Here is a 115,414-nt window from a genome sequence, read left to right on the forward strand (position 1 = left end):
CAAGACACCTGCCTGTCCGCCCGGCAGCGCTCTTCCTCCTGTCCAAGGTTTTCATTGTTGTGAGCATTTCTGTTGAGGATTGGCAGCGGGGGTGAGGTGGGGGAGGTGTTTGGTTTTTATTCCTGTCTGCTGGGTGGTTGCAGCAGGTTTTGGTCACTTCACATGACCCTGGGACACTGTGACCGTCAGAAATATGAATCAGTTGCCAAGCATCTGAACGTAAATCACAAATTCCTGGAGATTCTGCAACATTCCAGCTGATCGGCGCTTCTTCTGGGCTCAGCAGAAGCGCCAGGATCAGCAACGAGCTCCAGCTGGAGCCTGGCGCTGATCCTGGTGCTTCCACTGAGCCCTGACAGCCCCGAAGCGCCAATCAGCTGGAAAGTGGCACTGATCCTGGCGCTTCCTCTGAGCCATGACAGCCCTGCAGTTCCAGCCATCTCTCGCTCAGGCTTGTGTGGTGCTGCCACTGGTTCAGCTCATTCCCCTCCCCCGCTACCACTTTTCTAGGATGTCGCCTACCACCTGCCAGGTGCCAATGTACCACAGGTGGTATCCGTACCACTGGTTGAAAAGCCTTGTTCTAGATAATATTTAAGAAGGAATGCATCACATCTTTTTTATACTAATAAAGGAGAATATTTGTGCTCAGGATTGAAATGAGGGGCCCTTGGTGCTCTCAGAGCTTGCTTGTTTTCTTACAGACGTTTCATTATCCTAACTAGGTAACATCATCAGTGCTAGTAAGGAGTGCTATCTGCTGTCAGTTTATATTCTAGTGACTTGCCTGTCAGTGTTTGTGGGAAAGATCTTAGAGATTCTTTGATTGGGCCGTTTGCTGTTGGCTTCTTTGGCCGTTCCTTGATTGGGGTATTGTTTACTTGACTGTTGATCTGATGTTGGAGCTAATCTATGCTGGTCTGGGTGCTGATTGCTGGTGAAGAAGTGTTAGGGTCTTTTTGTTCCTTTTTGGGCTGGGTAACAGTCTCTTTTGTATAGTCTATAGATGTTGTTAATATCAATGTATCTATTGATGGCTGATTTGTCAGAATGCTAGGCTTCTACAAATTCCCTGGCATTTTTGGACTCGGCTTGGTCTAGGATGGTCCCATTTTCCCAATTGAAACTAAAGAAAATTTCACAACATATAGACAGATTTAACCATAGTTAAATCCTAGACCAGGGATAGGCAACCTTGGCTCTTTTATGACTCGTGGACTTCAACTCCCAGAATTCCTGAGCCAGCTATGCTGGCTCAGGAATTCTGGGAATTGAAGCCCACGAGTCATAAAAGAGCCAAGGTTGCCTACCCCTGTCCTAGACCAAGCCAGGTCCAAAAATGCCAGGGAATTTGTAGAAGCCTGGCACTCTGACAAATCAGCCATCAATAGATACATACAGTAGACATTAACAACATCTATAGACTAGGCAAAAGAGACTATCACCCAGCCCAAAACGGAATGAAAAGACCCAAGCATCTTTGAGGAAAGAGCCTAGCAATGTTGATATGCTGACTTACCCAATGGTGCCCCATATTCTTATATTTTACATGCCTCATTACAATAGCATTTTAAATAATGCTAAGCTTTAAAGAAATTTAAGTCAGTTTTTTTTACAAAAACAAGACTTTGCAAAAGTAATATTCTTCAACTATAACAATTTACTCAAAATTGTGGATGCCAATTTCTGTTAACAGCAATTAAGAAACATGAAAAATGTTCAAAAGAATATAAGGACACTTTTAAAAGCAACCCACATATTTTATTGGGAATGGTAATAAAAATCTAATACTAGAGGCCAATTTAGAACTAACTCCATTCACTAAAATTCAGCATCTGTTTCTTCAAGCAGAATTTCACCGAAGAAGTTATTTAGGACAAACTGACAGACTTTTATCAAAAAGTTAAGGATATGTGGAAGAAATTGTGAAAAAATATCTCCAGGTAGCCCTTCTTTCTTATTTTATAAATCAACAAGGTATACAGCATCATACAAATTTTACTATAAGTATATACTAACATATATACATACATTTCTTTGAAGAGCAAAACAAAACTTGATATTTAGATTCTCATTCACAATGAATAGAAAAGTATATTTTTATCTTCATGAATAATTTTCTTTCTGCCTATCCATCCATTCTTAAAAACAACAATAACAGACTACTAAGAAATTCTAATGAACTTAGAAATGCTTTGGAGTCCCAGCAGCAGAACTACTCTCTGCCAAATAGTCTTGTTGTTTCCTTTATTAGCTGGATTCATCTATTTTTCTCCGACAATATGGGCAACAATTATGCTGGAGCACCAGGAGCTCATAATCTTCTGAATGAAACATCTGTAAATGAAAGTTGCAAGATGGACTCAATAGATGTTAACAGGGTAGTGGGAAAGTGAGTAGATGGGATTATCTAAAGACAATTTCTGGTCTTTCCTTTCAGTGCATTATCCCCTACATATACTATTCTGCACGGAGATGATTGCAGGCTTATTCCTTTGCCAGCACAGCCCTTCTGTTCTTTCCACGGGATAAATATCTTCTAGGCCAGAGGATAAATGAAGATGAAATAAAAATAGCAACATACTGCAACCCATGAAAAAAAAATATGTCAATATCTTGGGATAGTACATTGCCAATTTTAAAATGATTAAGATTCCAAAAAAAGAAAAAAAAGGAATGAATTTAGATTGTACAATGAGTAAATGTGGAGTTATTTGCAAATTTAACTCTATCGCATTTGGATCTTATGACAACTGGGATATGATTCCTACTATGGAAGGAATAATCTTTCTTGAACTAATGATTCCGAATGGGTCATTCTACTTTTTATGCTGCAAAGATTAAATCTCTGCCAAGAAATGTGACAGAATGTCCGCGTCTCTTTATATGTCAGAGCCTTTGATCCTTCTATTTAAAAGAAAAATCCCTCTGTATATGAGTACATCTATACAGCTGAAGTTACAGTGGCTGGTACATCTAATGAAATAGGCTTTAGACCAGAAAATGTATGTTGCAATACATCTACTATTCTTTAAGGTATTATGGCATTTTTGCACCGCTTCTGCTACAAGCAGATTAACACAATCATCCCTCTTGAAACAATACATCTATAATTTCATGAATGACTTGCGTTTGTACAGAAGTGTTCATTTTAAAAATATTAATGCACAATTGCTACTCTCCATGAATAAATGGCAGTACTTGAGACATCTTAAGCACAAATTCTCAGCCATATCACAAAATGTCCCCTTAAAAGATTAAACCATTGCAGGCCATGCATACTAAAAAAAAAAACCCACAAGGGGCTATTCAAAGTTGTTGAATACAAACTAATTGCCATATAACCATTAAGTATCCTGTGTCTTTCTGCTTTTAATTTCATATAACCTGATTGACTGGTTAGAGTTATGCACCAAATAGTCAGACAAGGAAGAAAGAAATCGCCAAAGCGAAGTGTAATTATTCTTCTCCTCTTTTGCTCAAATAACAGACTCATCAAACTGTCTTTCAGCAGCTGCTTTACTTCATTTTGCAAAATGCTCTGCAGTGATCATGTGCTTGTCATTTTTTTTTCTTATGTGCAGCAGAAAACATATCTAAAAACATTACAATTTTCCCCATTTCCAGGACATATTTTGCTTTTAGCCAGCAAATCTACACCTCCAAATCCTCAGTATTTATATTCATGAATTTTTTTTACAGGTATCTGTTCTTCCTTACCCTTCCACTCACTCCCCTCCCAAAATCTTACTCAAATACCTGAAAGCAGAAAGAACACATGGTAATGGGATTGTCTGGAAGGAGGGACCGGAAGTACTGCCATTGCAATGGCTTTGACCAGCGTTTAATCAACACATCTCTCCTGCTCATGGATTTGAGAATTGCGCGGTTCACTACGACAGGGACATATTCAGAGCCACCTTGCTGCAGGAAAAGAATAATTACAGAAAGAAAACAAATGCTTGAGACTGGTGGAGGCCATTGGAATGATAAAGATCATTTCAGAAACTGTGTACGGGTTATTACTTTTGATTTTAATTTGCATATACTGAGGCTGTATTTACACTGAGCTATCAGTTCCTATTCAGTTCTGTATTTAGCCCTGGAACTATTCCTAGTTTGAAAAGCCTGCACATAGTCCTCCTGCAATGAAATCTGGAAAACGCTGAAGATGGCATGTTGGAGTCTCTTTCAGCTTAGTCATCTTCTACCCCAGAAGAAATCTGTTCTGTCATCTAAGGTACACATATGTCTATGGAGATTCTCAGTCATCCCAAAGATGCTTTTTCACAAGGCAACTGGACTTTCTTGTTTTTTTCTTTTCCTTTTTTTTTCTTTGAAAACATTTCACTTCTCATCCAGAAGCTTCTTCAGCTCTGACTGGATGGTGGGGAATGGAAAGATTTATACTCCTTGCAGACAGCTGGTCATTTCATTTTTTAAATGTGTCCTTAGAGCTGCCTGGAGGCTCATCTGTTTTCTTCAGGGTCACCTGAGTAGTGCAAATGGGTGTGGAGCCTTCTTGGAACTGTTGAAAGGACTGTGTTGTAGACTGGAGATAAATGGTGTCAGATCCCTCCCCGTTTATTGAGAGAGGGCTGTTCAATTTTGACATAGATAGCCTCTTTGACCACTCTTTCAAACCAGTGGTCCTCTCTGTCCAAAATGTGGACTTTGCTGTCTTCAAAAGAGTGGCCTTTGCAGATGGACTGCTGAGGTACAGATAAATGACTGGAATATGCTCACTAAGTTTATTATGACACAACCTCTAAGGTTTATGGACGTATAATAAAGGAAAAACACCCCAATTAATCTTGTGTCTTTAGGAGATGACTGGAATACCACAAACATTCCAGACTTAGCTGAGCCCCCAAGCATTGCATGTGCACATCACGCTGGCTGAGGAATTCTGGGAGTTGAAGTCCACAAATCATAAAAGGGCCAAGTTTGAAGACCCCTGCACTAGAGTATTAGTGTTATTCCACTAGTGCTCTATGATGTCACCATTTTTAGATAGTGTTTTTTTATTCCTCCAAAAGTTCTCTCCCCCTTCCCCCCCCCCCCCCAAGTCCAGGCTTTCATGCAGCTCTGGGATTGCCTTTGATGGACCACACTTCATTTTGAAAGTGACTGACATACATTTTCTAATTAGAAACAGAAGCCTTGTAATCACTATTACCCATCATTTAGAACTTGAAAATATTATTACCCTGTCTAAGTGCAATTTAGAGATCTCTTCACTTAAGGTTCAATGGCAACTAAATCTTTATGTAGGCAGAAGGTGATAGTAAACTAACAAATGTAAAGTTGGGGCTGATCCCCATGAAATGCCCAAAATAAAAACTGCCCATTTATGGAGATGGCAAGTTATGCCTCAGAGTCATCTAGCCAGTGTAAAAAATAGTAAAATAAATTGTAATAGTACTTTTTACCCTTAATTTTTTCTAAAGCTACCATTAAAATTTGTTCAATATGTATGTTCTACAAATGATAAAAAAGCATTCCTTCTTAGCATAATAACTTCTTAGGCCACCCTCCTGTTTCTGCAACAGTAATATATATTTGCCTGCGGGATATCCAGCTGCTTCTTTAGTTCTTTATTCATCTTAAAAGTTAATTTAATTTTAAGGAGAGATGGGATAAGTACTTCATAAATAAGCCACCAGATAAACATCATAATCATCATGGCCGATGTGAATACCATCTCCTCATTAATGAATTTTAGGCACTTTTGCAGTGTGATGCACAACCTATTCAAGCTGCCTGGTATGAGAACTGTGATTCAGCCAAACCAGCAATTACATAAGCCATTCCTGTCAGATATATCAAGGGAATTTTAAAAAGGTCAGACAAATCAAGGCAACATTTGTATTCTATGGGAGAGATCTGGTAGAAAAACATAAAATATTATTAATGAAAGGGAATGATGGTATGAAAAGCATGTTTGCTGTAGAAAATCCCCTAGGTCTACATTTCTGTAACTAATCAACAGTCTAAAGAAAACAATTGAATGAAGAGACAGTTCAGGAAAACAAGAAATTGAAAAGAAAACAAGAAATTGCTTACAACCTCAAAACTCAATTTTGCTGTAAATGGATCATCTTCCTCAATCTCGTCCACTTTATAAAGAAGTCTCATTGTTTGCACACCTAGAAGCATGTGTTAGGGAGAAAATAAGTTCTAAAAGACATTACACAATTACACTAGGAGCAAAGGCAAGCAGTGGAAACTGAGTGATTTCCAACCCTGGTTTCAACTTTTCCTTATCTCCAATGAGAAAAACTATGAATGTACATTTTATTTTCATAATTCCTGATACAGTGATTTGTTTAGAAATATGAACATCTGCGGATGAAAGACAAAGGTTAGCAAATAAGCAGGGGCCCCTGAAAGAGAGAAGGTAGCTAGAAGGAGTGGAGCTAATATTTTGTATTCTGTGAATGAGGAAAACTCCCATTCCCAGTTCCAGTACTGGAGAAAACACAATACTTCATGATTTGTTCTGAAACAAAATCAAAAAATTCCTGTAACATTACTACACTTTCTTTCTTTGCACCCTAGCAGTTTGTTTGTTTTTTTACAGTGACACAATGAGTCCTTTACACACCGATCTCTATCTCTTTGGCTCCATGCCTTTATAACGCAGCCAGACATCAATAGAGAACATAGGACTTAACCTGTAATAATTAGAACTGTACAATTACCACCAATGCTGAGTTTCAAAGTAAATCCAAGTTGCTTTTCCTAGGCTACAGAATGGAGCTTTTTTTTTTTTAACTGTTCTCAAATAATTGTTATACTTAACATTTTTATCTTTTTACTAAAAAAATAAAAATTATATAGCATTACTACAGATTTGCCAGAATAACACGCTTATCCCAAATAACTGCTAGGAAGGATACCATTACTCATTTGTTCTTGCCATTCACTGCCTCTTTTGTTTAGTCTGGGTACTTCTAGATCAATCAGAGCAACAGCTTCTTCATCAGTTATTCCATCTTCCAAGTAGAATTCAACCAGATGCAAGACATCTGAAGTGGTTGCAGGAGAAAAAAAAACAAAAAACGGTTAATCCTCAGAACAGCTGCAAAGCCCATGATATCCATTCTAGAGATAAACAGAACACTTCTGGACATACACTTACACACACAAAATGCAAACAAAACACAATCCCGCTAGTTTAATATCATTCATACACTCCTCTCACGTACAGGATACCAAAGGCCATCATCTAGTTCCGGTTTTTGGATACATTTTGTTAAAAGCCAGTTTGGCTCTGAGAAGATAACAAGTCTTTAAAGAGCACCATTGAGATGTCATAGGATTAACCGATACAGCAATAGAACTTTTTTCTGTGAATATTATGAGAAGCAGTACTAAATGGGAAGGCAAGGATTGCAAGGCACCGAACTAGGAGTCTCACTGAAAAAAATGTAGAGATGTAATATTGTAGAAAAATGTAATATTCCAACGCACCATAAGAGGAAGCAGCAAAGACAAAAGGTTGCCTGCAATTAATGCAGACATTCCCCAGATTGTTCAGTAAGGGGTTGTGGGTGGAGCACCTGTAACATAAAGGCACCAGCTCCTGCAAAGAAACACAGAGAGGCAAAGTCACTGCTAGCCAGCCACAATAATCTAAACATCTGAATTAAACCCAAGGAAGAGTGAATGGCTATTCTTCAAACACTCCAGCCCATTACCCCATTTCTTAGAGGCCAGTCTAAAGTGATTTCCAATACTGGCTGGTAATGCAAGACCTCTAAGGAAGATACCCAACAAACCTGATGCAAATAGGAAGTAATCAGTCAAGACATATGATAAATACAGAAATAAATGTACAGTAAGTCCCTATTTATTTGAGTGTACCAGCACATCAAAACTTATAAAATGGAAGAAAGGATCTAAAGTAACACATACCTGTTGCTTTAAAAATGACTTTTAAAATTACAAGTGTCTTATTTGGATTCTACAAAGCAGGGGTCCCCAACACCCGGTCCGTGGACCAGCACTGCAGCATGCCAGCAAGCAGGCCTCACAAACAAGCAAAGCTCCATCCTCAGGATGCAGGCAGTATTCAAAACCACACCCCCTCTGGTCCGTGGAAAAAACCTTTCTTCATGGCACCAGTCCCCGGGTGGCCAAAAGGTTGGGGACCTCTGCTATAAAGCATGATAAGTCTTATATTCTGAAGACCTGTAGAAGAGTCTTCCAGATCCAGAGAGCAACTACAAATGCAAGCTTAGAAATGTGCACATTTTTATTTGTTTCATTATATACAAGGATTTTCTGAGTCAATTAGAATTGTGAAAAAACCAGAAGTCCAATAATTCATCCTCTTGATACTCCAGCCCCAAGCTGTTTGAGCCACAATTAGTTTAGCTTCAACGTTTAAAAAGGCATTTTAAAGTCATTGGGGGGATAGTCTTTACCAAAAAGAAAAGACTCACAACAGAGAAAAAGAAAAATTATTCATTTTCTGTCCAACAGGCCATGTAATCACAAATAGCAGAAAGGACTTTGGGAAATGATAATTGCCACTTTTAATTTTCAAAAATCAAAAGCTTCATATGCACTCCAGGGCGCAATCTGCTTAGCCAAAATTAACAGTGAGAACTTTAGCTAAATTCGATAGATTATTAAATCTGTTTAATACGTTCTAGAGAGTCCTTGCTTTAGTGACTGTCTCATTTAACAACCATTTGTAGTTACGACTGTGATGAAAAAGTAATTTTATGATCAATCCTTGCATTTACAATCTTCACAATTCTTTAAAACAAAGGAAAGCTGAAGTAAGTTCATAAGCACAGTGTTGGTTTCACTTAGCAACTGCTTTTCTTAATGATCCAGTTGCTGGTCTCAGTGATGGTCACTAAATGAAGACTATCGCTATGTCACTTTATATAACAACCAGTTCAAGAGTCTGAGCATCTTACAAGAATAAAGAATATAACAAAAGTCAACCTTAATCAGCCAAAACTGAAAGATCCTTATCCTTTAACCAACCTATAAAATACAGTAGCTTAATCACTAGAAAGTCTCATATATAGAGATTAAAAATCAAACTCAAGCTTGAACTAAACCGTATATACACCTGTGCAGAAATTCAACAAGGAGAATTCCAGATGTATCTCGTGGGCAAGATGTTCCAACACAAGAAAGCCTGCATGTGCATTTGCCTTTGAATTCTTATAAGGATGAGACAGAAAGCATCCCTTCCCTTCAGACATGAATGGTTGAAAGAGATTTTATTTGGAAAAGTTAGTCTTTAAGGCATTCTGATACAAGCAGTGTAGAGCTTTATAGTCTAAAAACAGCACTTTGAAGTAGATTCAAAACTATACTGATAACCAGCACAGCTGAAGAACAGGTGAGAGATAGCAAGCTGAAAATGAATCCAGATAAGACAGAGGTATTGCGGATAAATAGGAAATAAGATTACACTATAGCCAAATAGTGAGGTTTGCAGATTGGAGAAGTTCATTTATTCTCAGGTGTCACTGGATAAGCATCTTTTATGATTGGCTGTCAACTTGCTTACAATGGCGCAATTTAAATTATAGGTATGGACCTTTAAAGAGCTAAATGATTTAGGGCCCAAATGTTTAAATAACTGACTATTCCATTACAAACCAGTTCAATTATTAAATTCAGCAGAAGACTTTCTTAAAAATGCTTTTGTGCTCAGGATTCATCATTCTGGGCCTCAAGGAGAAGGCTTGCATTGTTCTGAATCGATGGGATATGGGCCCTCAGGAACCATACTAGGCCTCACTCTCTCTGTGCTTACAAAATGGTAAAAGTACACCTTCACAACTGTAAAATGGACTTAGTGTTAAATGTTATTGTTAACTTTAATCTTTCATTTTTAACTTTTTGGATCCCATTTTTGTTTAATTTTTGTTAAACAAAAATTGAGTGCTCCCTAGAGCTGAAAGGCGGGGTATAAAGCAAACACAAATAAATATTACATTCTTCCTGTTTTTCTTTTACATCAGGACAGACCTAGACATAAAAATGGGAAATTGGGACTGTTAACTTTCTATCATCTTGTAGAACAGGACTGTCTGAGGTATTGCATATATTCTGTTTCCAATCCCTCTAGCATCAAATGAATCCTATGCAACATATTCATTTGTCAGAGAGAGAGTGAACAAAGGTTAGCAAAACAAGGGAGCGTTTGGCTCAGAGGCCTAAGAAACAGGACCTTTGATTCATTAACTTAAACTTCTTTTAGACTGCACCTCAGGCAACTTTGAAGTCCTCTAGGACCTTAGTATTCTGTAGATATTATTTCAGGTGCCCAGATGGAACGAATTTTGTCCTGTTCATTTAAGATTAAGTATTTATAATATCCTATGTAGTTTGACGTGCTCAGCCCCTTTAGGCAGAATGTTAGAAGACATGGACAACTACTCAAAAAAAGAAGGGACACTTTTTAAAAAAAAATGACCTTCAAAAGGTAACAAGTTCTGAACCTTCGTGAGGCTTCACAAAGGAAGCTTCTCAGATTTTATGCCAGGTGCCAACAGGATCCCATGTGTCATGTCAGATATCAAAGCATGGTTGCAATAAAAAGAGGACTTACTTCGCTGTCGTGGAAAGGCTTGGATCGGATCGTCAGGCTTCCCAGTTCAACGGATTTTTGAAATCTGGCTGGGATCTGTAGTCCCTGCAACTTGTCATAGGCATGACGAGCCAATTTATAGGCACCCAGAGCTTTGCTCTGTTTTGCCAGGGCAAATAATGTATTGCTGTAATCAAATTAAGGAACAAAACATACATATGGCAAGCAGGAGAAAACCACATCATTGCTTTCAATCCGGGGAGTCACGAACTAAAGCATAACCAAAACCTTGATGTGAAGGTTGTTTACATAAACAAAATACAAAACAACTGCTTGAATACCAATGGCTTTTTGAATGAACAAGGGAAATGGAACGATTCAGAAATGAACTTATTTAACGTCAGGCTTAGCAATATCTGCATAGAAAAGACAATGATTTTTTTTTTTGTAAGGAAGGAAAACACCGTACATCTCTGGGGACAAAAATGCCGAAAACATTACTTGCAAAGACCAGCGAATAGGCAGCCCTGCTTTTCAAATGCAAACTCCAATGTGCAGTGTAAAACAAACATGCTATGTTCAATTGACAGGTGACCAGACAACCATCAAGAGGATAAATGTGCTGTTGAGATAAATCTGATCGTATAAATTCAGCTTCACGAGCTTAAATTTAGCTTGCTTAATTGGATTCTAAACCTTTCACCCAATATCAGGAAGGAAAATAGTAGGGGCAAATTGTCAAGTATCACTCTTGTGTTTCTCCTACTCTCAGTCACAAAAGACCAAGTTATCTGCAATCTTCACTGGCCTCTTCACCAGACACACCAATAAGACAGTAGATCGTTTACACTTTAGCTTAACCCTGATAAAGACTCTCCTGGATTCAATTTTTTATTTTATTTATTATTTATCCCCTGCTTTTACTCCTAAGTCCTGCTATGCTGCCTCATTATGATTGGAGGAGAAAGAGGGTTGTTTTGGGGAAGAATGAATGATCAAAGAATATCAAGAGTAGACTTCAAGAGTGCATCTCCCAGAAAGGTCACCCAAAGGGTGAAGGTCATCCCAGTTTCCCAGCTAAAGCAAAAAGGCACTTACTGTATGTCAGACAGCAATGATACTGGAAAATGCTGGAGGCAGGGGATCATTTTAGTGATAACCGGAGACTATCATGCAGGAGACCAAATCAAACCATTAAAAAGAAAATTAGGTCTGTTCCAAGCCAGCTTTGAAAGAACACAGGACAGTTGCCTAAAGCAGAGGTAGATTTTGACTTTAACTCTGCCACAAAGAAGAGGAGAGTCAACTTATTTTGCAAAGCACCAGAGGGCAGGACAAGAAATAATGGATGGAAACTAATCAAGGAGAGAAGCAACCTGGAATTAAGGTAAAAGCTTTCTAACGGTGAGGACAATTAACCAGTGGAACAGTTTGCCTTCAGAAATCGTGGGTGCTCCATCACTGGAAGTTTTTAAGAAAACACTGGACAGCCACCTGTCTGAAATGGTATAAGGTCTCCTGCTTGAGCAGAGGGTTGGATTAGAAGACCTCCAAGGTCCCTTCCAGCTCTATTTTGATTGACTTAGGACTGGTCGCTTAGCAACCATTCAAAGTTACAACAGATCTTATGACCTGTTTTGAAGTTCTGATGGTTGCTCCCCCTGAAGTCATGTGATCGTATTTTAGGTGCTTGCTGTCCATTCCACACTTACGACTGCATGACTGTGATGTACATTTTTGCCATAAACTTGTGTTTGTTTTCAGTTTTCTACAAAAATGCCCCATAGCAAACAATGGGCTCACTAAATAATCGCCACCAAAAAAAGATTGCCATAAAAGCAGGTTGGTCACAGGATGGCCCACTTTACAAATGTCACAACTTATGATCATAATGGGCAGGCTTCATTATGGTCCAAAGCTGAAGACTACCTGCAGTATTCCATATTTGGTGGTGATGTTATTATCAAACCAGCACTGGGTGGAAGCAGAAAGGGTCAACAACTTTTCAAAAGCACCTGAAGCTTTTGTTCAGGAAGATTTGCAGAGATCTTTTCCACTTTAGCTGGAGAACATTTGTTTACTTGAAGACTTTAATTTTTTACTTGAAACTTCTAACAGAGTCGATTGAGAAAGCCACAGAATTTTTTTTAAAAGGGGGGAGGGACTTTGACTAAATATAAAGGGTCTAGAGTCACCTAGAGTTCGCCCCAAATACTGAGATGTGCAATGTATACGTTATTTAAATATATAGCACTAAAATAATGACAACTGGTACAGCAACCAGTCTTAAAGTGGTGGATAGTTTCTGCTTTTTTAGGACTGACAATCAACTATAAAGGAATCAACAATCTGCAGATTAATAATTGGTAGGGTAGAAATGAAAACCTTGGAAATGATATTCAGGTGCCAGAATGTGTCTATACTTACAAGGATGAGAATTATGCCTGCAATTATTTTACCTGTGATAATCTATAGAAGCAAAAGATGCACTTTGAAAAAGCAGAATTGAATGGGTGATGCTTTTGAATTTCTCCAAACATCACTCTTGAGAATACCATGAACAAAGAAAATGTTAAAAGCAGAATACTCAGGGACAAATGATCAAATTGACCTCATCTGGACACATACAGAGATTTAGTTCTCTTGAGAGGTTCATAAGGCTGAAAAGGTGGAAAAAAGAGGAGAAAGGGCAACCAGCAGCAAAGAGATAAGAGTTGATTACACCTGAAGAGTCAGGCTGGGAACTGATCATCCGGGAACAGGTCTATCTGTGTAGACACTAAACTGACACTGCTTAATGGCACATAATCAACCTATATCACTATTCAGAGGGCATTTAAATGTATCAACCTATACATCTTGAAACCAAATTATCCGGAAGGTCATTCTGAAAAGAACTGTTACATTGCTGAAAATCAAAAAACTTCCTTAGATCTTGATCTATCTAGACTGTCTTATAATGGTCATTATCCTTGATCCAAACAGGCAAATTGTTTTCTATAATGAGTTCTCTTTGTATCTAGACAGGAATCTTTTTAAGCTGTACTGGAAATGCTAGGGATAGATAGATAAATAGATAGATAGCTAGATAGATAGCTAGATAGCTAGCTAGATAGATAGATAGATAGACAGACAGACAGACACACACACACACACACACACATATATACAGAGTCTGGCTGACTGACTGACTATATATATATATGTATATGTGTATATATATATATATTCCCTCGTGGAAAACTAGAAATCTTTTTCAACATTTAAATTTGAATATATCACCAATTTTGATAGGAAAGAAGATAAAGATGGCTTGATATTCTTTGATATATTGGGAATAAGATAAATGTGATCCGGATGAAGTTAACTCAAATATTGTTTAAAATTTTGATAGGTCTTTCTTTATTTCTTTATTCCATTTCAACACATTTATAGGATATTAAATAATTTTGTCTGGCTGGGCCATTTTCATTCTATAGACAACCTGCTGGGCAAAATAGATTTAATTTTCTACTCTTTCAGATTTATTATGAGATGTTTATTTTGGCTTTGGTTAACAGTTGGAATGAGAAACCTCTGAATTGAACTCTTCTTCAGACTCAAATTGAATGCTATTATGCAACACCACTAAAAACCTGAAAGTATTGAGCTCCTTGTTTATGGATCAATTTCCATTCCTGCAAGATGAAAAGTATTGGGTCACAGTATAATTTTAATTAACATTTAACATGAAAGCTTAACCATTATGGGTCAACTCCAGTTTAAAAATAGGGGTTAATTCAGAAGTTGGGAGTGGGAGGAATAAACTAGGCTTTTCATAACTTAGAATCACAGTATTGAAAGGACATTTATGCCACTGACCCAAATCTACTGTCTACTCCAGAAATTCAAATTTAAAAAACCCAGAGATGCGTATTTAGATTCTTTTTTAAGATGTCTCTTGAAGGGAAAGCTATTCTCTGGATAGTTGGTTCTACAATGCCATTAAACGACAATTAGACGAGTTCTCTAACATTTGACCTTCTGCTTTATGGTTTTTGACCTTTGGTGTTGAAGAGTCCTATGCTGGTATGTGGAAATGACCTTGGGATAAAGGAGAAAGTGTCACAACCAATGGAATTGTCAGACAAGAGGCAGCTTAATCTGTGAAAATAATGTGGGTGTGGCAACCACTTCAAATGGGACCTTCCCCTAGGTTCTTTAGGGGAGAAATGTACTTTCAGACTTGCATGTTTCTGCTAATGTAACTTTACAATAAAGTAGAATTAATCATGCTTCCTATCTGGATTACTTTGCAAGGCTGACAACGTCTGAGAATACCATGGATAGCTAAGAAAGCAAACAAATGAATCATCAAATGAATTAACTCAAAGTTTTCAAATAACCCGTCTCATATTGTTGTATTTTGGACACATTGTACACCACCAGGAGTTATGGTATATACGATGGGCAGTTAATCTTTCAAAGTAATAAATAAAGAGAAAACCTAGCTTTCTGAAGAAGTCTATAATGCTGGGAAAGCTGGAAGGAAAGGAAAAAGGACAATAAGCAGCAAAGTGGATGGGTTCACTTACAGAGGTGATAGATGAACTCTTGGAAGACCTGATGGATCAGTTTGGGGACATGGCTACTAAGAGCTGGCACTGACTTAAATGTCACATAATTAATTCCGTATTTTGCACTCTTGAAGAGATTTAATGTTCTTCTATGTGACATCTTCCTGTATTTGAAGAATGCTATCAGTCACCTTTTCTTGCTGTAAAACATATCCAGATCATTCAATCTTCCTCTATTAGACATACTTTTTGGTCTTATAATTATTCTCATTGCTCTTCTCTGAATCTATTCCACTTCTTATGAATCCTTCTAAAAGATTCATAAGACTCAGAACTTACGTAACACTCAACATTTAGTCTGATTCTAGCAGAATAAAGTGGATGTACTTACTGTGATTTGGAAATCATAATTCTGTTAATACATTTTGCAACCACTTCAGTTCATCTGGTCTTTAAATTCCATGTAAAGAGGTATTCCTGACTATGTGTTTATCAATCTCAAGATTCAATCCTGGTTCCTCATCCCATCTTTATAAATTTCAGATAAAACATACATTTATTTTGGTTGGAGAAGATGGAACCAAAAGTGGAATTTAGTAGTTCTGCCTTATCTTTGGCACTAGTTTGCATGTTGCCATTTTCACCGGGCAGCAGTTAGTGTGATTTTTTTTTTCAGTTCAGCCCCAAATACCTGTCTCTATACTTCCTCTGTAACCTGACTGCATGTGGCCTTTTCCTCTGTGTCCTTTTTGATTTTCAGATTCTCCCTCTGTTAACTACACTGGCTTTTGCTCTCATCCATTTTTCTCATCAGAACAGTGTGGAACTGTGCTTATACTATCTGCTTCTTTAGGAACCCCTACTCATTTTTATTTCCTTTTCCTATTAAGTTCTCCTGCCAGGAGACCTTATTTATGACTGCTATTTATAAATGCTGTTCTACAGCACTTTTCCCCTGACAAAAAGGTTTTTCCTCAAAATGTGTTGGAATCTAGTCTGAAGTATACATACACCATATTCGTTTCTTTTCCATCAGCAAGGCAAGTCAGGAATTTCCTGAAAGAATGATGCTTGAAAGAGCTTAGGCTCGTCTCTCCAAAAATGTCAGGGCAATTAAAAACTATAATTTTTAACTATAATTTCATGCCTCTTTGACAGATTCACTTTCTTTTGGAAGACATCATCTATATCTTCTGTTTGATTGGATGGGTGATAGACATTAGCAACAGTATTACTTTTTCTTTTGTTTTTTGTTTTGGTCCAGTAATTTTAGCTCAGCTCTCTATATCATTGCCAAGTACATTTATTTGGCTTTCTGAACAAGAATGGATATATTTAGTATATAGGGCAACTTCTCTTGCCTTTCTACTCTTTCAGTTAATTCATCTTTCAGTTAATATATTCTACTCCTGAAAGCATTACACCAGGTTTCTGTTACACCCATTAAATCATATTTTTCCCTTTTCCATTTCCCTTTCCAGCTCATCTTGATTATTTCCCATATTCTCAGTATTAATCTATAGATAATGAAAGCCATGAAGCTTATGAGCAAATTTTTTTCCCAACTTCTCTTTGGTGGTTTAAGAGGCCCCATTTCAGCAACACTCTATTTTTTACAGTGCACAACTCTTTACCTGAAGTCCTTACTTTAGCTTTTCTGTGAAATCCTTTCACAGACAGAATTTAATTTAAAACTCTCTTAATCAAACTTGCTATGTTTTGGCCAAATACACTTTTGTCATTTCTTCTGCCAGCAATCCATTATCTAGATAACTTAGACCATGATCTGCAAAACCAAATCTGCCCTGTTGACCTCATTTGCATAGCCAGTTATTAATTTATAGTAGTCTTCTTTTCATTTCCAGTCATCTTCCATGGACAAAAAGCGTAATAAAAATACTCCTCATCCTAGGCTTTTGATCTTGTCACATTCCATGGTGAAATGCTGGAGTTGTTCTTCATGGTATCATTTGTCCCAACATGTATTACTGGGAAGAAGCTGTCGATGGTTTTGATAAAATGTCAAAATTGGCCTGTCAAGTCTTTGATCCTTGACCCTGGCTGACAGCACACTTCCTGCTAGTGGTTTTGTAGGTCCATTTGATGTACAATTATTTCAGTTCTCTGTAGTATTGATTCACAATCTACTTTCACAAAATGCCTTTTTTTTTCTTAGCAGGCATACAGTAGTTGCATCTTCTCAGTCTTTGAGGGATCCAGCATATTAACTCCTGTTCTGTGATGCCTCTTCTTTTTCCTCTGTATGCTTCATCTACAAGGGCCTAAAAGCTGTTTCAAAGTTACAGGAGTACAGAGTATTGCTGTAGCTCTTGCTTTAGGTTATTATTCTCACCCTTCACAGTTAATTATTCTATCATCCTTACAGAAGGCTGCTTCCACTAGCAGGTTGTAGAGCTCCTTTTCTTTGAATGGATACACCTTTGATTTTGTCATCAGCTGCTGAGGACCAATTATTCTCTCCTCCAGTTCCCAGACTTTTTCCACGTGCTTGCATTTTCTTCAAATGTATGCCAAGTTGTTTCCAAACAGGAAGACAAACATGTCACACATTATGCAGGTCAGCACTGAAGAGTCTTATCTATTTGGCTTCATTTTTGCTTCTTAGACCCTTACCCGTTGAAAGTTTTTATTTCTTCTTGTTCCTTTCTCAAAGGGAACCTTAGCCAAAGTACAATTTTTATGTTAAGAATTAAATGTGAAATTCCTTTTAGCTTTCTCTACTCACTCTGTCAGTGAACTGGATGCTGTTATTTGGACCAATTTAGTAGCTATTTTTAAAACCTTTGCATAACTGAAAAAAAAAACCCAATTTGGATTATCTAAGAGTGTTCTTAGCATTTTATTCAATGTCAATACTTCTGTCTTACCATATTTTTAAGATTAAAGATTAACGTGTCTTAATCCTCTGGCCATGGTTGCCTTTGATGCTCCAGAATTGTTCAAAACTTTGAAGACAGGTTCCCATGCCATTATTCTAGAGAAGAGTTTTCCCATACCTGTAGATGGCTGCAGGGCCATCTTATATTGTTTGCTCATAACAAGAGAAGGAGCTTTTAAAACCAAAAATTAATCCCAGATTAGGTCCCTTAGGGAGAAACTATGCCTAGTGAATGAAATACATAAAGAATTCTCTGTCTTTTCTTCCCTATCCAGATACTGTTCCTTTTGCCTCAACTCCATCCAGTTGTGTTTCCATCATTCTCTTTCTTTCCCAATACAGAATAACAGAGTTGGAAGGGAAGCAGGAAACACTATACCATTTCAGACAAATGATATAAGTATATATAGTTGTATAGATAGTAGACACTGGTAACAATATATATAGTATATATAGCTATGTATACGTAGTATATATATTTAATGTTTACTCTCACCCTCTTTCCATCTTTTTTTTTATTCTAACTACTTCTGATGGAAAGGAGAGAAATGTGTGTAAGTACATTGTATTTCTGTGTGGGACAGAATGGATTGAAGAATTAACCTCGTAAATGAAGTACTAAATTTTACAAGCAATTGGTTTTCATTAATAATTATTAATTAATTTTGAATTTTGGATGGGAGATGGGCAAGGAATAAATCCTGTCCCATATATATACTCATATACTTTATATAGGTATAGGTGTGTGTGTGTGTGTGTTGTGTGTGTGTGTGTTTGTGCATGTACCCCCACAAACAAGTGCCTGCCACATGGCATACTGTTAGGAAACTGAGTGTTCTCTCCTGCAGGCTGTGTATTTTTAATGTTTTTTATTGTTTTTAATTATTTTGTTACTTTGTTGTTTGTTATTTTGTTGCGCTATTTTGTTTGTTTGTCTTTATATGATCCTCATTATCATATACATGTGATGGGGGATTATAAAAAATTAGCAATAAAAATCAATTAATCCCATGCACACATTTTTGGGGCAGTGGGGAAGGTAGATCTCTAAAACTAGATTTCATAGGCAAAAAATGGGAGAAACTGGATTTTTGTCTTGTGTCTGTCTGTTTGTGTACCTTTCTTTCTCTTATCTGTTCTTCCTGGAGTGGTGGGCAGGAGAGGGCGTGGATGCTTTAGATTCAGGATTATATTCCTTTAGGGTAATACTGGAAATTACCTTTCTAAAAAAAGTATATGGCACTGGGGTTACTGGAATTAATTACAATTTTCTCTTATTTCAGAGAATTGTTGGAATAATGAACTTGAACGCTCTCTGCTTGTGAACCAGAGGAAGACGGCTTTAAAGAATGTGAGATTAATTTAATTTAAAATGTGGTTAATATAGCAAATAAGTCTATTTCATGTACTGGATGCCTCAAAAAGTGATGAATAAGGACTGGAAGCAATCACCTTGCTGCTGGGAATATAATTTAGAAATTGAAAGATTAACTCACACATCTGCCCTATTATTGTCACATTTGGGCTTGAAATTCACAGAAAAGTTAACACGACTTTAAATTGATTAAACAGTCAAGTTCAAATCAATTTGCTAGTTAAGAGAGTGTATGTTCCATTTGGCTATATCTCCAGCATTTGGAATCAATCAACATAAAAATAAATGGATTTTTCCTGCAGCAAAGATGTCCAAAAATTACTATTACACAATACTAGAAGGACAAATCTACACCTGATTTGCACCAATCAATTCTCATCAACATATGATCAGCCAACACATGATTTATCTAACAAAAGACAAGGAAGTATACTTTCAGATAATCTATTCAAAATATTCGGGAGTTGTTTTGCCCATGAGATAGATTTCCAGTCTTTTTCTTTCCTTTTTTTTTTTTTAGGAGGGAAGTGATAAAATGATATTATTTTATTACCTCTGTTTGTAATTTTCTTTTTTTAAAAAATAGGGCAATGCTATTTTAAAAAGAAGATGCATTTTTCCCAATAATGGAGCTCAGAAAAGTAGCCACACTAATCTACTGCAGCAAAGGCAACTGAGAATCTCACGACAGATCAAAGATATTTATGGGGGCAAAGGTTTTCCTGGGCTAAAGCCCATTTTATCAATTAAAAGGCATATTTTCTAAGCTGTATGTTTTCATGATTTATAAGTGTTTCAAAATTATTTAGGAACTGTTTTATGATATCAAACATAAAACATAGCATTAAAAGATTTGTAGGCTGTGAACTGTAGAAAAGGAATAATCACACAATATAATAATCCTATATTCTTGCAGGATGTAGTACCCAATCCACCACTGAGCCTTCTATTCTGTTCACCAAATAAGTCTTGGATTTGACGTAGGCTTTCCCTTTCTCTTTCAAAGGATACACTTTAGAAATTCCCAAAGGAGTTTCCTTGGTAAGGCTATGAAGTAAAAACCTAGACACGTTGAAGAGTGTTTCGGGTAAGTAGTGATTGAAGGGTTCTTCCTGCAGTGGAAAAATAAAAGTGTATTTCCAGATTTCTACCTTACACACTGAGGTGCAGCAATATCGAGGTAAGAACAGATGATCATAAAGCACACAGAAGAAGTTAGCCATACCGACAATCCCACACCAATCTCCCCATGACAGCAGGCAAGCAAATACGACATCAGTTAATTAACTCGGGAAAGCTTGAGGGTCAAAGAGTGAATTGTAACTATGTAAATATCTTACAGTGCATTTGTGGATGAAGTGATAGGCGTGATAAAGTTCTGCCAAGTGCTGGAAGTGGTGAAACTTCTTTAACATTTCAGTCTTCCTCTCCTCATTGTCTGAAGGAGGAAAAGGCAATATCAGCAGAAAACCTCTGAACAGTTGCCAACCCAATAATGAAAGACTTATGCTGAAAGAACCTTGTATTAATGCTCCTAAACAAATATGCCTCCAACCATAGCTTTTGTAGTTAACTTTACATGAGATATTGTATTTTAAAACAGGAAAATCGAGGCGCAAGTGGCACTGAAACATCATTTGAACATAGCTGGGTGCTATGGCTAACTATGGAATACATTTGCCTTCTAGTTCTAGAAAATCAAACTACAGACGTTACAAGCAAAAAGAACCAGCATCTTCCAACTCAACATTTGGATTTAAACAGCATTTTGGAATTATCTGCTGTTCTCTAGGACAGGGCTTTCAAACCGGTAGTACACATACTACGGGTGGTAATTTGGCACCTGGCCGGTGGTACGTGACTGTCCTAGACAAGTGTAGCGGGGGAGGACAATGAGCTGAAGCGGTGGCAAAACTGCCCAAGCCTGAGGGAGAGACACCCGGAGCTGCAGGGCTGTCAGTGCTCGGCAGAAGCCCAGGATTGCAGCACGCAGCTACAGCTGATCGATGCTTCTGCAGGGCTATGGGGGCTGGGCAGAAGCCCAGGATCGCAGTGCACTTCTGCAGGGTTGTAGGGGCGAGACAGAAGGCCCAGGATCAGCGCTTCTGGTGCACACGGAAGAGAAAAGGAGGGGGCAAGAGAGGAGAGGCTATAAAAGGAGGTTTTGGCGGGAGAGGGAGAAGAAAAAAAAACAATGGGGGGAAGAGAAGGGGACTGCAAAAGAGAGATGGAGAAGCACAGCCTTGAGAAGAATCAACTGGAGGTGCACGGAAGAGAAAAGAGGGGGAGAGGAGAGGCTATAAAAGAAGGGAACAGAAGAAAGGATATAAAAGAAGGGAAAAGAGGATATAAAAGAATGGAAAAGAAGAGAGGATATAAAAGAAGAGGACAGAAGAGAGGATATAAAATAAGGGGAGAAAAGAGGATATAAAAGAAGGGGAGAAAAGAGGATATAAAAGGGGAGAGAAAAAAGGATATAAAAGAAGGAAAGAGAAGAGAGGATATAAAAGAATGGAAGAGAAGAGAGGATATAAAAGAAGGGGAGAGAAGTGAGGATATAAAAGGAGGAGTGAATTTGGTTTCTCCATTGACTTTGTTTGTCAGAAGGTTGCAAAAGGGGATCACATGATCCTGGGACACTGTGACCATCATAAATATGAATCAGTTGCCAAGCATCCAAATGTAGATTGACCCTGGGGATGCTGCAACGGTCATAAGTGTGAAACATGGCCATAAGTCACTTTTTTTCAGTGCCCTTGTAACTTTGAACAGTCACTAAGCGAACTGTTGTAAGTTAAGGACTAGCTATACTTTATCACTTTTTCCCCTTTTTTGGGTCATCAAAATTTTGACACCTTGCTAGGCGACTGGTGGTACTCAAATATTGCCATATCCTAAAAGTGGTACAATCTGTGAAAAGGTTGAAAAGCCCTGCTCTAGCACACTGGTACAAATGTTTACTTAAAAGCTAATCCTACTGAGTTCAGAGGGAGATATTTCTAGTTAACTGAACAGAAGAACAGCTGTAATCTTAGCTCGGTGTACTAGAGACTACTGATCTGTATCTTATGCGTACTTGCAAAATAAAGAAATGTTTGCATAGTGTCACATAATAAAAGACACTCTACTTCAATCTACCATGTTATAATGGTAAAAATTTACTTGGACCTAATTTTATACTAAAGTTCAGCCACAGGTTAGTAAAGAGATAAGGGACAAATTATTTTCTTCTGGCTCAGGCCCAATTTTGCGATATAGAACCTATTGAAATGATTACTGTTTCTTTCAGAAAACTGTTAGATGAATAAGGAAAGATAATGTCTCACATGAGCTTGTGTCACCTGTGGAAGGACAGAAAATGTGGGAAAACAGTGGGTTCTATGTTGATCAGCTATTCTCAACCTCATATGAAAAAATAAAATTATAATACATATAATCTAAAAACTGAACTGATACGAATCTCTCCCAATATCCCCCACCCCACCCCAGAGGTCCTACATAGTGTAATTCACAAAGAACATTCATTGAAGTCCTCAAGAGTACGTCAGACATTGTATTTTCATGTGCGAATAGACAGAAAGTAAACTTGCTAGCATTTCCTTACCTTGAGCTATATCTAAACACTGCATGGACAACATCCAGTAATAATATCCTGCATCATTGAATCGGCTTTCTACCACAGCATTGTGAGTTAATTGTTCCAACACTTTAACAGCTTCAGTCTGTCTGCCAGCTTTATGGAATGCTACAAAGGGGAGTCAAAATAAAGAAAACTGTGATTAAGCTAATGAGCTTGACTAAAATTAAGAAAAAGCACCAAATCTAAACATCAACAACAAAGCATCCAAAAGGATTATGTTCTTCTGTTTTTCTACACTCTGCAAGGAAATTTAATATAGTCCTACATATATTTTTAAACAGAACTCTTGTGGATTATATGATACCCCAAACTTCCTAAATGCATAATCTATCAGGCAAAGAAGCTGCACAATTTCTAGTCACTTGCAAGGTTCTCTTCCTGGTTCCCAATACCTATCACTGAAACAAATGAAGGGTGAATATCAGTATGAATTGTACTTGCTATTACGGTAATAGTGAAAGCCAGGACAACAACGGTTGGATATTTCAAGCTAAGTGGATAATAAAATCAGTATTAATGTCTTCTCACAAAGGAGTATTATAGGTAATCTGTGAAATCTAAAGTGACCTTGGTGTGAAAAAGGGCACACATTTAAGTTTATTTTGTACTGACTTCACAACTAAAACCAAATTAATGATCTATTGGGTGTCCCTGGCAATTACAGAATGGCAGACTGTTTCACAGCTTTCCAGCAAAAAGAATAAAAATTAGGTCTGATCCTTTCACCAATATAAACCCAGGAATTTAGGACACACACCATTCCACACCAGCAGCTACTTATTTTCCCTTAAACATTATGCCTTATATTCACAGTCAAACTGCTACAAAAATAACAGTCCCTTTGCAATTTAAACTCTATCCCAGTATCCCATACAATTGCAGATAGTTTTATGAGCTGTAGGATTGCTTTCATGGCCCTTAGGATGACAGTCTATGAATTAGCAGCAAAGTGCTATACAGTCACAGCATTTCCACACAAAATTATCAGAAAACTAAATAAAATGCACTAGCCCTTTGATGTAAGTTCAGAGAACCTTAAACTGAAAAACAAAACAAAAATCTCTTTTAAAAGAGAGAAAACCATGCAATTTTCAAATCCTAATTAGATCTCTCAAGTTCTTCCAAATGCATATGGCATGTTTATAAGAAATACATCCAATGTATATCACACAGAAATAGCTGCTCTATAAACTACATAAAATGGGACTCTGAAATGTATCTCAGAAAATATTAAAGCTATTCCCAAGTACGCTAGTCTCTTGATAAGCTAGAATATGAATATTTATATTTACAATACCCTTTAATCATAAAAAGTATGAGCACTGACTTTAGTTCATTTAATAAGAGGTACCATGCTATGTGAATGCATAGAAACACTTTGCTAGATATAAATGTAGTATTGTAATAAATTATTTTAAACAAATTGTTTTTAACTAATTTCTTAAAAGAACTTAAAATCTTCTCCATAAATATTAATATATCATTTAGATCATTTAGATCACGGGTGTCTTGTGACATATTGTGATGTATTGCAATGTTTTTTGCCTTTGCGGAGCTGGGATGGGCGTGGCCTAGGCATGACACATCCAGCCCATGGGCTGCCAGTTTGACACCTCTGATTTAGATGATTTGTCTTTTAATTAAAATGTTAAATCAGTCATCAACAGACACAGAAATAAACCACATTTACATACTATTCAAAAGACACAATAAAAAAAATCTAGGAAAGAAACAAAACAAGAACACATCCCCATCAGTATCGAACACTCAGATAAGCAGGGATCAGGCAGAAAACAATATCTTAAGCAAATTACCACCACAGGGAAAACTACACACCCACCAAAACTACTTTATATAAATTGATAGCAAATCCCACATTCACTCATACTGATTATATTACCCGGTTGGGCAATGAAACTTCTGCAAGCAAACAATCAAGTCAGAGAGTAAATTAAACATTTTATTTATTTTTATTTATCAAATTTCTATACCACCCATCTCACCTAAATGACTGTCAGTTCAACTCTGAGCTATAGATATGCTCTTCTATTGAAATCAAATATTAATATATCTCCCACATAAATATTGTGCTTGTTTTTAATTTCAGGAAAGTATCTAATAAACTTTGATTATACCAACTTAATAATAGTAGTATTGACAGTAGCAGTAGCAATATAGTCTTACCTTTTTGAGCCTCTTCAAATCTATCATTTTCTGCCAGCCACCGAGCATACGGAACATAGACATCATCTTTAAATTCAAGGTGCTTTTCACACAAAGCAAAAGCCTGAAGTATAGAATAGGTTCATGCTTAGGAAAATAATTACAGTCTAAAAATGGAACTGAATATTATTGTTTTCAAGTTCAAAGATTTCAGGATTTATTTGTAGCCCTGAAAAGCTACAAAAGCTTGGCATCTAACATACTGATGTCACAGCTCACTAGGTTACCTATATCATTTACAATTAAATAAATTGTCAGATGGCAAATTTCTCAGGCAACTGGTTGATTTATTCTTAAAGCAGTGGTTCTCAACCTGTGGGTCGGGACCCCATTTGGGGTCCAATGACCATTTCACGGGGGTCGCCAAACCACGCTGTCCGCCATTTTTTCCCTTTTTCCTAGCTGTCCTACTCCCTCTTATTGGTGGCCACATCCACTTGGGGGTCACCACAACATGTGGAACTGTATTATGGGGTCATGGCATTAGAAAGGTTGAGAACCACTGTCTTAAAGCATCATTATTACAAAATGGATCTTAATTGTGCTACTGCATATGCTGATGGCGAATTGATTCTTTGATTGCTGATCCTTATATAATCCAATGGCTAACCTCTCCATGTAAAGAAGAAGAGTTATCAACAGACTGACAATACAAAACAAAACAAAACAATCTCCCTAAAAAAAAAAATCCCTAAGGGAGCCCAACAAAAAATGAGGACTGTGACCAGTTTGTTCTGTGTAGCACTTTTATGCTGCCTATGACAGGTAGACTAATTCCCATCTCCTGTCATTCCTGCCAGCTTCTCTTTGCAAATACAGGTATTCCTTAAGTTACAACTATGTGTGCAGTGACTGTTCAAATTTATGGTGGCACCCAAACATAGGAACTTACAAGTGGTCCCTGAAGTTAGGGTCATTGCAGCACCCTCAGGGTCACTTGATCAAAATTTGGGCACTTGGCAGCCTGCCCATATTTATGACTGCAGGGGCACTTCAACTCCCCCGACCTTGCCTATCTCTCCCCCAACTCTGCACTTTGGGCCACTGCTGCCTAGCTGACCTTCACCGTCTTCTTGCTCTCACTGCTAAGGATTGCCTGCCCTGGTCCTTTTCAAGGAAGCTGCTGGCCCCAGAAAGCTTTCTTCTCAAGGTCAGGCATAGATATTTCCTGGCAACACCTGGGGAAGATATCCTCGTGTGACCGGATCTGCCTTGCAGGTACACTTCATCAGCACCAAGTGCAAGAAGACCGCAAAGGGCAACTAGGGCACTGGAGTGCAGGGCAGCAGTGACGAGGGCAAGTGTGTGGCTGGGACTGAATGGGGGCAGCTAAGGCTTCCAGGGGTGATTGTAGTTTTGGTCTTGCTGCTGTGGAAGGTGGGGTTTCTTGGGGCAATTGGCTTTGGGCTGCATGCTGAGGCAACTGGGGCACTGCATCTTCACACTGCACTGTGATTCACGGGCTTCTTGCAGCTCCAGATTTCTGGTGAACCAAGAAGCTCCCAAGCCAGGATGCAGGGCAATCAAAAAGGCTGAGATAAGGGAGATAGGTAGGAGGAAGTTGAAGAGGAGGCAGTCCCTTCCCTTATAGAGGTTCAAGGCTGGGAGGAACTGAGTCCAGAATGGCTTGGATTGGGGTGGGTTCTTGGTTAACAACTGTCAGAATTCAGATAATAGTGGCAACATGAAGTGCTGTTGCAAAGTGATATGGTCACATGTCTTCGTGTTTTACGACTCCATCACTTAGCATTGGAAATTTTGACCCCAATTACTATTGTAAGTCAAGAATTACCTGTATGCAAGTCTTTTTGGCAAGAAGATAAATAGGTACTGACAACCAGTGGTGGGATTCAGCCAGTTCGCACCACTTCGGCAGAACTGGTAGCTAATTTTTTGTTGCCCAGGCCCAGAATGGACTTCCAGAAGCAGAATCTACACAGAGAACCGGTTGTTCACATATTTGAATCCCACCACTGCTGACAACTGCCATTTTTTCTGTTTATATGTACTGCTACCCATCAACCAGTATAGAATAAGTCCCTGCAGATTTTTTGGCAAGAGGTGTTTGACACCACCTGCTGCCTAGGGCTGTGATTGGTCCAAGGTCACCCAGCTTTGAAGCTAAGGAAGGACTAGAACTGATGGGGTCCCGGTTCCTTGCCTGGTGCTTCCAACTACTATACCAAACTGGCTCCCTTATTGGATTAGCATAGCTTATTTCAATATAAACATTTAGTAGATCAGATTTCTGGTACAGGATTTTATTAACTTTTACGACTGGTTACCTTGCTTCCACTTCTCTTCTGTCTAGCAATATAGTAATAGTTTTATTTGGCATGCACTTATCTTTCCTTCAATAAATATTTATTTACAATTAGGTTGCTTTGTTAATGTATGATTTCATCATCTAAAAGATTTTCTATCCTGATGCTTAATATGACTTGGAAATGTTTTACTTTGTTTAGTTAATTCTACCTAAAGGAAGATGCATGGAAGTAGATTGCCCTTTCACTTGCAGGATATTTAGTATCTTGAGTCTAGGAAACATCTTCATTTCATATTTAAAGAGAGGGGATGTTAGCTACCCTATTTTAGTATTTTAAATGAACTCCAATAAATATTGTGTATCTCTTGACGAAACAGGATAGAAAATCAGAAGGATGAGAACAGACTGGAGCAATTTGTATGAGAGCATGCAGATTGGCCAGAATCCTGAACAAGGGTTCTGCAGTGAAGAATCTGTCTGCAAATTGAAGCGTGTTAAAATGCATGCAGAATTTAAATAAAAGGGGAATTTTGTTCATACAATGTAAAGATTTAAGGCTACATAGGCATCAGAATCCCTTAGAGTGAGCTGCATTTACCTCATCCCACTGTTGAGTTTCCACATAGAGCTGTGTCAAGGCCTTCAGATCACCAATCTTCATATAGGTTTCTGCAGCATACCCAGGGTTCAATAACTTTTTAAAATAATAGGCACACTTCGTCAAAGGTTCTCGTTCTGCTTTATCCAGCTTTCGAGCAATATCAATCAATCTTAATTTTTAAAAAAGAAGAAGAAATCTAGCCCCGTTATTGTCTATAAGTCTTCCTAATTCTTACTATACACATGCACTTATGTGCAAACACACACATACACACACATAGACACACACACACATAAACAAACACGCAGGATGCTGCCAGAGATGCAAGCAAACAGCTGAACAGTGCTGTTTACATTTATACTCCAGCAGTTTTTTGCCAAACCACAAACCTGGAACTGCTGCAGGACAAAAGCTCTTAACTAAATAAATTCACATTCTAACGTCTGTAGCAGAGACCCCTTTATTTAGATTCCATAATTTGCAGGCTCAGTGAAGCCTCTGCACTTTTTTAAAGGACTCTATGGACTCTTACTAAATTCTGAAGACCTGCATCTTATAGTCAAAGTACGCCACGTTTTCCAAAATGTGTTCTGAAGCCTCTGAAATCAACATTAAGCAACTCGGCAGTTTTATCTGTTGAATAAATGATACTCTACAACTATGTCTGACCTTGAATAGTATAATCTGTATCTAAGATTGCAACTGCTATGTGATGTTTCTGAAAAGCTCTACTTGCTTGTCCTAGGCATCAGCTGCGCAAATGCTGAGAGCAACTCTGAACTTAGGCTTTTGGAAAAGAAGCATGTTAACTAAACAAACAAAAGAATGTGCTGAAGGAGACATTGTAAGCATTTCAATCACATCAAGATACAGGCTTTTGCAGGAGAGCTGGGATAGCCAAAAATCAGGATTTTAGATTTTCTTTATTTCCATAAATTTACTTTTATTATTTTATTTTATTTATATATATTATAAACAAAGTAATTAATTTATGGGGTCTAGTAGCAGTTTTTCAGACTACAGTACATTTTATTGACAGGCATAGGTTTTTCTGAGCTGTAACATTTCATCAGACGCGAGTGGCTATAGACTTGAGTGGGCAGAAGAGAAGAAAAACAAGGGGGTTATGCAGATGTGAAACAGATTCCAAGTAACCTGATCAATTAACAACTGTAATATCTTTTCAAAACTATTCTGAGAAGCCTGTGAGGGTGTATACATGAAAGTCAAGTGGACACCTGGGTTTGTTGCAGGGTTTGATTTCCCATGTTAGCATCATTGTCCTGTTGTTTCTCATTGCTTGTGAGAATGTACTTCAGGTTGGGTGGTTCCCTTTTTGAAAACACAGGCCTGCCACTCCATGCATGAGAAAATGTAAATATCACTGTCCAGTATGGGTTATAGCACATCAATAATGTGTTTGAGTGGTTTGAGCTATGAGCTGTAGGTGAAATGTAGCGGTGACAAGTAGTATTGTTATTATTGTGTCTTTTAATAGCCTTTCCTCCCCGGGAATCAAGTTCCTCTTCTGATTTGTCTAATGATCTAGTTGAGTGGGTAGTTCAATTTCCTCAGTTCCTGGCTTAATTCCATCAGTTGACTATCTTTGTCAAGTGCATCAGAACAAAGCAACTGTTGCACAGAGCAGTTGTGGATGACAGGCTTGATTATGTATTCAGAGTGGAAACGGAAAGCATGGAGATGTGCCTTGTGAGATGCAATTTCCCGTATAACAATGTGTTATAACATTTGTGTTTTATTACGTGGTTTTGCACTGTATCAAGAAGGTGAACCTACTCTGTAGATAGTTCAAGGCTAAGGTTGATGATGAGGCAAAGTTGTCACAGTCATGATAGAGTTTGATGAATGATTGGTGAAAATGTCATCAATGAATCTCAACTGAAGAAAAGGGTTGCAGGGGGGGAGGGGGGAAGGGCAGGGGGAGGGGTAAGAGTTGAGAAAGCATTGTCCCAGGTCAGCTATCACAGCTGCAACTGGCCCCAACAACTACACACAGAAGATTAGAGGTGTCTTCATCTGCCAGCAGTGCCCCTCTAGTTTCTACATAGGACAAACAGAACAATCTTTGCACAAAATAATTAACACCAGGACTCAAAATAAGAACAAAGTAATACTGAAGCATTTCAACCTCCCAGGGCGCTTCATTATAGATCTCAAGGTAGCTATTTTAGAAAAAAGAAAGCTTTAATAGCCCAACTGAGCAAGAAATTGCTAAACTCATATACATCAAAAGGTTTCAGATGTTTCAGAAGATCTCAACAAGCATAATGGCTTTACAATTGCTAATTGATACTTGTAATCTGTTTCACATGTAGCTTGCAACTGCACAACCATCTTGTCTTCTCTTTCCTCCACTTGCCATTGAAATGTAATTCCTGTATCAATCTATAGCCATCTCATTGCATCTGATGAAGTAAGTTGTAGCTCACAAAATTTCATGCCTTTTAATAAATTTTGCTTGTCTGAAAAGTCTCTTCCTCAAATCAGGATATGGGGCAGTTATTTCAATAGTTTTATATTGAATTAAGATCACATGAAGTATTAATACCACTTTACAATGCCTTGATAAGGCCACACTTGGAATATTGCATCCAGTTTTGGTCACCACGATGTAAAAAAGATGTTGAGACTCTACAAAGAGTACAGAGAAGAGCAACAAAGATGGTTAGGGGACTGGAGGCTAAAGCATATAAGGAAAGGCTGCTGGAATTGGGTATGTCTAGTTTAATGAAGAGAAGGACAAGGGGGGACATGATGGCAGTGTTCCAATATCTCAGGGGCTGCCACAAAGAAGAGGGAGTCAAGCTATTTTCCAAAGCACCTGAAGGCAGGACAAGAAGCAACGGGTGGAAACTAATCAAGGAGAGAAGCAACTAGAACTAAGGAGAAACTTCCTGACAGTTAGAACAATTAACCAATGGAACAACCTGCCTCCAGAAGCGGTGAATGCTCCAACACTGGAAGTTTTTAAGAAAAGACTGGACAGCCATTTGTCTGAAATGGTATAGGGTTTCCTGCCTGAGCAAGGGGGTTGGACTAGATGACCTCCAAGATCCCTTCCAACTTTATTATTATTATTATTGATCATCGCACAGTCAGCCAGATGTTCAGACTGGATTTGGCATTTTGTCTACCTATCGAGTCCTTACCCAGGACCTGGGATAGGCAGATGTGAATGTTTGATGGTATTATTATTATTATTATTATTATTATTATTATTATTATTATTATTATTAAATTTGTATAGCATGTAACACATTTGGCCGAGTTCTAATTCTAGCATTACTGAACTTTTTCACAAAGACTAAAGTAGGAGTCTCTACCATAGTTCTCCCCTCCCTCAGTATAAAGTACTATACCTATACATTATAATCAGAGGAAACGGTGGAAACAAATAGCAATATTTCCCTTGAAAACATAATAGCGTATTTTTGGGAAAGACAGCAAGACATACACATCAACCCAGCCTTGATCTCCGCTGATTTCTATGGCCTTCAAATGCTCCCCTGCAGTCATGTACATCTCTACTGCTGCTTTTGGTTCATTGATGTTCTTGGCCCAGTCTGCTTGCTTTGTGATTAGCATCTTTGTATCTTTGGGGTCCCCAGACCCAAGGAATTCCTGAGGAAGTAAATGAAATGATATTTTTAATTAAGCATTTGCCTCAATTAGCAGTTGCGACTCAGTTTCAACTGGGGGGGGGGTTAACTAAACTGGAATTTAAGGGCAAACAAGAAAAGCTGAAATGTCTACATCATTTGATTACGGTAGATTTAATCATGACTTTTATCACAAAGAAAGCGGGTGGAGGGGGAACCTTTCAAAGTTGAGACAGGAAAAAAAATCATGTATAGAAAAAGCAGAATTTCATTTTGATGCTTGAGGGGAAAATTGCAAATGAAACATCAGTTTTTGATTGCTCTCAGTAATTTGCCAAAGATGACTTTTCTGAATAAAGTTAAGTCTTAGTGATATTATTCTTTAAAATGCTCACTCTCACAATATGCCCATAGATTTATCATGAATCTGAATAAAAACATGTTGTGTACTTAACAGTATACTCAACACAACTTATGGAAAGAATTAGCAAACTAGGAATGGTGGAATGCTGTATCTGACCCATGAATTTCAGGGTAACGTAATGTTTTACTGAAGCTCTTTTAACAGTGATTCTGAAGAGGACTGGACTGTGAGGAGGAATATTTTTTTCTCAAAAGGTCTTAGCTCAAAAACAGAGCATGCTAAAGTCTCAAAAGCAGTCTCTGCCATAATCAGGGATGCTAAAACACTGGAAAGAACCCTGTGACTTAACCATGTATGATCCTTGGAACACCTCTGATCCAAGTATTTCTAGAAATGTTTTTGGAAAAAATGACTTTTGCTTAGAAAATCTGATGTTCTGAGTGGTCCACTCAAAAAGCGCATTTGCCTTTCTTTGACTGTCAGGAAGCTAAATCAAGAAATGAAACACAATATTTACTTGAATAATTGGAGTTGGTTGAATTATAAGGAAACATGTCAATTTCATGGATTGCAATTATTTGTGAGTTGAAAATAACATGTGATTAATATTGCTAAATAAACTAAAGTCACATATATATGTAGTTTCTCGAGCCGTATTCAGATTAAAGGATATCCCACTATCAGGAGCCTAAGACTAGATGGCCTAATAATAAATAAAAATTTGAAAGAACAGGTAAACTTTGATACAATTATCCAGTGGTAATTGTAAATTGACACAAAAATAAAAATTAAGCACTCATTATATACAAATATATATATTAAGTCTGCAGAATGAAAAAGAATGGTCAAACTGTTGAACTGTATTTTTCCTTAATAATAAATAGTATCTCCAATTCACTACTCAGTTATGCAAATAAAGTTTCCATATAGGAACTAATAATACGTAAAATGTATCATTAGTTCCTATATGGAAACTTTATTTGCAATACCATCCAAAATATTTCATTTTACATCCTAAACATATCTATCACAAGTTCTCTGAGCTGAAGGAAGCTTACCCATGTGTGGAAAATTTTGCTGGACATTAGAAATGCTGACATTCATATATTAGCATAATGGCAGATTTCTAGTTCATGAGTTAAATTTATGTATCACCATACACAGACCTGCCAATTTTAAGCCAAATATTTAAGAGGAACTTGTAAGAAGTGCGTATTAGTCCAATATATAAATGCAATTTACATTTCAAATGAGAGTTTTCTTTTCCCTTAAGAACAAAATTCAATAATCTATGTGTGTACATGGAAATGCTTTATTCAATAATGGATAAGCTTAATCTTTAATGAGTGATTAGTGATACTATCCAGCGGACAGCTTTTTTACTTATTCTGATAAGGAAAATATCATGGAAAACTTCCAAAGTCCCCTCATCCGCACATAAAACTGTCACAATTTTCAAATACCATACAATTTTATTGGTCCCTGGGAATTCAGTTTTCAGACATACATAAAAACAACTTCAGGTCTTATTTACAGGAAACAAAAATCATTGCAGAGACTGTTAATTCAAAGTTGCTATTGCAAAACTATGTGAGATACATTAGGATTTCTGGTATACTCTTGTATGTTTAACTACACTTTTGTGTAGTAATGCAAATGTTTTCATCAATACTTTGAATGCTTTCCTCACGTTTTTTCAACCAAAAGTTTTCTGTCTGTCTGTCTATCTATTCCATTTATATATATATGTTCTATATGAAAAAGGATACATATCTGATCCCGTCTTTTTTTTAAAATGCAATACTTTTAACTGCCCTGGAGATTTTACTGAAATGGGGAAAATGAAGGATAATTCCACTCTGGTTTAGGTATACTTCAGGAAAAGCAAATACAGTCAGTTTATTTAAGTCTGTTGCATGCATACAGTTGCATGCAAATCTAGGACATTCTTCACTTAACTATACAGAACACACTGCATATGAAATAAAAATGTCTGTTTAGTATAAACCTCAATGCAGAGGACCACAGAGGAATTCCTGTTTGTACTGTATTTTTAGTTAGGCTCATAGTGCTCTAGATTGTTGCACTTTGAAGTACTAGTTTACAAAGTCCAACAGATTTAAGAATCATGATTTGTGACAAATCTTGTTTATGCATACCAAGATAAGATGAAAGTGAAAAAAATCTTAGGCAATGCAGAGATTTTTTTTTTCTTATCTGCTTCATGAGACTTTTGAGAGCTGTGGTTATGATAACTTATATGGAAGGCTTCAGGATGGATAGGCTTGGGTTATAGTATCCTAAATGGACAAAATATACCCATTGCCTTGAAAAAAGCAATTGTGTGAGGTATAGGTTTGGTATAGTAAGTAAGGCAACAAACTAGAAACCAGGAGACTATGAGTTCTAGTCCTGCTGTAGACCCAAGCCAGGTAGGTGATCTTGGGCCGGCCACATTCTCTCAGCCCTAGGAAAGTGGCAATGACAAACTACTTCTGAAATACCTTGCCAAGAAAACTGCAGCAACTTGTTTGGCAGTCTCTGAGAATTGGACACGATTGAACGGAAGAAAAAAACAGAGGGAACATAACAGCATTTCAAGTCTCACTTTTTTCTTAAATTCCTGGTTGTAAAATAAACATTCCCTTAAAATAATAAAATTTAGCCTTCATATATAATAATTAAAAGACATATATATGACTGAACCCTTTAGGAGGAAAAAGCTGTGTGCCTTTGGTGAAAATGTGTGCTACATAATTCTTTATAATTCCCTTTCAAATGCACCAAAATTATTAATTAAAGGTCTTGGCAGCAAAAATAAAAGAGTGGGAGTCCTAGCCTCATCCTGCCTAAGGAAAAACCTTATTAAACCGAAGTTTAAAATGACAATACTGCTCTGACATGTGTGGTCCTAGGAAATAGACTGTAACACTGTTCTTACACTCATGCTATAACATAAGGCAAATGTTACATGATGCGTAAGAAACAATAACAGCATCAAATTGATCCTTAGGGGTAATGTTATTCCTTGAGATTTCTGAATAGGCATAAAAGAGGATGTGTGCAATGGAACTGAACAGTTTGATTCTTGGACACCAAGTCCAAGGAAGAATAAACATCCCAGGAAAAAAAACGTACACATACCTTTGCATACTCAAACATGCGCAAGTCTGTATACATATCAAGTGCTAGGTTTTCATGGCTACTTCTTTTGTACAATTTGGCTGCCTCATGGACCTTTCCTTGGTATGCATAAATCTCTGCTAGGAACAGGTCATTGTTGTTCTCACCACGCTTCTTCCTTTCCTTAAAAAAATAAAACAGGAAAGAACAAAAATAGTTTAGTGAACATAATCAGGCAGGAAACATGACAGGCTAGAACATCTGAAAATATTAAGCTATGTTTCACAAAGCTTTTAAACTGATTACTTGCATATAAACCAATGTAGACCTTTTGACATGAACAGCACTGCTTGAAAGCTTTTCATATTGAGTCTTCCAGCTCTTTTCACCTATCCGTAACATTCCAGAAAAACTCATAAAACACCCCACTATGAAAATAAGGAAAATGCTGGAGCTTCCGGTACGAGGCGACGGCGATGGCGGCTATCTTTTAGCCGTCCAGCTGGGGAAGTGTCAGAGCCGCGGAGCACAGCGCGCATCAGCTGGCCCGCGGCTCGGAATTCCCTTCCCGGGCAAAGGGAAGGGACAGAGAACGCAGGAATAGAGGTAGAACCCCTAAACCCCCTCTGGATTTATTTCTAGAGGGGGTGAAAGGAGTGTTCCCTCGGAGCTCCTGCTGATCTCCGCCTCCCAGCTGTTTTTGCTTCCTAGGAAGCAAAAGAAACCGCCGCTTCTATCTCCGTGCTTATAGTATTTTGGTGAGTAATTTTTAAACGGACGGAGCAGTTTAAAGGATTTTTGTTATATACTTTAGGTGTTTATTTTTTTTATTATTTGATTTTTACTATTTTTCCTCCTTTTCTTTGTTATATTAGTGAAAGGATTTAAGATGGCGTTTTGAAAGTGTCGGAGTTTTTTTTTCCTTTCCCTTTTGTTTTACTTTCCCTTTTTAAGGACTGGCTTTTGCTTTTGCTTTTGGCTTAGAATTTTTTCTTTTGAATTGTTTGCTCTTTTATCTTTTATTCTTTGGATTTTCTCTGGATTTTCAAGGACTATAGTTTGTCTCTTTTTAAATTCTTTTTCTTTTTCTTTCCTCCTCCCTTCTTGTGTGGAGGGGAAAGGGAAGTGAGAACTGCGCTTTTTAAAATGGCTTCAAAGAGACAGCAGCCTGCTTCAATACCTAAGGTTGTTTCTTCTCCTATAACTTCCACTGCACAATTACAACAACAATCTAAACATGTACCACCGGCTCAGCCACCACCCTCCCCCCCTCTGCCTGGACTTTCAGCACAAGAGGTCAGAGGCATAATGGGAGAGATTGTAGTTCAAATGAGAGAGGAAATGAAGCAATTTGCCTCACAGATTAAATCAGAAATTAAATCTGATCTTAAAGAAGAGATAACGGGGATAAAGACTAAATTGCAAGAAAATAATAATGATTTACGACAAGATATACTTGCAGCAGTTTCAGGCTTGGCTACTGTGGTGGTTAAGCTCGATGCAAGGCTTGAGGAAGTGGAAAACAAAGTTGATTCCTTTGATGATAAAATTCAAGATGTGGAAAGGAAGGTGGAGTCCTCACAAGAAGATATTTTGATGTTTCAGTACAGACAGATGGAGTATGCCCTGAGGATTAGAGGCCTCAAGGAAGATATGAATCAAGATTTGGTGGAGGTGGTCCTTACTGATCTGGCAGTGGCCTTGGATATGGATAAAGGAGAATTACATAGAGAAGTGGAAAAAATTTATAGACTTAACTCCTGGATTGCTAAGCAGAAGAATTTGCCTAGAGATGTGGTGATTTATTTTACAAAGAAGTCCCTGCGGAATGAGATTATACAAGCCTTTTACAACAAAAGATTTCAGATTGCTGCCCAAGATGTTATCATTCTAAAGGAAATCCCATCCAAAATTTTAAGAAGCAGGAAAGACTTTGCTTTTTTAACCAATGAGCTTAAAGCTAGATTGATGCCATTTAGATGGGAAATTCCGATGGGTATTGTTTTGAGCCATGCGGGGACACGCTACAGATTGAATACAGTTGACAAAGCTAGAGAGTTTTATACTTCGGTCCTGGGTGCAGGCTCAACTCCATCTGGTCAGAAATCTCCGAGTGGAGATTTTACTTAAAGATCAGAAATATTTAGTCAATGCTCGTTTGGGATCTCATTTTATATCTTCTGCTCCTGGGAAGAAAGGGGGAGTTGTTATATATGTTAAACAAAACCTACCAGCTTGTCTGGTAGAATCAGATCCCCAGGGGAGATATGTGATGATTGAACTTGGTATATATGGTAAGAAAGTACTTATAGTGGGACTTTATGCTCCAAATCAACAACAGGAACAATTTTATAAGCAGTTACATCAAAAAATAACATTGCTTGATTATAGATCAGTGGTATTAATGGGTGATTGGAATGGTGTCTTAGATATACAAAGGGACAAGAAAGGTTCCGCTCCTTTTCTTAAACAAGCAAGGTTACCTAAAGCTTTTTTTGATATGAAGGAAGACTGGGAATTAAGGGATTATTGGCGGGAATGTAATCAAGAGGAGAGAGATTTCACTTTTTTTTCTGATAGACACCAATCTTTTTCAAGAATTGACTTTTTTTTGATTACTACGGATTTGTATAATAAAGTAAAGAATGTAAAGATTTTTCCTAGATCACTGACGGATCATAGCCCAGTTTGGATGGAGCTGACTCAAGAGAAAGAGGAAAGGAGATCCTGGAGAGTTAATGAAAATTTGTTCAGACAAGAGAAGAATGTTCAAAAGTTAAAGGAGTGTTTAAAGGACTATTTTGCTTTGAACATGTATAAGGGGACTTCAATGTCAATGGTATGGGATGCAGGTAAAGCATTTATGCGTGGTGTTTTGATAAAAATGAATAATTCTCATAAGAGGAAGCAGATTCAGAAACGTAGAGAACTTGAAGATGAAATTAAATCAAAAGAAAGGGCCTTGATTCTAAATCCTTCTAATGAAAGTATTAAAGAATCTGTAAAGTTACTAAGGTCACAATTTAATATGTTGATAGCAGATCAAGCGGCAACCAATTTATTGTTTATGAAACAAAATACATTTTGTAATGCTATTAAGCCTGGGAGATGGTTGGCTTATCAATTAAGAAAGAAACAGAGACAGAGAATAATAGAGAAAATAAATTACAAGGGTAAATTAGTTTCTCAGAAGGAATTGATTAAAAAATCTTTTTTGGATTATTATCAAAAGTTATACAAATCTACTAATGTGCAACTGCTAGATATAAATAAATATCTAGCTGAGGCAAGTTTTCCTAAACTGACTGAGGATCAGAAACATGAAATTAATGGCTTAATTACTAAGGAGGAAATTGCCTCAGCAATTCAACAATTGAAACTAGGGAAAGCACCGGGTACGGATGGGTTAACAGCTGTTTATTATAAAGCTTTAATGGAGGAGATGATCCAACCATTAAATGATCTTTTTAATGGTATCTTACAGGGTTTAGAGATTCCTCCTTCATGGCGTAGTGTTTTTATATCATTGATTCCAAAGGAGGATCAAGATCTTACTTTACCAAAAAATTATAGGCCTATATCTCTTTTAAATGTGGATTATAAGATATTTGTAAAAATCTTTGGTAAATAGGCTTATGAGGGTGGCGCATCATCTTGTGCATAAAGATCAATCAGGGTTTATAACAGGAAGGTATATGAAAAATAATGTTAGACAAATTATTAATCTATTAGAATATTTAGACAAGAACAACCAAGTTCCTGCAGGGCTCATATTTTTAGATGCTGAAAAAGCATTTGATCAATTGAATTGGCATTTTATGCTAAGAGTAATGGAAGAAATGAATTTTGGCGAAAAGATATTACAAGCTCTTACGGTAATATATCAAAAACAAATGGCACAACTTATTGTTAATGGAGGTTTGTCGGAGGTTTTTACAATAGAGAAAGGTACTAGACAGGGGTGTCCTTTATCGCCATTGTTGTTTGTTTTAACACTGGAAATATTATTGATCAAAATTCGAGAGTCTCAGGAAATTAAAGGAATAGAAGTTAACAAAAAAGAATATAAGTTGAGAGCTTTTGCGGATGACTTGGTTGTTACTTTGTCGCAACCTGATTATTCTGCAGTAAACTTATTACAGTTGATTCATCATTATGGTTTGGTTTCGGGTTTCAAGATTAATGTAAATAAGACTAAAATCTTACCTAAAAATATGTCTAGTCAGGAGAAGCAGATTTTGGCTAACTTGACGGGTTTTGAGATTGTTAATAAGGTAAAATATTTGGGGGTGATGTTGTCTGTTTCTAATGTAAAATTATTTAAAAATAATTATGAAAGGTTGTGGGTCAGGGTACAGAAGGACTTGAAGAATTGGGAGAAGTTGCAATTATCCCTCATGGGAAGAATTGCAGTGATAAAAATGAATATTCTACCCAAGTTTCTTTTTTTGTTTCAAATGTTACCGATTTTGAAAAATGAGATTAATTTAAGTGAGTGGCAGAAGGGTCTTAATAAATTTATTTGGGCAGGGAAAAAGCCAAGGGTTAAGTTTAAAATTATGCAAGACTTCCGTGAGAGGGGTGGACTTAAGGTACCAAATTTGAAATTATATTACGATGCGGTGGTCTTAACACTAATCAGTGATTGGGTAAATTTGACAAATCCTGAGATACTTCATTTAGAGGGATGGGATTTACTTTATGGGTGGCATGCCTATTTAATATTTAATAAAAAAATGGACTGGGTCTTTAAATCTCATATTTTAAGAATTTCTTTACTTAGGATTTGGAGAAAATATTATAAAAGTGATTTTAAAGTTCCATTATGGGCTATACCTTGGCATGCGATAGAAGGAATAAAAAGAGGAGTAAAAATGGACATGGTGTCTTATAGTCAGTTACTTAGATGGGCAAAACTGGCAGTTAAGATTACGAGAAGATTTAGCGCAAGAAAATATTATTTATTCTTGGTTTCAATATAGGCAACTAGTAGATAAATGGAAGGTGGATTGTAAATTGGGTTTTCTTAGAGAAGATGGAAATCTTATTAAGCAAGTCAAGGATCAAAGACAAACCCATATCAAGAGAATTTATGGGGTATTAGTTGAAATGGACTCAGAAACGGAATTAATTAAAGATTGTATGATTAGATGGGCGCAGAATTTTGGTGTCCCAGTCTCATTGGACATTTGGGAAACCATTTGGGTGAGAAATGTCAAATTTACACAAGCACAGAACCTTAGGGAGAATTTTTATAAAATGTTTTATAGATGGCACCTTGATCCACAAAAAATGTCTCTTATGTACCCTGACGTGCAACCCAAATGTTGGAGATGTGGTTATAAGGATGCTTCCTATTATCATATTTGGTGGTCATGCAGAGAGATAAAAGCATTTTGGATCAAAATATGGTGGAATATCCAGAGAATTTTTAGAAGGAGGGTAAAATTTACTCCGCAATTATTTTTGTTAGGCATTGTTACAGATTGTGATACAAAGGAGGTTGTATTGATGTTAAATTTGATTACAGCCGCTAGGCTGTTAGTAGGACAATATTGGAAGAAGGAATCTTTGCCTACATTGCAGGAATGGTTTCTTAAAGTAGCTTATCTGGCGGAAATGGCAAAGATTTCGGCTTTCTTAAAGCAACAAACGCAAGAGAAGTTCCTTGCTGTTTGGGACAAATGGATAAAATTTATACAATTTAGATTGGGTATACAAAAATATCACATAGCTTTTTTATAAGTTTTATTTTTATATATATATATATAGATATTTTTATATATATATATATATATATATAAATTTTTTAATTTAATTTTTTATTTTTATTTCTTAATTTTTAATTAAGCCTATATTCTGCTCTGGGAAGCTCAGGGGGGGGGAAGGGAGGGTTTTTGTGAGGGGTGCGGGATGGGGGGGGGGTTTATATATATGTAATGTTTAGTTTCTTTTTTGTATATGTTGTCTTTTGTTTTGTATTGTTTTTGTCTTTTTGTAAAATTTATAAAACTTTCAATAAAAAAAAAGAAAATAAGGAAAATGCAGAAAAGAATCTTATTTAAAACATCTGTCTATTTTATAAGAAAATTCAAATCATATTTAATTAACATATTACTATTTACTATTATTTACTATAGTAGTAAATACTATATTTACTATTATTAACATATTACTAATTATACAACAATACTTTCAATACATTTGGTTTTGAATATATATATATATAATATATATGTATATTATATACATATATATATATATATATATATGTATATAATATGCACACTGTGTATGTATGTATACTTGTTATATATGTGTATACATATAATGTGTGTGTGTGTGTGTGTATTTATTTTCAGAGGATTATATAAGTAATGTTATTTCTTAAACAAAATGAATAAATATTAGTAGTCTTCTATAACCTACTAGACCTAATAGTTTTAGGAAGCTGTCGGAAGACTGCAGTAGAGAGGGGAAATGGGAAATGTCCTTTTTAAACTTCTTTAAGTTAAGTCAGGGCTGCTGAAAATCTGTTGCCATTCAGAAATTGCTAACCACAGCTTTTCTCTCTGCTAGCCATTCAGTAAGGCTGATTGATGGAAGTTGACATTTAGTATTATTAGGAACCCTATATATTTCCTTAAAATTCACTCATTTGAAGTTACAATCCTATTAAATATTAACTTGCATCATATCTCAACACTATGGTTAAAAGAATATTCTATTAATAAAGCCATAGGTTCACCTGAACTAAGAGTACATATCAAACACTTCACAGACTAAAGGAATGTTTGATATCCTATTATAACAAAACATCTTAATTTCATTTTGAAAATATTTTTCATTTCTTTACAGATGAAATTTAAATGGCAAAAAACAATCGAACACAAATTTATTGCTTTTTTAAATGGGGTCTGCAATATATAAATAGAATTGTTATCCAAAACATGAATTTCAGGTACTAATTGCAATAAAAGATACTGGCTGAAGAAAAGGATTCAGAGATTGTCTAAATCTCTGTCCCTTTGGGATCAACAGTTTCATTACAGTTTCATTCTTAGGGTTTAGATATAAGAGCCTGATCATCTATAGTATAGTTTTGCACATCATTTATATGAATACACTTTGTGTCTGCACACACAGACACAGATACACACACACACACACACACATGCACAAGTGCTGGGGTGTAGTCCATTCCATACGATTAATGGCAAAATTGTGAAATGCTGGATTTTATCTACAACAGAATCCAAGGAGAAATCTGAAAAGAAATACAATCCCCGCTGATATGTGATGCCATGTGTTAATCGACTGAGCATGAAAGACTGAAAAATATTCAAAATTATTGACTAAGAAGATAATAGCTTCACCCACCTAAACCTTTTTCACAAACTAGGATTTAAGAATTTAGGCCATCAGATTTTTTTTTAAAAAAAAGTCACAAAAACTTATTTGACATTCTCTTTAATGTACTCGATGTTTTTTATTTATTTACCATCATTTTCATGACTATAATCTTTCTCTGGTAATTTATAATACAAATGTGTTAAAATGAATGCCAAATCACAAGATCATGTTTAGACCATTTTAAAATAAGTCCATTAAAATGGAAATATCTAAGAGAACAAAAACAATTAGAACCCTTTTTTAAAAACGTAAGAGCCAGAGAGAACACACATATTTTAAAGCTTTTTTAAAAACAGCCATGGGGGGAAGCAGCTATATATCAGAAACACTTGACATATTCATCAGTGAAGAGTATAATACAAAAGAAGATTTGATGCTTTGCAGATCAACACCATGTACTCTGAAACATAAATGGTCTGTATGATTTAAATGATAGCTATAAAACGACATTCAGCTTCAATCCCTTGAAAGCGCTTCATGGGGATTGGCACACCAATAAAGAGAAGTTTATGACATATTTGGTGGAACACATCCCTGATCCCAATCCTTCTCATTCAATCTCATATGCCACACAACAGCTGAGTGGAAAACTGGACTACAAGACTCCAGGAGTTCAATAACTATTTCCTAAAATCAACTGTGGCTGATAACTTGAACAGGAAATAAATACTCATACTTGAAAGTGACCATGGCTTAGTTTGACAGAGTGAAACAGTGTTCCTGGAAGAATGCCAAAATAACCATTAAGATAAAAATAATGATCCACCAGGCTCATGTCCTCATTGCCCTCTTATGTCAGCCACTTTTAGTTGTCCCCCCCAAAAAAAGAAGAAAAGAAAAGAAAAGCCAATCCTTAAACAACTTCTACCTTCACTATGCACATTCAGAATCCACTAGAGTTGGGTGGCCACTAAAGTTAAATTACCAATAATAATTTCCATTTTCTTCTAGGATCTAAGACAATCAGGAACTTTTGGGGACAGAGGGGCTTATGCATTTGATTTGTCAGATATTAATAAGAATGTTTTAAAATATTCCTCAACCATGTTGTAAAGTATAATGTGTTTTCTGGCAGGACAGGGAACAACAACAGAACTCTTGAGAAAAAAATGACTGGGAAACAACCAAGATGGACAAACCACTTCTGTACTATTTCAAAGAAAACTTCATTGACACATCCATAAAGTCATCAGGAGTTGAACCTCAAAATCAAAAAAGGCTTTGCTTTCTCTATACCAGGATTAGAAACACTATAGTGGATGTTAAATTTAACAGTTACCGTCTGTAACTCTATTGTTTGTTGGCAATCAACTCCATAGAATTTTTTATAATTTTTAATTGAGAACAATATAAATTAGTTTCTTGTTCGAAAGCGTGGCAAAACAAGAAAAATGCAACATTGTACGGGCAGAGTTCCACTTATAGCTAATGCTTTTTTTCCTTCCTCACTCTAAAATTTCCCCATGCACACTGAAAATTTGCATTAGAAGTTAGGAGGGGCTTCAGTCCAGACTCTGGAGGCCACTGGGAATGTAAAAGATGGAATAATCATACTGCTGGATTTACCCTCCTTCTAAATTGAACGAACTTTACAAAACCCCTCAAACATCAGCGTTCTCCCCAGTGAAAGAAATGGAAATCTTGCTCTTTTGTGACTTGCCATGAAATGAATGATTCACTAGTAGGTTTCTAAATTACAGATTACAGATAAAATTATCTGTAATTTTTTTAATGCACATATGGCATGTTAGTATGTATAAGCATTATCAGAACCAAGTGATGTGGACTGCTACTTTAAGGACAATCACAGTCTTTTAAAAGCAATGGCCCCAACAATGTTTCCTGGGTATTTTTGCCATTAAGAATCAGGAAAATAGATCAGCAGACCACCTGAGTTATTCTATTAAGTATGTTTGTATCTTTCAGTCCTCTCAAAGGCACTAAGGATATTTCATTTTAAAAAGCACCATGAATCTGACTTGTAAGCCTTTATCATCAATTATTTGGGCATTTTACAACATTTACCCCGAAGCTGCCCAAAACTGCAATACGTACGACATTAGTTAAATGGTTTAGTTAAAGTGATTTAAAGCACACTTAATGTTTTCATTAATAATCAGCTCCACATTCAGAATTTGTCCCACACAGATATCTTTCTTGACTTTGAAGATGGAAACAGAGATCCTCTTTTACCACAATTATCCACCCAGCATAACAACTCCTATATTCTTTTGTTTTTTTTAATGTGTGTTTTCGGTAGCAAAAACTAATTAATTCTGAAAACGGTCAAATTCCTCCTCTCTCCTTCTTCTTTTATCTTCTACAACAAGCAAAAAAAAAAAAAAAAAAAAAAAGCCAGCTACGCAGAAGTAATCATTCATGGGAACCAAAAAGCAATCCTTTCCCCAGGAGAAAAATGGCACAAAGATTAGAGGTGGTCAGTTGTCTGCTTCACAAAATCCTTCAAAGCCTTTTTTTACTGTTTATTTGTATGCATCACCCATTATTACAGATCAAAACGTTCTTAACCGGTTTTTTTCTCTTGAACATAACTATTCCCCCTTCAACATTCTACTAGATCAATTCTGTACTCAGCATTCTATACTCATTTTTACATTGTTATTATTATTTTTTTTACCTCAATGCTGCTTATCAATTCTAGATACTGAAGATCTCGCATTCTGGTAAACGCCTACTGAAACACAGGAAGAAAATATATCGACAATATAATATCATGTACAGTAAATAACCACAGTTCCTTACATCTTGCAACTATTATGAATACTAAACGAAAATTGCTATTAGAGACAGTGGCAATAGCTGTGATTTACTGTATGTTCTGTGCTCTTCACCTATTTTTTTTAAATTAGACGAAATGGAGTCATTAGCCAGATATCTCTCTGCTCTACTATGTGTAAAAAGAATTATGCAGATTTGGGTTGTGGTTATGGTGAAGAGGTCAAAAAGTAGCACCAGCGCTATCAAAAGCTCTGCAATTGGGAACAGAGGTAGAACTGGAACTAGAACAGGGGTAGCACTACAGCTGCATTACACTTGCAAAACAGCTTCATGTGCCACCAAAATATTGTTGGTGAATTCCCAGAAATGATGTAGAATGACAACTGCACTATAGGTTATGTATGAGGCGGTGGTCCATTATTAAATCATCTAATTTTATATGTCAAAGATGGATAGTGTATATAACTTTTTTTCAAATAGTAGGGCTATATTAAACTTAACATGGTGGATGAGGACTAAACTCTAAAGAGTGAACAGAGAACAAGAGCAACACATGGATGGGAAACAAGAAAAAAAAAGTTCATTAAATTTATTTACTCAACTAAACTGATTTCTCCTCAAATATTGAATCTCTTATCCTTAGAATAATGACACTGTTCTTTCCCTCCTCCCTGCTACTTCCAGCACCACCACCACCACCACCACCACCGGGTTTTAAAATAAATTGGGCAAAGGGCAGCAGTACTTGGCGCTGCTTATACATTGTTGGAAACCTGACATTTTGCAATCAGAATCGATGTAATGAGGGATGGGAGCGTGGTCCACCCCCCCTTCATCCTAATCAGCCAGTTTATATAGAAAGCCATGCATCTTTTCAAAAAAAGGAGAAAGGAATTTAGGGTTTGGCAATCACTGCTGCTGTGACAAGGGTGGGAAACACGCATACATAAACACACATACACACAAACACACACACAAACAGATCATCTTCTCTCCTGGTCAGAGCACCTGGGCAGACGACTGGCAAGATTCCAGAGTATATAGGAGAGAGATCAAAAGCAGGAAAATAACCAAGGGAAAGGAGGGGCTGTGTTTCCATATAACAATGTTTCCTTCAGTCTAAGTTCTTTTGCATCACGGCTATGGCAAAGGCATTTATGAATGTTCAGCACTTTTCACGGAATACTGCCGAGGGAAACTGAATGGAGGAGCTAGACTAGGAAATTGTGGCAGGAAGCAAAACATAAATATGAAAAAGAAAAGATCCTAAATCCCATCTGCCTTTAAAAGAATATTAGATATAAAAAAAATCTTGTCTCCTTTACCATACTTTCATTCTAAAAAAACATATTTTGGAAAAAAATCTATGTTGTCTTCCTCTAAACACTGTTACTCAAAAGGTAGAGGAAAGAAACATGGAAAGAACAGTAACATAGGATGAAGCTCTGGCAACTATGAAGCAATGCCTAAAGGATGTATGGGCTCAACAGCTGGGTGCTTTTGGGCTACATGGTTTCTATGAATTTCAAGATAGCTTTCTTAACTCTCACATGGGATGGGATGGGATGGGATGGGATGGGATGGGATGGGATGGGATGGGAAGGGAAGGGAAGGGAAGAGAGGAGAGGAGAGGAGAGGAGAGGAGAGGAGAGGAGAGGAGAGGAGAGGAGAGGAAAGGAAAGGAGAAGAGAAGAGAAGGGAAGGGAAGGGAAGGGAAGGGAAGAGAAGAGAGGAGAGGAGAGGAGAGGAGAGAAGAGAAGAGAAGAGAGGAGAGGAGAGGAGAGGAGAGGAGAGGAGAGGAGAGAAGAGAAGAGAAGAGAAGAGAAGAGAAGAGAAGAGAAGAGAAGAGAAGAGAAGAGAAGAGAAGAGAAGAGAAGAGAAGAGAAGATTATGACTCTTAGAATTCCCCTCTGATACAGAAATGGATATGCTATCCAAAACTTTTGGGCATTAAAGCACCAATCCATCTGGAGGAAGATTATTCTTAAAGAGAAAGAAAGCAAAATGTGGTTGGCTTCAGCTTGTTAAAACGGGCCTTTTAGAAGTAAGGATGTATATTTCAATTCACTTAGGTTCTTGTATTTTAAATAATACCTAGCGATAATTCCAAATACATTTTATAAGCTTATCCAAGGCTATTTAAGGAGAAAGACCAGTAATCAATAAATAATCATGCACATGGTTCGAGGGGCAGGGTATCACAACTTTGATAAAGCTGAGCAGCTTAAGACTGAACAGTGCAATTGGAAACTCCTAGCAATATCACAATATTCAATGTTGTGTAATAAATATCTTTTTTCCCAGCTACTTCAATGTTAATTAGAGAAGAGAAACCAGCACAAAAGTTATAATCATTCTGTCACATTCTAATAGTAGGAAAAATCTGGGAAGTCTTCCTTCTCTCCTCAGGCATGTTTAGAATGTCCACTGTTGAATCTACGTATCTCTTTATCTGTACATCTAATGGAATGTGGGATGACCTTGGGAAAAGAGGGGAAAGAGATGTTGCCTAGGAGGAATCAGACAAGAGAGGCAGGCGCTCTCAGCGGCTTAATTCAGAAAAAGAAGCTTAGGAAGGACTTGCCCCAATGGATCGAGTAGGTAAAAGTGATGGCATGAAGTTTTATATTTTCAGACTTGCAAGGTTGATGTCAGTTCTCCTGGATAAGCCAGAAAGCGAACACGACTAGATGACCTAGATCTATTTTAATATCAGTTTACATTAACAGAATCTTGAACTGAAAGCGAACAAGTTATAAATGCTTACCATGAAATGTTTAAATTTAAATATTTATATTTAAATAATTTGTCATTTGAAAAGATGCTGCATAGTTCATAATGACGCAGGAGTACCTATCAATTAACAGAAATTAATGAAGATCCAAATGCACAGACTAAAATTTTACCTTTTTGGCTGTTTCAAATTCAAGTCCTTCTAAAGCCTCCATCGCCAGTTCTTTCCAATCCGTATCAGTTACCCCTAAACAAGCAATCTTGTAGGCTTCTTTGAACATTTTTCTTTCCAAGTATTGATACATAGGTGCTGACTGCAAATTTTCATTTAAACCAAAATAAAATACTGAGATGTTATTAAGAGGCAAAACATAACACATTTGTATCAGGTTATATATGTATAAATGCAAAATGATTTTCTGCCCTTCCCATCAGAAACGAAGAAGGAAATAAACATAAATAAAGTGACAATCATTTCTTTTGCATGTAAAATTATGTAACGCAAACAAAGCCCTCAATCAACTTAAGGAAATCAGTCTCTGTAGCATTAGCTAGATCAATGACAGCAGACAAAAACTTGAAACATATTAGAATGCAAAGATTAATTAATTAATTAATTAAACAAATTTATGTAGCTGCCCAACTTGCAAATAGGTGACTCCAGGCACCTTACAACATTTGATGTAATTTGTACCTCATTGAAATCCTGGATGCGTACAGTACTTGAAAGTCCATTTCTGCCAAGATTTGGGAATAGTAAATCATATTGGTTTATGTGCCTCATTGGATCAAGATTTTTTTTTTCTGGTAGCAATTGTCACTAAAAACATATTTTTGACAGCCATTTCTTACAAACTGAGTTTTGTAGGAAAAAACTGAATATATTCCACAATGCTATCCTTTGGCGATCTTGTTCTTTTGCCAAACTGTTCTTACAGATGGCAGTTTGTTTTCTCCTTCATACAAGCAACAGAATGTAATTACTCTATCCTCATTTACGGCAGCCTTTTAATGTTTAAAAATGATTCCCACATAATTATCCATTTTAATCTTCTCTTCCCTTAAGGCCATGATAGTATCAATCCATAATTATATTAATATTTTTTGCACTTGCTGCCTTACTGCTCTTATCAAACCCCCTATCATTTTTGTGCTATATCAAGTCCATTATTTAGGCAATAACAGGGAATTAATTGTATAAACTCTGACTATTATCTAATCTAATAAAGACTGAGTATATGTTACAATGATAAAATGGCATCTGTTAATGGAATGAAATCTTTGTCCCTCCTCCACAGGCCCAGAATCTGCTCCTGATGTTTATGGTATAGGATGGAAGAGAGAGAGAGAGAGCAAATTGATAGAACGGGAAAATATAAATGCAGCCCATTGCATTGCACTCAATATTTTTTCTTACCTCCTGCATTCTCTTATTTCATCTGTACTGAATTTTACTATCTTCTGTGTGACACTTTTATCTATGATTTGCAAAATTTAACATGCACCTAGTATTTTGGATCATTTTCTTCAATCAATAAATGAAGAAGTACTGTATAAAGTTTTTGATTCCTTTTTGTAAATTGGTTTTCTTTGTTTTAAGATGTGTAGGAAACAGATTATCTTTTAGATCACATTTATGCAGAAATATTGAACATTCAAAAGAGATCACAAATTTTTAAGCACCACTGTACATGATTCTCCTCGTCTATAAATTATTCAGGGTTGCTGAATTTCATCAAATTTATCAAGATTTAAGTTACATCCAAAAATAAGTGAACAGATTCTATTTATCCAACAGGAGGCATCATACTCTCATATTTCCCCCTCCCTCTCAAAACCCTTATGAAAGGTTTCCCAACTTTTTTAAACACCTTATGGGATATGCAGAAAGGAGAAAAAAAATATTCTATTAAGAAATGGCAGTGATAAATATAACTCAAGAGACTTGTGCAGCATTTTGATACTTAAAGACAGGATTTTTGGAATACATAGGGACATTTGTATAGCATTTGTCTGTGACCCCTTAAAGCGGCTGGGTCTTTTTCCAGAATTGTGCAACTGCTCTTTCAGACTGCAATGCAACTCCAGGAAAAGATGCATTTCTTTTATAGAGTTGCAGATTAATGTTAAGGCACATGGCCTGTATGTTCCATAGCACTTGTCTACCTTTGAATCTTAAAACGCGGTGCAGTCTTACAACAGATATCTTCATTCGCTTTAAAACGTTTCTAAACCTTTACTTAGGAGTCATCAATAATTTTTGCAAGGTAGTATCTTGTTCTTAACGGGACTGTTTTTAGCCAAACCAATTTAAGCCAGATTCAATTCAAATCTTTTTTAAACCTTGCAAAATCTCCTTGGTTTCTCTTCTTTTAAATAAAAGACAAGTAGAGAATAAGTGAGATCCAAATTCTATTTGGTCTAAGAATAACATCCCTTATATGTTCAAAGCAGCTAAATTTGAAATATCTTCTGCTTGTTCTTGTCAGTTGTACATGGACACAAAACATACATTTATATGTGGAACAAAAAGTCCAGCAGAGGTGGCATTTTAACAAAGAATAGTAAATATGAGTATGAATCATTTGACATGAATTCATAGTTTCATGGAATAAGGTATCTGGTTCAAATATTCATAACTAGACATAATATAGCTTGTCCTTGACTTACGATCACAACAGAGCACAAAATTTCTGTTGCTAAACGAAACATTTAAGAGAATTTTGCCCCATTTTACGACCTTTCTTGCCACAGTTAAGGGAATATCTGCAGTTGTTAAGTTGGTAACACGGCTGTTAAGTGAATCTGGCTTCCCCATTGACTTTGTTTATCAGAAGTCACATGACCCCAGGACACTGCAACCATCATAAATATGAGTCATTTGCCAAGCATCTGAATTTTGATCACTTGATCATGGGGATGCTGCAACGGTTGTAAGTGTGAAAAACAGCCGTAAGTTACTTTTCCGTTGTAGCTTTGAATGGTCACTAAATGAAATGTTGTAAGTTGAGATACAAAGGCCACTGTGCTCACTGTTCCAGCTAGATCTTATTTATTCAACGAGTCACAGTAAATGGAACTCTTAAATTAACATAGTTTCATGAAATAATCTGGACAAGTCAGAATCTCAAAAACAATTTTAATTATGAATGAAAATCCTATCCTGGTCTCTTATTAAGCTATGACATGCTCATTCAACTGGGCAACAAATCATTACTGTTCCTATTAGATGATTAACTGTTTCTCATATTTCCAATCATGCCTACAGAATTGTTTTGTTCACTATGTAATTTTCCTGGAAATAAATAACATTTGTTCCTGTGCTAAAACATTTTAATGCCTATTATCTGAACAAATCATTAAGCAAGAACGTGCAGAAAATCGGTACTTGACTGAGGTTTCACCAGGACAAAAACATGATTGGAGAGACTAAAATGTTAAGTAATTAATTTTCCAGGGCTCAATTTTTTAAACATAAAATAGAGAAAAAAAGTGGCAAATGGAAAGAACAACACTGGCTTATCAAATAAGGAATATAATAAAAAGTTTTTGTCTACTTGGTAGCCTTGTATAATGCTTCTCACCTCTGTGGCAGGAAAACTGAACACATCACATTCTGCTTTCTCCCCCAACCGTACTATTATAAGCATGAGTCATATGAGAAAAAAACCAAATGAATTAATTCAGGAATACATCTAACTTAGAAATGTTTTAGGAATCTTAGACCAAATAATGTTCATGTTAACAATGCAAAGATGAGATGAATGCGTTAACATTACCTGTGGAACTTCAACAGCAGTCATAGAAAAAACATGAAGGCAAAAAATTTTGGAACCATTGTATCCCACTACAAATCCCTGAAGTTTTTGCTGATGGACAGGAAAATTACTAGCTTTGATATTGAGATATCCCCCTCCAGAGAAACAAAGCATGTCCTCACACTGGGTGTTCCAAGCCACACTGTTAGCATTGGGTTCCTAATGAAATGGTTAAACAAAGTATTAATTAAGCAATAAACATGTTTTTAAAAGAAACAGACAGCATTAATTTAAAGCAACCTCCCTCAGTTTGCTACACTAATATATCTAGAGGATCAAGCTTAGCAAATATAATTAGCAAACAGAGGCTAAAATATTTTTTTAATATTTCAGGCTATTTTTTAGCTTGCATTGCAAAACAAAAAAAATTTTTTTTAGTCAACTACATTGTAAAAAGACAAAAAAATATATATTTACTTGGATAAAACACAAATGAAATGAACAGTAGGGCTAAAAAGCACTGTTTCCATTTCAAGATCTAGAAGCTGTTTTTATTGTGTATCATTGTTTTGACTTGTCAGAAAAATACACCACTTCAAAATTAGAACTGCATGATGTTTGATTATATCATTTCTAAAACACATATACTGCATAAGTGATCATTTAAAAATGGAACCTGAACATCTGCCACAAAGGCAATCCCTTGAAACAGTAAGGGAATACTAGAGTATCTTTGGGGAACATATAGAAACGATTCTTTAGAAACCGCAACTTAGTTTGAAGATTCTTGAACGGTCATATTTCCCATCAGAAAGTCCACTTTCAGTGAAAGCATCCTGAGTGAAATTATGAAGGCCTTGAAGACATACAAGTTGTCTGAAGGGAAAAAGTGTATAATGAGGCAACACTGGCTGGCTCAGGAATTCTGGGAGTTGAAGTCCACAAGTCATAAAAGAACCAAGGTTGCCTACCCCTGCACTAGACAGAGCACTGACTGAAGGCTAAGGTTATTATGATTTATTTGAAAAGGCAGGAGTTCTATTCTGCTTACTCTCTAGAAATCTACTGTTTTTTATAAATGTCTTCCAAACTGAGGGATCCTTGGTGCTCACTGAGCTTGGTTGTTTTCTTGTAGACATTTCATTACCAAACTAGGTAACATCATCAGTGCTAATCTTCCAAACAGTTTTGTACATCTTTGGCATGATTTCTTTTCTGAAGAAAGGAATATTGTCATTACTTTTACTTTAGATGTCTAATAGCTAGACAGTCATTGTGGGTCTGGATAATTAACCATCCCACCGAGAAATGCTTGGGGTGCATGCAGGATCACCAAAAGCCAGAACCTCAGCAACAGCAATGAAAATATCTAAAGACCTTTTGATGTTCCTTAGATCTGTGGAGAATCAAGGAACACATAAGGAAGATCTGGGATGGTGTTATACCAGATCCATTAGTAACCATATATCAGTTAACTCTTCTAAAGACCCAGTATAGATACATGGAAATAGATCTCTCAGAGAAGAGTTTCTATTCAACAATGATTCAGCTTTAGGATGTAATTTCTTTCTTCAGCCTGACAGAAAAAAAATTAGCAGACTGCATGCTTTCTAGGAAAAAGCTAGTTTTACATCTAATTTCTAAATGGTGAGTTAAGGCTTATTTGCTGAAGCTTTCTTTTGTCCAGAATCTGGAGGATGGGATTGTAGGAACCTGACTCTCAGTTTTATGACCCTATTTTCTGCAGGTACTTAGACCTTGGAAGTTTGTCACTTAGATATGAACAAAGGAAAAAGAGTCTCCCCAATGCTTGCTTTTAGTTTTATTTGAATCACAACTCCATATGAGAGGTTTTCTGAGGACATGCATTCTTGGAAAGTGCCTGAGAGCCTGTGAAGAATCCAAAAAGCTATTGTAGTCTGATCTCTTTGAGATTGTGTGTGTGTGTGTGTGTTGTGTGCATATGCTGCTAGTTGAAGGAATTTAGTGACAGATTCATCCAAAGAAATGACAGAAATTGCCCTATATTGCTTAGGATATTTTCCCTAAGAAGCAATGACCTGTTATTTTAAATTCTTTGTCTAATTTAAGGAGACTTTGATCCTGTGGTGGGATTCAGTCAGTTCGTACCACTTCAGCAGAACCGGTAGCTAATTTTTTGTTGCCCAGGCCCAGAACGGACTTCCGGAAGTGGCATCTACACAGAGAACCGGTTGTTCACATATTTGAATCCCACCACTGCTTCGGTCTATTATGGTAGTGTTTGCTTTGTTCTGCTCTAACAATGGATTGGCTAATTCAATGAAAACTGCCTGTTTAATCCTCTGAAGTCTAGAAGGAAACCTTGGGAGATCAGTAATAAGTAGAATGAGATAAAGTTTTCTTTAGCAGACCTTAATTGTGCCCATTATTTCCTGCTAAATAGCACCACCTTCTGGCCATATATTGCATCACAAAGAACTCCTGGCCTCCAAATGGTATTTAATACAAAAGAAAAAAGGCTGTGGAAGAACTACCAGACTAAGCAACCCTGTTTTGCATTTCCACTCAAATGGTCATCGTGAATAATCCCAGTCGGGCTATCTTACAACTGCTGTGCATCTGACAGTTATTCTTAGCAGCAGCACTTGCCTGCACAAATAAATGACAAAGAAGTCTCCATTTATTGATGCTTAATTGGGTTCAGAGAATAGCCACTGTAACACAGCCAAAACACCTGATGCTGAACAATAGTAATGAGCACACTACTGCTGGAAATTTTAGTTGCTGCTATGTAAGATCTTCTTTTGGGGGGGGGGTTATCCCTGATAATCTGTTGTACTATAAAACTAACTTAGCTTTCTTTATGCTTCCCACACTTCAAATTAAGCTGCTTCTCCTCTTGAAACCATTACTAAGTCTAGTAGGAGAAGTGGATTTTTTTTAAAAAAAAAAAAAGCAGAAAACAATAAACAGCAGAAACAAACTTTTTAAATAGGAAGAGAAGTCTATTAAAAAAGTGAGACTTAATAGCAAGACATCAAGATAAGAAAAGTTATTTCAATCAGGTAACTGATATTCAAAGGAGCAGGTGAGACAGGAGAAATTCTGTCCTAGAAAAAGACACAGAATGATAGATGAAGACCGGTGGTACTCAGCTCTGCAAAAGCAGCCCACAATTCCAGCTTTATCTGCATGACAAAGAAGGTGAACCACTATGGTATTCTCCCTTACAAAACATTGGAAAATAATTTTTAAAAAAGTATTTAAAATCCTAGTCATAATAATGAAATATACACACGATCTGGATGTAGAAGGTTCCATTTTATTCCCTCCCTCCAACTTATGCAACATCTTTTATATAGTTAGTGCTTCTTTTAAACATTTACAGAAGTTTAATCTTCTGAGCTTTCAGACTCATGCTGTAGCCCAGGGATGTCAAACTGCCAGCCCGCGGGCCAGATGCATCATGCCAAAACTGCGTCCACCCCATTGCTAGCAATGGAAAAAAGTCACAATACGTCGCAACATGTCACGTGACATTGCGAGTTTGACACACCTGCTGTAGCCCATCCTCAGGAACTTCTCTCTCATCAGAACATGTCTTTTTTACTTTATTTTTTCCCCACAATTATAACTTTTCCAGTTTTTGGTTTGTCAATATTAGAATTTGTTTCAGATTTATAGCCCTAAGTAATCAAATTCTTGCTTTCCGGAAAAGTTTGATTTATAAACAGATACTAATCCCATTCAGACTAAAACTACTGGGCAGCTGGAAGACACTTGAGCTCTTCTTCCTTCTTTGTCTGCTACTAGTATAAAATCTCATGTCTGAAACATTTTGGCCCGCTATGGACATAATCAGTTGGTGCAATATCCTTGGTGTGAGTACATAAATTAGCAGAGTTAACTGTTGAATATCAATCAATAGCCCTACTCCTAACCCATTTGGTGGAGTGGGGGGGGGGAAGACATCCAAGATCAGATATTGTCAATGGTATGTGAAACTCACTGGTGGATAAAAATGTTTTGGCAAGCAAAAATGGAACGAGAACCAATGGCTCCTTTCTCAATGTTTTAGGATATCTTTTCTTAAATTTTCTTTGAAATGCAGGGCGACATATGTATAAATGTATAAAAACACTTACCTGAAACAGTAATTCTTTGGTGTTAATGTCATAGACCAGACAGGTATCATTTTCATCAACTACTGCCAGTTTGTTTCGAGATGCACTCATATCCAGGCAACGCACGGCTGTAGATTGTTTTAGCAAAACAATTGCAAAAGGATTGTCCACAAAGATCTTCAGAATCTGGATATAATTACATTCAGAGAGTTAATAAAGCCCATATTGGAAAACTGCAGTTCTCATATGCTAGTCAGATGAAATAATTTTATGGAATCCAGATCCCTGGGAATAATCATTCAGACAAATTAGACAAATTGACTGCTTCTGCCTTTTTATATATGATTATATATAAAAGACATGGGGACAAATAATGGTTGACTGAGAGGACAATCATAGAGTTTATTCTTTAAAAACAGGAGCAATATTTAACTCTATAGTTCTTTTCAAATATATTAAACCAGAATTTAAAAATATACTGTAGATTCCCCAAAGCCCATAAAATACACTGTTCTTCTGATTCATTTTGTTAAATTCATAATCCTAGATGCCACACCTTATTCATCAGAAACATAGAAATACAGAAACCTGATGGCAGAATAAAACTTAGTGATCTGCCCTTTTGAGGTTTTTTTTTATTTTCTTTTTAATTTATGTATTTATTATTTTATTTTATTTTTTTATTTTGATCAGATGACGGACATGTGTTTATCTCAAGCAGGTTTAAACTTAGTTACTGAGGACTGACCCACTAACCCCACTGAAGTTGGTTCCAAGCTTCCACCACTCTTTCTGTGAATTTTCCAGTTTATAGAATGACACATACCAAGTATGCATTCAGTTTCTATCCCCAGGTTGAGGGGATGTAGCAACAGTATGTTGCCTTGTGTTGTCATCTTTAGGTCTGGATTTTGGCTGTGGTAAAAATGTACCAAAATCAACCACCATTGTTTTTGTTATTGGAATCTATGTTGCATGTGGCACAGGCATGACTAAAGCTGGAAACCTAATCTAACTTTACTAGAAAATCTATATACTACTAAAACTCTCATGTCTTTTTATAACCATCAACTGGGCAAAGTGGTGCATCATAGGCCAACCATTTTTGAATCAACATACCTCAGATGTGCTAACTTAAGAGAATGTGTCCAAAATCTGGGACCCCTAATTCCCATGGGAGTGAAAATTGGGAAAGATGTAGCCACTTAGCACTTCCAGTCAGCTGTGGTCATGTGACTGTCATTTCCAATGTTCCCTGACAGTTTCCCACAAGGCAATGGGTAAGCTGAGAGAAAAGATTACAAGTTCCCCACCTACACAACATCTATATCTCCTCTGCGCTCATGCCATGCTGGCCACTCACATCTTTCTACATCCACCCTGACTCATGCCGCACTCTCATGAGTCCTTCCCAACTCTTGTAGCACTTCTCACATATCTTTTCCAGCCTGCAGATCACATGTCATGCATCCTTCCTGACCCCTGCAGCATTTCTTGTGCGCTGCAGAAATAGAACGCTCAAGTATCAAAAAGTATTAATCTCCCCCAAAACTGAATAGAAAAACATATATAGGGAAAGAGAAAGTGGAAGCTCCTTGGAACAGAATTTAAAGTATAATACAGAATGTTGAGTGTAGTGTGTGGAATTACACTAAGCTTAGAAGAACAATGGGGTGAACAAGGTTGTGAATGAGGAAAAATACATGTTAGGAAAGACAATGAGTAAATAATGTGTGTCTGTGTGTATACATAATGTATCAGCTCAGAATTGAGGTCAGCCCCTACTTTTCTGGAAGAATTTTAAGACTTGGCTCTGCCAATTAGCAAGGGGTCTAACAGTGTAATGCACCCCTGGGGTTGACTAGTGGCTTGAGGGCACTCTAAGAGAGCAAGGAATAGTTAACATTAAAAGAGACAAAGAAAACGCAGAACAATTTTGATGCAAATAAATGTTTGGAAAATGAGTAATTCAAGCTGAACAAATAACATTAATCACAGTGAATGGAATAAAAATGAGGGTGAGGTAATTATTTGGGGTGAAGTAAGGGAATGCCAGAAGCAATAAGGGTATTATAATAATGATATGTGGATGCTACAAATCTTTGTGTCTAAAAAAACTAACAATAATGAGAAATTTTATGAGAAGGTGAAAAAGGTAAAAAAAGATTAATTCTGCAAATGTAGATGGTATCATTTGAGAAATATTAAAATATAGCTGTTGTTTGTTTATGGAATAGCTGCACAATTTGTTTAGAGTGTATGTAAAGACTGCATCCATGCCTGATGATTGGCAGATTGTTGTTATTGTTCTATTATGTAAAGAGAAAGATAGCAATGATGACTGTTAATACTGTAGGAGATTTGTTACATATGCCTAGGTAAGCGATTGCAAAAATTATGACTGAAAGGATACATGAGATTACAATTAGAAAAAAAAAATCAGAAGTGGAACATGGCTTTATGCCAGGCACATGATTGCTCTTCAGTAAGTCAATGAGAAATATATGACTATGAGAAAAAAATACCAAATATTTGTTGCTTTAGAGAATCATATGTTAAAATGAATAGAAAGTTTGAATTGTTCTGTACAAATATGAAGGTTGGTTGATGAATGTTATAAGAATGGCGCACGATGGAAGTAAAAGGTGTTTGAATGTACATGCAACTCCAAAGCAGTATAACTACATAACAGAATGATCTGGAAGTGATTTATTTCTATTTCTTTTTTCTTCCCTTGAATTTCTTTGGCTTACTATGTTTTTATTAATTTTCTATGATATGCATAATGTTGCTTACTGCAAAACAGAATGTGTTGGATATGTGTATATGTACGGAATAACAACTATCAACCCAATTTTTCATGAAGGAAAATGTCTACAAAAATGTATAACTTTCTTTCAAATTCTGTTATTTTCTATAATCTAACAGCATCTGAATCATCACTACAAAAAAAAAGTTTGTGTTTTATTAGAAAATCTCACCTGACCGTTCTTTAAACCCACTAAAAGGCCTTCTCTGCCTGGAGGTCCTCCAATTACTTTTATATATCGAATGAGAGATTCCATCACCCATTCCCGTTCTTTTGTTCCGCTGAAAGAGAGACACTGGAGTCTCTTCTCCTTTAAAAAAAAAAAAAGGGGGGGGGGAATACATATTCTGCTAGAAGTAGTTTTCATATATCGTAGCTTGACAATGATGTATATTTACCATAACTTTTATATTATGTTTCCATGCACAGACATAAACAAGTGGAAAATATTTTAGAATATCAAACAAGTCTAATTTCCTACCAATGTTCAGGTCTATTGTTTATAACCACTCTTTACAGTTTAATAGCCAAGAGCGCATTAATGAAATGTAGCTGCTCAGAAAAGTCATCAATCATTAAAAATTTTAAATAAAACTGCTATCAATTACTTTTTATTATACTTTCTAGAACATTTTACTCAACAGTTCAGACTTTCAGTAACTTCTTTCTAAAATGCCAACCCCGTTATGTAATGCTATGCCAAAACAAGGATAGGTGATTTATTGGAAGCAATTTATTCCAATTATCAAATGAAAGTGAGTATGATATATGTTATAAGAACTCGGGAAATCCATTCCCCATGGAGAAAATGATGTTACTTCTAGGAATTTCTAAATTCAGCCTTTAGCTAATGCCCAAAGAGTTGAGAATGATGCTCATATTACTGTGACAGGAATGATAACGAGGAATGCAAACCTCTAAAATAGCACTCCCCAACCTGTGACATGCAGGTCAGTGCCCAGAATTCACAAACAGAACCGTGCTGTCCACAGAATTTTTAATTCCTGTCACGAATTCTGGAAACAGGTCAAAAATGAATATGCATCCGATGTAGCAGTTACCTCTGTTGGCTCACCCTTGTTATATGAAACACCTTTAACGAGAAACCTTTTTCTTAATCTTTCTTAGTGCAATACTAGAAAATGAAATTTCATTATTAGACATTATTTTATTTTTAAATATAATGATCAGTTACCTACCTGGCATAAGATAATGTGTTCAGAACATACAACTAGTAAGTTACATTCAAATTTTTTTGCTATCTTTTCCTTCACTCGGTAGTGCATGTCTGATGAATCATCAGAATACAATTCAAAAATTTGGATTTTCTCTGGTAACTGGATTGCTAATCTGTTCTTGTAGATTGCAATTTTCTTTACAAGCTCTCGGTTTTTTATTCTAACTGTGGAAAAACAAGTTTAAATTAAAATGCTTTAAAAGGTATCACAAGATTTATCAACGTCTACCAAAAAAAACCAGCAATTCTTTTGTGTTGCTGGCTAGTAGGAATAATTTTTCATCTGAGGGAAGTATACCCTTGTGTTTAACTATGTTTCTTTTATATTATTACAAACCACCTAGAGTCATTACAGGAGATAGGTGGCCATATTATTCCAATAAATAAATATCCATTTATTTATCGGATTTATTAAGGCCACTGAAGTCCAAGAAGATTCTGGGTAATATACACTAAGTCCAATACATAAAATAAAAAACACATTAAAATCATTTAATTGCCTGGACCAAAACAACACCTCCAAACAGGCAAAACCAACAGAGGCTCCACAACCATACTAATGTATTATTTAATTAAGGGTAAACACCTCTATTAGGTCAATTTAATTCTGAGGACTGCATGTACTCTTCACCATATGACCATAACTGAGCCCAAAATTATGGTTATAGGTTGTTGCAGTCGTAAGTCAAGGTACCCACATGAGTGGAAATAATTTTACAGATTTTTTTTGTGGCAGTCATTAAATGAATGCTACAGTCTTTAAGCAAGTCTCTCCCTCTCCTATCCCAAGCTATCTTACACTAGGTATGGGAAGGATAAAATGGGAAGAAAGTGCCATATACACTGCAATTTCTGGCAGGATATAAAATCAAATGAATAAACATACGAATAAATCCTATACTAAAACTTATGGCTACATCTCTCATGTTGTTCATAGAAATGTATATAACCATTTATATTTATACAATTAATATAATAAAACAATGAACAATCACTAAGGGCAACAACAAAAAGTCATAATACCACCTACATCAATATACTTTTGACTGCTAACAAAAGGCTATCAAATATGTTGTCATCACAACATCCCCATACCAAAAATTCTACACAAAGCACTTCTGAAGACACAATTAGTGTTCTTGGTAAAAGATATATTGCCTGGTTCAATTTATGGACAAATATTATTTACTGGAACAGGAAAGAGATGGCCCCTGGGTTATCTGAAAACATAATTCAATACTACCTTTTTGTTCAGTGATAAGATGTTGGACAATAACATCTGTCATGCTGTCTCTGTAAGCATAGCGATCCTTATAAAGGCCATGGACTGTGCTGAAAATCAGCTGATACAGTGAAATGGTTCCATCCTGGGTGCCTACTGCCTGAAGAGAAAAGAATTAACCAAATTCAGGGGTCTATTTACGCGAATGATCATTAACTAGAAATGTAGAAATGTAGATTAAAAAGGGATCAAAGTTTTGCTAGAATTTTAAATTATTCTAATTTCTATACTTGGAAAAAGTGTATTGAAGGAAATTTTTTCTTCACATGCATAAGATTTTGGCCACAGCAAAGCCATATAAATTAAAATTCACAAATGTCATGGTAGGAAATAGTTATTTAAATTTATGCTAGATATCATTTCATTGTTTACAATTGTTTTTAATAGATGACAACAATAAGATTACTTGGCTTTTATTTAAAGGTCACAAGAGTAACTAAAAGCATATTTTTAAACATACAGTAACAAAAAGAGTTAAAGAGTTTAAGACATTATTTATATATTATTTACTCTTACACACTTGAGAAATAAGCTTTGAATCAATATTAATAAAGAAAATTGCTCCAGAAGTTAGTGATTTTTCTTAGCAAATACTACATATTATGATTGCCTGCTATACTTGAAAAAATGTGCTTTATTATTAACTATGCACAAACGATCCCTGTGAAATTATAATTCACGTATAACACAATTTGCAATGATTTGATGAAGTAAATTGATTTTGATTATCTCAATACAAAGGCGCTTCACATGACTCAATCACAGATGTTACAATATGCATACCATATAGCAAATGTGGGGAAATCAAAATGAGAAAAGACATGTGAATCAGTAACAGTAAGAGAAGGGAAAAGAAGAGAAAAGAGAAAAGAACAAATGCAGGAAGAACAGGGGACTAATGGGCTGACAAATACTATTTCATTCACTGACAAATAATGAAACAGATTTATGCCACAATTGAACTCAAGGTCATTCATCAGCTTGATGATGATGATCATCATCATCATCATAATTATCAAACTAACAATATAACTGTACGTTCAACCTACAGACATAGAATTGCCTCTGTGATGCATAGAATGTAACTTGGCAGAGACATAGTTATAAAGTCTGTAAAAAGTCATTTCCTTGCAAAACAACAGCAGATTTGGATACATTAGCCATATGGAAACGATGTAGACCAGAAATAGATATTTGTGAGAGAAAAAGTATCTGAAAACACCTGGTATGCGTATTTGAAAGGCTTTTAGAAATTCACCCTTACCACATAATTGGAATCTGGCTTAGCTTTACAAGTCCACACCCAAGTGCTCTGTTCACCAATGGTTCCAAGACGCACTCCATCCTTTGTATAAAGGGACACTTGCTTGTCAGAGCCTCCCATTAAGATGTATTCTCCTTTCGAAAAATAGCTAACACAACATGGATCAAAGTTCAGGACTCTGTCTTTTCCAATCTATAAGAATATGGGCAAACATGTTTAACATTTGATTTTGCAATAAGAAATCTCATCTGTAGACAAGAATGTAATTACATATATTTTTGTATTTGATTAGTCACAGATCTTCATTTGAGCTGCTGCAATCTCTTCATTTTCAAAAACTGCCTTAAAAATGAAATAATATGGTTGGTATTAGGTCTAACAATATATGATGTGCATATTAGCCCATTTCTGTTATTCAAGGATGAGGAGGAAATTCAGCCAGAATAATTCAGTTTAATAGTTTTTCGGCTCAGAAATAAACTGTAATACTGGTACAGACCCCCTCACTTAATTCCACCTGGTCTGCTATGCTTGCCATCTTTCCTCTTTCTCTTTTTTATTTTACTGATTTTACTGTAATTTCTTTCATGCTTGTGAGCTAGCCAATCATTGAGAAATGAGCAGCATACAGGTTTAATTTATATATGTGCATATATACACAAACATATGCATACTTTTCTACAAAAAGGCAAATAAATGGCCCTTTGATTTTGTAGAATATACTGCTAGCTTTAAAAAAATTAGAAAAAAACACAGTATTTGGGAAGAATCTACATACCTACATACATACATACATACATACACACACACAAACACACACTTTCCAGTTAAGAAGTAACTTACTTGCTTGCCACTTAGTTGATAAAAAGAAAGCCTTTGTCCCCAATCTGCCACAGCTAAAATATCATTATGCTCATCTCTACTGAATATAAAAGAAAAAGCAATTATGTAGCAATAGCGCAACAAGCAGACATTGTTTGGCAGTGACAGTATCACTTGTTAAAAGACCTTCTAAAATCTAGATTTGGGGAGCAACTCTAAGGGCTTTAGCGACTCTTTGATTCATAGAAGATTTTACAAAACATCTACAAAATAATAAGCCTATAAATATTGTTTAAAACTGTTTAAAAACAGTGGTTAAATTATACTTTCCTATAAGAGTATAGGGAAGATTAACACTAGAAATTTGGAAAACTAATTCTTGAGTCAATTAATTGAACAAAAAATATTATTTTATGTATGTTGGATGCATGTTTTGAGGAAAAAATTGAGAGATTTAGCCAATAGCTGGAAATGGGTTCAATATATAGTACTGGCTCTTACAGTTTGATTTTATGTCACAATTATATTATTTTCATGGAAGCTCAATGTTTTTGTAGGTTATAATGCTTTTTCCAGCTTCATACCCAATGGTGTGGAAACTAACAAGATGTCAAAAGAAACATACACTGCATGCTCTTATGATTGGGAACAGATTAATATTATAAAAATGGAAGGACATTCATTCTGTCAATTACACAACACCCTGAAAAATCCATTACTCTTTTCATATCAGGAGTCTTGAGTGGAGGCCTGTTTAGAAATTTGGTCTGCTTCAGTGAGCTTTTAAAGCAACACAAGGTGGTAAATTGCAGTTCCCTAGAATGAAGCAATGAGACACTTTGAATATTTTTCCAATTTCCTTCAGCTCTGAGAGTTTCTGGTGCCAAATTAGAGTAGGAAGACAGGTTGGCAAAAATCAATATGGGAAACTTTGTGAAACTCATTATACTGCTTTTACAATATGAAATGGATTATTTTGATAATGAAATGTGAATCAGTAGGATTCCATACATATCTATATTGATCCTAAAATAGTATAGCTTTATTTCCTTGATATTTCACTCACGAGGCGGCATTCCTAGGACTCTCATCTTCCTCACGTTCTTCTTCCTCTGCCTCACTACCCTGACTACTGCATGTGATGGACTTCAGAACTGGTATATCCTCTAAACAGGTGTGACCTGCCTCGTCCTCTTCTTCGCTGTCTCTAGCACTCCAGAGATTCTCCCAGCGACTGCAAATACCAATTGTTTGTTCACATGAACTACAGCCACATAATTCAACTTTCAAAATATGTTAGTTCAAGGTCAGTGCCCTGGAATTAAATAATTTTTCCCAGACAGACTTTGCAGTCTCCCTTGAAGGTTCTAGAATATAAAGAATGTATTGTTTCAGATAAAAAAAAAATTAATCAGGCTGTAGAAAATACAGCACTTTAAAACAGAGACTTTAGGGAGAAAAGTAATGAAAATTGCTGATCTGGACCCATACACAAACATCATTTGAAATGATCGGGTGGCTTGTTATTTCTTAGGCACAATAGTAAAACCAATCAATTAATATAGAATTCCAATATTATCACTATAATACTTTCTTGCAAAGTTTTTTCCATAGAATCCCACGTATTGAGCCACTGAAATCAATGGATAAAATAAGTGTATTGGCATAGGATACAGTGAAAAAAATAGGGGAAAGTTCAAATAAACAAACATTTTGCCTCCTAGCTTCTTAAAACTCTTAAGCAGCTTGTCTCTAAAAATATTATTCTTTTTAAGAAGCTCACTCAGATATTCATTTAAATGTTTTTACACATTGTTAGCATGTATAAATAGAACCACTCTATAATTGGATGGATTTGCTACCATATACTATGCAAAACAGATCTAGTTCCTTAAATATTTATCACATCCTCCTTGGGGTATGAGGAGTGGGAAATCAGGATACAGCTTTCTCTGCAAAAGTCTTGTTCATGTTCATAAAATTCCCACCCTGGCAGTAAAATTCTTTTACCAAGAAACCCCCAATTCCTTCTTTGCGTGGTTTTAATGAATTTACTATATAATGATAAGGAATTTGTGATTGTTCTATAAACACTTTTGAACAACATCCATATAGCCCATAAATTATGCAAAAGTAGAAGTTAATAATTAATGAACGTTAATTATTCTGATGCCTTCTACTTTTGTTTATTTTTTGTTAAGCAACACAAAAAAAAAAGCCAGAGTGAAATCAGGAGCAAACATGAGCAACTTAAATCATTCAATTCTTAGAAGCAAAAAATGTGCTATGTTAAGCAATCCAAACTGAGTGAAAGAAAATACGATCTTTCCTATGGCCAAATGTAATATGGAAATATCTTGTTTCTTACATTTAAAAAAAACTTCAGGATTTATTCCCCAAATTAATCACAGATATGTAGAAATATGGCGACTCCTGAAATCTACGGACTAGGTTGCAATTATACTTGTTAAAGATATCAAGAACGCTCTAAATATCTGAAGCTTTTATGTTTTCACTCAAGACACAAACATGTTACCTTGATGGATTCCAAGAAATAGACCAAACTGGAGATAAAGATCCTCCTGGCCGTTCAATTTTGACTTTCTCTTCACCATTTTTATTCCTAATGCTGACAATACCATTGTACAGCCCCAAAGCAAGATACTGTCCATCATTTGTCCAACTGAAAAAAAAAAAAGCACAGTACAATAGGCTAACTATTCCTCAGAGCTAGAGGGAACCAACAGTACAAAATGGAGGATAGTTGGGGAGTGGAGATTTTGCTAAGCAAGAAAGGCCACCCTGCCACTGATCCCATCTGGCCATTTAGTCAGGAAAGGCTGCGTTCAGCTCCCAGAAGCAATGCCCCATTCCTACTTTAACTCCATCACATTTTGTGTGGCACAGCGGCTGTTAAACATAATTATATATCATTTGAAAGCCCAAATTATAAGCGTTGAGCCAAGTAGTTACATACCTACAACAAGTGATCTTATTGCTAACTTTATGCTTGTTGACTGACTTCTGTTCAGGAGACCACAGTCCTTCAAAGCAACAACATCAAAATACAGAAATTAAAAAATGGTTATAACTGTAAGAGCATTCAAAACACAATAACTGCTAAAATAATGTTATTAATGTTCATGTGTATATTCATCTTAATAAGATTACTTTCAATCTGATTGTCCTCTCCAACATCAGTACCCATTCCTGTGCTGCGTAGTAGCATTTCATAAAGTCATTACCCATCGTCTATATAAAAAAAGCACTACAATGGTCTGGGAGGACTGTAGCTCAATGGTAGAGCCTCAAGTGGATTAAATTTAGGCTCAACCTCTGGCATTACCAGTTAAATGAGAACTTAAAAGCTGATACTAAACAAAACTGAACCATATGGACAGATAGTGTGACCTGCTGGAAACCAAGCTGCTACATTTCTTGAGATTTTATACAATCCGCCCTTCACACTAATGAATATTTCCTATCAGGAAAACAAGGAGGAGAATAGCTTCCACCTTTGTATTCAAAATCTGCTCTGGAGTTTGGGAAATATCCAAGCAGATTCTGATGTGTAGAGGGCAAACAAGAGAAAGGAGGGGGAAGCTTTACTCACATATTACATTTCAACTTTGGGCTACCTAAACCAATATTACAGTAATGGCTGCAACTCTTGCTGGATGTCTTCCTTTGCAATATGAAGCATTAGAATTTGATCTTAAGAATTCAGCAATGGGGAATCCATACCAAAATCACTTGAAGAGCAGGATGCAAGTTGATGTGTAACAGGATTATAAGACACACATTGTATAGAATCATTGTGCCTAAAACAAATTAATAAACAGTGAAACAGAGGCATTGGAAGAATGACAAGCTAAATCAATATAGAAAAGTTATGCCAGCTTTTTATAAGTAAAGCTATCAGATATGGGCTGTGGTGGTCTGGATAACAGCACTAAGGGTTTTCTCTTTCTCTTTACTGCCATAGATCTAGATTTCTTTACTGCCATAGATCTAGACTGCAGAAAGAAGGGGGCAATATCCCTTATCTAATTCATTGAAAAAAATGTTATGTTACTGGAAGGATTCACCTGGCTTCTATTTAAACCTTTAGGTGACTAGTAGCCTTGATGGCAATGTAACTGCCTCTGGAGACCCTGGACTTCCTTGTGCAGTTGGTTGGCCTTTGGGAAAACAGACTGCTGGACTAGGTGGATCAGGGATACAACCCAGCATGAAACTACTCATATGCTTATAGAAGATTTGGCAAATGTTTTATATATTTTGTACATTTTGACCCTCTATACTGGGGGTCCCCTCATCCCTACTACCAGGTTGTGGCCCAATGGCAACCAGGCTGCCAAAGCGGCAGGCAAGCGCGCAAAGTTTTATTTGTGTATGCACAGGATTTAGGTTGCGTGTGCGAAACCATTCCCTTCCACTGCAGAAACCACTGAAGCCACTACCACCAGTCCTCAGAACCAAAAAGGTCAGAGACCCCTGCTCTATACTGCATCAGTGAACAGACAGTGAAACTTCATTTTAACAGACCAACCAAGCATATGTTAAATTGCAAACTATGTACTTCTCAGCAATGTACATAATTTGTATAATTGCTGAAAATAATAATACATTTATGCAAATTTAACTGCCTCATCCAACTAGTTTGGATGCAGTGGACTTGTATGTTACTTGAAGTAATGAGCATTTGTCCTAAATTTGGTCTGTTGGATCCAGAAGTCCATCAAATAGATATTTGTAAATTTTACTGTACTTGTAAGAAGGCTCTAGCCAGCTCTATTCATAGATATTATGCTGACAACCTGTTTCAAGCACTCACAACACAGATGCCTTCCAGACATGCTAAAACATGGCTTTGTTGACTGAAAATTATGTATGATGATATTCAAGCTAAATAGAGAGTAATGGTAAAGGATAATAAATATGTTCAACTCATTAACAAGTAATAGGAAAATATTCCTTTTCTCAGAAAAGTAATGGGATACTTCTGAGATGAAACAATTGAGTTGTTAATCAACAAAACTTCAAAACTTCCATTAGTAGCAATGTTTATGATCCGTTTATGATCTGTTTATTTTGTGCACTCCCATGAATGGCCCTTCATGTGGCCTTAATATGTGTAATGCTGTATACACTCAAGTTTTAGTTAGGACAGGAATTTATAATCTTTTCCAAGAGAACCACTTGCACAATCACTGTATCCATTTTTGGGAGGAAGAGGGAAGTAACTCAACTTCTTCCCTTTTACAAAGAATTTAGGGAGTATAGCTTTGTGCTTCTTTCTTCCACTATTTTTGCTTGGGATCATCATCTCTACTTCCAGCAGGAAATTGACTACCTATTCTTCCCATCAGCAAGATTATTAGGTTGAGTAGCAAGTGGTAAAATAAATAAGCCAGGTGCTATTCCTGTCAGTCAACTGACAAGCAGGGAGTCACTTGCTAGTAATGAAGGTAGAAAAAAAAGAGAGGCAGTTATCAAACAAAAAAAGAACATGTGTAGGAGTTATATTCCTATGCTCAAGCTGGTGCTATGCACATTAACCAAGCTCAGGAACTTATCATTTTAGTAATGAAGTGGAAACATATAAAAATCCTTTAAACAGTTGAATCATATATCATAGCACTATTGAGTTAACCACTTTCTGAAATATTGCTTTACAATGAATCACAAATCCCATATTGAATATTTAAACTTCTTCAGATAATTTCTCAATCATGTGAAGGGTGTAAATGTTTATGGGGAGAGGGCCAAGATGTTCTAGGTTGGCTACTGGTCAGCCCTCCATCACCCTCAGTTTCAGACCTGTCTTTTTCAAATAGATTTAGTTCCCTATAAAACTGTTTTCTTCTTTGGGTCAAGATTCCTTCTGTTTATATTAAGAGTAATTCTTAAACACTCATACATTATAATCACTTACGTGTACTTCAGGATACCTTCTAACTTTGAAGTCCAGATTATGACAGTTTTGTCTGCAGCTCCTGATGCAAAACGTTTTCCTACGAAAATTTGTAGAAGCCAATATAAATTAGAATGAACTGTTAATCTAAAACACAGAAATGAACTAAAATTATATATCATTGTCTTAATCTTGCTATAAATGGGACCAGGGATCACCAGTATATTTAAGGTATAGCTTTAATTTACATAATTTTGTAAACACCAGATTTTTTAAATTAGACCAATTGACAACTAATTGTATATTTAATTAGAATTTTTCATTGGAGTACATTTTGTACAAATGTATTAATATGATCTCAAATGCACCTTCTAATGTTGGCAAACACCTGCTATCTGTTTAACAGACTACCAGACCTAAAGACTTCTCGAAAAAGTTTTATTAAATCTTTTTCTCAGTTCATTAAAAAAATCTTTAACATGTGTTGTTGATAACTATCATATATTTTTGTTACTGGACATGCCCAGCATTTCAAGACTGGTTGAGAAAGTAACATTTAAATAATTATGAAAAGCATACAATAACTATTAATGCATACTTTGTTTCTTTTGTATTAGCAGTCAGCAAATTAGTTGTGAAAAACCTTGGCTATGTGCTAAAAAATAAATTTGAGACATCCTGAGTCCCTTGTGCAGAGATTCCCAACTGTCAAAAGCAGACACTGTAGTGAAATATGCTAACAACAATAATTCAATATTGTACTACTTGGAGGTGAAATTATCAACAATATTTTGAACATACCAAAGAACTTACAATTCCTAAGAGATTTTGATCAGGAGTTGATCAATACTTTGCCTCAGTTAACAAGAGATGCTATATAGATCTTGTATTGGTGACATAAAAAAGACAAATGTAATTGTAAAAAATGTAAATAGTGGATTTCATATTACCATCTTTTGCATATGCTACACAATATACTGTATCCTTATGGGCTTTCAAGGGCTGGATTAATGTTCCATCAGATGTATCATACACCTGTACAGATAAAATAACACAGAAGATATAATAGTACAGATGTATAAATGTACTTTAAGACAAACCATTTTAAAACAAAGATAATCTACAGAAAAATGTTCTTAGATCTCCAATTCTATATTGCAAAATTCCAGATGATTCAACGTGACAGCAAAGGTACCATAACAACATAATACACCAAAACATCTACCATGAATATTATAAACAATGGCACCTAAGGTATACATTATGGAACAATAAAACTCATAGTAAGAACATAAAGAGCATATTAATAATTCAATCATTAATCAGAATAATCATACACTAAAATTGCACAATTCACAATTTCACATTCATCTGTTTTATTTTCCAGCATTTTGAAAGGTACAAACTCTATTGGACACCAATACAAAACTTTCAAGTGTAATATGCTCTGGTGGTTAAAACTTGCCAGCAAGCAGAATCCAGATACCATTTCTAGCATCCGAAATCTTCAAAAACAGCCCCATTCAAAGCACATTGCATATGTCCATTTGCCCACCTAGCAGTTGCCATATACCAGGAGGCTTCCCAGTATACAGGCTTACTTCTTGAGAGATACCATCTCCCACCTAAGACATGACACTGGAAACAATCAGAAACCTGAACAAATCAACAATATCTTGCCTGGCTTTTTCATCAGTCCATTTTGTCTCATTCAGATCCTAATAACCTTTAGACATCAGGACAAGACTTCCATATCATGGCCCGGGGTAGCCCAGGGTAGCAATGGAAAAGTCATCAGCGTGTTGAGGACATACATCCTGAACTGACTGTTCACTTGTCTCAATGGCTGCATATAGATGTTCAACAAACAGAAAGGTAATGAAGTCCTGTAGCACCCCATCACCAAATGTTCACTGGGCTGATCTCACCTCTCCTATAACTACTAACTGAACTACCTGCTAAAGAGAACTATTACTATAGAACAATGACTCCAATCTCTAACCCTGGCAAACTGAGAAGAGGGCAATTCCCTCACCCAAATCCCTTCAGAGGTAACCCACTAGCACAATCAATGCCATCTTCATCATACTCTAGGCCTGAATTCATGAGGGGTCCTTGGTGCTCTCTGAGCTTGCTTGTTTTCTTGCAGATGTTTCATTACCCAAACTAGGTAATATCATCAGTGCTAGTCCACTGATGGTGTTACCTAGCTTGGGTAATAAAACATCTGCAAGAAAACAAGCTCAGAGAGCACCAAGGACCCCTCATGTCAACCCTAAGCTACAAATATTCTCCTTTATTAGTGACTGAATTCAGCATCCAAATAATCCACCTTTTCTAAGGTATTTTCTAATGCCTCTCTGCTGCTCTCAAATAAACCACTTCCCCATCTCCCAAGCAAGTTTATAATCCTGGAATTGCTTGGTAATATTTTGTTTAAGTATTAACACAATTTCAAATATATTTTCTAATGTAAATCTCTTTTAGGTCACATATTGTAATTTTTAAAATCCTCATACCAGCAATCTGTTTCCAGATGCAATTATTAGTTGTGTTCCATCAGGCTTAAAGGCAAGATCATAGATACTGTGAAAACAAAGAATGCTGTTAAAAGGCAAATTCTCTTATCTACTTATTTGTTATTTTCATGAGATAAGTCATCAATCTACAAAACAGTTGTATAAAGTATCAATGTGGCATGGTTGGTTTTAGTTTGGGATACTGTGTGGACCCAATAAGTGCCATGGCCAAATTATTATACATACTTTCTGTATATGTATGTACATACGTACAGTTAAATTATTCTTTATTCATTCTGTTTAAGAAAAATGTGGATTAGTATACTTTTTCATTTATTTAGGTATTTATTCCATTTTTCCCCATAAAAACCTTGCGATTGCCAGCTATTATGTAGCAACTTTGAGATCGCATAACAGAAGCCTGGGAGAGGCATATGTTATTATTTAAGTTATAAACAGACAGCAAACCCCCCATGTTCATACACACTGATAAAGTTATCTAATTGGATCACGAAATATCTGCAAGCAAAACAACTAAGCTCAGAGAGGACCACATACTGCACAGTTCAACCCCGAGTTACATATATTCTCTTATTTCATTAATGTCTATGTCATGTAAATTTAATAAATACATTTTATTGGAATTATTTAACATAAGCCCTGACAGAATAGAAAGTTTGGAAAAGGCACATGCGCGAGGTGAAAGAGCACAGGGTAGTAGCGGTCCCTTTCAGAGTCCTGCTAAATGCAACTCTCTTTTTCCCCCGTTATCCTCCCCAGCCCGGTTCCCGAGAGAGGACCGCCTCTTACCACTGCTCGACCTTATCCCTCCAAGTCAACGCAGCTCGCATGTCGTCCCCTTTATGTGCATCGCCCTCGCCGGCACCCAAATCTCACTCTTTTTGTTTGTTTGTTTGTTTGTATTTATTGACGCAGGACGCCAGCCGGCCTCCCAAGGCAACACGCATGCGCATTCCTCTTTAAACGCCCGCGAAGGTTCAAGGAATGCCCCGTGCGCACGCGCAATCACCCCCCCCCCCCAGCGTAGTCCGCGCATGTCTTGAGTTCTTCGCCGAGCCTTTCAGCTGCTGCTTCCAATATCCCGCGGAAGAGAGGAAAGGTGGTGCCGCGAAAAGAGGCGGAGACGATAGCAAAAGTGCGCTTGCGTCATCGGGAGGCGTGGTCAAGCGAAGCTATGGTTTTTGTTTTTCCCTATCCCCTTCTTATGAAAAGATCATTAGACTGGTATTTTCCGGGACGAGGTTGTAAGAGTTTAAAGTGCGCATGCGTTCAGTGAAGACGTATATGACAAGAATTGGCGACTTCTGCGGGTTGTCGGTCATGATGTTAGAACAGGAAGGAAAGGAGCTCTTTGGGATCAGGTAAGGATTTTTCACTGGAGGAAACCGAGGAGAGATGGAATTTATTATTATAGTCATTAGATTGTGCCAGGCTTGGCCTCAGTGATGTCATAAGGTAAGTGTTCTGTCGATTGAGTTTGACAATGATGCGTGTTACATTTCCCCAGCGTACCATGTTATGATGGTGATGGTGGTCTCCGTTTTCTCGGGTCGTTCTCAGGTCCTATTTAATAGATTACTTGTTGCTCTGCGGTGCTCAGTTTGTATTGATAACAGGCAGCACCTAGAAAAGACTGCCTGTTTGTTCTGCAAAGTATCTCTCGATTTCCCGAAGGGTAAGAAGAAAACCGAAGCTGCAGCATAGGAAAAGTGCTCTGTACGGCAGCAAGGGAAAATTAGCAATTGTTTTTATACAAAATATTTTTTCTGCCAGCAGACATACAAAGAATTCAGCTGCATTTTCTATATATTTGAAGATGCAATTTGCTAGAAGATGGAAGCAAAGCTGCTTGCCTTATGAAAGTAGAAATTGCATTACTGTATTAGATGGATCTGACCAAAATTCATAACGCTTAGGAATCAGTCTGCACCTGGTAGAAAGTCACTAAGGTAGTTAGTTAAAATGTTGTACTGGAATAGAGAACACAAATTCAAGTGTCTGCTTGGCCAGGAAGCTCATGGTGCAACTTTAAGCTAGTAATTTGCTTTCAGTTCAACCTTACCAGGATTGTTAAAATGATAGGAGAAACCTTATAATTACCTTGAATTTCTTAGAACAATGTTTTTTCACCCCTGGGAAATTTCCATATCTAAAATTTCAACTCCTAGAATTTTCAACAATGGCCACATTGGCAGAGGGATTTTGGGAGCTGAAGTCCACCCATCCTGGAGACATCCAGGATGGGAAACACTGTCACAGACAAGGAATCAGCGAACACCTAGAGGCAAACAAAGTCATTACTAAAAGCCAACACGGGTTTGTCAAAAACAGATCATGCCAGACAAATCTTATTGCATTCTTTGACCAAGTGACAAACTTAGTGGACCAGAGGAATGCTGTGGATATAATTTACTTGGACTTCAGTAAAGCATTTGACAAAGTAGACCACAACCTACTACTTGAGAAGATAGAAAAATGTGGGTTAGACAGCATCACCATCAGATGGATCCGTGGCTGGCTGACCGGCTGTATTCAGCATGTGGTCCTCAATGGAACCACATCTACATGGAGGGAAGTGTGTAGTGGGGTGCTCCAGGGCTCTGTTCTGGGCCCAGTGCTCTTCAACATCTTCATCAACAATCTGGACAAGGGGATAGATGGGGAACTCATCAAATTTGCAGACGACACCAAGCTGGCAGGAATAGCCAACACTCCAGAAGACAGGCATAGGATACAGGAGGATCTGGACAGACTTGAACACTGGGCGCTATCTAACAAAATGAAATTCAGTGGTAAAAAAAAGTAAGGTTCTACATTTAGGCAAGAAAAACCAAATGTACAGGTATAGTATAGGGGTACCTTGCTCAATAGTAGTAACTGTGAGAGGGATCTCGGAGTCCTAGTGGACAATCATTTAAATATGAGCCAGCAGTGTGCTGCAGCTGCCAAAAAAGCCAACACAGTGCTAGGCTTCATTAACAGAGGGATAGAATCAAGATCACATGAAGTATTAATACCACTTTACAATGCCTTGGTAGGCCACACTTGGAATACTGCATCCAGTTTTGGTCACCACGATGTAAAAAAGATGTTGAGACTCTAGAAAGAGTACAGAGAAGAGCAACAAAGATGATTAGGGGACTGGAGGCTAAAACATATAAGAAACGGTTGGGGGAATTGGGTATGTCTAGTTTAACAAAGAGAAGGATGAGGGGGACATGATAGCAGTGTTCCAATATCTCAGGGGCTGCCATAAAAAAGAGGGAATCAAGCTATTTTCCAAAGCGCCTGAAAGCAGGACAAGAAGCAACGGGTGGAAACTAACCAAAGAGAGAAGCAACCTAGAACTAAGGAGAAACTTCCTGACAGAACAATTAACCAGTGGAACAACCTGCCTCCAGAAGCAGTGAACCCGCCAGCACTGGAAATTTTTAAGAAGAAACTGGACAGCCCTTTGTCCGAAATGGTATAGGGTTTCCTGCCTAAGCAGGAGGTTGCACTAGATAACCTCCAAGGTCCCTTCCAACTTTATCATCATTATCATTATTATAAAACTAGATCAGAATCTCTTATTAGAACTCTTATTAATTTTCTATGACTCCCATTCCAAAACCAAAACACTGACAAATGTTTGGAACTAAAGATATATAGGAGCTTATCTTACATCAGTGAGTACTTTCATTTGAAATGGGGGAAAAATGTACAGTAGAGGAGGATGGTGGAAAGAAATGCAGGGGGAAAAAACATTTTAAATTATGAAAAGTTAAAAAAAGATTCTGTACAAAAGAGTGGCTTACAAAAAATGGTCCTGTTATATTTATTGACAGTGATATAAGTGACACACACACAACCAAGTTACAACCAAAGAGAAAGAATTATTTATAATAGTAGTAGAAGAAAGCTTGAAGCCAACATTGAAAGTCCAGTGAAGTGTAATGGGCAGGAAGGAGCAGTAGCTTTAGAATTTCCAGTCTATCATCAAACACTTCCAGAAGAATGGGAGAATACAATAAAGCAAAGACAAACTGGTAAAACTTCAGGAAAATATATTGTTTGCTGTATCAGGTAATCCCAGTTGCCCCTCTTGCGTTTTTACTTCTGATATAGCCTGTTGCAGTGTTGGGAAAGCATTCAATGATAGGATACTTTTTGCCAAAAACTATGTGTCGTGTGTGTGTGTGTGTAGATCTTTGGTTATTCGGGTTTTCTCCTGTGTAAAATTGGAAGTGTCTTGGCGACATTTCACCCAAGTCCCATTCGTCATCTTCAGGCTGGTGTTTTCAGCTTCGTGCTTCCAATTTTACGTGGGAGAAAACCCAAATAACCAAAGACCTACATACAAACACCCGCGAAAACCTCAGAAAACATATATATATATATATATATATATATATATATATATATATATATATATATATATAGTCTACAGTAACGCTGCTTTAAAAAGTGCTTGTGTTTCAGGAATATTAAGATGTTCCATTCTGTGCTCATAATATATTCGCAAATACACCATTTCCTTTGATTGTTTACAAAATATGCTTAATACCTGATCTACACCATGTTGTTCATCTGGTGAAGTCCAGTCTTTGTAAACTCTGTATATCATCCTCATTAGAGTTGGAAGGCACCTTGGAGATCTTCTAGTCCAAACTTTGCTCAAGCAAGAGACCCTGCTTGATATAATTATTATTATATAATATATAATATGTATTAGTATTCTAAATATAATTATAAAATGTATAATTATGCATTGCACATTTTATCTTTTAATTGTAGTTCTCAAGGCTACTTCCCTGGCATCTTTGTTTGGTAAATGTGGTTATAAATTGTTCTTGTATTACTGTTTCAATTTTTCTTTCCAAATGGTAGTTTATTATGTATGTTATTTTTCCATAATGACTATGATTATTAATAATACTTTATTAAACTTATATACATCCTGACTCACCTGTTCTGGGTGGCTCACAACAATCAAAGAAATTGCAATAAAATCAATACAGCATAAGATAAAAGATGGCAAATGCGATGAAGCTTAGATTGCTTAGATTGTTTTTGTTTACATGTTTTTTACCCAAAATTATGAACTTAATTTATTGATCGGATTGTTTTTCTCTCAATGCTCAAGGACTCAAGTTCAGAACTAAACGTGCTCTTTTGAATTACTTTGAAGAGGACAAAGACATCATTGTTACAGCAGAGGATTTTGATTTTACTATGGCTGTTCAGAGGAATACACGGTTAAGAACCAAGAGATCTTCTACCAGAAATGCAGGGACAGAAATTGAGCTTTGCATTTCTAGGAGTCCAGTTTCACTCCCTGAATTAGGAAATGGTGAAGAAGATTGTAAATCTTCTCTAGAAAGTAACTTGGGGCTTCGATCCAATACTGGAGAACCAGAAATTCCTGCTACCTGTTTGCAGGATGGGCCCAGTACGGGAGATATTTCTAAGGACTGTTTTTTCAAAAGTGATGAAAATGGTACGATTCGAAGAAAGGTTCCAATTAGAAAATGTAAAAAAACTTCTGAAATAAAGAATGTCACTGATGGCCAAAACAAAATACAGAGTCTACCAGTACATAAAAAACAGACAGGATGCAGTAAACGTGCCATATGTAAGAACAAAATGTGTGTACTTAATAGTGATACCAGTGACAACAAAGTATGCCGAAGAAGCTCAAGGAAAAGAAAAATATGTTTTAAGGATGAACTGTTGTTTGAACCAAACACAGAGCAGAATGATAAACAGATTGAACCTTTCTTAGAACACAAAACAAGCACGGAAATATTAAAATATACTGAGAGTTCTTACAGCGGAATTACGACAGCTGCTAAAAAAAACTGCATTTCAGTAACGGAAATGCAAAGAAACGGGATGGCTTCAGAGAGTGCAAGTGAACAGAGTGCTTCCACTATGGATGTTACTGTTTCCCAGATGTGCGGAGAGAAACCTTTTACATCAGCCAAAAGTATGTGTTTATGTATTTATTTTTGAAGAATGTTTACATTACCTCTCCTCCAAGACTTCAATTGATTTACAAATTTAAAAAAAGCCAGTAAAGGTGCTTGCTGCATCTCCAAGGAAAAAGCAGTTGTTCCAAAAGGTGGAGGGATACTTCAGAAAAGGATTAAATTTAGATCCATGTCCCTTTGATCCCTTCTGAGGATGGGACCCTAAACCAGGGGTCCCCAACCCCTGGTCTGTAGACCAGTACCGGGCCGCGACATATCAGCAGCTGAGCCGCACAAACAAACAAAGCCCCATCCACAAATGCAGGCAGCACACAAAACCATGAACCCTCTGGTCCGTGGAAAAACCTCTCTCCACGGAACCGGTCCCTGGTGCCCACTCATCTCTTCAGAATATATAGACTATGCAGATTCCACTTGAGATGATCTGTAAGGTAACCTAGGGACCAACCATGTAGAATGTTATTAGTATTCCATAGTCAGGCTCTTTTATAATATTAATACAATTATTGTAAAGAAAGAAAAGGGATCTTCTTAGTACTTGACTCATGTAGTCCCCCCACTTATGATCAGTCACTTAATTATAATGAACTCCCAAAAATACTTATGATCCAGATTTGAAGTTTCAACAGCCAGGGTTCCTCTGTGGCCACATGATCATATTTTAGGTGCTCGGCAGCCATCCACATTTAAAATATTTTTTGCCAGAAAAAGCTGTTTACTTTCATTTTCTGGCAAAAAATGCCCATTGCAGACACTGAGTTCACTTAACGATATTTCCTTAATAACTATGGATATTTGCTGAATGACCATCTCAAAGAAATATTGTAAAATCAGGTTAGTCATGTGATGACCAACAGGACTTACAATTGTCACTGTGGATTCAGTTATGGTTATATAATACTACCTGTATTCCTTAGAGGTTGGGTATACTTGCATGGAGTGAAAAAAGGGGAAACAATGTAAAACACACACACACACACACACACACACACACACACGCACGCTTAACCTCTCCTTCCTGAAAACCAAATCTGGATAGTCAAAGAGACAATGCTAGTATTGTAGAACGAAAGGATTATTGTATCTTCTGTCCACAAAGAGCATAATTAAAACATTTACATTTTTTTTACTTGCTTTTGTTTTTCATTTTGCTTTTCTGCAATTAGAGAGCCATACTCAAAAAACCCAAGTGGAAAGGCGGAAAACAAGTCCATATTTTTCCAGAAAGTTAATCAAAGAAGGTAAAAATGTTTTATAGGAAAATGCTTTGTGGAAAATTATTTTTTTAAAAAATAATTCTAATAGAATTTGCAATCTGATATTAGTTGTACTTATGTGGAAGCAGATTAAATTATTTTTATACTTGCACAGTAAAATGTAAGCAGAAATAAGTATAAATACCTACAGTTGTCTTTATGGGTAAGTGAATAACGGTAATATTTGGATGCATGACTTATAAACAACAGAATAATTTCAAATGTGTTATACAATATCAGTAGCTGTTCTGTTTCCAATGAAGCTAGAATGAAGGGAGTAATTGTCTGTGTATTAAATCATCCCTCCTGAAGAGATTTGGTCAGAGTTACACTGGTTGGGTTCAGATATAATGGAAAACTATTGTTTCCAACAAGAGCAACCCCCTGGCACATGGCTCTTATTCATGAATTGTAAGAACAGAAGGTTTTGTTATTATTTTAAAGAAACAATCATTCTCTACTAATAAAAAAAATTAAGAACTGTGATTTATGTAAAATTCCAGCTGCTGAATTTGATTGAGGATTAAACCATAGCTTCCGATTGGTCTCATTAAGAAAAACTTAACAGCCATGGTTCTTAATAGTTTCTCTTCACAAGAGAAAAGGGAAGTTTTAACACTGGCAGGCATATTTTGCTTCATGTATTGCCAGTCTAACAAGCATCTAAACAGTATCAGAAGGAAGCTGATTTTTTTATTCATCCGATCTCTCTTTAGAACTTGAAAAAGCAACCCAGACTCTCTTTGCTGCTATAGAAGAAGTAATTGTAGACAATAAAAGTAAATTATGGTCACTTTTTTTTATATGCACGCTTAGCTCCAAGTCCACCAAGAAGGAAAACTTTCAGGAAATGGACTCCACCTCGTTCTCCTTTTAATCTGGTTCAGGAAACTCTGTTTCATGATCCATGGAAACTTCTGATTGCAACCATATTTCTGAACAAAACTTCAGGTAAATAAGGAACTAATCACAACCATTTCTTGAATTCCCATGTATGGAATTGCTTCCCTATGGTTCAGTCCAGTGCTATTGGGACATGTGCAATTCATTTTGCAGAGAAGCTAAAACAAATTTCCCAGGGAGTGCTAATCAGGCTGTAAAGTGCCATGTAAGCGTTTCTGTCCAAATTATGATTTGATGTATTGCTAGTGAATGTGGATTTGCTTTCTAAGAAAATGGCTATCATCCAGCTGGGTAAGGAGAACCAGAAAGAGGATAGTATTGAGCTTAAATTATGCAAAGTAAATTAATGTTACTAAAATAGAAATTCAGTAGTGACACTTGCTAATATCATGCTAGTTTGGTTGAATCAGATAGATAGATAGATAGATAGATAGATAGATAGATAGATAGATAGATAGATAGATAGATAGATATAGATATATCCTTAATATATTATTATTATTATTATTACTATTATTACTATTATATAATATTAAAAACACAAATCCCGGGTATACACATGGAATAGATAAAAAACGATCCTGGTGTGAGAGAGAGATTAAAAATCAGCTGATAAGTGTTATGACCATATTGACAATATAAACCATAGGGCTGCTTACCACAACACTGATTTTCTGCCACTGAAATTACACGTAGGGAACTGAATCCTGTAAATAAGTTGTAATAATATGGCTAAAAACTGTCAACAGGTTTGTTTCAAGTTACTTTTGTGCAGGAAAATCTGTCTTTTGAGAAATTGCAGCCAGCTTTGCAAATTCAGTGCAAATGTTGTTCACAGTTTCTTATTTTTGCCTAGGAAAGATGGCTTTCCCTGTGCTTTGGGAATTTTTTAAGAAATATCCTTCACCAAAGGTAGCAAGACTTGCCAACTGGAAAGAAATGTCAGAATTGCTTAAACCTCTTGGCCTATATGAACTTAGAGCAAAGACCATTGTCAAATTCTCAGGTAATATGGTATCTATAATATTTCATATGTTTCATGTATATTATCTCTTACAATTTTGATACAGTTCTTTAATATATACCAATATTTTTATTTCTTATTGTGGTTAGGAAATCAAAAATGAGGAAAGATTATTTGCCAAAGGCCTCTTAATAATTTCATGACTGAGACATGAAGTGGAAACTTGTTCCATATATTTGAAATCATTACCATTTAGCACCTCTTGTTGTAAATTGTGATTCAAAAAAACATGTATACACAATCTCTATAATCTCTATTCATGAACTTTTTCATGTTTTTTTTATTTCTGTATTGATACTTTTAAAATTCTTTTGTTATTCTTAGAACAGTTTGGAGAGTTTGGCATTGGAATATTTTAGTAATACGGCCTTTTTGAATTTGCCGAGAAATTATTTGGATATAGAAGTGAAGTGCACAAGTCATCTGTGTTACTTGTGACTATTCTATTTTTGTTTAGTTACTGATAAACAAGCTTTATCAAAGTTTTCATTTCTTATAGTCTTTATAAATGAATAATTACTCTTTAAGTCTTATAAGTCCTATTTCATAAACTTAAAACCAGTAGAATTTAGTCCATCTTATGACATCTTTATTTTTTGTTCCTTAGATGAATATTTGGTTAAACAGTGGAAATATCCAATTGAATTACATGGGATTGGAAAATATGGAAATGATTCTTACAGAATCTTCTGTGTAAATGAATGGAAAGAGGTAATAGAGGCTCGTGTGTTTTTATTTCATGAAAATAATTGAGAGCATAATAATTTAAGCAATATTAATATATTAATATTGTTAATATTGCAGCAATCTGTAATCTAGAAATAATGCAAGAATTATAATTACAGCTACATACATGGATCATATGAATTAGAACTGCAGAAAATAACAGGAACTTGTGCTCTTCTACATAGCAATTTTTAAAAAACTATTATAAGACGGGAATATCTTTTTGCCTTTTGCCCTGGTTGTGTCTTAAAAAACAACAATTGTTAGCTCTACAAAGTATTTTTAATATCACAGACTAATAAATAAAACAGAACCCTCCATACTTCTCTTATATTTATCTGAGAGGTTTTGTGCTAATAAACAGTTTTGCTCTAGGATAGAGAGGGATTTTTTTATACTTCAATAAATGCATATGAAATTATAATAAAATGTGCAAAATGGGTTTCAGCCTGTGTATGAAAATACACTGGGTGATATTAGATTACTGATGGCACTGATTAGGTAAAACATGTTCATTTCTCTTTCAGGTACAGCCACAAGACCACAAACTGAACATTTATCATTCCTGGCTGTGGGAAAACCATGAGAAATTAAATATTAATTATTAGCTCTCTATAATCTCTTTGCCTCCCCTTTCTCACTTTTTAAGCTGTTTTTTCTTGATTAACTATAAATATAAATGTTCTTTTTATATGCCTGTTCAGAATTTATTAAATTCTATTATTCTATATACTTTGCTTAAAAGTGATGTTTCTCATTTTCATTCCTTTGATCATGGCAATTTTAAATACTGAAGTTTGTTTAGTGTAATACATCAGAACACAATAATCCAAGGCTCTATACAATTTACAATTTAGCAAGCATCTAGAGATGCAAATTCAGGTTACCTAACCACCCCTCTGAAGAGGTTTCCTTACTGCAGGGGTGTCAAACTGCCAGCCTGCGGTCTGGATGCGTCATGCCAAAACCATGCCCACCCCATTGCCGGCAATGGAAAAGTCGCAATATGTTGCAACAAGTCATGTGACGTTGTGAGTTTGACACCCCTGGTCTACTGAATCCTGGTTGCTGTTTCTCATTCAGATTGGATCAGGGAGATGGTGATGGTAAAAAGAAACCAATCTCAAGGTGTGAATCTAGCTATTGTGACAGCTCCCATCTAAATCTGGTATTATTTATGATAGGTCTGTATCACATGGGCTTTCTGACAGCAAATCATGTTACAAGATAGGAAGCCATGCCGATGAATTTAAAACAGAGTTTTTATTGTGATTAAAATCTGTGGCTTGTGAAAAAAAGCATCACAATTCAATACTGTATGTTTCTGAAGAGGTAGAAGGACTGATAAAATGCCAAATTAATTTTGTCCTTATTTTAGTCTCCTACATAGGTATCAAATCGAGCCTTTTTTTTCATATTTACTACCATTTTGAACAGCAAAATAGTTGCATTCTCTAACTTAATGTTGTATCTTATTTTTAAGTGGGATTTATCATTTCAGCGGTTTAGTTTAACAATATAGGAAAAGCTTAGTTTATGATAAACCTTGATCCAGTCGCTGGTTCACAACGTGTCAACTTATACAATATTGTATCCAGCTATTTTTGCTTGCAAATCATGATTTAAGACAGCATGCAAGCTATCCCGTCCCTGGAACTTGGTATAGAATAGATCAGGGGTCTTCATACTTGGCCCTTTTATGACTTGTGGATGGACTTCAGCTCCCAGAATTCCTCAGCCAACGTGCCTGGCTGAGGAATTCTGGGAGTTGAAGTCCACAAGTCATAAAAGGGCCAAGCGTGAAGACCCCTGGGATAGGTGAACCACGATTAGCGTGATAAGCCACCCCATAAATAGCTATTTCTCTTAAGATCCAGCTGCATATGTCATGAATGGAGGGGTCGTCAACGCATGACACAAGCTAGTATTTACTCGGTTACTGTTATGCCGCTATTAATTCCCCGCCCCAGCCCTGGAAGGGGAGGGACGCGGGAAAGACCGGCACGAAATTGACACGGGCGTCCCCGGGCTTTGAGACACAACGTTCGATCTTTTCCAGCTGCGCCAATCAACTGCAAGCCCGGCCGCCCGGCCGTTGCCTTGGTGTCAGCCAAAACCCATTTTTGCCTTGTGTTCTAATGGCGGTGCGCTAAGCGAGAGTGGGGTGCTATAGTTAGGTCACTTTGTCCCCTCGCAGCTGAGAGGCGACAAAGCGCGGGCGAAGGGAACGAGGATTCTTCCCTCCTGCTTTTTTTTTCTTTTTTCCGATTCCAGAATTGTAGAGAACGGCGGGCTCTTCCTCCTGTCTTCTGCACAGCCCAGTAAACGGCGCCTGTTTTTTTTTTTTTTTTCCCCTGATCCGAAGACGACGAGGGTGAAGTTTCTGCGCTAGACACGTCGCAATGTCGAGCAAAACCGACCAGTTTAGCTGGGTATCTCAAAGCACGAAAAACCGGAGTGAAATTTCAGGGACTAGTTTCATATCGCAATCTCTTTACGAGTCCGTTTCTTCATTTCTCCGGTGCGTAGAATGCAGCAAGGGCACCTCCCGATTTAGAAAGCTCTTTCTCTCTTTAGAAAAGATTTTGTTTTCGCAGGGGTAAATAAATAGGGTTAATCCGGTGTGATTGCAGAAATCGGAACGGTCGCTAGATGGGAGCAAAGAGTTAGAAGGGCTGTGGAGATTCTCAAACATCCCGCACGGGTCCCAGAGATGCTTTTTCAGGAGGCAATTGAATTTGGGGGGGGGGGTTTCCCCCTTGAAAACGTTTCGCTTCTCGTCCAAGTTTTGAAGAAGCTTCTTGGGTGAGAAGCGAAACGTTTTCAAGGACAAAATCAGTCCAGTTGCCTTTTGGAAAAGCCCCTTTGGGACAAAGAGTAAGAAGGTTCTTCCTCTATTTTCTTGGCATTGAATGGCAGGCTTAGAATGAATAGGTTTAAGAGCCAGGGAATTTCTTTAGGAAACCAGCTTGGTTTAGTGGTTAAGGCACAGGGTTAGAAAGTGGGAGAGGGTGCCTTAGCCATGATATCCAGCTGGGTGACATTGGGCCAGTCACTCAGCCCAGCCTACAATGTGGTTGTTGTGGGGAAACTATGAGGAGGAAGGTGTGTTTTTGGTATGTTAGCCTCTTTGAGTTATTTGTAGAAAATAATAAAGGTGGGATACAAATAAATAAAGCCACTTTATCTCCAGTCCACTAGTAAATTTTTTACACAACAGTGTCCCCAAACAGATGCCCTCTGTACATGGGAGATTGTAATTTCAGGCCCTGCCAATCAAGATTGGAAGCATTCTGTTAGCCACAGTTCATATGGCTGGACCCATCAAGTTCAATGCAAGAGCAGGAACTTTCAGAGGTTTCTGTCCCAGACCTACCCGGAGCAACACTTTGAAGTCTACCTGGAAAATTTTAATGCAATCTTTTTGACACTCTTAAGCTTTGTCCTTTCTCATTTGGTCTTTGGGAGGAATATGCAGAAACATCACATCTCATTTTTACCTAAGAAATGAAAGCTGCCTTCTCATAGATAGATTTTATCCCATATCTATAATTTCTGAAGAAATCCTTATCTGTAAATATCTGTTGAGATCTTACGTTGATTATATATATATTTTTCTATCCCCCAAGAAAACAAAAATTAATGTTTACATAAAATATTTCCAGGTGAACCGTTAGGTATGTTTATTTTATTTTTATTGTATCTTATTTTTTTTAAAGAATGATGGATGGATGAGTGTTACTCTGATTCTACCCAAATTCCTTCTTTTCAGTGAAAGCGAAAGTGACTCCATCGTAAATGAAGCGCCTAAAGAATCCCTCTCAGAGGGGATTTTAAGCCATTGCTTTAAACAGTATAAATTCAGAAATGAATATCCCTATTATTCTCTTAAATTGAAACCAAATAGATTTGGCAAGCCTAAATCTAGACGGCGTATTCATATTGCGCCACCTATGGGCAGTGTGATTCCTAGCATTCATAAGCCTCGGCCACCTGTCCCCCGTGAAGCGGAGAAAGTTCAGGAGTTAAGGCCACCTCCAGAGGCCCAGGACAGCATCTCCACTGAGGAGAGGGACCTGCTAAATATGGAAGCTTGGATTAAGGAGCGAAAACAACTGCGTAATCTGTTGGAGAACTGTGTAAATCTGGAGGAATGGTTGACTGAAAAGAAGCCCCTCACTCAACAAGAAGAAAACATCCTGAGAAAAATAAAAGGAGAGAAGGACGCTAAAATTCAAGCCGAGTTGCTGGCTCTCCAAAGTATTAAGGTAAGCATAGTAGGAAATTAGCATGGTGTCATGGTGCAGAACTGATGACCTTCCAGATGTTTCTAAACTGCATTGGCAAGCTAACCCATCCAGCAGGAAGAATGGTATAAGTTGTTCCTCAGCCACATCTAGAAGGCTCCACTTGTGGATTAGAGTTAGGGACTATAATGGGGGAGAGTCAGTTAAAAGTCCTTGTTATCCATGATGTTCCTGAGGATGACTACAAGCCACCTGTACAACCAGTCTTCTTTTCTCAGTCCAGCCTACATCTGAGGGCTGTATTGAGGATCAGGCAAGAAAAACAAGCTCTTTAGAGGAAGGACAGCATAAAAATCTAATATGTAGATAATTACAATGTCCCAGGAACTCAGTCCTCTGGATTGTCATCGTGCCTCAAAATTATACCTCACTTTTCAGGCAGGCTTCATACCAAGCCCAGCAATAAATCTTGTCACTATGGGCACTACATTTTGTATTCAGCAACTTGCTTATAGTAGTAGCACAAAGGCATGGCTATATGAAGAGATGAGAAAGAAGCCATATATGCAAAGAATATCTGTCTATTGTTGAATCCAGAGACCAAGCCCTGTGTATCTGTCTTTTCCAGATTTAAAGCCTTTTCCTCCCATCTTTTTGAGTCAGCAGACTTTGGAAACATTTTGTTCCTAGTCTTGAAAGAGAATATAGTGTATTTGTGTAGACTTGATGTTTATATACAGGTTGTCCTCGAGTTAATGACTGTAAAGGAGACTGGAATTTCTAAATCATGACAACAACAATAATAATAATAATAATAATAGTAGTAGTAGTAGTAGTAGTAGTAGTAGTAGTAGTAGTAGTAGTAGTAGTAAAGTTGGAAGGGACCTTAGAGGTCATCAAGTCCAACCCCCTGCTCAGGCAGGAAACTTTATACCATTTTGGACAAATGGCTGTCCAGTCTCTTCTTAAAAACTTTCAGTGTTGGAGCATTCACCGCTTCTGGAGGCAGGTTGTTCCACTGGTTAATTATTCTAACTGTCAGGAAGTTTCTCCTTAGTTCTAGGTTGCTTCTCTCCTTGATTAGTTTCCATCCGTTGCTTCTTGTCCTGCCTTCAGGCGCTTTGGAAAATAGCTTGACTCCCTCTACTTTGTGGCAGCCCCTGAGATATTGGAACACTGCCATCACGTCCCCCCCTCGTCCTTCTCTTCATTAAACTAGACATACCCATAATCATAAGCCAAGGCACCCACATGGCCAACCTGATTTTATGACCTTTTTTAATGGTTGTAAAATGAATGTTGCAGTATTAAAATATGTCTATTCATTCCTTTGGCCGTTTTTTGCCAGAAACCAGCACAAAAAAATGTAAATTGTTGTTATTTAATTGTGGAACAATGCAACTTGCCATAAAAGCCAGTTGCCAAGCTCCCGGAATGCATGTAATTGTGGGGAGAGGGGGTACTGCCATCAGAACTCTGGAACTTGGTGGTAATTATCATTTGGGGAGGCATCATAATTTTGAACAGTTGCTACGCAAATGTCATTAAACGAGGACTACCTATAGTTGTTCTATCTGCCTAAATTTTATTGGATCCCGTCTTCTGATTTCTTTTGCAGCAAATATAAATACAATTATAAAATTATCTCTTACTCTGTTATTACCAAAGTGCTTGAATTAATGAATTTGACCTGTGAATGCAATTACTGAAGCCACAAAATGAGATAAAAATAGGACATATGTCAGACAAGTTATCTATTTTTTTGTGCCTTCAGTAATATATTCACCAATCTGCTTGTGTTTTGCAATACAAGTGATGGTTGGCTGATCGACTGCACAACTAACCAAGTCTTTGCATTTCTGCTTTGTCAAAATGACGTTGAGCATAATCCTTTAAAATGTTGGATGTCTTTCCGCAGACCGCCCCCAAGAGTGAACCAGTGAAAACTACGCCTCTTATTCGGGCTCCATATCCGCCATCTATTATTACACTACAAAATCTTCTTCATAAGCAAAAACTCAAGCTTGTGGATCTCTTCAAAAAAGCTGACAGGAGCAAGGCAATGAAATTCAAAAGAGTGGATTTCCTTAGAATTATCCAGGAGGTAGGTGGAAAAACCTTACACTCCCTAGTTCTTGATTTTGGTGGCTTTGAGTCACTGTTGACTCCTGCAGACTGCCTGGATAAGTCGCTGAATTTTTCTTGGCAAGATTTTAGAGGCTGATTTGCCAAAATTCCTTCTAGGGTTGAGAGTGACTGGCCAAGCTCAACTTGTTGGATATCAAGGATATCAAGATAAGAGCAGAGTTCACAGTCTTCCATTTCTAGCCTACAGAAGTACCTTAACCACTGCATCACAGTGGCTATCATAATCACTAATTAGATCAGCATAAATGTAGGGATTCTTTCTTGATGCCTTAATAGGGAAAAATTGCACATTGAGTCAGTAAGTGCTTTTATTTAGTCATTAACTTCACTGACAATATATTTTTTTTCTCCATAGATTGTGAGGGGAAGGGGGCATTTTGGCTTAGCATATTGAAGACTCTCCATTGTGATTTATTAAAACGTGTTAAGCTAGATGTGGGAAGCCTATGGGAAACATGGAATTCCCAGCCCTTATTTTGCAGTTCTGAATGCAATTCCACATGATATTGCCTAAATACAACAGTAAAGCCATCAATATTCAGTTATATGATTCTCTCTTTTTTTGGCCATTTCAGAGGTTTAAAAGTTTCATAATGAGTATTGTTGTTGTTCAGTCACTAAGTCATGTCCGACTCTTCATGACCCCATGGACCACAGCACGACAAGCTCCCTTGTCTTCCATTGTCTCCTGGAGTTTGCCCAAATTCTGTTTATTGCATCAATAAGACTAACCATCTCATCTTCTGCTATTCTTTACTTCTTTTGCCTTCAATCTTTCCCAACCTCAGGGTCTTTTCCAACAACTCCTCTGTTCTCATTAGGTGGCCAAAGTATTTGAGCTTCAGCTTCAGTATGTGTCCTTCCAAATCAATCCCAAATCAGGATTGATTTCCTTTAGGATTAATGTAATGAGTATATCAAGACTTAAAACTGGCTTTCAGAAAACAATGTAAACATTTTAAAATGTGATTGCTCAGTTGTCCTCAGTGAACTACAGTTAACTGAATAAATCACAATTAGTTTGGTTTGCATAATGACTCAAAATTATTTATTAATTTTTATCCTGTCTTTTTACTTTATGTAAGGGTAATGTGTTTGTTTGCCGCCCTGAGTTATTTACGAGGGCCATTCGGAAATAAACCTCTGTTTGGTTATCAATGACAGACACTCACAGATACAGAACTTTTATTTTGCACATTAGCAAACTGCAACATTACATTACTTTTCGACATAATTGCCATTCAAATTGAGGCACTTGTCATAACGTCTTACAAGGTTTGAAATTCCTTAGTCGCTCGGCACTATGGGAAGGGTGATCAAAAGCGTCTCAATGGAACCGCTTCAAAAGTTCTTGGGTGCGTCTAGCGGTGTGCGGATGAGTATTATCGTGAACCAGCATGCCCCGATACTTGTTATGAATGGCTTCTCTGAGTTTTCTTAATGTTTCACAGTAGACTTCTGAATTGATGGTTGAATCACACTCCATGAACTTCACTAGCAGTACTCCTTTGGCATCTTCACATTTGGCGGGATTTTCTATGGCACCACTTCCAGTGTGGTGTTGGTTCATGATAATGTTCACCCACACACCACTAGACACACCCAAGAACTTTTGAAGCAGTTCCGTTGGGATGTTTTTGATCACCCCCCACCCATAGCCCAGATTTGATGCCAAGTGATTACTACTAAAGAATTTCAAACCTTATAAGACGTTATGACAAGTGCCTCAATTTAAATGGTGATTATGTCAAAAAATAATGTAACCTAAGAAGACAGAACTCTTGGAATAATTCTTCCAACAGGAATCCTTTATTAAGAGAAAATGGTTGCAGGCATGCTAGACAGGACTTGGGGTTCAAGCTCTTCCATTCAAGGTTGTAAGGGGTTCCCCAGTAGTCCCACCCAATCAACCCCCCTTCCAGTGATAGTTTCAAGTATCACAATTCCACCCCCTTTCTTCTTTCTTCCGTCTGAATGGAGACTTCAGGTAACTACATGAAAGGCAAGTACCCTGCTTTGTTATGATAAGGTTCTCTAGTGCTAACGCTTTGATGTTACAATAAACACACATTCAGCATTCAGCTCTTTGAAGTGTACTGAAGGAAGTGAGGGCCATAAAGCCCCTTTGTTCTCCCCCTTCTCTCCTCTTATGGCAGAATCCAAGAAGGCAGAATTGGGAGTTTCTATATTTGATAATTAAAGATGAAATATAATTGGATTCTGACATCCGGCCCCTCTTAAAAATAAGAGAGATCCACCTGAAAGAAAACACAAGTATAAAATTTAGTCAGGCTTGTTAGGATACTCTGTGTGAAACTTCTTCAATAGCTTCGGGGCTCTGACATGACGTTTATGGACCCACTCATTTTGTGAGGGAGGGAGGTGTTTCCAGGCAACTAGGTACTGAGTTGCTCCATGATATCTCCTAGAGTCAAGGACTTCCTTTATTTCGAAGTGTTGTTCACCCTCCACCATGATTGGAGGTGGTGGGGGGGGGGGATTTTTGGCCGTAGAGGTGACTGATGCTCTCTTTTCAGCAAGCTGCAATGAAAAATTGGGTGTATTTGCCTGAGATTTTTGGGTAATTCTAATTCTACTGTTACTGGATTTATGATTCTTTTAATTGGAAAAGGTCCTATATATTTTGGTCCAAGTTTTTTACAGGGCTGTAGGGACTTTAGGTATTTTGTAGATAAGTACACCATTTCTCCTATAATGAATGGTGTAGGCTCAACCCTTTTTTTATCGGCTTGTGTTTTATATGCCTGCCTAGCTTCATCTAGTGCTTTTCTGACTATTGGCCAGGTGTTTTGTAATTTCTCCATCCATTCTTTCAGCGAGGGGATCGTTGGTTCGTTTGGGGTTAATTCTGGCATGGGGTTGAAACTTTGACCGGTGGCTATTTGAAAAGGAGTGTAACCTGTGCTGGAGTGGACTGCATTATTGTAGGCAACTTCTGCAAAAGGGAGTAAGTCCGCCCACTCGGTCTGCTGGAAACTAAGAAAACATCTTAAATATTGCTTAAGTACGGAGTTCATTTTTTCAGCCCCCATTTCCTTGAGGGTGGTGGCTAGATGTCAGTCCCTGAGTGGTTCCTAAGAGGGATAAAAATTCCTTCCAAAATGCAGACGTAAATTGCACCCCCCTGTCAGAGATGATGCGTTGGGGTGCCCCATGCAATCTGTAAATGTGTTGGATGAAAAGTTTTGCTAAGGCTTTTGCAGTGGGAATCTTTTGGCAAGGGATAAAGTGCACCTGTTTGGAAAACAAGTCCGTGACCGTCCAGACCACAGTATTCCCATTGCTTTCTGGCAATTCCACTATAAAATCCATGGCTATTTCTCTCCAGGGGGCTGAGGGACTTGCCACTGTTTGCAATAGTCCTGGCACTTTCCCTTGCAACCTCTTTGCCGTGGCACATTTTGGACAACTGGCTATATAACTTTCAATGTCCTTTTTCATGGATGGCCACCAAAATTGCCGTTTAATTAAATGTAAAGTTGTTACAAATCCAAAATGCCCTGCTGATTTTGTGTCATGGCAAAGGTGCATGAAAGTTACTCTTTGAGTTGTTGGTATATATAACTTTTCCCCTACCCAAGGCAACCCGTCTCTCATTGTGCACACATTTTTGTTTTTCTGGAACCATTCATCTGTTTCCAAGCTTTTTCTGAATTCAATCCCAGTTTGGCTGTCCAGTTGTGGTTTTATTTTGGCTTGGGTTCTTGTGGTTACTGGTGCTGCCAGTTGTGACTCTGCCATTATTGGTCTAGAGTCTGTGGTTCGTGCGCTGTTATATTGGGGCATGCGAGATAGAGCATCTGCCAGGAAGTTCTTTCTTCCTGGTAAATGTTTGAGCTTAAATTGGAATTGGTGAAAATGCTGGGACCAGCGGGCTTGTTTGGGATTGAGTTTCCTGGAAGTTTTCAGGGCTTCTAAATTTTTGTGATCAGTCCACACCTGGAAGGGGATTTTGTTGCCTTCCAGGAACTGTCGCCACGTGAGTAATGCCCAACGTATCCCATAAGCCTCCTTCTCCCATACGGGCCAGCGCTGTTCTGTTTCCGTGAGTTTCTTGGATGTATATGCACAGGGTTGCAATACTGCATCATCATTTTCTTGTAATAGCACAGCCCCCACTGCCACATCACTTGCATCTGCCTGTATTACGAAGGGCTTGTCCATGTCTGGGTGCTTTAGTATTGGTTCGGCAGAAAAAAGTCTCTTTAGTCTCTCAAACGCTGCTTGGCACTCCATTGTCCATGTTAGTGGCTGGCTAGGTTTTACTGAGGATGCTCCCTTCGTTTTTAGTAAGTTAGTGAGGGGCAAGGCTATCTGGGCAAATGAGGGGATGAATTGGCGGTAAAAGTTTGCAAAGCCCAGGAAACTTTGTAGTTGCTTTCTTGTGCGGGGTGGTGCCCAATCTAATACTGCTCTGACCTTCTCTGGGTCCATTTCAATGCCCTGGGGGGATATGCGATAACCTAGGTAGTCTATCCTTTCCTGGTGGAATTCGCATTTTGAGAGTTTGGCATATAGGTGAGCGGCTCGCAGCTTCTTTAAAACCGCTCTGACAAGTTTGACGTGTTCTTCTTTTGTTTCAGTAAAGATAAGAATGTCGTCCAAGTAAACAAGGACCCCCTTAAACAGGTGCTCCCTTAGAACGTCATTGATTAATTGCATAAAGACTGCAGGGCCCCCTTGTAATCCAAATGGCAAGACTTTGAATTGATAGCACCCCATGGGGCAGTTAAATGCAGTCTTCCATTCGTCCCCTTCCTTGATTCTCACTCGATAGTAAGCTTCCCTTAAGTCTAGTTTAGAAAAAATTTTCCCTTTCGATAGGTGTGACAGCATGTCTTTCATGAGGGGCAGCGGGTATAGGTTGCTTTCACTGATTGTATTCAGGGCCCTATAATCCACGCATAAACGTAAAGAGCCATCCTTCTTCTCTCTAAAAAGGACCGGGGCAGCCACTTTAGGCTTGGCTGGCTCAATGAAACCTCTCTCCAGGTTTTTTTTTATAAATCTTTCCATTTCCTCCTTCTCCTTTGGGCTCATGGAGTATAATCTGGGCTTCGGGAGTTTTGCCCCAGGCTTGAATTCAATGGTACAGTCTGTGGGTCGGTGGGGGGGAAGCTCATTCGCCCTCTCCTCACTGAAGACTTCAGCAAGGTCCCTATATTCCTCTGGTATTTCTGTTAATCTTTTTTCCTCTCCTATGGATGCTTTTTCTATTCTTGATTCTGGTAGCCTCCCTTGGGGTTTTAAGTCCATAGGGTCCCCCTTCGGGAATTTGATTTCTGTCGTCCTCCAATTTTCCCAGGGGTTCCATTTTTTCAACCATTCCATCCCTAGAATCATTGGGCATTCCATACCTGGGGTCACCACAAACGTTAAGTCCTCTTCATGGTTGCCCAGGGAGAGATGTATTGGCAAAGTGGCTAGGGTAGCTGGCACCCCCCCTGCTATGGATCCATCTAGCTGGCCAAATGAGATTGGTTGTTCCAGTCTCCTGGATGGGATGCCCAGATTCCCCACTAGTGTTGGGCTAATGAGGCAGCGGGTGCAGCCAGAGTCTATTAAGGCTTTCACCTTCACAGCTTCGGGCATGGGGGGGATTAATATAGTCACTGTTTTGAAGATGGGTGTGATGCATCCACTTACCAGGGGTTCGCCCTCCGAGCTGTCATCTGAGGCATCCACCGGCCCTGTGGTGTAGGCTGGAGTCCTTTCCCCTTGGTGAGCAGAGGTGGGGGTTTCTGCAATTTCCATCATTCTCATGGCCGTTTCTTTTGGCTTAGCTGAATACTTTCCGGGTTTGTTGATTGGGGATCTGTCTGGGTTGTGCTGGGGGGCCTTTGAGCGGCATTCTACAGCTCGATGCCCTTCTCTTCCGCACTTGAAACATCCCATTTGCTTCTTGGCTGTATCCGATGATTTCACCGGTTGGTGTGTCAGCTCAGGCGGGGGGCGGCTCCATTGTTTTCCTCGGCGGTGCCTCTTCAATATGTCGATCTCTGCTTCCTCTGCCAAGACGTACCATTCCTCAAGTCGATGTGGGTCCCCTCGGGGCAGGCAAGCATCATATAGATCATAGTTTAGTCCGTCTTTGAAACGGCCAAGGAGGATGTCTTCTGGCCAATTCAGTTTGCTGGCAATGGCCGGAATTCTTGTGTATACTCAGCCACTGGGCGTTTGCCCTGCCTCATCGTTGTTATTCTTTCACGGGCTTTGCGATCAGCCAGGGGGTCTTCAAATCGTCTTCTCAAAGAGGACATGAAACGGTTGAAGTTACTGAGTTCTGGGGCATTGGAGTCATGCAAGTTCACTACCCAATCCGCAGCTGGTCCATCCAGGGCAGATTGCACGATCCGGATGCGGGCTTTGTCGCTGGGAATATCCTGCCCATATTCCTCCATGTAGCTGAGGACTTGGGTTAGGAAAAACCCCAAGCGTGTTGGCTCCCCTTTGAATTTCACTTCCAACGGTGGACGTCTTGGAATGGATCGGTGCCTCTGTTGTGGGTGGTAGTGTCTTCCGTCCAGATTGCCATCTGTGGTCCGGTAGGGGGTGGGGGCTCCTGGATCAGTAGATGTCCCTGGGGTTGCAGGTTCCATGTCCCCCTCGGTGTCTCTCCCTTTGCGGCTCCAGGAACTGGGGCGGCCGTAGGGCTCAGTATTCTCCTCTCCTAGGGAGCTGAGAGTTCTCTTCATCAGGTCAATAGCTTTCTCTAGGATCCAGTCTGAGTACGGTGCCCAGCTTCCTCCCTCTTCACTTGCGTGCAGGGATTTCTCCATCTCCTGCTTCCATTCTGGTTGCTTGGTCCCCCGTCTCAGGGTCACCTTTCTTGATTCCTTTCCCCACTCACTTTTCTTTCCAACGCCCATCGACCAGCGAGGCTTGTGGTCCTGTGTCTCCACCACTTCTTCTCCTGAGGAATCTGGCCTCTCGGATCCCAACATCTGGCAAGGTTCCAACTGGGTCAGCGGCTCTCTTTCCAGGGAGTTTTCCCCCTCTCTTGCTCCATTGTCTGACATGGTAAATTTTTGCAAAATCCCCCGGCAAGGGTCTCCCTTCCAGGTGGATTAATTTTGCAAGTCCTGTCTAATGTAAGGACCCACCCCACTTTGCATCTTAAGAAGACAGAACTCTTGGAATAATTCTTCCAACAGGAATCCTTTATTAAGAGAAAATGGTTGCAGGCATGCTAGACAGGACTTGGGGTCCAAGCTCTCCCATTCCAGGTTTTAAGGGGTTCCCCAGTAGTCCCACCCAATCAACCCCCCTTCCAGTGATAGTTTCAAGTATCACAATTCCACCCCCTTTCTTCTTTCTTCCGTCTGAATGGAGACTTCAGGTAACTACATGAAAGGCAAGTACCCTGCTTTGTTATGATAAGGTCCTCTAATGCTAACGCTTTGATGTTACAATAAACACACATTCAGCATTCAGCTCTTTGAAGTGTACTGAAGGAAGTGAGGGCCATAAAGCCCCTTTGTTCTCCCCCTTCTCTCCCTCTTATGGCAGAATCCAAAGAAGGCAGAATTGGGAGTTTCTATATTTGATAATTAAAGATGAAATATGATTGGATTCTGACAAGTATATTGTTGAACTGCTTGGCAATGAGTGGGTGTATAACAGTTAGATGTTTCAACTAAAACCCATGCAGTTCATCTTCACCTGGTGCTGACCAATTTTTGATTTTCCTTGCTCTTTTTTCTACCATTTTTGTTGTTATTAGTAGTTCTTTCATTTCAACTTCTGTTTTATTTGCATCCACCTCTTTTAACCAAGCCGCATCCTTGTTGTATTTCTTTGGGTTATCCCATATCTGCTTCCAGAACTGCACTGTTTCTTCCTTGTCAGGTACTGACTGATTCCTTGCAGTTTCTCCATTGATAGATTGGTAGAAACGTTTCTGATTGGATTGAAATTGGAGGTTCTGCCTATAGTTTGCAATTCGAGCTTCATATCTACTGATTTTCCTGGCTATAGCTGTTATTTGTTGCTTTATTATTTCCAGTGCTTCCTTGATCTTCCTTGTTTCTAAGTGGTATTTCTTGATTAGGTATTCTTTGGTCTTCTTGTTCTTCAGCTTCTTTTCTTTCATCTGTTCTAGCTTGGTTGCATGTGATCTTAACTTGCTGATCTTATTTTCTAGTCTAACCTTCCATTTTTGTGGTGCACTGTTTGTTTTTCTTCTTTTTTTAAATAATTTTTTATTTTTCCAAACTCTCCCCCATACATATACCGTAATACTTATCAGATATTAACATACATTCCCTCCACACTCACATACAGATACTTTTAACAAAATGAAATAAAGACATACATATAACTTTGGTGTTGCTCGCCCATTTCCCCTTTCACCGTATCCACACTCCTTCTTCTTTACCTTCTTTCTCCCTTTCTTCTCTTCCCTACTTCCCTCTTCTTCCTCTCCTCTCCTTCACCACTCTCCTCCCCTTTCCTCTTCCTCCAACCTTCCTACTTTCTTCTCCCCTCCTTTACTCTTTTTTGTCTCTCCTCTCCTTTCTTCCCTCTCATCCCTCTTCAGATACAATTCAGGGGTAATGTCTGAGCAACTCCTCTCTCCAAATTTCCCTATCTGTATTATATACAATAAGATTAATACTTCTATTTATCTAACCTTCTCGGTATATACTTCTATAAACATTTATACAACCTCCAGTTATTCAATACTGTGTCGCCTGGGTCTCCCTCCTTATCTGCTCCTTCTTCTTCCATCTAAATTGATGTTAACTATCTTTTAACCGTATTCTCTTTTCAGCCAATCATAAAAAGTTCCCCAAATTTCATAGTAGTCTGACTCTGTCTTATCTTTAATTGTCATTGTTAATCTATTCATTTCTGCACATTCCAGTATTTTCCCAATCACCTCTCCCTCTGGGGGGGCTTTCAGTGCTTTCCAATTTTGTGCAAACACAATCCTGGCTGCCGTAATTACATGAATAATTAAATATGTTTTTTCTTTATTGTATTTCTCTGGTAGAATTCCCAACAGGAATATTTCTGGTCTTAGTTCTATATGTTGTTGTATCATCTTTTCTATCCATGTTCTAATTATATTCCAATAAGCTTTAGCTTCTACACATGTCCACTACATATGGTAGAAGGAACCTGGTATCTGATGACATTTCCAACATTTCATAGACCTGTCCTTAAACATTTTAGCTAATCTTTCAGGAGACATGTGCCATCTGTAAAACATTTTGTACATATTTTCTTTATACGCAGTCGCCATTGTCAATTTATAGTTTCTTTCCCATAATTGCTGCCATCTATCTAATTCAATTGTGTATCCAAAATTCCTTGTCCATTTTATCATTGTCTCTTTCACTTGTTCCTTCACTAACTCCGTATGTAGTAGATAACTGTACATTTTTTAATCCATTTTTCTTCCATTCCTGTGAGTATTTCATCTAACTCTCTTGTCCCCAAATTAACAGCATCTATTTTAACATCTTTTTCATATCTAGATTGTATTTGCGTTCTCATGTACCAATCCATCTTTATTCCTTGTTCCTCTAATTGTTGTTTGGTTTTCAACTCCCCCATATCTGTTAATAAGTCTTTATATCTTATAATGTTTCCCATGTTAAACATATTGCGGTGTATTAGCGCCTCCATAGTTGAGAGCCAATTTGGAATCTTCAAATAATAATTTCTCTTTACTTTCTCCCAGACAACAAATAAAGAATTCCTTATATAGTGTCTCTGGAAATAGTTATGTATTCTATTTTTTCCATACCATATGAAAGCATGCCATCCCAACTGTAAATCATGTCTCTCTAATGTCAATAATCTTGTATTCCTCAGTAAGATCCATTCTCTCATCCATGATAATGCTGCAGCCTGATAGTACAATTCCCAATTAGGTAGACCAAACCCACCTCTCAATCTTGTAACATTTTTAGTTTAATTCTTGCCTTTTTTCCCTGCCAAATATATTTCAAGATTATTTTATTAAGCCCTTCAAAATATTTCTTTTCTAATCTTACTGATATTGTTGTAAACAAGAACAATAATCGTGGTAATATATTAATTTTGATTATCGCAATCCTTCCCATTAATGATAGTTGTACATTTTTCCATTTATCCAAATCTACTTCAATTTGTCTTTTCAATTTATGATAATTATCCTCTTTAATTGTTGTGCATCTTGCTGTCAGGTGGATCCCTAAATATTTTACCTTCTTTACAATCTGTATATCTAATTTTCCCACCAGTTCTTTTTTTTTTTTTTCAGTAATATTTTTCACTAACATTTTGGTTTTATCTTTATTAATTTTCAACCCAGCTACCTCACCATATTTTTCTATTTGTTCTATTAATACAGGTCCTGTCTCTAATGGTTCCTCCAAAATAAATACTAAATCGTCTGCGAATGCTTGTAGCTTATATTCTTCCCTCTTAATTTTCATCCCTTTTATGTCATTATTCTGTCTTATACGTCTATTTAATACTTCTAATGTCAGAACAAACAACAGTGGAGATAGGGGACAGCCCTGTCTTGTTCCCTTCATAATGTTGATTTTCTCAGTCATATCTCCATTTATCATTACTTTGGCTGATTGCTTATTATAAATTGTTCTGATTACATTTATAAATTTCTCCCCACAATCCATAGTCTGTAATTGGCTTATCATGAATTGCCAGTTCACATTATCGAATGCCTTTTGAGCATCCAGGAACACCAATGCCATCTGTTTCTCGGGATGTGTTTCATAATATTCTAGTGTGTTCAATATAATTCGCATATTGTCTCTAATCTGTCTTTTGGGTAAGAAGCCATTTTGATCCGATTGTATAAATTCATTTAAAAACTTTTTAAGTCTTTCCGCCATTATTGATGCAAATATTTTGTAGTCCACATTCAGTAGGGAAATCAGCCTGTAGTTCTTTATTTTCTGTGTTTCCGTTTCTTCCTTTGGTATGAGAGTAATAAGAGCTTCGGACCACGAATCTGGTATCTTAGCTTCAGAAAGAAGTTCATTATAAAGTTCCACATTACATTACCTAGTACTTCCTGCAATGTCTTATATAGCTCTGCTGGTAGTCCATCCGGTCCTGGTGTTTTACCATTTTTTTGTCTGTTGATTGCTTCTATTAATTCCATCATTGTTATTTCCCATTCTAATAGCTTTTTAAATTTCTCCGGCATTTTAGGTATCTCTGTTTCTTCCAAAAAATGTTTTATCCTATTATCTGAAACTGTTTGTTGCTTGTATAGGTTCTCATAATATTCCCAGATTATTTTTTTCTTTTCTTCATTTCGATGTTGTAAAATCCCCTCAGCATCTTCCAATTGTTTAATCCATCTCTTCTCTTTCTCTTTTTTAATTTTATATGTCAACCATCTCCCTGGTTTGTTTGCATGCTCAAAAAAGGTTTGCTTAGCTGCCTTTATTTTCATTGCCACTTCTTCATTTTCTAGTAAGTTCATTTTATGTTTGTTCAGTTCCATTAAATTTTTAATCTTTTTGTTTTGTGTATCTTTCTGTAATTCTTTCTCAAGTATCTTATATTCTTCTTCCAGTTTTCCCTTATTTTGTCTTTTCTGTTTGTTTTTTTCCCCAGATAAGTGATAGCAAGTCCTCTCATGTATGCTTTCACCGTATCCCAAACATTTTGAAGTGAAGTATCTTCTTTTTTGTTTTCCTTAAAAAAGAAAAGTATTTCTTTTTTCATATATTGCTGAAAATCCTTTTCATTCAATATAGTTTGGTTTAATGTCCATCTTGTTCTCTTTTTTTGTCCTTTCCATATGATTGTAACTTGGTTGTGATCCGCCCATGTGCTTGTTTCTATGGCTATATTTTGTATATTTGTAAATAAATCTGTTGACATCCATGTCATATCAATTCTCGACCAGGACAGGTGTCTGTTAGAATAGAACGTATATTGTTTCTTTTCTGGATATTTCTCTCTCCAAGCATCAAGTATATTTACTTCATCCACCATATTATAGAAGGATTTAGGAAATGTTCTTCTTAGAGTCTTATTTTTTTTTTGTTGTATTATAATCCAACTCAGGCTTTACAATAGCATTAAAATCTCCAATCATACATATGCTTTCATATTCCAGTTCTATTATTTTCTTATGTAATTTTAGATAAAAATTCTCTTGATTTTCATTTGGAGCATAAATCGCTACCAATAATGATTTTTTACAGTTCATAATTACTTCTACCATTAATATTCGTCCTTCTTCATCTGAATATATCAATTTAGTTTGTATTGTTTTCTGAATATATAATGCCACACCTCTTTTACTCTGGTCTGCAAGTGAGGTGTATAATTCTCCCAATTTTGGATATTCTAATAAATTTTTATGTTGTTTCCTAATATGAACTTCTTGTAAACAAATTATGTCCATTTTTGGTTTTCCTAGTTTATTTAGTGTTCTTTTCCTTTTTATGGTCGAATTTAATCCATTTATATTTATCGAGATTATTTTTATCTCTTCTTCCGTGATTATTTATTTAAGGTTTTAGCTGATCTCATCATTCTCATCTCTCTTTGCTCTTTTGCCTCTTTTGTCCTTACTCCTTCTACCAATGCCCTTTCTTCCTGTTCTTTACTATATTCACTCTGTTGTTTCTCTATCTGATCTCCTTGATGTCTAATTCCTCTTTCCCTTCTCAGCCTTTCTTCTTCTTGCTGTCCAAAGTAGTGATCATAAAAAAGCTCTGCTTTCTCTAATGTATCTAGTCTGTGTCTCTGTTCTTGCCAGTTTACCATTACTCCTTCTGGTATTAACCATCTAAAATTTATCCCTTTTTCAATTAAGACTTTTGTCAAAAATTGATACTCCTTTCTCAAGTCTCTCACTCTTCTTGGAATCTGCTTTAATATCACTATCTCTCTTCCTTTATATTTTATTGTGACATTTCTCAGTTTCTGTAATATATCTGCCCTTAATGCTTTTTTAGTAAACATTATATGGACCTCTCTAGGAAGCTTATTTCTCGTTGCATATCTAGTATGTATTCTAAATGTCTCATCTACATCATTAATTATCTTTTCCTTGCTTTCCTCTAGTGCGTCTGCTAATATTTCAGCCATCACATCCACTAAAGTCTCTCCCTTTTCTTCTTCAACATTTTGGAATCTTAAGTAATAATCAGCTCTATCCATCTCTAGAGAGATAATTGTTTTTTCCTGGTTCCTATCTGTTAATGTCAGTCGATTGTCCATCTCCTCTACTCTCTTATCCATTAATTCAATTTTCCCTTCCACTTGTTGCAGTCTGTGTTCACTTTTCCCCATCAATTCTTTGACCTCTTTTAATTCCTCTTCTAATTTACCTAACCCTTCCTTGAAGTCTGTATGTAATGCCTGTATCATATTTTTCAGTTCCATATTAAAGTTATCTTGTTGTATTGTAGAGTCCAGTGTTTTCTGCACCACCGGACTCTGTAGTGTTGAGGGGGCTGTTGTTAGATGTGTTGTGATCTTCTTCATCTTATCCAATGATTTATAATCCAAATGTCAGTGTACTATTATAATCTCAAAATGTTCCAAGAAGAGGAGGGAAGAAACAAAAATAGGAGAAAAATCCCACCTCAAACGTCCAAGGGCAGGAAAAAGTACAATTTACATTTCTTTATTTCAGGCTCTTCATGCCTTAATCCGAAAAAAAGAAGGAGATCGAAAATAAAACCTCCATAAAGCAATCCACCAGTCTCCGAAACAAGAAACAGTTTCTGTGTTAAATGCAATTGATGTCTCACTTCTTATCAGTGAGCCCAGCAGATGTTGTTCAGGGTCACTTAGTCTTCTGCTTTAGAAGAAGGAAGCTGAAGAAAAAGAAGCAACCCACTTAAAGGAAAAAAGCAAACAGTTTACTTTTACAGTTGTTTACTCTCAAATAGTTCTATTAGTCCAATTGTTTTCAGTAGGCTTTTTAAATTCCACAGTCTTTACATTGATTTATTGATTTATTGCCTTCCGCTTTTTTGCCGCTGAAATTCCAGAGGAGGAACAGGAGCAGCTTAAGGGTCTGCTCCTCCCCCCTTTTCTCCACGGCTTCAAATTCTTCTAATTCCACCCCTCAGCATTTCCAGCATTTAAGAGAGAAAGTTTTCCTCCTTTTAACAATCTCTTGATCAGCTCACCCAGGCGATTCTCCAATTTTCTTTCTGATTCTTGGAAGCAAACGCCCGGCTTGTGACAGCTCGCAATGGCTGTCTGACAGCTGCTGGTCTGGGAAGCTTCCATTCAGCTCTTCAGGAGATTGCGAACTCTCCTGTGTTGCCAAACTATCCTTCCCTTCTTCACTGACCCTACAGGACAGCTCTGGTCTGTCTAGGACTAGGCCGACCTCCCCAAACAGCTGGAAAGCGACAATTCTTAGGGAGCCCCCAAGGAATACGTCGTGCCGCCGAGACATTCACTCCTCCTTGTTTTTCTTCTTTGTTGATTTTGCATCCCAGGTATTCTGTTATAACTGCAGCTGTGCTGTACATTAGTTGGTTTGTTTCTTTCAGTGAATTGGTGCTTATACTTGCTATTGCAGTATTTGCATCTTTTAATGCTTGTGCTAGCTGTTTCTTTGAAACAAGCTTCAATGCAGGCAGCCTTATTCTGTTGTTTTTGTGCTGTTCTAGATGCTCAGTTATTCTTTGTTTCAATTCTTTAGTTAGAGGGTTTTGTTCTTCCTGAGGAAGAGGTGCCTGGTTTCCAAATGAGAACAGTTGTATATCTCTGCTGGATTCCTTCACTGCCACCTCCCCCTGGTTTGCCTCTACATTCTGAATTACTTCTGGTAAGGCTTTGATTTCTTTGCCCTGGGTAAACCTTTGCAGTTTGTCCAATTCTGTTTCTGTGAATACTTTATTTCGTATTATAAATTGGCGTTGATCTGCTAGTCTCTGTTCTGTTATTTCTGATTCTGGATGTTGTTCTTTCCAGAACTGGTGCATTCGTTTTAGATATCCTCTTCTTGTTGGACTTGATCTGTAGTAACAGATCATTATTTCTTTGTTTTCAATCACTGTGTATCTGTGATGGGTAAACACCTTTTCTTCCAGTACTTCTGCAGCTGCTGGCCCTGGTTGCTCAGCCAACAGTCCAGAGTCCTGTAACCCATTTTTCACCAGATATCCAGGAACTCCAATATCTAGCGCGGACCTTGTTAACCCGGGCGACATCCGAGCCGGTATGGCATTCTGAAATTTATGTCTCACCATATTTTTTATGGGAGAGACACTCTTTGTCTGACTCCTCTGATGAGACCTGTCCAGCATGGTTGAACCTCTGGCATAGCTCTCATCTTCCTCAGAGTACACAACCCCCACAACCACTAATATTATTATTATTATTATTATTATTATTATTATTATTATTATTATTATTATTACTACTACTACTTTAATACCCAAAGAAGACTCAGATTTGACGCAGATAAAGAATTATAGACCAATATGTCTATTAAATGTGGACTATAAAATTTTTGCTTCAATAATAGCAGAAAGATTAAAGAAAATTTTGATTGAATTTATAAATACAGACCAAAATGGATTTTTACCTAAGAGACAAATAAAAAATAACAAGAATGATCTTAGATATTTTGGAATAATATAAAATGCACCCAGGGAAGCAGATGGTGCTAATATTCCTAAATGCACAGAAGGCTTTTGATAATGTAAATTGGCAATTTATGATTCAACAACTAAATTAAATAGATTTTGGAGAAAACTTTATAAATATAATTAAAACAATTTATCATAGACAAATAGCTAAAGTAATCGTAAATAGAGACTTCACAGAAAACTTTAATATTAAAAAAGGCACAAGACAAGGATGTCCATTATCTCCATTATTATTTATATTAACATTGAAAGTACTGAATAGAAATAGGCAAGACTCAGAAATCAAAGGACTGGAGATAAAAGATGAAAAATATAAACTACAAGCATTTGCAGAAGACTTGGTCTTTGTATTAGAAGAGCCGCTTGAGATAAGCCTCAAGCTTATGAAAAAGATAGAAGAATTTGGAGAAGTGGCAGGACTGAAAATAAATAGAGAAAAGACCAAAATGATAACTAAAAACCTTACAGATAAACAACAACAAAAAAAATAAACTGTCAGAAAAAACTGGTCTCCAAATAATCAAAAAAATCAAATACTTGGGGATATATATGCAACAATAAAAGAAGACAACTATGTAAAATTATTAAAACAAATAAATTTAGACTTGGAAAAATGGAAAAATCTACAATGCTAGGGAGAATAGCAACAGTGAAGATGAATATTTTACCAAAACTACTCTTTTTATTTCAAACAATATCTATAAAACTGGGGACTGATTTTGAAATTTATTTGACAAGGGAAAAAAGCCAGAATTAGATTGAAAATGCTACAAGAAGTGAAAGAAAATGGAGGATTTGGGCTGCCAGATTGGGCTTTATATTATCAAGCATCTGTATTAACTTGGTTAAAAGAATGGATAACTGTTTTATTACTATTTTATTTTCTTATATTTCTTTTCTTCTTTCTTTCTCTTTATTCTTCTTTTTTTTAGGTATTTTCTTTTTTTTCTTTAATATTTATCTCTTTTTTATATATATATATATTGTTAATTATTTTATTAGTAGTTTAAGTAATGTATTTAGACTTCTCTATGGTTTATATATATATTTTTTTAAGAATTCAAGAAAATTTAATTAAGCCTATATTCAGCTCTGGGAAAGTTGAGGGAGGGACTGGGAGGGTTGGGGTGGGTTGGGGAGGGTTGTTTTTTTCTTATTTTGTAAAATTTTAAAAATTTTCAATAAAAATAATTTAAAAAAAAGAATGGATAACTCTTAGACATAAATAATTACTATACCCAGAGGGGCATGACCTACAACTCGGATGGCATGCCTTCTTATGGTATGGGAAGAATAAAATACATAGATACTTTCAAAACCGCTACATAAGAAGTGCACTACTTCTAGAATGGAAAAAAGTAAAAGCGAAAATCTACATGAAAATACCTGGATGGCTTTCAACAATGGAAGCATTTGTTCACCCAAACTTAATTAACTATGAGAACATTGTGACCTATAAAGACATTTTGAATACTGAAGGAAAACTAAAACCCAGACAAGAACTGGAAGAAAAGGCATTGATCTATCATGGTGGCTGTTAAGTCCTCGCAGTAATGGCGAATGATGAAGACACATCTTTCCTTGAATCACTCTTTATTTCAGTTCAGCCAAAACTCCAACAACAAGCAAAGGCACGCAGGCCTCCTTTTATACACCCAGATCCCCGGACATAATGGCAACAGAAACCCAGGCGGTTTTCCCGCCTTGCGCATGCAGTCTGGTCCCGGGCAGCTTCTGCAAAGCCCGGGACCATTGCAACGTCCTGAGCCTGCATTTGCAGGCTCAGGACACAACACCCCTCCCCCTAGCTTAAATCAATCCTGACCTTTTTTAACATTCTTCTTTGGGAAGAGTGTCATACTTCCTCACAATCAAGCTTGGAAGGAGTGCCTGAGGTTGCCTCCACTCACAAGTGTCTCCCCATTGTTTTGGTGAATTGCTATACCCAAAATCATAAATAAAACAAAATACATTATCAGTCAATGACTTTAAAGCAGTGGTTCTCAACCTTTCTAATGCCGCGACCCCATAATACAGTTCCCCATGTTGTGGTGACCCCCAACCACTTATACATCACTGGGTGCCAGGGGCGTGGCCAAAGAAAAGGGGGAAAAAATGGCTGACAGTCTTGTTTGGCGACCCCCATGAAATAGTTGTTCGACCCCAAATGGGGTCCCGACCCACAAGTTGAGAACCACTGCTTTAAAGGCATTACCCCTGGAAGTGGACAGCAACTTCACAAAATCTGAAAGATATTTGGGCAGGCACTTGGCCCTTTGCGACCAGGAGAGTTTACTTGGTCCCTTTCATTTTCCACCAGGCTGGGTGAGTCAAGATGTTGCTGCCCCCTTGCCTCAGGCTGCCCTGGTGCTGTTACCTGATCTACCTGCTCGCCTGCCAGGCTCAGCAGGTCAGGACTTTGCTGCCCCACGTACCTGGTCGACCTGCCCATTTGCTGGCTGGCTGTGCCCTCTGAGCTCAACCCAGCATCCCTTGGAGGGGTGGTATTCCCCGGATCCACAATGGACCTTTCTTGGGAGCACTGTCCCTCGAACCCAAGGTCAGCAGATGGAGAATCAGTGTTAGCTGCAAGATCCCAGTACCCATTGGACCCTAAGGTCATGCCTGAGGTGCCAGAATCAGGAGTTGCCTCTCTGTTAGCCCCCATTCCAACAGACTTCCTTCTGGGAGCAATTGCGGAATTTGGCCATCCCCCATGCTGTGTTGCCAGTTCTCTTGTGAGGTGTGAGTTGTGTGGATGCCCCCAGTCAGTCTCCCTGTCTGGAGTATTACTGGTTGTGTATGAATAATGTGGATAACCCCGGTGTGACTCCCTGGCTGGAGTACGCATGGGTGTGTGGGATGAACCCCTGCCCCATGACTTCCTGTTTGGAGCACTTGCGGAAACTTGAGATGGGACACCAATGACCTCCTCAGCAGCCATTGACGGCTGCTGACCTTGATCCTCAGAATGCACTCTATAACCCTCCTCCCCCCCGGAGCAGAGCCAGGAATGGAAGGGTGAAAAACCAGCCTCGCACACAGCTGATCTATGTGCCGCCGAAGAACGCAGCCGTCTTCCAAGGACAAAGGTCCAGAGACCTTGCAGACCACAGCTGGTACCCAGAGATGACCAGGCCTGTAGTTCCGAGTCCAGACCAGATCACCCACTTGAAGGCACCTCGGTGCTTGTGGATGCGACACCTGAGATGCCACCTGGTCAGGATGCAGTCTGTCCAGCTTAGTAATGAGCCGGTGACCTCAGGGGAGTTCAGCAGGGCTCTTCCCGGTGGATGTGCAAGGTGGGGTGCAATGTGCAAGAAGAAAATCTGCTAACCTGTGATGCCAGTTACCGTAAGTCAGTTTCTTGAGGGCATCCTTGGTGATGCGTACCATACATTCAGCCATTCCATTGGTGGATGGGTGGAAGGGAGCCGAAGTTGCATGGCATATCAGGTTGGCCTGCAGAAAAGCCTGGAACTCAGAAGATGTAAATTGAGGACCGTTATCTGAAACCAGAACATCTGGAAGGCCATGAGCTGCAAAAATACCTCTCAACACCTGGATAGTCTTGGCAGTAGTAGTGGAGGTCACAGGAACAACCTCTAGCCACTTAGAATGGCTATCAACAACCAGGAAGAATTGTCCCTGAAAGGGCCAAGCGTAATCTATATGTGCCCTAGACCACGGGGTTTGAGTTTCCTCCCACCTATGAACTGGGGCCTGAGGCATTTCAGGCCGGGACTGTTGGCACCCATGGCACCCATGCACCTGGGCCTTGATAGCTTTATCAAGGCCAGGCCACCACAAGTGGCTGCGCGCAAGCGCTTTCATCCTGACTATGCCAGGGTGTCCCTCATGTAGAGAGATTAAGATTCTAGACCTCAATGAGGCTGGGATTACTACCCTACTACCCCATAACAGGCATCCATTGAAAGTGGACAACTTGTGCCTCTTTTTCCAGAAACTTTGGAACTCCGTATCCGGGCACATGTCAGGTCATCCTGACAACACCCATGTCAGGACACGTGTAAGCGTGTGATCAGTAGCAGTTTCTGCAGCCACATCCCTAGCATTGAGGGAAGACTCAGGCAACTCTTGAATGGACAGAATATTAACTGCTGGAGCAGGATCAGGCTCCAAGATTGGCAGGGGTAATCTACTCAGGCCATCAGCATGACCCATTTCCTTTCCAGGTCTGTGAATCAGCGTGTACTCATATGCTGACAAGAAAATGGACCAACGCAGCATATGAGGAGAGAGGATATGTGGACTTTGATTGGAAGTAGTAAACAACCCCAGCAAGGGCTTATGGTCAGTGTAGACCGTGAAGTGGCAGCCGTATATGAAATCATGAAACTTCTTAATGCCAGCCACAATAGCCAATGCTTCCCTATCAATTTGAGCATAATTACGCTCAGCAGAAGACAGGGTTCTGGAATAATAGGCCACAGGGACCTGTGTCCCATCAGCCTTCAGGTGGCTAAGTACAGCACCCACCCCATATGGAGATGCATTGCAGGCAATGCAAACAGGTAGCTGCTCATTGAAGTGAGCTAGCACTGCATTAGAAGTAAGCAAGACTTTAACCTCATTGAAACATTTTTCATGGACTTTAGTCCACTGCCAACAGGCTTGTTTGTCTAAGACAGTGGTTCTCAACCTGTGGGTCGGGACCCCATTTGGGGTCGAACAACCATTTCACGGGGGTCGCCAAACAAGGCTGTCCACCATTTTTCCCCCTTTTCTTTGGCCACGTCCCTGGCACCTGGTGATGTATAAGTGGTTGGGGGTCACCACAACATGGGGAACTGTATTATGGGGTCACGGCATTAGAAAGGTTGAGAACCACTGGTCTAAGACCTGTGCAAAGGTTCAGCTATTGCAGCTTTATGTGGCAGAAATGCATGGTAGAAGTTTAATAGCCCTAAAAAGGCTTGTAGTTCACCCTTAGACTTAGGGCTTGGGGCCTGCTGAATAGCTTTCAATTTAGCTTTAGAAGGGTGAATGCCTTGAGTGTCTATCCTGAATCCCAAAAAGTCAGTAGAATTGACTCCTATCTTATACTTTTCCTTCTTTAACCTAAGGCCTGCTCTTCTAAAACGAAGCAAGACAGCCCTTAATCTCTCTGCCAAAATTTTGAGATAATTCCCCAGCAATGAGAACATCATAAAATATGGGCAGACTCCAGGAATACCCCTCAGTGTGTTTTCCATGACACTTTGGAATATGCCAGGGGTTACATTCACCCCAAATTGCAATCTCTTTGAAAGCCCCCCTATGGGTTACAATTGTCTGAGCCTCAGCAGCTGCTTCATCAACAGGCAACTGCTGATAGACCTGTGCCAGGTCTAGCTTCGCAAAAATGCGCCCCTCCTTGAGGGAAGCCAAGATGTGGCTTACTACAGGTACTGGATATGCGTGTTGCTGCAGTGCCTTGTTTAGTGTGCACTTGTAGTCTGCACATATACGTATGTCCCCATTGGCCTCTAGAGGCGTTACTATGGGGGTTTCCCATGGACTAGAATCTACAGGTTCTAAGATGCCCTGCTGGAGCAATTTGTCCAGTTCAGCATCAATCTTGCCCCTGAGGGCAAAAGGTATCCTCCTAGGTTTAACCCTGATAGGCGTTATGGAAGGATCTAACGTTAATGAAACTGGAGGCCCCTTGTAGGATCCAAGCTCAGAGCTAAACACATCTGTAAATTCCTCGCAGACTTTTGCCAGGCTCCTTGTTTGCAAATTGTGAAGCCCTGTAACCTGGATTCCCAGAGCCTCGAACTAATCGAGTCCAATAAGACTCGTGCGTTACCCCCAACAACCAACGCATCTAAGGGACCATCAAAATCCTTATACTGTATCTTAAGGGTGGCCTCCCCCTTAACGCACACCTTAGAATTTTGAAAGTCTGTGAGTATTACATTGGACGGCCTGAGTTTAGCTCGAAGGCCGCTGCTACTGCAAATTTTCCTGAATGTGTTGAGGGAAATAATGGAGAGAGCAGACCCAGTGTCCAATTCCATGGATAAAGGAACCCCTTGCAACCTTACTTTAAGGGATAGTTTCTTCTTAAGGGTTTATGTGTGCCTATCCTTAAAATATTTCTGCGTGTTGCGCAGAAGCCCACCCTATTTTGGCTGGGGACCCTGGTACCTTTCAGATGCAATTCTTCTCTAGGTTGTACCTTCTGACGACCCAAACAGACGGATGCAATGTGGCCTTGCTTGCCGCATGCTCTGCAAATGGTGGAACGGAACCAGCAGTCAGCTCATTTGTGGCGTCCTCTGCACCCGAAGCATTGAAGAACTGTTGGGGTCTTTTCTGTACGATCCTTCTGTCTCCTTCCAGCTGCCTGGTAAAGCTTATCCACCTCTTCTTCAGGATCTTCCTCCGACTCTCCCCACATGTTCTCCTGGTGGACGGTTACTGTCTCTTGAGGGATTCTGGTGGGCTGCAGATTCTTTACCGCTCTGCCTGCTGCTTCCTCTGCTGTAACCTCTCACAGAGCATCTTGGAAAGAGACATCTTCTTTAGCCAAGATCTTCTGCTGTAAGTCTCTGTTCCTTAAACCGCATACAAAACGGTCGCGCAGCCTTTCTTCCAAATCTTTAAACTCACACGGTCTGGCTGCTAGCCTCAAGGATGCAATAAAGTCCTTAGCAGATTCACCTGCTCTCTGATCCCTTTGTTCAAACATGTGCCTCCAAGCAATGATGGACAGCTTGGGCTGGAAATGTTCTTTCAGAAGTTTCTTTAAATCAGTATACATTACTGATTCCAAAGAGGCAGGGGCCACCAGATTTTCTGCAATCTCAAAGGCTTCCTGCCCACAGGCACATAACAGAGTTGCAGCCTTCAAGACATCTTCTCTGATCTGGTTAACCCTGAAATAATTCTCCACCCTCACAATGTAGGATTCCCATCTCTCCGGGTATGAGACATCGAACTCGGATAAACAGCCGATCTTCGCCATTCTGACTTGCACTTCACCACTCGCTTCTCTTAGGGAAGGGGTCTTTCAGCCGAACTCACCCTCCAGCGACACTGTACTGGCAGGCTGGGACGCTGACTTTAATGCTGTCTTCCCTCTTCAAGGACTTCTTTAGGTGAGCCTTTATAGCTTTCTTCTGTTAAGCTTGTAAAGCATTCCACCCTCGTTGCCAGTGTTAAGTCCTTGCAGTAATGGCGAAAGATGAAGACACATCTTTCCTTGAATCACTCTTTATTTCAGTTCAGCCAAAACTCCAACAACGAGCAAAGTCACGCAGGCCTCCTTTTATACACCCAGATCCCTGGACATAATGGCAACAGAAACCCAGGTGCTTTTCCCATCTTGTGCATGCATGCAAGCTGGCGCCACTCAGTCTGGTCCCGGGCAGCTTCTGCAAAGCCCAGGACCATTGCAACGTCCCGAGCCTGCATTTGCAGGCTCAGGACACAACAATAGCCATACATGCAAATTCAAATGAGATATGAAAAAGATGTTAAAACATCTGGCTTTTGTAAAGAACAGACAGAATTTGACCAGATATTGACATCAGATGAAAAATTGATTAAGAAACTGTATAAGTATATGTTAAATTTAAAGATGGAAGAGGAACAAGTTAAAGAAACAATGATAATATGGTCAAAAAAACTTTGGGCATAATATAGAGTTAGAAAACTGGCAAAGCCTTTGGGAAAGAAATTCTAAAATAATGAAGGCGGTGACTTACAAAGAAAACCTATACAAAATGTTCTACAGATGGCACTTAACACCTGTTAGGTCTAACAACTGTTGGAAATGTAGACAAAAACCAGGCACATATTATCATCTTTGGTGGACATGCCCTAAAGCCAAAAGAGTTTGGTCAAGAATACATATATGGTTAGAAAAAATGACTAAAAACTCATAGATTTTAAACCAGAATTATTTTTGTTAGGTATAATTGTAGGAAATTATGAGATATACATGTATATACATGTATATTTAATGTTACATGTATTAAGTACAGTGAGAATTGTATTTGCTCAACATTGGAAAGATGAAGAATTACCAGCAGAGGAAGAGATAATTAAGAAAATTTTAGATTGTGCAGAAATGGACAGATTGCCATGAAAATGAAAGAGAAAGAAGATTCAGAATACTTTAAAACATGGGATACATTTTATCAATGGCTAGAAAAATGAGGTAGAGAGAAAGAAGTTTAATATATATTACTAAACTAAACATTGGAACTCAGACATTATGTTGCTGATAAAATATTAAGGATTTGTGACTATAAAAAAATTAATAAAATATTGAACAAAAAATGAGGTTTTGTTTTTTTTAAAAAAGAAAAGTACCAAGCAACCATGCCTAAATTCCTGATATCTATATTACCATATTAGGAAATAATGTAGTGTAATTATGAAAGTGTTGGGAAGACCTAGATTCAAATCCATTCTCAGAAGTTCACTGGGTGACTCAGAAGTTCTCTCTATCTTTCAGTTCAATCTGCCCCACAGGTTGCTGTTTGGGGAGAAATAGGAAGAAAGAACTATATATAATATCTGAGCTCCAGAATAAAAGGAAGGATATAAATGTAATGAACAAGTAAATATTCAACAGTTTAATCTGAAAACAAAATCAATGCCATAGAATTATGTATAAATATAATTAAGTAGAATATCCTACTACTTTAACTTTACAAATCATCATGGAGGAATCAGCAGGAAAAGAACTTCTAATGAACTTTAATAATCATAATTATCTTATTAAAAGGATGTTTTTGCCTTGCAAGCAAGCATTCTGAGATATGCTTCCAGCATCCTTGAAAATAATCAGAACGAAAATTAAAATATTGCTTAAAATTTTGCTACATGTAAATCAAACCAGTACTTTACTGTACAATAATTGTAATAAATGCAATGACAGTTGAATTAATTTGATTATACAGGGCCAAACAACCAAGTAAAAAAATATTATTATAGTTATTTGGAACTTGCTGACCACAGAGGCAGCAACAGACAAGTAAGACAGAATAAAGAAAGTACATCAGTTACTGTTTCTTTCTGTTGCTGTTTGTTTTAATATGAGAGAAATAATTTCCTTGGGTATAAGTAATTGGTGAAAAGCAATTTTGCTGCCCTAAATTTACTTTACAATGGCTGGAGGGGGCAGAAATTTCGAGTACCAAGTATCCTTAGGTTCATCCACAGTACCATTTCAGTCTTCCAAGTTTGGCTTTTTGCAACTTTAGAAAAAAGACAGATAACTACAGTAAATACGTAATTCAGCGAACAAGCTGTCATCCGGGTCTTCATATTAAGTGTTATTGTTTATATAATACTACCCATATAAAATCTAATAAAATATATTTTTTAAAAAAAGACAGATAACATGAGTGCAGGAATCTGACAACAAATTATTTAAGATTGAATGGCCTCCTTCTGACCTTAGAAAGGAATTTAATTATCCCATTCCTCTGAAGGTGGAAGGCTAACCAAAATAAAAGGTAATTGAAATAATAATCAAATCATTTGGTAAGTTTTGGAATCAGTAGGACAAATCCAATCTCTATAAAACATTCCAGGCCTGGAACTGATGCTTAAGCAATCAGAAAAGAAATAAAAATAACTAGCATGTCCCTGTCACTATAATCTATTTTATATAAGCACAGTATTTGTCTTCAAGAAAAATGCATATTTATTGAAGTGAAATGGATGATTCAAAAAACACAAGTTTGTTATAATAATAACAACAACAACAATAATTCAAAATGGTAATACTAAGTTTAGCACATTTCTGCTGTTACCTACACAATGGCAGGAAGGAAATGAGACTGGAGAGACAGTTGCCTTTTTCCATCTTCTTCCAAGCCTTTTAAAAATATTATACAGGTACATGACTTGAAAGCACAAGGAATATTTATACCATCATGTTTGCTCTAATGGAGAAATGGGGGACAGGATTTTCCAATTTCAACTATGGAGTCAGGGAGAAAGGGAGAGGAAGATCCAACTGAAATTGTGTCTAAGCACAGGAGCAACTACACATAATCTTCACTTAATAACTTGTTATTTAGTGACCATTTGAAGTTATGACAGAATTTCCCTAGAAATACATATGATCCAATTGTGAAGTTTCGATGGTTGCACAAACTCCTGTGGTAACATGATCACATTTTGGATGCTGGCAACCAGCATCCCATAGTCACGTGACCACAATTTCAGTGGTTTTTATCAGTTTCTGACCTTGATTTCTGGTTTCTGCAAAAAACACCTACTGAGTGAATTCATTTAACTACTATGTCATCCAGTTAATGACCACTACAAAAAAGACGGTCACATAATGATCTGCTTAATGACCACCATGGCTTGCAACTGTAATTCCAGGCTCAATTACAATTATAAGTCTATATTCCCACATGTTCAGGCTGGGAAGGTATGCTGCAGACCCTGTCAGGCAAAGAATTTTGGCTTATTGGGATTTAGAAAGAGGATCTTCTCTAGCCCTGTCCCTGCATTGTGAATATCCTACACTCAGAAGTGAGGAAAGCCCTCAATCTCTTGGCCTTCCATAAAGAGGTCAAAACTTGGCTGTGCAATCTTTCTTGGAGAACACTCAACCATGGGGTTATCTGGTCCCATATAAATCTGCCCAGCTTGCATTAATAACTGCTAACTTGGAATTTTTTTACCTTTTGAAATTTTATATTATTTTTATAATTTTAAATCTTTTAAATCTTAAGTTAATTCTGATGTTAATGTCAGTTCTGTTGATTATATTTTACCCCACCCAGAGCCCCTCTCTGAAGGAGATGAGTAGTTAAGAAATAGGAAATAAATGAATAAATAAACTTCAGTCCTAGGGAACCACAGACGTGGTAGGATTATACTTTGTAATCTTAGCATACTGTTTAATTCTTACAACAAAACCGAATATATAATATTAGTTTCCTAAATGTTCAGTTCAGCATTTATTTGTAGGTATCCTACCCCCAAATTCTCCAATGAACTCAGAATATAAATGATTAATATATTATTAGGTTAATATAGGCACTCATAGAAGACAAATATTTTCACGAATAGTTGCATGTAGAACAATGGCTTCTTATACTGTTCATCCATATTTCAGAAATCACTAGATACTATCTGTATGATAAGTGTATACATAACTGTCAAGCCAAAAGAAATGAAATCTAAGTTTCATTTTTTTCTCCAATAGACACTGGGATAGGCAACCTTGGCTCTTTTATGACTCGTGGACTTCAATTCCCAAAATTCCTGGCTCAGGAATTCTGGGAGTTGAAGTCCACGAGTCATAAAAGAGCCAAGGTTGCCTACCCCTGCTTAGAGGATGGCATCTCAAAAGAAGGAATATATTAATGAATAGGTACAGTATAGTAAGTCCATTTTTTTTATCAAATTCTACCTGTTGATTTTCAAATCCTTAGTGCTTGAGTTTCTCTCTTTTTCTGTAAACATTTTTATAGAAAAAAGTTAATCAATTTTTGAAGTAAAAATGTTTTCTTTTTGATAACAATGTTTTCAAACTCAGCAATACTGTAAATGTTTAGAGTGCTATTTGTTTAGGAAAAATAACATAAAAGAAAAACAGAATTCAGATGATAGATAGTGTCAGAAGTAAGTCTTCATCCTGGTTCATCCAAGCCAGGGATAAATAAGTAACATGGCGACTGC

General features: G+C 37.5%; 3 protein-coding genes across 8 annotated transcripts; 2 read left to right on the forward strand and 1 right to left on the reverse strand.

The window, feature by feature from the left end:
* Positions 1-1,739: 1,739 nt before the first annotated feature.
* Positions 1,740-72,819, reverse strand: IFT122 (intraflagellar transport 122). Of its 4 annotated transcripts, none has more exons than XM_039346546.1 (30): positions 72,644-72,819; positions 71,834-71,900; positions 70,265-70,349; positions 69,336-69,414; positions 67,142-67,218; positions 66,375-66,441; positions 65,934-66,080; positions 64,464-64,631; positions 63,419-63,494; positions 62,576-62,767; positions 61,273-61,411; positions 59,992-60,194; positions 58,965-59,102; positions 56,005-56,169; positions 51,899-52,096; positions 48,293-48,433; positions 45,286-45,339; positions 35,256-35,417; positions 31,603-31,769; positions 28,125-28,296; positions 25,222-25,324; positions 23,002-23,142; positions 20,738-20,835; positions 20,409-20,509; positions 10,589-10,754; positions 7,477-7,588; positions 6,903-7,031; positions 6,070-6,149; positions 3,760-3,924; positions 1,740-2,337 (listed from the first exon to the last, which is right to left on the reverse strand). In XM_039346546.1, the coding sequence occupies exons 1-30, from the start codon at positions 72,682-72,684 to the stop codon at positions 2,251-2,253; spliced, it is 3,720 nt and encodes a 1,239-aa protein (XP_039202480.1). In that variant the 5' UTR covers positions 72,685-72,819; the 3' UTR covers positions 1,740-2,250. The 4 variants fall into 4 exon arrangements, with proteins under 4 accessions (XP_039202480.1, XP_039202478.1, XP_039202482.1 ...); XM_039346544.1 differs by having other exon boundaries at positions 63,419-63,497; XM_039346548.1 differs by lacking the exon at positions 64,464-64,631.
* A 109-nt stretch (positions 72,820-72,928) lies between these two features.
* Positions 72,929-82,479, forward strand: MBD4 (methyl-CpG binding domain 4, DNA glycosylase). 3 transcript variants are annotated; one of them, XM_039346550.1, is made up of 7 exons: positions 72,929-73,309; positions 76,980-77,822; positions 78,993-79,067; positions 79,899-80,033; positions 80,842-80,991; positions 81,617-81,720; positions 82,263-82,479. In XM_039346550.1, exons 2-7 carry the CDS (start codon positions 77,069-77,071, stop codon positions 82,341-82,343), a joined length of 1,299 nt encoding a protein of 432 aa, XP_039202484.1. In that variant the 5' UTR covers positions 72,929-73,309; positions 76,980-77,068; the 3' UTR covers positions 82,344-82,479. The 3 variants fall into 3 exon arrangements, with proteins under 3 accessions (XP_039202484.1, XP_039202483.1, XP_039202485.1); XM_039346549.1 differs by having other exon boundaries at positions 72,929-73,215; XM_039346551.1 differs by lacking the exon at positions 78,993-79,067 and having other exon boundaries at positions 72,929-73,215.
* Positions 82,480-83,568: 1,089 nt separating this feature from the next.
* On the forward strand, positions 83,569-89,269 carry LOC120309378. The gene is made up of 4 exons (XM_039346541.1): positions 83,569-84,256; positions 85,508-86,003; positions 87,901-88,086; positions 89,216-89,269. Exons 1-4 carry the CDS (start codon positions 84,138-84,140, stop codon positions 89,267-89,269), a joined length of 855 nt encoding a protein of 284 aa, XP_039202475.1. The 5' UTR covers positions 83,569-84,137.
* Positions 89,270-115,414: the final 26,145 nt, after the last annotated feature.

This window comes from Crotalus tigris, unplaced genomic scaffold, assembly GCF_016545835.1.
Source record: "Crotalus tigris isolate CLP2741 ecotype Arizona unplaced genomic scaffold, ASM1654583v1 scf7180000018006.973166, whole genome shotgun sequence".
NCBI lineage: Eukaryota > Metazoa > Chordata > Lepidosauria > Squamata > Viperidae > Crotalus > Crotalus tigris.

Coding starts and splice junctions, on each gene's coding strand:
- IFT122 (XM_039346544.1), bottom strand. CDS start 72,684: ATGCGAGCTGCGTTGACTTGGAGGGATAAGGTCGAGCAGTG. Junction 63,498..64,463: donor AGTCCTAGGAATGCCGCCTC/GTGAGTGAAATA, acceptor TTTTATATTCAG/TAGAGATGAGCATAATGATA. Junction 7,032..7,476: donor CTTTGCTGCTTCCTCTTATG/GTGCGTTGGAAT, acceptor CAACCACTTCAG/ATGTCTTGCATCTGGTTGAA.
- MBD4 (XM_039346550.1), top strand. CDS start 77,069: ATGGCTGTTCAGAGGAATACACGGTTAAGAACCAAGAGATCTTCTACC. Junction 79,068..79,898: donor CAGAAAGTTAATCAAAGAAG/GTAAAAATGTTT, acceptor ATGCACGCTTAG/CTCCAAGTCCACCAAGAAGG. Junction 80,992..81,616: donor GACCATTGTCAAATTCTCAG/GTAATATGGTAT, acceptor TTTGTTCCTTAG/ATGAATATTTGGTTAAACAG.
- LOC120309378 (XM_039346541.1), top strand. CDS start 84,138: ATGTCGAGCAAAACCGACCAGTTTAGCTGGGTATCTCAAAGCACGAAA. Junction 84,257..85,507: donor TCCGTTTCTTCATTTCTCCG/GTGCGTAGAATG, acceptor CCTTCTTTTCAG/TGAAAGCGAAAGTGACTCCA. Junction 86,004..87,900: donor TGGCTCTCCAAAGTATTAAG/GTAAGCATAGTA, acceptor GTCTTTCCGCAG/ACCGCCCCCAAGAGTGAACC.